This window comes from Furipterus horrens, unplaced genomic scaffold (assembly GCF_987537825.1).
Source record: "Furipterus horrens unplaced genomic scaffold, mFurHor1.1.pri manual_scaffold_6, whole genome shotgun sequence".
Lineage (NCBI taxonomy): Eukaryota > Metazoa > Chordata > Mammalia > Chiroptera > Furipteridae > Furipterus > Furipterus horrens.
The window spans coordinates 183,962,352-184,078,100 of NW_028327176.1; the positions used below are offsets into that span (position 1 = coordinate 183,962,352).

At 36.6% G+C, this 115,749-nt stretch overlaps 3 protein-coding genes, 1 long non-coding RNA gene and 3 pseudogenes across 4 annotated transcripts; all 7 read left to right on the top strand.

Moving 5' to 3' along the window:
- Nucleotides 1–2,287: 2,287 nt before the first annotated feature.
- On the top strand, nucleotides 2,288–9,899 carry LOC150007972 (pituitary adenylate cyclase-activating polypeptide-like). Its single transcript, XM_090279996.1, has 5 exons — nucleotides 2,288–2,429; nucleotides 4,050–4,155; nucleotides 7,517–7,648; nucleotides 8,461–8,527; nucleotides 9,792–9,899. The coding sequence occupies exons 2-4, from the start codon at nucleotides 4,052–4,054 to the stop codon at nucleotides 8,480–8,482; spliced, it is 258 nt and encodes an 85-aa protein (XP_090136122.1). The 5' UTR covers nucleotides 2,288–2,429; nucleotides 4,050–4,051; the 3' UTR covers nucleotides 8,483–8,527; nucleotides 9,792–9,899.
- A 7,461-nt stretch (nucleotides 9,900–17,360) lies between these two features.
- LOC150007973 (transcription factor BTF3 pseudogene) lies at nucleotides 17,361–17,848 on the top strand (annotated as a pseudogene).
- Nucleotides 17,849–19,288: 1,440 nt separating this feature from the next.
- Nucleotides 19,289–26,917, top strand: LOC150007974 (pituitary adenylate cyclase-activating polypeptide-like). Its single transcript, XM_090280697.1, has 5 exons — nucleotides 19,289–19,423; nucleotides 21,068–21,173; nucleotides 24,535–24,666; nucleotides 25,479–25,545; nucleotides 26,810–26,917. Exons 2-4 carry the CDS (start codon nucleotides 21,070–21,072, stop codon nucleotides 25,498–25,500), a joined length of 258 nt encoding a protein of 85 aa, XP_090136823.1. The 5' UTR covers nucleotides 19,289–19,423; nucleotides 21,068–21,069; the 3' UTR covers nucleotides 25,501–25,545; nucleotides 26,810–26,917.
- Nucleotides 26,918–34,389: 7,472 nt separating this feature from the next.
- LOC150007975 (transcription factor BTF3 pseudogene) lies at nucleotides 34,390–34,877 on the top strand (annotated as a pseudogene).
- A 1,440-nt stretch (nucleotides 34,878–36,317) lies between these two features.
- Nucleotides 36,318–43,956, top strand: LOC150007976 (pituitary adenylate cyclase-activating polypeptide-like). The gene is made up of 5 exons (XM_090280698.1): nucleotides 36,318–36,452; nucleotides 38,097–38,202; nucleotides 41,569–41,700; nucleotides 42,513–42,579; nucleotides 43,849–43,956. Exons 2-4 carry the CDS (start codon nucleotides 38,099–38,101, stop codon nucleotides 42,532–42,534), a joined length of 258 nt encoding a protein of 85 aa, XP_090136824.1. The 5' UTR covers nucleotides 36,318–36,452; nucleotides 38,097–38,098; the 3' UTR covers nucleotides 42,535–42,579; nucleotides 43,849–43,956.
- Nucleotides 43,957–51,421: 7,465 nt separating this feature from the next.
- On the top strand, nucleotides 51,422–51,909 carry LOC150007977 (transcription factor BTF3 pseudogene; annotated as a pseudogene).
- A 1,429-nt stretch (nucleotides 51,910–53,338) lies between these two features.
- On the top strand, nucleotides 53,339–60,711 carry LOC150007978 (uncharacterized). Its single transcript, XR_016511662.1, has 5 exons — nucleotides 53,339–53,484; nucleotides 55,119–55,224; nucleotides 58,622–58,747; nucleotides 59,574–59,652; nucleotides 60,609–60,711. It is a non-coding gene; the product is annotated as an uncharacterized LOC150007978 (long non-coding RNA).
- Nucleotides 60,712–115,749: the final 55,038 nt, after the last annotated feature.

Genomic DNA, 115,749 nt, shown 5'->3' on the forward strand with positions numbered 1-115,749 from the left:
TTTGGCTACTCCATTTCCTACACTGCACTTTACACCCCCATGGCTGTTCTCTAACTACCTGTTTGTACTTCTTAGTCCCTGAACTCTTCCCCCATTCCCCCACAATCCCTCTCATCTGGCAACCATCAAAATGTTCTTCGTATCCATGATTTTGTCTCTGTTCTTCTTGTTTGCTTAGCTTGTTTTTTAGATTCAGTTGTTGATAGATATGTATTTTTTGCCATTTCATTGTTCATAGTTTTGCTTTTCTTTTTCTTAAATAAGTCCCTTTAACATTTCACATATAATGGTTTTTCTGTAACTGTCAACCAACTTACTTTGCTGTCGCTGTTCTTAAATAAAATGGCTTCACTGCGAATTGGGTGAAAGGGGGCTTAAAGATATAACAATTCCATATGAGAATCATGTTTGTAATTATCAGGTAAAAAAAAAAAATTTCTGGCTCTCACTGTTGTGGCTCTGTGGGTTGGGCATCATCCCCCAAATTGAAAGGTCACTGATTAGGTTCCTGGTCAGGACATAAGCCTGAGTTGCTGGCCAGGTCCTTGGTTAGGGGCCTGTGAGAGGCAACCAATCAATGTTTCTCTCTCTCTCTCTCTTTTCTAATCTTTTTTTTTCCCTCTTTTTGAGAAGGGAGCAGTGGTGGGAGAGAGAACCGGGGTAGTGGGGTGCGGAGTGCTGGGCAAGGGGAAGGAAGCAGGGGTGCATGTTGGTACTGGGAGGGGCAGGAGGGACAGGAGTGTAACCCAGGGTCAAACTCAAACTTGGAGAATCCAGCACCCACTGCCAGCAAGAGGGGGTGAAACTGAGCAGAGTGAGGGGAAAGTGGGAAGCAAGGGGAAGGAAAGGAAGTCAGGAAAGAGGAAGGAAAGGCAGGAGCCAATGTTTCTCTTGCACATCAATGCTTCTCTCCTTCTCTTTCTCCCTCCCTTCCCCTCGCTCTAAAAATAAATAAATAAAATCGGTTTTAAAATTCCTGGAATTAAGGTACAGGAACTCTGGCTTAAAACAGAGCTGTCAACTTGGAAACAAAGTTTCATACATTTGGAACTGTAATTTGTTTTATTTTTCTGTAATTGTATCAGAAAGTAAGATTTGGCATAGCTGGGACATTATTTTACTGGATCAGTCTGACTTTGAATAAAGCAAATAGATACTAAAATTTTGTAGTAGAAGGAAGAAAAAGTCTTTCAAGGCATTCTCCTTTAAGACCAAAAATGTGAAAGTATGCATGCACTGGAAATTAAAAAGAAAAAAGAAGTAAAGAAGGCATTTTATTTTCTTGCCCATGAAGTTGGTCATGTGGCTGTATTTTTTACCTTAAACTCAGGTTAAATGTAAGCTAAGTTACATTAAGCTAAAAGCTCAGAAATAGAAATTGTGTTCATCAAAACACAAGACACTTTCCAGGTTTTCCAACTAGTTCTTTGCAGCCACCTGACAAGTGACTGAATTGGGGATGTTCCACAGCTGGTGTGGTGGTAGGTGTGTGTTCAGACATAGAGGAGAAATACAACAATTCTGCATAGTGCAAACATTTATAAAAATGATGAGCATATCTCTGGAAAAAGAAGAACATTTAAATCCCTTGAGAGAGACAGTCTGATAACTTACTTTTTGAATCACTGGAGATTACATATGTGAAAGTACATTGGGAATGATGATACCCTATAGAAATATCACATTGCAGCGCTACTGCTATGTGTAACAACAACCTGCATATTATACTGGCTCGGAGCCTTTCTGAAACTTTTATACTGGGATTAGTGTCAACATAAAGAAATTATAGAATAGAAAGATGAAAAGTCACTTGTGGGTGCTTTTAAAATTAGAATAGATCTCAAGAAACATTACATGAATCAGGATATACATGATTAGCATAAAAACCTTTAAAAGAGCTTTAGGAGAATTGATGTCTTGTAATGTAAAGAGAATTGTACATTTGTAATCATAACAAACGTACATGCTTTTTGCTTTTTGAATCTATTCCTGCCCATAAAATTTATATTTTCTGAAGGAATCTGTGGATCTGGCTATAACACTAATCACTCACTTATATCTTTGCTTCTATTTAAAGACTAAAGTATTTCATATTAAACTTGGTAACTTTTCTTATCTAACGAAGGGTACATTTCCTCTTTTTCTTTTACATCTTGAATCACTTGCTATAAATCTATATAAATCAGATATAATGACAATTAAGTAAGAACTTCAAGTCCTATTCATTCTGCAGTGACGTCTTTCTGGGCTTCGTGATTGCTCAGCCCTAAGTACAAGCCCTATAAAGTGACGGGCTTTGAAGTGCTGGTCAGGGTGGAGTGAAAAGCCACTGCTGGTGACAATACTCAACCCGCAGCCAGTACCAAGTTCTAGTTCAGCTCTAAGGACAGAGTACTGGTGGAGCCCAAGAAAAGTTTCTCAGTCACTTGGTAAGTACAGAAATGCCTCAAATTCTCACTTATGAATGAATTTTCTAATTTCTTTTGGTTAAAAGATGCTTTCCTTGCTTTCTCTTTTACTCAATACTCATTCTTAAAGTAATGCATTCAGATAACCTTTTTTTTTTTTTTTTTTTTTTTTGCTTGTATACAAATGTTTGTCTGAAGGTTTCAGTAGATACATTTGTATTTGAAGCTTTCAACTTTTTCTTTTTTTGAATGTCAAATGTTGCGTGAACCTACAAAGCATTTATTTTTCTCTTTATTTTAAGATTAAATGCCTTAATTTTTATTGACAGAAAGAGAAACAGTCCTTGAGATCTTACATTTCTACCTAAAAATTAGATATAAATATAACACATGTAAGAATTAGATGTAAAAGACACAAGGCTTGGTTTTAATATATTTTTCTTTTATGGCAACAACTATTATAATAACAATATGTGGCTTAATGATTTGATGGTATTAATTTTCAATATTAATTGAGTTAAGTTGTTCAACCCAGGCATAAGAAAATAAGGTTCCAGTAATATCTTACAATCAAAAGCTGGAAAAGGAATATATATACAAAACAATTTTTATATATTCTCATATATACATATATATATATACACAATACACATATTATTAAATAGATGATACCCCAGTATATATTAATCAGATGCTAAAATTTAGCATGGAAGAAACAGTTGTTTGAAACTGTTAGAAAGGATAGCAAACTCGGATGTCACATCTCTGTTAGAAGCGCATGGTCCCTAGGATTATTTCCAACACTGTAAGAGTGTGCATTCAATATATATTGATGCTCGGGCCTACTATGTGCCTCCTGAGAAGTGTGCAGCTGTTGGAAAGCATCCTCATTTTTACTTACCTTCCTTTCATTGAGAGAAATCTTCTTGATTAAAAAAGTTAATATTGCAGTATAACTTAATTTATAAGGTGAAAATTGTTTTCCACACTCTGCAAGAACCCTCAGAAACTTCTGCAAGATATTCAGAATTACTGGGTATATTCCTGATAATCATAAAAACACTTACTATGTTTACTGCAGTATTATTTACAAGGCTCAAGATACAGAAACATCCTCTGTGTCCCTGGATGGGTGACTGGATAAATCAGTAGTACATATGCACAGTGGAATACTACTCAGCCATTAAAAATGATGAAATATTGCCATTTTTTGACAACATGCAGAGATCCTGACAGCACCATGCTAAGTAAAATAAATCAGACCAAAAAGTCCAGAACCACACCGTGTCTCTCACATCTGGGATATAAAACACAAAACCACAAATGAACAAACACATTTTAAAAAAGCAAACAAACTCACAGATGCAGACAACAGTATGGTGGGTTACCAGAGGGGACGTGGGGTCAGGGGAAGAAGAAGAGGGTAAAGGAAGTCAAATACATGGTGATGGACGGAGACGGGGCTTTGAGTGGTGAACACGCAGTGTAATATACGGGTGATATAGTAAACCATTGCACACCTGAAACTTACATAATGTTACTAAGAAATGTTACCTCAGTAATTTTTTTGAAAAGAAGAATTACCTGGTGGCGACTTCTGTGGTTGTAAAATCTGATGCGACTCTCCTTTTCAATGCACAGAGATGGAAAACGAAAAGAAGTCCCAGCTCCTCCTGCTCCTGCTGCTCTTCAGCACACTGGTGTCCCAAACCGTGGCATTGCGTCTTCTCCAAGAAGAAGATCTGAGGTAAGTTTCCTTGCAGTTCAGACAGCTGAACACTCCGTCTTCATCTAAAAGAGAACCACCCCCCACTCTGGACACCGTCAGTCTGTTCTCTGTATCTATGAATCTGTTACTGTTTTGTTTGTTCGTTTATTTTGTTTCTTAGAGTCCACATATAAGGTTAAACCATATGGTACTTGTCATTCTCTGACTGCAATATATAAGGGTCAATTTTAAATTTAAAAAATTTCCCTATGTTTTTGCACATCTCAATTTTTTTAATTGCATATTATTTATTTAAATGTTTGGTTGATATGCTAACCAGAATTTTTAACATAATTTTAACATGATTATTCTTTTGTACATCCCTTACTAAAATTATATTAATACATAAGATTAGAAACCAGAAGGCCCATAAAATTTATTGAATTTGAGTGACTATTCAGCGATGGAAAGATTCTCTGGGATTGATCAACACAGAGAAACATATCATACCAAGAATCTCTGAAGTTAAGTTTCAGGACTTAGAGGAGAAAATAGTACTTGCGGACTGTTTCGGCCAAATGATACAAATCTTTAACAAATACAGAAAGGGTTCCAAGTTGTCATATCAAATATTACCTTTTTTCAAAGTTTCATTTTGTATAAAATTTTTTCTCCTTCACAAAGTGATGATACTAGCAAGGAAGTATACACTGTTCAATGCTCTGATGGAATTGAAATGAGTAGCTTTTATGCTTGGCACATACAGCTTATAAAAGTTGTATGGCACGTATTATATGGGATAAGCAAAACTTAACAGTGTATATTCTCATAAACCATAGAAGCCTTAATCAACTACACATCCCATATTTTAAGTTGTTGATACTTTTCAAGATTTGGAGTGTCTTATTTCAGGTTAAGTACAAATATGTTATCTTCTGAGAAAAAGTTATTATGCTTCAGTGACAGAACACTATTTGAAGGAGCAATTAAACTTAATCAAGTTTCATTAAAAGCAGACACTGACCTCTTACAAAAGGCATTAGCTGAAAATAGCAGGTGAGTTTATTTTAACGGAGTCGCATTCTGAAAATGGGTTTTTGGAATATACGTGTTTCATTGTCGTGTCTCCATGAAGCTGTTTCCACAATGTGACATCAGGTGTGCACATGCCAGGGCCCCGTCCAGCCCGGCGCATTGCCACCTGTGCAGCTGTGCCTGATGTGCTTTGTGTAGAGAGGCCGTATGCGCTGGCATGAACTGAACATGCTCTTGAATTCAGCTCCACAAAATGCCAACAGGAGAAGTTGCACCAAGTCTGATAAAACTATAGCTTTCGGGATTCCAGGATAGAGGACTTTCTTGAGCGAGAGTTTTATGTCAAGGTCAAGAAAAGATGTCTAATAATCAAAGATATTCATTCCAAGAGCCTTTTGTCAAGAGCAACATTCAAGTATAGCCAGAGTAGCTGCCCACTCAAAACAGAGTATAATGGCTTCCTCATTAGGACAGTAAAGGTGGTTGATAGATATGAAGGTCATCTCTATATTAAGAGATTATTGGAAATATACCCTAAGAAACCCAAATCAATCACCAATTTAGAAGAACTTATGCACCCCTATGTTCATAGCAGCACTATTTACAATAGCCAAGTGATGAAAACAACCTAAATGTCCATCAGTAAATGAGTATATCCAAAAACTGTGGTTCATTTACATAATGGAATACTAGGCAGCAGAGAGAAAGAAGGAACTCCTTCCTTTTGCAACAGCGTGGATGGAACTGGAGAATATTGTGCTAGTGAAATAAGTCAGGCAGTGAAAGACAAATACCATATGATCTCACCTATAAGAGGAATCTAATGGACAAAATAAACTAACACTAATGAACAAAATAGAATCACAGGCACGGAAACATGGAACAGACTGAAAGTGACCAGAAGGTGGGGGAAGAGGATAATTATGGAAAGAAGGGAAAGGACAACACAGAACATGTATGAATGACCCAGGGACACGGACAACAGGGTGGGAATTGACTGTGGGAGCCAGCAGATGGGCTGGGAGGAGGGCAAGAGGGAAAAGATTGGGAAACCACAATAGAATAGCATTTTTAAATGATTTTAAAAAAGAGATTATGATTCCAATTAAGTTTGGAGAAGAAATAGCAAAAGGCATAATATCATTTTCTTATATATATTTTAGGTAGAAGAATAAAACTGCACAGATTAATCAAAAACTGATCAATCAATTCACTAGAAACTGATTTAAATATATTATTTTTTTCTTGCCAATATGTCTTAGAGAAGAATTAGTTTTATAAATCCTATCAGGGGACATTTTTTAACATTGAGATATACTTCCAAAAACATTTTTTTAACTTAACAAAATTTTGGGCTGCAAATATAGAATACATTTCGATATAAGTGACAGGAAAAACTCACTTTGGATATAATTTTGCATGAAAACTTCTATAATAAGTTGGTGAATTTCCTTGTTACTCATTAAGTCAAAGTAATATTTTACAAAATCGTTTTTAAAACAATGGCTAACCTTTCTTTTTGTTTTAAAAATGTCAGACATGTTGAGGGAGATTTCACCAGTTACTTTAATAGTGTCTTGAGTCATCGTTCTGCCAAAAAATACCTTGCAACCCTTATTGGAAAATGAGTGAGGTAAAGAGAACTTATTATTGTTTATTATTACTTATTATTGTTATCAAACACATTATTATTGTTTAACTTGGAATTATATTTTTTACCATTAATGATATTTACTTTGTTAAAAATTGATAACACTTCATAATGTTCAATTTAGTTAAATATGCCAAGCCCATGATTAGGAAATAATACCTTCTATTCTAAAATGCTCACTGGCTTCTGACACACTTATATATTTTTAGTAGCAATCACTTTTAAATTGGCAATGAACTTGAAGTAGACACAGTAAAAATAAATAACACATAGTATAAAATTAAGAGAATTTTAATGTTAACCAGAGTACTTGTTTTTTAACTTCCTGCTCAAACCAAGCATTGGAAGATTCTTTAAATGGGCAATAGCCGAACATCTAGGTGGTATCTTCATGTGGCATAGCTTCTAAAGAAGGATTTATTTATCACGAACTTTTCCTCCCTGAACACAACTTCAAATATTCCCGTTTTGATAAATTATTTGCTCTATAAATACAGAATGTGTTTTAAGACACTACCAGTAAGTGCCAAGATATGCTGGGTTATTTTTCACTCTCTGATCCTTAGCCTTGGGTGTATTTTAAATTAATTGTTATGATAGAAAACAAGTTGGGTATTAAAAATTATTTTTATATGAGTCCAAGAAAATTGAAACTTTGGTATAGTTATCACTTCTTGTTAAACTCATTGATTTTATTTTTCCCACATTTCTTAGCGATGGCATCATTGAAGACCAGGGACAAATCAAACGTCACTCAGATGGAATCTTTACTGACAGCTATTCACGCCATCGACTAAAAGAGGCTTTGAAGAGCTATTTGGACAAAGTTCTGGCTGACAAGAAAAAGTAAAGAAACAGAAAACTTGCTAAAATGAGAAATTATAAATGATCTTAAGAATAGAAGCTACAGTACAGAGACTTACCTATATGTCTACCTTTTTATCAATCTATGCTCTGAAGAATAGTTCTCAACCTTGGCTGCCATTAGACTACCGAGCATGTATTGCAAGGAAGTTGGTGCCTTTATGGATATGGTTCTAGCCATTGGTTTTCCCTAGGAGCGGCCTGGTTGATTCTGATGTGCCTCCAGGGTTAAAAATGATGACTGTGGGGGCACCTAGACTGAATTTGGAAACAGGTTTTATTAGAAGTGCTGATTTTTAAAACATATGAAGTGCAGTCAATTAGCAATTTGGTATCACATGGAACTCCCTTTATGTGCATTCCAAGTCCCCCCCCCCTTTTTTTTTAAACCAAATTAAGCTATGAGTTCTTATGTCTTCCCAGATTCAGTAAAACCTGTGACTCTCTGGGTCACATAGAGTTTGGAACACAATAACTGGAAAGTGAGGTGCTCTTTTTTAACTTGATTGTTTTTGTTTAGATAGTGAGTATTAAGGTCAACCCTGGTAGAATGAGGCCATACAAGATGCCTCTGTTTGCCCACCAGACTAAAACTGTGTAAGCATAATTTTAGACATTTAAAATGGAAGAATAATTCATAAGTAAGAAGTAAGAACTAACCGAAAGGATAACTATTTAGCCCTCCAGAGCACTTTAGAGGGCACAGGGAACAACACAGATCAAACAATATCATTTCTTTAGATACTTTCTCATCTAACACCTTAACATGCACACTTTTCTTTTTTCTTCTACAGAGCTAATAAGAAACCAAAATGATCATGAAAAGGGTCTTTGAAGAAAGCTGGTGACAACTTGCCAGTGGTGGGTATCTCTCTGCATTTTTATCATCTTCTTATAGGAACCATCTAATTACCCAAGTAGGTAAGAGTCGCTCGGTAAGAAGTAGACATTTCACAATGAATCCTCATGTAAGAAGCAGCAAAAATAAAATTTACTTTCTTTTACCTATAAAGTGAGTATAGGTACTGTGACTCCAAAAATATTCACTGTAAATTTTTTTTTGAGTAGAGGAAACATAAATAGGATTTTCCTTTGTTAAGTCATAAGCTTGTTACTGCAATTGCCTTTATGTGTACAAGTCATATTTACTCCTGAGAGCATTCATGCATACATTAGCTCATAAAAATGTGTTTATAATACCTGACAACTGCTTAAAGAACTTTTACATCTTCACTACTGAGGTTCACAAAATTTTTCTCTAAAGTCTACAGAGTAAATATTCTTGGTTTTGTGGTTTATATGGTTTCTTTCAACAATACTCATGTCTGCTATTGTAGTGGGAGTTTGCCACAAATTATATGTAAAATGAATAAAGTGGCTATGTTACAATAAAACTTGATCTGTGAAACATGAAGGTTAGCTAGACTACAACCCTGAATAGGTCAAGGAGATTAAACTAGGCCCAAGCTCAGACTGAGCGTAGTTCACTGCCTCACTTCAGTTCCCGGTTTTCCTGCGAGTCCTCACAAGCGGGCAGGCTGTCCGAGAACACACCTGACTGCCCTTCACCTCTAAGGGACATACATGGTCAGGTGTGCTGCCACGTGCCCACTCACATTCCTAAATGGACATTTCAGGGCATGAGTCCCTTGGCGCAAAAAAGAATGATAATCTCACATAGCTCTTGAAAAAGATATTTATAATAAGAAGTCTTCTCCTTTAAATTATATAGTATGGCTGGCACTAAAAGTTAAAAGAGGTTTAATTATTCTGTCTTTTCTAAACCCTAAGATTATTTATGAGATTCTGCACTTCATTCTTTTCTTTTTTGAATGGGTAGCTTTGGACAAAGTCTTTTGATTGGAAATTTTGTGAGTCCACCATCTGTGAAAATTACAAATGTATTAGTAACCGATCAGGGAGCCCCTTCACATCCCAGTTCCCTTTCTGACAATCAGTCCTCTGGAGGATGCCCTCCTGGTATCACACAACATGATCTTCTGTCATGGGTAGTTGACAAGAGCCAAAGAGAAAGAGATGTTCAACAAGTAAGTGGTAAGTGAATGAAGTTAAGATGCTGTAATAAAAATATGTTTATGCTTATATATTATTTTTTCTTTTCCAGAATTCTTGAAACAAAATGATAAATGAAGTAACTATGTTTTGAGTTCTACATAAGTCATTCAAGAAAACATCTTCAATATCAAAACCAAATAAAATGCTATGTTGTTAATGTGTGAATTCTGTGCTTTATTTTAGGCTGATCTTATAACTGTGCTGCTTACATCGCAAATATTATTTGAGAGTTCTAAAAATTCATCTTTAAGTCATGAAAATTTTCTAGTTTCATATGCTGTGTATCTTTTATAACACCAATATATTTAATGATAAGGAAATAGTAGGCTAATTCCAGTTATATGAAGCCTTTTGGAGGGATAGTATAAAGCATATTGATGATTTTATTTACAGAGCTTTCTTAAATATCCAAGGTGACTCATGCCTATGTACCACAGAAATACCACCTAAGGAAATATATTCTTCATTGTCTGGACTCCTAAATGCACTATAAATGAGCTCAGATGAGAAATATTGCCATTCCTTGGTAAGAGCTGGATACTAACAAGGCATCAAGACTTAAGCAGACCTCACAAGAGATGGGTGATGATTAGAATTTCATGACACTATTACCAACAGTTCACTAAAATTATGTCTAGAAATATTTCCTCTCCTTGTTACTGTTTAATTGCAAATGTACATTACTTGTTAAAGAACTTGTCATAAAAACAAGTTCTACAGAATCCCATAAAAGTGTTTTAAATTAAAACAAAATTAGTCTTTTAAATTAGAAACAAAAACCCATATTTCACTCTTGTTTCCAAGGTAAACAGTACAATAACTTTACAAATGGATTCCCAAATAAAATAAATATGCTCTCTGACAAACAATAAGACTGATATTTAAAATACTAATAAATTGGTAAAATTCTTACATATCCAAGACTTTCCCAGAGAATGATAAAAATGTATTAAGAGGAACAGTACTTAAAATGATATAACAGAGTAGAAGAATTGATTGAATCAATTTAGAAAATAAGCTAAATATATGCATATTAAATACATAGTAAATGTTGTAATTCAAATCAGGAGGTGAAATACTTAATAAGTGTGTGAAACCAATAATGTTTTGATCCTTGCCTCATACCATACAGAAAAATAATTTTCCAGAGAGATTGAAGCATTAATGTACAAATTAAAAAATAAATACGAAATCAGTTCATACTAACTTTATATAAAAATGATAAAAAACACAAAACTTTATTACCTATTTTTCTAAGAGTTTATCCAAAATTACCTTTATGTTCTGCATTCGGAAGTCTTATGTGCTTTAGTTGGTCAAAGCAAAGCAACGCTTGCATTTAGTCTGACCCATATAAGACCTTGGAGAAGCACTTCATGAAAAGTAATGCTGGAGGGTGAAAGAGAGTGTGTTCCTCGATTCTGAACTCAAGGGATGTGTTTGTCAATTTCTTCCTCCATTTGAATTGTTTTAAAATTCATACTAAAAACACATGCACACATACAACACACACACAAACACACAAACACACAAAGAATCTGTCCCTGACAAGGCACCTAAGATGGGAAAGACGCATATACTGTTGTTATCTGATCAAAGAAAATTTTTGAAGCAAAGGGTCATGTAGCCTTATCTTCTAAGAATTAGTCATATTTTTTAATGAAACATGAAGTAAATATTTGAGATTAATGTGAAAACTCTGGGGGAAAATTAAAAAATATTTTTGAACCTCATCACATATATCAACATTAGTTTATGCTGTGGCCCCATGTCGCGGGCCTCTGATCCCCCCCACCCTCCATGACCCCATCCGCAACAACTGCCCCGTGTATTCATATAGATCAACCTGCTCAGGAAGAAACAAAAATAGAAATATGCATGTCATATATAAAGTTATGGGTGATTGCTTTACTTATTTATAAAACTTTAAAAAAATTTTAACCTTTTTAAAAAACTTTAAAACAACACTCTTAATATTATTCTTAAATTATACTGAAGAATGATTTTAAAGTTTTAAATATGTCAAAATTTAGTCTTAACACACAGTATATACATTGCCAATGCTGACAGAATAATTTGGCTACAGAAACAAACAATGACTTCTTCTTCACTATTAAAAGCATGGAAAGAATTGAGCCACTGTCTTATATCTCTGCACTAGAAGATAGGCAGGTATTTGTGACTCAGTATAACCCATATATTGACTAAAGGTACTTTTACACTCTGGTAAATACATCTCTTAAAAATGAACGGGCTTCTAACTCAATATATACTATGTGCAGGTTTTAGAAGTGAAAACAACAGTCTGTGTGTGACATTTGCAGGTGCTAAAATAGGTACTGAAATACAAACACAATTTTCCCATTGGAGACGGAGGGCTTGCTGCTAAGATGGGCACATTATTTTTAGGATTTTCTTCTGAACTCTAGGCAGGCCTCCATGGTGACCTGCCTTCTGAAAATTAGATCTATCACTGAATTTAAGATAATCCACAATTGCAAAGCATTCATCTTCATAATACCACACATCATGAAAAAACAAACCACATAGGGAAAATGAAGGTATCTAGAGATATTGAGGAAGTCTTTATTCCAGTGCTGCTTACTCTTTCATTGTCTTCATGACCTTAATTTGTAAAAATCAATCTTGCCTCCCTGTCACCTTTCTCATCCACTCCATTCCAACAAGACTGTCTAACCCTCTATAACTAAAACAAACCAGCTGCAGCTTTTTGGCATTTTCTTCTCCATTTTGCATCTTCCATTTCCACATCCACCCAAATTCCAGTGATTCTACCAAGCTCACATTAAACCACATCCCTTCATGGAGGGACTGCAGTGAGCCCTCTTCTTGCAGCTGGTATAACCCTTGTTTAATGCACCAGTCAGTGCACACATATACTGTTCTGTGCTCTTGGTCATGTTTTGAGTTTCTCACAACTTTTTGGTACGTCTCCTGAGAATAGCAATCACAACGTTCCCTCAAAGCATTAAAACTGTGCTCTAGAAGCTAGTATTCTACTAATGAAAGGAGTGATTTGAAGGAATGTTATAATTTATTGTCCATGCTTAGATGAGAAACAAACAAAAATATTTGTGGGTCATTTTAGTACAGATAGTTACTAAATAGAGATTTTGATGCTTTTCAAAATTTACACTCCAATGTTAAAGACTAATTTCTTCATCCAAAAGTAGAAGACCAGCTGAGGTTCACTAAAGAAGTGCTGTCCTTGCTAATCATTTTTAGTTTAAAATTTATTTTAAGTATACCTTGTACTCCCTGCCAGGACTACAGAACACACGTATGGGCTTTTACTTGTTGAAAAATGTTCTGTTGACTTTCTTTTCAAAAAATTACCTAAAAATAAGAAGGAATCTTTTTTCTTCATCCTCCCTGTTAAGGAAACAGAGCTGTTGGTTATTGTGTGAGCAGTTAGTTGGCCTGCAGTCCCACTCGGATTTCTCCTTTCTGATTTCAGTGGTATCAAACAAAAGCAAGCACTGGGCGGGCTGAGTATTCTCTTTGATAAGCAAAATGGAGCCTGGTCTTGTACAATTGTGTGCCTGTGATCGCAGACACCCTCAAATAAGAGCGATGGGCATGGGTTTGTAAAGAGGCTTTGAATTTCATGATTTCAAGTCGCACTTCTAATCCTTAAGGCAATTGGAATTCTCTTTCTGGTCCTTTCAAAGACTATTATAAACCGCTACTATCTACCTGCTTTTCAGACTTAAAGCTCTTGAAGGTTTTCTCTTTTCCTTTGAGAGGAGGCAAAGAGCTCTATTGTCGCACACAGCCTCCACACAGCACTGTGGGGATAGCCATTCGTTCTTCTGGAAGAATTGCATTGTCATTTGATCTGCCCAAGATTTGAGATGTTATATTTGTAATCTCAACTTCCAGGAGCCAGCAAATACAATAAAATAACTCGGATGAAGGCAGCCACAGGGATACGGGTTATGACGTTTACTATATCATTTAATTATATAAAGAAAAAAATGTTCATAGATTAAGTTGAGATTTTACCCATACACACATGCAGATATGAAAAAAAATCTTCACATTCCCCTTCACATCATATCTTTGCTCCTGCCTCTGTCTTTGTTTTTGTCATTTCTCTACCACTAACTTGGAAATCACACAGTGCCTTAGGGTTCTGTCCTGATCCTTCTCATCTGTTTTTATACTTTCTCATTAAGCAACTTAACCTATTAAGCCCTGAGACTTCCTTTACCTTACTCACTCAAGTTGTTGTGATGCATCTCCTATTCACACCTTGTATTTATATCGCGATTTATGTGTCTTGCCATCTACTGTTTACTAGGTGACTTATAGAGCTTAAAATTGCACATGGCCATGACTTCCTCTCTCCACCAAACCTCACCCAGAATTCACTCAGTTCATTCTCCTGTAGTTTCCATTATAGTGGGGGTACCATAACCCACCCAGCACAAGCTAGAAGTGTGAGAAACCACCTGAACTTCTTGCCTACATCCCGCATAGCCAACTGTCCCCCTCCCCATTCACGGATATATTCAGCCACCATTATACATATTGTCACCTGCACCACTCCCTGAGAGGGGTCGCTGGGAAAACCCACCCAGGGCCAAGGTTAAAACAACCCCTATCCACACATACTCACTACCACCCAATAAGGTTGTCTTGACATTTTCTTCATTATTTTACAAGGTTATTGTGTAATGTATTCAAGTCTTACAACCATTAGCTATAAAGCTTGCTGATGTAGTTTGAATGAAATAGTGCAGTTTGAGTTTAGGCCTCTGTACCAAGGGTTGGAAATACACTTAAGTGTGTGATTCACAGGTTAGATGTGGGTTTTAGAAGACCAGTGAGCTATTCTTGCCTAGAGTGTTCCAGACACTGGCCACTTGGCCAGCCCAACCACTGAATGTCCAAATACCCTCAAATGAATGAACATCCCAGACCCTGCATGCCTACACCCAACAAAGAGTAGAACTCTATCTGGCTGTTTTTTTTGTTTTTTTTTTTTAAAGAATGGGGGATGGCTGACCCTTGAGCACACACACTAGAGCTAGGAAGGTTCTGTGGCACCTTCTTAAAGACGTTGTGCACCAGGCAGAACACCAAGCTTTCAGGGGAACAGTTGGCATTTAGAGCATGCTCAGCACTCAGCTCTGCCCAGTCACTATCCCTAGACCCTCCCCCCTTTATTGAACTCAGCCTGGAACTGAAGCCCCTTTTTAACTAATGCATCTCCACTTTTGCTGCCAGTTATTGTGAGGTAGCATTACGTTTGCTTGTATTTTCCTCATATTCATATTTGGGGTTCAAACCCAATAGAGATGAAATGGGTACAATTTCAGCCTTCCACTTGTTCTTCAAAACAGCTACTGAGAACCCACTGAAGCAGGCACTGTGCTTGCACATGTCACACTGAGGGTGCAGGAAACGTAGTGTGTTATAGTAACAGTGTGCTCCGTGCTACGCTAGGGAGATGCTGAGCTCAAAGCAGGGCAGGTAGACCAGACTTAAAAGGGGAATGGATTGAGATCTTTCTGGAAAAGTGTCCTGTCAGCTGAGACCTGAAGGAAAAGGAGAGAGTGGAGTGGGTGCTCCTGGCAGGAGAAAATGGTGTGTGAGAAAAACCAGAGGGCGCACAGAATTCAGTACTTCTAAGGAAATGAAAGTTGCTTCCCATGGTTTAGGAAAGGATTATGGTGGGACGCAGTGGGGTCAGCAAGGAGTCGCTGATGAGAGCAGTGTGGGCCTGGCTTGCAAGCTTGATGCTGGGTCAGGACTTTAGTTTAAGAGCAAAGAGGAAACCTAGAAAGGTTTTAAACAAGGGAGTGATGTATTCAGAGGTATGTTTGGGAAAGATGACTTTGGCAGATAGTGAAGAAGAGATTGGAAGGAAAAGGCTGGAGGAAAGGGACCACGAGGAGATGCTGAAGTAGTTCAGAGGAGGGACAATGGAGACCTGGCCCACTTCAGGGAGTCCTCAGTGTGTCATCCAGAGAACTTGAAACCTCACATTTCCTTTTTGTACTCAAATGATAGAAACTCCTATATGTATACACATTAACATAATTGTCAAAAGTTATTGGTATCTGTGTCTAAACACACAGATAAATCCAAAAGTGTCTAATTCTGACTCCCTCCCCAAGAAACATGTCAAGAACAGCTCTTCCTGTGGATGGAGAGAAGAAAGAAGCACTCTGTGCTTTTCTATCTAAAACTTAAGCTCAGAACTGTTGTGATAAAAGAACTGGCAGGGATTAGATCTCTCTCTCTCTCTCTCTCTCTCTCTCTCTCTCTCTCTCTCTCTCTCTCTCTCTCTTTCTCTGCTTTTTTGGAGTAAAAACTATTTCCAAACAAATGTAAATCACTGGACTTAACTGTCTGTTAATATCATCAATACACACTAATCCAGTGTCTGTGTGAAACCCACAGGATCACAGCAGCAAGGTAATGTTACCTTCTTCCCCTCTCTTCTTTGTCACTTTGATTTCACATCCCATTCTCCATTCCGTGAGGTGCGAATTTGCCGGCTTTACAATCCAGCAAAAAGTCAGTGAATTTGGAGGGAGAAAGAAGTCTCCCAATCCCAGTTAGGTTGCTCACTCAAAGTCAGTTGACTCATGTGAATATTGAATTGCTATAATTTCTCAAAACAAAGCTGCAGGACTAAGTTTTCTTCCATATTTTCTAGCCAAAAGTCATGGTTTAATGAGCCACATAGAATATCAGTCTCCCAGACTGGTAAGGACAGTGAAATGAGTACAAATACAGGATATCTGCCTATGCCCCCAACCTCACTGAAAACCCATGCTCTTTTTTCTGTTATATTTTTCTGCCTCTCATTCAACATCAGAGTTTCTGTAAATCTCAACGAACTTACTTTGCGGTTGCTGTTCTTCAAATAAATGGCTTCATGGAGAACTGGGTGACAAGGAACTATGAATATAACAATTCCATATGAGAATCATGTTTGTAATAACCAGGTAAGAAAAATTCTTGGCCCTGACCGGTGTGGCTCTGTGCGTTGGGAATCATCCCCCGAACTGAAAGGTCACCAATTACGTTCCTGATCAGAATATATGCCTGGGGCGTGGACCAGGTCCTCAGTTGTGGGCCTGTGAGAAGCAACAAATAGATGTTCCTCTTGCACATCGATGTTTCACTCCCACTCTTTCTCCCACCCTTCCCCTCTCTATAAAAAAGTAAATAAAATCTTCTTAAAAATTCATGTAGTTAAGGTGCAGGAAGTCTGGCTTAAGAGAGAGCTGTCAACAGAGAAACAAATGTCCATAATTTTGAAATTCAATTTATTTTATTTTTCTTGTAATTGTATCAGAAAGTAAGATCGGGCATAGCCAGACATTCTTTTACTGGATGAGTCTGACTTTAAATAAAGCAAAGAGGTACTAAACTTTTGTAGTAAAAGGAAGAAAGAGGCTTTCAGGCGTTCTCCTTTGAAGAACTTGAAACCAATGTAAAAGAAGGCATACACTGGGGCCTCCCTCTAGCTGCCATCTTGTGTCCCCGTGGGTGCGCACTTATTTTCAGCTGGTCTGCCAAAGACCCCCATGAGTACCAACCATAGGCCCCTGCACCGCCCCGTTTTCTCTTGAACAAGATGAAAGAAACTATCATGAACCAAGAGAAGCTCGCCAAACTTCAGGCACAAGTGCGCACTGGTGGGAAAGGCACCGCTGGTAGGAAGAAGAAGGTGGTTCACAGAACAGCTACAGCAGATGATAAAAAACTTCGGTTCTCCTTAAAGAAGTTGGGGGTGAACCACACCTCTGGCATTGAAGAGGTAAATACGTTCACACACCAAGGACAGTGACCCACTTTAACCGCCCTGAAGTCCGGGCACCCCCGGCAGCGAACACGATCACCATGACAGGCCACGCCGAGACCAAGCAGCTGACAGACACGCTGCCCAGCATCGTAATCCAGCTTGGTGCCGACAGTCTGACCCGTTTAAGGAGACTGGCTGAAGCTCTGCCCAGACAATCTGTGGATGGAAAAGCATCACTTGCTACAGGAGAGGATGATGATGATGAAGTTCCGGATCTTGTGGAGAATTTTGATGAGGCTTCCAAGAATGAAGCAAACTGAATTGAGCCAACTTCTGAAGAAGATAAACTTGAAGAAGTTACTGGGACCTTCTATTTTATATTACGACTGCTTTTTCAAATTTTGTTTATGGATCTGATAATATCTAGGTCTCTAATATTTTTAAGCCCTAGCCCTTTGGACACTGCAACTTTTTTCAGTTTTTGCTGATACACAAATCTTTCTTTGCAGCAAATTAAGCTGAAGAAGCCTGGGAATAAAGTTTGAAACCAAGATTAATAAAGTTCTTTGCCTAGTATACTTTTCTTTTATTTCATTGACAATGATTTGTATACAGAAAGCAAAGTTGTCTGTAGAAATCTAATCATGGCATTATAATATGACAGATAATCTTTGATGGAATTTTATTATTAAAAGTTTGACAACAACAACAAAAAAATGCTTGCACTGGAAGTTAAACAAAATAAATAAAAGTAAAGATGGCATTTTATTTTCTTGCCCATGAAGTTGGTCATGTGGCTGTATTTCTTACCTTAAACTCAGGTTAAATGTAAGCTAAGTTACATTAAGTTAAAAGCTCACAAATAGAAATGGTGTTCATCAAAGCACAGAACACTTTCCAGGTTTTCCAACAAGTTCTCTGCAATCCCCTGACAAGTGACTGAATGGAGATGTTCCATAGCTCGTGTGGTGGTAGGTGTGTGTTCAGACATAGAGGAGAAATACAACAATTCTGCATAGTGCAAACATTTATAAAAATGATGAGCATAACTTTGGAAAAAGAAGAACAATTAAATCTCTTGAGAGAGATCGTCTGATAACTTACTTTTTGAATCACTGGAGATTATGTATGTGAAAGTACATTGGGAATGATGATACCCTATAGAAATATCACATTGCAGAGCTACTGCTATGTGTAACAACAATCTGCATATTATACTGGCCCGGAGCCTTTCTGAAACTTTTATACTGGGATTAGTGTCAACATAAAGAAATTATAGAATAGAAAGATGAAAAGTCACTTGTGGGTGCTTTGAAAATTAGGATAGATCTCAAAAAACATACATGAACCAGGATGTACATGAATAACATAAAAACCTTTAAAAGAGCTTTAGGAGAATTGATGCCTTGTAATGTAAAGAGAATTATACATTTGTAATAATAACAAACATAAATGTTTTTTGCTTTTTGAATCTATTCCTGCCCATAAAATTTACATTTTCTGAAGGAACCTCTGTGGATCTGGCTATAACACTAATCACTCACTTATATCTTTGCTTCTATTTGAAGATTAAAGCATTTCACATTAAACTTGGTAACTTTTATCTCTAAAGAAGGGTACATTTCCTCTTTTTCTTTTACATCTTGAAGTCACTTGCTATAAATCTATGTAAATCAGATATAATGACAATTAACTAAGAACTTCAAGTTCTATTCATTCTGATTGCTCAGCCCTACATACAAGCCCTATAAAATGATGGGCTTTGAAGTGCTGGTCAGGGTGGAGTGAAAAGCCACTGCTGGTGACAATACTCAACCCGCAGCCAGTACCAAGTTCTAGTTCAGCTCTAAGGACAGAGTACTGGTGGAACCCAAGAAAAGTTTCTCAGTCACTTGGTAAGTGCAGAAATCGCTCAAATTCACATTTATGAATAAATTTTTCTAATTTCTTTTGGTTAAAAGATGCTTCCCTTCCTTTCTCTTTTACTCAATACTCTTTCTTAAAGTAATGCATTCAAATAAGCTTTTTTGGGTTTTTTTTCTTTTTTTTCTTTTTTTTTTTTTGCTTGTATACAAATGTTTGTCTGAAGGGTTCAGTAGATACATTTGTATTTGAAGCTTTCAACTTTTCCTTTTTTTGTATGTCATATGTTGTATGAATCTAGAAAGCATTTATTTTTCTCTTTATTTTAAGATTAAATGCCTTAATTTTTATTGACAGAAAGAGAAACAGTCCTTGAGATCTTACATTTCTACCTAAAAATTAGATATAAATATAACACATGCGAGAATTAGATGTAAAAAACACAAGCCTTGGTTTTAATATATTTTTCTTTTATGGCAACAACTATTATAATAACTATATGTGGCTTGATGATTTGATGGTATTAATTTTCAATATTAATCGAGTTAAGTTGTTCAACCCAGGCATAAGAAAATAAGGTTCCAGTAATATCTACAATTAAAAGTCAAAAAAGAAATGTATATACAAAACAATTTTTATATATTCATATATATACATAATACACATATTATTAAATAGATGATACCCCCAGTATATATTAATCAGAAGCTAAAATTTAGCATGGAAGAAACAGTTGTTTGAAACTGTTAGAAAGGATAGCAAACTCGGATGTCACATCTCTGTTAGGAGCGCATGGTTCCTAGGATTATTTCAAACACTGTAAGAGTGTGCATTCAATATATACTGATGCTCAGGCCTACTATGTGCCTGCCAGTAAGGGTGCAGCTATTGAAAAGCATCCTCATTTTCCCTTAAGTTCCTTTCATTGAGAGAAATCTTCTTGACTAAAAAAGTTAATATTGCAGTATAACTTAATTTATAAGGTTAAAATTATTTTCCACACTCTGCAAGAACCTTCAAAAACTTCTGCAAGACACAGAGAATTACTGCGTATATTCTTGAAAATCATAATAACCCTTACACATAAAGATATGTGTGCCCCTGTGTTTACTGCAGTATTATTTACAATGCTCATATACGGAAACATCTTGTGTGTCTCTGGATGAATGCCTGGATAAAGAAGCAGTGGTACATATGCACAGTGGAATACTACTCAGCCATTAAAAATGATGAAATATTGCCATTTTTAGACAACATGCAGAGATCCTGACAGCATCATGCTAAGTAAAATAAATCAGACCAAAAAGTCCAGAACCACACCGTGTCTCTCACATCTGGGATATAAAACACAAAGCCACAAATGAACAAACACATTTAAAAAAGCAAACAAACTCACAGATGCAGACGACAGTATGGTGGGTTACCAGGGGCACGTGGGGTCAGGGGAAGATGGAGAGGGTAAAGGAAGTCAATTACATGGTGATGGATGGAGACGGGGCTTTGAGTGGTGAACACGCAGTGTAATATACGGGTGATATAGTAAACCATTGCACACCTGAAACTTACATAATGTTACTAAGAAATGTTACCTCAGTAATTTTTTTGAAAAGAAGAATTACCTGGTGGTGACTTCTGTGGTTGTAAAATCTGATGCGACTCTCCTTTTCAATGCACAGAGATGGAAAACGAAAAGAAGTCCCAGCTCCTCCTGCTCCTGCTGCTCTTCAGCACACTGGTGTCCCAAACCATGGCATTGCGTCTTCTCCAAGAAGAAGATCTGAGGTAAGTTTCCTTGCAGTTCAGACAGCTGAACACTCCGTCTTCATCTAAAAGAGAACCACCCCCCACTCTGGACACCGTCAGTCTGTTCTCTGTATCTATGAATCTGTTACTGTTTTGTTTGTTCGTTTATTTTGTTTCTTAGAGTCCACATATAAGGTTAAACCATATGGTACTTGTCATTCTCTGACTGCAATATATAAGGGTCAATTTTAAATTTAAAAAATTTCCCTATGTTTTTGCACATCTCAATTTTTTTAATTGCATATTATTTATTTAAATGTTTGGTTGATATGCTAACCAGAATTTTTAACATAATTTTAACATGATTATTCTTTTGTACATCCCTTACTAAAATTATATTAATACATAAGATTAGAAACCAGAAGGCCCATAAAATTTATTGAATTTGAGTGACTATTCAGCGATGGAAAGATTCTCTGGGATTGATCAACACAGAGAAACATATCATACCAAGAATCTCTGAAGTTAAGTTTCAGGACTTAGAGGAGAAAATAGTACTTGCGGACTGTTTCGGCCAAATGATACAAATCTTTAACAAATACAGAAAGGGTTCCAAGTTGTCATATCAAATATTACCTTTTTTCAAAGTTTCATTTTGTATAAAATTTTTTCTCCTTCACAAAGTGATGATACTAGCAAGGAAGTATACACTGTTCAATGCTCTGATGGAATTGAACTGAGTAGCTTTTATGCTTGGCACATACAGCTTATAAAAGTTGTATGGCACGTATTATATGGGATAGGCAAAACTTAACAGTGTATATTCTCATAAACCATAGAAGCCTTAATCAACTACACATCCCATATTTTAAGTTGTTGATACTTTTCAAGATTTGGAGTGTCTTATTTCAGGTTAAGTACAAATATGTTATCTTCTGAGAAAAAGTTATTATGCTTCAGTGACAGAACAGTATTTGAAGGAGCAATTAAACTTAATCAAGTTTCATTAAAAGCAGACCCTGACCTCTTACAAAAGGCATTAGCTGAAAATAGCAGGTGAGTTTATTTTAACGGAGTCGCATTCTGAAAATGGGTTTTTGGAATATACGTGTTTCATTGTCGTGTCTCCATGAAGCTGTTTCCACAATGTGACATCAGGTGTGCACATGCCAGGGCCCCGTCCAGCCCGGCGCATTGCCACCTGTGCAGCTGTGCCTGATGTGCTTTGTGTAGAGAGGCCGTATGCGCTGGCATGAACTGAACATGCTCTTGAATTCAGCTCCACAAAATGCCAACAGGAGAAGTTGCACCAAGTCTGATAAAACTATAGCTTTCGGGATTCCAGGATAGAGGACTTTCTTGAGCGAGAGTTTTATGTCAAGGTCAAGAAAAGATGTCTAATAATCAAAGATATTCATTCCAAGAGCCTTTTGTCAAGAGCAACATTCAAGTATAGCCAGAGTAGCTGCCCACTCAAAACAGAGTATAATGGCTTCCTCATTAGGACAGTAAAGGTGGTTGATAGATATGAAGGTCATCTCTATATTAAGAGATTATTGGAAATATACCCTAAGAAACCCAAATCAATCACCAATTTAGAAGAACTTATGCACCCCTATGTTCATAGCAGCACTATTTACAATAGCCAAGTGATGAAAACAACCTAAATGTCCATCAGTAAATGAGTATATCCAAAAACTGTGGTTCATTTACATAATGGAATACTAGGCAGCAGAGAGAAAGAAGGAACTCCTTCCTTTTGCAACAGCGTGGATGGAACTGGAGAATATTGTGCTAGTGAAATAAGTCAGGCAGTGAAAGACAAATACCATATGATCTCACCTATAAGAGGAATCTAATGGACAAAATAAACTAACACTAATGAACAAAATAGAATCACAGGCACGGAAACATGGAACAGACTGAAAGTGACCAGAAGGTGGGGGAAGAGGATAATTATGGAAAGAAGGGAAAGGACAACACAGAACATGTATGAATGACCCAGGGACACGGACAACAGGGTGGGAATTGACTGTGGGAGCCAGCAGATGGGCTGGGAGGAGGGCAAGAGGGAAAAGATTGGGAAACCACAATAGAATAGCATTTTTAAATGATTTTAAAAAAGAGATTATGATTCCAATTAAGTTTGGAGAAGAAATAGCAAAAGGCATAATATCATTTTCTTATATATATTTTAGGTAGAAGAATAAAACTGCACAGATTAATCAAAAACTGATCAATCAATTCACTAGAAACTGATTTAAATATATTATTTTTTTCTTGCCAATATGTCTTAGAGAAGAATTAGTTTTATAAATCCTATCAGGGGACATTTTTTAACATTGAGATATACTTCCAAAAACATTTTTTTAACTTAACAAAATTTGGGGCTGCAAATATAGAATACATTTCGATATAAGTGACAGGAAAAACTCACTTTGGATATAATTTTGCATGAAAACTTCTATAATAAGTTGGTGAATTTCCTTGTTACTCATTAAGTCAAAGTAATATTTTACAAAATCGTTTTTAAAACAATGGCTAACCTTTCTTTTTGTTTTAAAAATGTCAGACATGTTGAGGGAGATTTCACCAGTTACTTTAATAGTGTCTTGAGTCATCGTTCTGCCAAAAAATACCTTGCAACCCTTATTGGAAAATGAGTGAGGTAAAGAGAACTTATTATTGTTTATTATTACTTATTATTGTTATCAAACACATTATTATTGTTTAACTTGGAATTATATTTTTTACCATTAATGATATTTACTTTGTTAAAAATTGATAACACTTCATAATGTTCAATTTAGTTAAATATGCCAAGCCCATGATTAGGAAATAATACCTTCTATTCTAAAATGCTCACTGGCTTCTGACACACTTATATATTTTTAGTAGCAATCACTTTTAAATTGGCAATGAACTTGAAGTAGACACAGTAAAAATAAATAACACATAGTATAAAATTAAGAGAATTTTAATGTTAACCAGAGTACTTGTTTTTTAACTTCCTGCTCAAACCAAGCATTGGAAGATTCTTTAAATGGGCAATAGCCGAACATCTAGGTGGTATCTTCATGTGGCATAGCTTCTAAAGAAGGATTTATTTATCACGAACTTTTCCTCCCTGAACACAACTTCAAATATTCCCGTTTTGATAAATTATTTGCTCTATAAATACAGAATGTGTTTTAAGACACTACCAGTAAGTGCCAAGATATGCTGGGTTATTTTTCACTCTCTGATCCTTAGCCTTGGGTGTATTTTAAATTAATTGTTATGATAGAAAACAAGTTGGGTATTAAAAATTATTTTTATATGAGTCCAAGAAAATTGAAACTTTGGTATAGTTATCACTTCTTGTTAAACTCATTGATTTTATTTTTCCCACATTTCTTAGCGATGGCATCATTGAAGACCAGGGACAAATCAAACGTCACTCAGATGGAATCTTTACTGACAGCTATTCACGCCATCGACTAAAAGAGGCTTTGAAGAGCTATTTGGACAAAGTTCTGGCTGACAAGAAAAAGTAAAGAAACACAAAACTTGCTAAAATGAGAAATTATAAATGATCTTAAGAATAGAAGCTACAGTACAGAGACTTACCTATATGTCTACCTTTTTATCAATCTATGCTCTGAAGAATAGTTCTCAACCTTGGCTGCCATTAGACTACCGAGCATGTATTGCAAGGAAGTTGGTGCCTTTATGGATATGGTTCTAGCCATTGGTTTTCCCTAGGAGCGGCCTGGTTGATTCTGATGTGCCTCCAGGGTTAAAAATGATGACTGTGGGGGCACCTAGACTGAATTTGGAAACAGGTTTTATTAGAAGTGCTGATTTTTAAAACATATGAAGTGCAGTCAATTAGCAATTTGGTATCACATGGAACTCCCTTTATGTGCATTCCAAGTCCCCCCCCCCTTTTTTTTTAAACCAAATTAAGCTATGAGTTCTTATGTCTTCCCAGATTCAGTAAAACCTGTGACTCTCTGGGTCACATAGAGTTTGGAACACAATAACTGGAAAGTGAGGTGCTCTTTTTTAACTTGATTGTTTTTGTTTAGATAGTGAGTATTAAGGTCAACCCTGGTAGAATGAGGCCATACAAGATGCCTCTGTTTGCCCACCAGACTAAAACTGTGTAAGCATAATTTTAGACATTTAAAATGGAAGAATAATTCATAAGTAAGAAGTAAGAACTAACCGAAAGGATAACTATTTAGCCCTCCAGAGCACTTTAGAGGGCACAGGGAACAACACAGATCAAACAATATCATTTCTTTAGATACTTTCTCATCTAACACCTTAACATGCACACTTTTCTTTTTTCTTCTACAGAGCTAATAAGAAACCAAAATGATCATGAAAAGGGTCTTTGAAGAAAGCTGGTGACAACTTGCCAGTGGTGGGTATCTCTCTGCATTTTTATCATCTTCTTATAGGAACCATCTAATTACCCAAGTAGGTAAGAGTCGCTCGGTAAGAAGTAGACATTTCACAATGAATCCTCATGTAAGAAGCAGCAAAAATAAAATTTACTTTCTTTTACCTATAAAGTGAGTATAGGTACTGTGACTCCAAAAATATTCACTGTAAATTTTTTTTTGAGTAGAGGAAACATAAATAGGATTTTCCTTTGTTAAGTCATAAGCTTGTTACTGCAATTGCCTTTATGTGTACAAGTCATATTTACTCCTGAGAGCATTCATGCATACATTAGCTCATAAAAATGTGTTTATAATACCTGACAACTGCTTAAAGAACTTTTACATCTTCACTACTGAGGTTCACAAAATTTTTCTCTAAAGTCTACAGAGTAAATATTCTTGGTTTTGTGGTTTATATGGTTTCTTTCAACAATACTCATGTCTGCTATTGTAGTGGGAGTTTGCCACAAATTATATGTAAAATGAATAAAGTGGCTATGTTACAATAAAACTTGATCTGTGAAACATGAAGGTTAGCTAGACTACAACCCTGAATAGGTCAAGGAGATTAAACTAGGCCCAAGCTCAGACTGAGCGTAGTTCACTGCCTCACTTCAGTTCCCGGTTTTCCTGCGAGTCCTCACAAGCGGGCAGGCTGTCCGAGAACACACCTGACTGCCCTTCACCTCTAAGGGACATACATGGTCAGGTGTGCTGCCACGTGCCCACTCACATTCCTAAATGGACATTTCAGGGCATGAGTCCCTTGGCGCAAAAAAGAATGATAATCTCACATAGCTCTTGAAAAAGATATTTATAATAAGAAGTCTTCTCCTTTAAATTATATAGTATGGCTGGCACTAAAAGTTAAAAGAGGTTTAATTATTCTGTCTTTTCTAAACCCTAAGATTATTTATGAGATTCTGCACTTCATTCTTTTCTTTTTTGAATGGGTAGCTTTGGACAAAGTCTTTTGATTGGAAATTTTGTGAGTCCACCATCTGTGAAAATTACAAATGTATTAGTAACCGATCAGGGAGCCCCTTCACATCCCAGTTCCCTTTCTGACAATCAGTCCTCTGGAGGATGCCCTCCTGGTATCACACAACATGATCTTCTGTCATGGGTAGTTGACAAGAGCCAAAGAGAAAGAGATGTTCAACAAGTAAGTGGTAAGTGAATGAAGTTAAGATGCTGTAATAAAAATATGTTTATGCTTATATATTATTTTTTCTTTTCCAGAATTCTTGAAACAAAATGATAAATGAAGTAACAATGTTTTGAGTTCTACATAAGTCATTCAAGAAAACATCTTCAATATCAAAACCAAATAAAATGCTATGTTGTTAATGTGTGAATTCTGTGCTTTATTTTAGGCTGATCTTATAACTGTGCTGCTTACATCGCAAATATTATTTGAGAGTTCTAAAAATTCATCTTTAAGTCATGAAAATTTTCTAGTTTCATATGCTGTGTATCTTTTATAACACCAATATATTTAATGATAAGGAAATAGTAGGCTAATTCCAGTTATATGAAGCCTTTTGGAGGGATAGTATAAAGCATATTGATGATTTTATTTACAGAGCTTCCTTAAATATCCAAGGTGACTCATGCCTATGTACCACAGAAATACCACCTAAGGAAATATATTCTTCATTGTCTGGACTCCTAAATGCACTATAAATGAGCTCAGATGAGAAATATTGCCATTCCTTGGTAAGAGCTGGATACTAACAAGGCATCAAGACTTAAGCAGACCTCACAAGAGATGGGTGATGATTAGAATTTCATGACACTATTACCAACAGTTCACTAAAATTATGTCTAGAAATATTTCCTCTCCTTGTTACTGTTTAATTGCAAATGTACATTACTTGTTAAAGAACTTGTCATAAAAACAAGTTCTACAGAATCCCATAAAAGTGTTTTAAATTAAAACAAAATTAGTCTTTTAAATTAGAAACAAAAACCCATATTTCACTCTTGTTTCCAAGGTAAACAGTACAATAACTTTACAAATGGATTCCCAAATAAAATAAATATGCTCTCTGACAAACAATAAGACTGATATTTAAAATACTAATAAATTGGTAAAATTCTTACATATCCAAGACTTTCCCAGAGAATGATAAAAATGTATTAAGAGGAACAGTACTTAAAATGATATAACAGAGTAGAAGAATTGATTGAATCAATTTAGAAAATAAGCTAAATATATGCATATTAAATACATAGTAAATGTTGTAATTCAAATCAGGAGGTGAAATACTTAATAAGTGTGTGAAACCAATAATGTTTTGATCCTTGCCTCATACCATACAGAAAAATAATTTTCCAGAGAGATTGAAGCATTAATGTACAAATTAAAAAATAAATACGAAATCAGTTCATACTAACTTTATATAAAAATGATAAAAAACACAAAACTTTATTACCTATTTTTCTAAGAGTTTATCCAAAATTACCTTTATGTTCTGCATTCGGAAGTCTTATGTGCTTTAGTTGGTCAAAGCAAAGCAACGCTTGCATTTAGTCTGACCCATATAAGACCTTGGAGAAGCACTTCATGAAAAGTAATGCTGGAGGGTGAAAGAGAGTGTGTTCCTCGATTCTGAACTCAAGGGATGTGTTTGTCAATTTCTTCCTCCATTTGAATTGTTTTAAAATTCATACTAAAAACACATGCACACATACAACACACACACAAACACACAAACACACAAAGAATCTGTCCCTGACAAGGCACCTAAGATGGGAAAGACGCATATACTGTTGTTATCTGATCAAAGAAAATTTTTGAAGCAAAGGGTCATGTAGCCTTATCTTCTAAGAATTAGTCATATTTTTTAATGAAACATGAAGTAAATATTTGAGATTAATGTGAAAACTCTGGGGGAAAATTAAAAAATATTTTTGAACCTCATCACATATATCAACATTAGTTTATGCTGTGGCCCCATGTCGCGGGCCTCTGATCCCCCCCACCCTCCATGACCCCATCCGCAACAACTGCCCCCGTGTATTCATATAGATCAACCTGCTCAGGAAGAAACAAAAATAGAAATATGCATGTCATATATAAAGTTATGGGTGATTGCTTTACTTATTTATAAAACTTTAAAAAAATTTTAACCTTTTTAAAAAACTTTAAAACAACACTCTTAATATTATTCTTAAATTATACTGAAGAATGATTTTAAAGTTTTAAATATGTCAAAATTTAGTCTTAACACACAGTATATACATTGCCAATGCTGACAGAATAATTTGGCTACAGAAACAAACAATGACTTCTTCTTCACTATTAAAAGCATGGAAAGAATTGAGCCACTGTCTTATATCTCTGCACTAGAAGATAGGCAGGTATTTGTGACTCAGTATAACCCATATATTGACTAAAGGTACTTTTACACTCTGGTAAATACATCTCTTAAAAATGAACGGGCTTCTAACTCAATATATACTATGTGCAGGTTTTAGAAGTGAAAACAACAGTCTGTGTGTGACATTTGCAGGTGCTAAAATAGGTACTGAAATACAAACACAATTTTCCCATTGGAGACGGAGGGCTTGCTGCTAAGATGGGCACATTATTTTTAGGATTTTCTTCTGAACTCTAGGCAGGCCTCCATGGTGACCTGCCTTCTGAAAATTAGATCTATCACTGAATTTAAGATAATCCACAATTGCAAAGCATTCATCTTCATAATACCACACATCATGAAAAAACAAACCACATAGGGAAAATGAAGGTATCTAGAGATATTGAGGAAGTCTTTATTCCAGTGCTGCTTACTCTTTCATTGTCTTCATGACCTTAATTTGTAAAAATCAATCTTGCCTCCCTGTCACCTTTCTCATCCACTCCATTCCAACAAGACTGTCTAACCCTCTATAACTAAAACAAACCAGCTGCAGCTTTTTGGCATTTTCTTCTCCATTTTGCATCTTCCATTTCCACATCCACCCAAATTCCAGTGATTCTACCAAGCTCACATTAAACCACATCCCTTCATGGAGGGACTGCAGTGAGCCCTCTTCTTGCAGCTGGTATAACCCTTGTTTAATGCACCAGTCAGTGCACACATATACTGTTCTGTGCTCTTGGTCATGTTTTGAGTTTCTCACAACTTTTTGGTACGTCTCCTGAGAACAGCAATCACAACGTTCCCTCAAAGCATTAAAACTGTGCTCTAGAAGCTAGTATTCTACTAATGAAAGGAGTGATTTGAAGGAATGTTATAATTTATTGTCCATGCTTAGATGAGAAACAAACAAAAATATTTGTGGGTCATTTTAGTACAGATAGTTACTAAATAGAGATTTTGATGCTTTTCAAAATTTACACTCCAATGTTAAAGACTAATTTCTTCATCCAAAAGTAGAAGACCAGCTGAGGTTCACTAAAGAAGTGCTGTCCTTGCTAATCATTTTTAGTTTAAAATTTATTTTAAGTATACCTTGTACTCCCTGCCAGGACTACAGAACACACGTATGGGCTTTTACTTGTTGAAAAATGTTCTGTTGACTTTCTTTTCAAAAAATTACCTAAAAATAAGAAGGAATCTTTTTTCTTCATCCTCCCTGTTAAGGAAACAGAGCTGTTGGTTATTGTGTGAGCAGTTAGTTGGCCTGCAGTCCCACTCGGATTTCTCCTTTCTGATTTCAGTGGTATCAAACAAAAGCAAGCACTGGGCGGGCTGAGTATTCTCTTTGATAAGCAAAATGGAGCCTGGTCTTGTACAATTGTGTGCCTGTGATCGCAGACACCCTCAAATAAGAGCGATGGGCATGGGTTTGTAAAGAGGCTTTGAATTTCATGATTTCAAGTCGCACTTCTAATCCTTAAGGCAATTGGAATTCTCTTTCTGGTCCTTTCAAAGACTATTATAAACCGCTACTATCTACCTGCTTTTCAGACTTAAAGCTCTTGAAGGTTTTCTCTTTTCCTTTGAGAGGAGGCAAAGAGCTCTATTGTCGCACACAGCCTCCACACAGCACTGTGGGGATAGCCATTCGTTCTTCTGGAAGAATTGCATTGTCATTTGATCTGCCCAAGATTTGAGATGTTATATTTGTAATCTCAACTTCCAGGAGCCAGCAAATACAATAAAATAACTCGGATGAAGGCAGCCACAGGGATACGGGTTATGACGTTTACTATATCATTTAATTATATAAAGAAAAAAATGTTCATAGATTAAGTTGAGATTTTACCCATACACACATGCAGATATGAAAAAAAATCTTCACATTCCCCTTCACATCATATCTTTGCTCCTGCCTCTGTCTTTGTTTTTGTCATTTCTCTACCACTAACTTGGAAATCACACAGTGCCTTAGGGTTCTGTCCTGATCCTTCTCATCTGTTTTTATACTTTCTCATTAAGCAACTTAACCTATTAAGCCCTGAGACTTCCTTTACCTTACTCACTCAAGTTGTTGTGATGCATCTCCTATTCACACCTTGTATTTATATCGCGATTTATGTGTCTTGCCATCTACTGTTTACTAGGTGACTTATAGAGCTTAAAATTGCACATGGCCATGACTTCCTCTCTCCACCAAACCTCACCCAGAATTCACTCAGTTCATTCTCCTGTAGTTTCCATTATAGTGGGGGTACCATAACCCACCCAGCACAAGCTAGAAGTGTGAGAAACCACCTGAACTTCTTGCCTACATCCCGCATAGCCAACTGTCCCCCTCCCCATTCACGGATATATTCAGCCACCATTATACATATTGTCACCTGCACCACTCCCTGAGAGGGGTCGCTGGGAAAACCCACCCAGGGCCAAGGTTAAAACAACCCCTATCCACACATACTCACTACCACCCAATAAGGTTGTCTTGACATTTTCTTCATTATTTTACAAGGTTATTGTGTAATGTATTCAAGTCTTACAACCATTAGCTATAAAGCTTGCTGATGTAGTTTGAATGAAATAGTGCAGTTTGAGTTTAGGCCTCTGTACCAAGGGTTGGAAATACACTTAAGTGTGTGATTCACAGGTTAGATGTGGGTTTTAGAAGACCAGTGAGCTATTCTTGCCTAGAGTGTTCCAGACACTGGCCACTTGGCCAGCCCAACCACTGAATGTCCAAATACCCTCAAATGAATGAACATCCCAGACCCTGCATGCCTACACCCAACAAAGAGTAGAACTCTATCTGGCTGTTTTTTTTGTTTTTTTTTTTTAAAGAATGGGGGATGGCTGACCCTTGAGCACACACACTAGAGCTAGGAAGGTTCTGTGGCACCTTCTTAAAGACGTTGTGCACCAGGCAGAACACCAAGCTTTCAGGGGAACAGTTGGCATTTAGAGCATGCTCAGCACTCAGCTCTGCCCAGTCACTATCCCTAGACCCTCCCCCCTTTATTGAACTCAGCCTGGAACTGAAGCCCCTTTTTAACTAATGCATCTCCACTTTTGCTGCCAGTTATTGTGAGGTAGCATTACGTTTGCTTGTATTTTCCTCATATTCATATTTGGGGTTCAAACCCAATAGAGATGAAATGGGTACAATTTCAGCCTTCCACTTGTTCTTCAAAACAGCTACTGAGAACCCACTGAAGCAGGCACTGTGCTTGCACATGTCACACTGAGGGTGCAGGAAACGTAGTGTGTTATAGTAACAGTGTGCTCCGTGCTACGCTAGGGAGATGCTGAGCTCAAAGCAGGGTAGGTAGACCAGACTTAAAAGGGGAATGGATTGAGATCTTTCTGGAAAAGTGTCCTGTCAGCTGAGACCTGAAGGAAAAGGAGAGAGTGGAGTGGGTGCTCCTGGCAGGAGAAAATGGTGTGTGAGAAAAACCAGAGGGCGCACAGAATTCAGTACTTCTAAGGAAATGAAAGTTGCTTCCCATGGTTTAGGAAAGGATTATGGTGGGACGCAGTGGGGTCAGCAAGGAGTCGCTGATGAGAGCAGTGTGGGCCTGGCTTGCAAGCTTGATGCTGGGTCAGGACTTTAGTTTAAGAGCAAAGAGGAAACCTAGAAAGGTTTTAAACAAGGGAGTGATGTATTCAGAGGTATGTTTGGGAAAGATGACTTTGGCAGATAGTGAAGAAGAGATTGGAAGGAAAAGGCTGGAGGAAAGGGACCACGAGGAGATGCTGAAGTAGTTCAGAGGAGGGACAATGGAGACCTGGCCCACTTCAGGGAGTCCTCAGTGTGTCATCCAGAGAACTTGAAACCTCACATTTCCTTTTTGTACTCAAATGATAGAAACTCCTATATGTATACACATTAACATAATTGTCAAAAGTTATTGGTATCTGTGTCTAAACACACAGATAAATCCAAAAGTGTCTAATTCTGACTCCCTCCCCAAGAAACATGTCAAGAACAGCTCTTCCTGTGGATGGAGAGAAGAAAGAAGCACTCTGTGCTTTTCTATCTAAAACTTAAGCTCAGAACTGTTGTGATAAAAGAACTGGCAGGGATTAGATCTCTCTCTCTCTCTCTCTCTCTCTCTCTCTCTCTCTCTCTCTCTCTCTCTCTCTCTCTCTCTCTCTTTCTCTGCTTTTTTGGAGTAAAAACTATTTCCAAACAAATGTAAATCACTGGACTTAACTGTCTGTTAATATCATCAATACACACTAATCCAGTGTCTGTGTGAAACCCACAGGATCACAGCAGCAAGGTAATGTTACCTTCTTCCCCTCTCTTCTTTGTCACTTTGATTTCACATCCCATTCTCCATTCCGTGAGGTGCGAATTTGCCGGCTTTACAATCCAGCAAAAAGTCAGTGAATTTGGAGGGAGAAAGAAGTCTCCCAATCCCAGTTAGGCTGCTCACTCAAAGTCAGTTGACTCATGTGAATATTGAATTGCTATAATTTCTCAAAACAAAGCTGCAGGACTAAGTTTTCTTCCATATTTTCTAGCCAAAAGTCATGGTTTAATGAGCCACATAGAATATCAGTCTCCCAGACTGGTAAGGACAGTGAAATGAGTACAAATACAGGATATCTGCCTATGCCCCCAACCTCACTGAAAACCCATGCTCTTTTTTCTGTTATATTTTTCTGCCTCTCATTCAACATCAGAGTTTCTGTAAATCTCAACGAACTTACTTTGCGGTTGCTGTTCTTCAAATAAATGGCTTCATGGAGAACTGGGTGACAAGGAACTATGAATATAACAATTCCATATGAGAATCATGTTTGTAATAACCAGGTAAGAAAAATTCTTGGCCCTGACCGGTGTGGCTCTGTGCGTTGGGAATCATCCCCCGAACTGAAAGGTCACCAATTACGTTCCTGATCAGAATATATGCCTGGGGCGTGGACCAGGTCCTCAGTTGTGGGCCTGTGAGAAGCAACAAATAGATGTTCCTCTTGCACATCGATGTTTCACTCCCACTCTTTCTCCCACCCTTCCCCTCTCTATAAAAAAGTAAATAAAATCTTCTTAAAAATTCATGTAGTTAAGGTGCAGGAAGTCTGGCTTAAGAGAGAGCTGTCAACAGAGAAACAAATGTCCATAATTTTGAAATTTAATTTATTTTATTTTTCTTGTAATTGTATCAGAAAGTAAGATCGGGCATAGCCAGACATTCTTTTACTGGATGAGTCTGACTTTAAATAAAGCAAAGAGGTACTAAACTTTTGTAGTAAAAGGAAGAAAGAGGCTTTCAGGCGTTCTCCTTTGAAGAACTTGAAACCAATGTAAAAGAAGGCATACACTGGGGCCTCCCTCTAGCTGCCATCTTGTGTCCCCGTGGGTGCGCACTTATTTTCAGCTGGTCTGCCAAAGACCCCCATGAGTACCAACCATAGGCCCCTGCACCGCCCCGTTTTCTCTTGAACAAGATGAAAGAAACTATCATGAACCAAGAGAAGCTCGCCAAACTTCAGGCACAAGTGCGCACTGGTGGGAAAGGCACCGCTGGTAGGAAGAAGAAGGTGGTTCACAGAACAGCTACAGCAGATGATAAAAAACTTCGGTTCTCCTTAAAGAAGTTGGGGGTGAACCACACCTCTGGCATTGAAGAGGTAAATACGTTCACACACCAAGGACAGTGACCCACTTTAACCGCCCTGAAGTCCGGGCACCCCCGGCAGCGAACACGATCACCATGACAGGCCACGCCGAGACCAAGCAGCTGACAGACACGCTGCCCAGCATCGTAATCCAGCTTGGTGCCGACAGTCTGACCCGTTTAAGGAGACTGGCTGAAGCTCTGCCCAGACAATCTGTGGATGGAAAAGCATCACTTGCTACAGGAGAGGATGATGATGATGAAGTTCCGGATCTTGTGGAGAATTTTGATGAGGCTTCCAAGAATGAAGCAAACTGAATTGAGCCAACTTCTGAAGAAGATAAACTTGAAGAAGTTACTGGGACCTTCTATTTTATATTACGACTGCTTTTTCAAATTTTGTTTATGGATCTGATAATATCTAGGTCTCTAATATTTTTAAGCCCTAGCCCTTTGGACACTGCAACTTTTTTCAGTTTTTGCTGATACACAAATCTTTCTTTGCAGCAAATTAAGCTGAAGAAGCCTGGGAATAAAGTTTGAAACCAAGATTAATAAAGTTCTTTGCCTAGTATACTTTTCTTTTATTTCATTGACAATGATTTGTATACAGAAAGCAAAGTTGTCTGTAGAAATCTAATCATGGCATTATAATATGACAGATAATCTTTGATGGAATTTTATTATTAAAAGTTTGACAACAACAACAAAAAAATGCTTGCACTGGAAGTTAAACAAAATAAATAAAAGTAAAGATGGCATTTTATTTTCTTGCCCATGAAGTTGGTCATGTGGCTGTATTTCTTACCTTAAACTCAGGTTAAATGTAAGCTAAGTTACATTAAGTTAAAAGCTCACAAATAGAAATGGTGTTCATCAAAGCACAGAACACTTTCCAGGTTTTCCAACAAGTTCTCTGCAATCCCCTGACAAGTGACTGAATGGAGATGTTCCATAGCTCGTGTGGTGGTAGGTGTGTGTTCAGACATAGAGGAGAAATACAACAATTCTGCATAGTGCAAACATTTATAAAAATGATGAGCATAACTTTGGAAAAAGAAGAACAATTAAATCTCTTGAGAGAGATCGTCTGATAACTTACTTTTTGAATCACTGGAGATTATGTATGTGAAAGTACATTGGGAATGATGATACCCTATAGAAATATCACATTGCAGAGCTACTGCTATGTGTAACAACAATCTGCATATTATACTGGCCCGGAGCCTTTCTGAAACTTTTATACTGGGATTAGTGTCAACATAAAGAAATTATAGAATAGAAAGATGAAAAGTCACTTGTGGGTGCTTTGAAAATTAGGATAGATCTCAAAAAACATACATGAACCAGGATGTACATGAATAACATAAAAACCTTTAAAAGAGCTTTAGGAGAATTGATGCCTTGTAATGTAAAGAGAATTATACATTTGTAATAATAACAAACATAAATGTTTTTTGCTTTTTGAATCTATTCCTGCCCATAAAATTTACATTTTCTGAAGGAACCTCTGTGGATCTGGCTATAACACTAATCACTCACTTATATCTTTGCTTCTATTTGAAGATTAAAGCATTTCACATTAAACTTGGTAACTTTTATCTCTAAAGAAGGGTACATTTCCTCTTTTTCTTTTACATCTTGAAGTCACTTGCTATAAATCTATGTAAATCAGATATAATGACAATTAACTAAGAACTTCAAGTTCTATTCATTCTGATTGCTCAGCCCTACATACAAGCCCTATAAAATGATGGGCTTTGAAGTGCTGGTCAGGGTGGAGTGAAAAGCCACTGCTGGTGACAATACTCAACCCGCAGCCAGTACCAAGTTCTAGTTCAGCTCTAAGGACAGAGTACTGGTGGAACCCAAGAAAAGTTTCTCAGTCACTTGGTAAGTGCAGAAATCGCTCAAATTCACATTTATGAATAAATTTTTCTAATTTCTTTTGGTTAAAAGATGCTTCCCTTCCTTTCTCTTTTACTCAATACTCTTTCTTAAAGTAATGCATTCAAATAAGCTTTTTTGGGTTTTTTTTCTTTTTTTTCTTTTTTTTTTTTTGCTTGTATACAAATGTTTGTCTGAAGGGTTCAGTAGATACATTTGTATTTGAAGCTTTCAACTTTTCCTTTTTTTGTATGTCATATGTTGTATGAATCTAGAAAGCATTTATTTTTCTCTTTATTTTAAGATTAAATGCCTTAATTTTTATTGACAGAAAGAGAAACAGTCCTTGAGATCTTACATTTCTACCTAAAAATTAGATATAAATATAACACATGCGAGAATTAGATGTAAAAAACACAAGCCTTGGTTTTAATATATTTTTCTTTTATGGCAACAACTATTATAATAACTATATGTGGCTTGATGATTTGATGGTATTAATTTTCAATATTAATCGAGTTAAGTTGTTCAACCCAGGCATAAGAAAATAAGGTTCCAGTAATATCTACAATTAAAAGTCAAAAAAGAAATGTATATACAAAACAATTTTTATATATTCATATATATACATAATACACATATTATTAAATAGATGATACCCCCAGTATATATTAATCAGAAGCTAAAATTTAGCATGGAAGAAACAGTTGTTTGAAACTGTTAGAAAGGATAGCAAACTCGGATGTCACATCTCTGTTAGGAGCGCATGGTTCCTAGGATTATTTCAAACACTGTAAGAGTGTGCATTCAATATATACTGATGCTCAGGCCTACTATGTGCCTGCCAGTAAGGGTGCAGCTATTGAAAAGCATCCTCATTTTCCCTTAAGTTCCTTTCATTGAGAGAAATCTTCTTGACTAAAAAAGTTAATATTGCAGTATAACTTAATTTATAAGGTTAAAATTATTTTCCACACTCTGCAAGAACCTTCAAAAACTTCTGCAAGACACAGAGAATTACTGCGTATATTCTTGAAAATCATAATAACCCTTACACATAAAGATATGTGTGCCCCTGTGTTTACTGCAGTATTATTTACAATGCTCATATACGGAAACATCTTGTGTGTCTCTGGATGAATGCCTGGATAAAGAAGCAGTGGTACATATGCACAGTGGAATACTACTCAGCCATTAAAAATGATGAAATATTGCCATTTTTAGACAACATGCAGAGATCCTGACAGCATCATGCTAAGTAAAATAAATCAGACCAAAAAGTCCAGAACCACACCGTGTCTCTCACATCTGGGATATAAAACACAAAGCCACAAATGAACAAACACATTTAAAAAAGCAAACAAACTCACAGATGCAGACGACAGTATGGTGGGTTACCAGGGGCACGTGGGGTCAGGGGAAGATGGAGAGGGTAAAGGAAGTCAATTACATGGTGATGGATGGAGACGGGGCTTTGAGTGGTGAACACGCAGTGTAATATACGGGTGATATAGTAAACCATTGCACACCTGAAACTTACATAATGTTACTAAGAAATGTTACCTCAGTAATTTTTTTGAAAAGAAGAATTACCTGGTGGTGACTTCTGTGGTTGTAAAATCTGATGCGACTCTCCTTTTCAATGCACAGAGATGGAAAACGAAAAGAAGTCCCAGCTCCTCCTGCTCCTGCTGCTCTTCAGCACACTGGTGTCCCAAACCATGGCATTGCGTCTTCTCCAAGAAGAAGATCTGAGGTAAGTTTCCTTGCAGTTCAGACAGCTGAACACTCCGTCTTCATCTAAAAGAGAACCACCCCCCACTCTGGACACCGTCAGTCTGTTCTCTGTATCTATGAATCTGTTACTGTTTTGTTTGTTCGTTTATTTTGTTTCTTAGAGTCCACATATAAGGTTAAACCATATGGTACTTGTCATTCTCTGACTGCAATATATAAGGGTCAATTTTAAATTTTAAAAATTTCCCTATGTTTTTGCACATCTCAATTTTTTTAATTGCATATTATTTATTTAAATGTTTGGTTGATATGCTAACCAGAATTTTTAACATAATTTTAACATGATTATTCTTTTGTACATCCCTTACTAAAATTATATTAATACATAAGATTAGAAACCAGAAGGCCCATAAAATTTATTGAATTTGAGTGACTATTCAGCGATGGAAAGATTCTCTGGGATTGATCAATACAGAGAAACGTATCATACCAAGAATCTCTGAAGTTAAGTTTCAGGACTTAGAGGAGAAAATAGTACTTGCGGACTGTTTCGGCCAAATGATACAAATCTTTAACAAATACAGAAAGGGTTCCAAGTTGTCATATCAAATATTACCTTTTTTCAAAGTTTCATTTTGTATAAAATTTTTTCTCCTTCACAAAGTGATGATACTAGCAAGGAAGTATACACTGTTCAATGCTCTGATGGAATTGAACTGAGTAGCTTTTATGCTTGGCACATACAGCTTATAAAAGTTGTATGGCACGTATTATATGGGATAGGCAAAACTTAACAGTGTATATTCTCATAAACCATAGAAGCCTTAATCAACTACACATCCCATATTTTAAGTTGTTGATACTTTTCAAGATTTGGAGTGTCTTATTTCAGGTTAAGTACAAATATGTTATCTTCTGAGAAAAAGTTATTATGCTTCAGTGACAGAACAGTATTTGAAGGAGCAATTAAACTTAATCAAGTTTCATTAAAAGCAGACCCTGACCTCTTACAAAAGGCATTAGCTGAAAATAGCAGGTGAGTTTATTTTAACGGAGTCGCATTCTGAAAATGGGTTTTTGGAATATACGTGTTTCATTGTCATGTCTCCATGAAGCTGTTTCCACAATGTGACATCAGGTGTGCACATGCCAGGGCCCCATCCAGCCCGGCACATTGCCACCTGTGCAGCTGTGCCTGATGTGCTTCGTGTAGAGAGGCCGTATGCGCCGGCGTGAACTGAACATGCTCTTGAATTCAGCTCCACAAAAGGCCAACAGGAGAAGTTGCACCAAGTCTGATAAAACTATAGCTTTCGGGATTCCAGGATAGAGGACTTTCTTGAGTGAGAGTTTTATGTCAAGGTCAAGAAAAGATGTCTAATAATCAAAGCTATTCATTCCAAGAGCCTTTTGTCAAGAGCAACATTCAAGTATAGCCAGAGTAGCTGCCCACTCAAAACAGAGTTTAATGGCTTCCTCATTAGGACAGAAAAGGTGGTTGATAGATATGAAGGTCATCTCTATATTAAGAGATTATTGGAAATATACCCTAAGAAACCCAAATCAATCACCAATTTAGAAGAACGTATGCACCCCTATGTTCATAGCAGCACTATTTACAAAAGCCAAGTGATGAAAACAACCTAAATGTCCATCAGTAAATGAGTATATCCAAAAACTGTGGTTCATTTACATAATGGAATACTATGCAGCAGAGAAAAACAAGGAACTCCTTCCTTTTGCAACAGCGTGGATGGAACTGGAGAATATTGTGCTAGTGAAATAAGTCAGGCAGTGAAAGACAAATACCATATGATCTCACCTATAAGCGGAATCTAATGGACAAAGTAAACTAACACTAATGAACAAAATAGAATCACAGGCACAGAAACATGGAACAGAATGAAAGTGACCAGAAGGTGGGGGGAGGGGATAATTATGGAAAGAAGGGAAAGGACAACACAGAGAACATGTATGAATGACCCAGGGACACGGACAACAGGGTGGGAATTGACTGTGGGAGCCAGCAGATGGGCTGGGAGGAGGGCAAGAGGGAAAAGATTGGGAAACCACAATAGAATAGCATTTTTAAATGATTTTAAAAAAGAGATTATGATTCCAATTAAGTTTGGAGAAGAAATAGCAAAAGGCATAATATCATTTTCTTATATATATTTTAGGTAGAAGAATAAAACTGCACAGATTAATCAAAAACTGATCAATCAATTCACTAGAAACTGATTTAAATATATTATCTTTTTCTTGCCAATATGTCTTAGAGAAGAATTAGTTTTATAAATCCTATCAGGGGACATTTTTTAACATTGAGATATACTTCCAAAAACATTTTTTAACTTAACTAAATTTGGGGCTGCAAATATAGAATACATTTCGATATAAGTGACAGGAAAAACTCACTTTGGATATAATTTTGCATGAAAACTTCTATAATAAGTTGGTGAATTTCCTTGTTACTCATTAAGTCAAAGTAATATTTTACAAAATCGTTTTTAAAACAATGGCTAACCTTTCTTTTTGTTTTAAAAATGTCAGACATGTTGAGGGAGATTTCACCAGTTACTTTAATAGTGTCTTGAGTCATCGTTCTGCCAAAAAATACCTTGCAACCCTTATTGGAAAATGAGTGAGGTAAAGAGAACTTATTATTGTTTATTATTACTTATTATTGTTATCAAACACATTATTATTGTTTAATTTGGAATTATATTTTTTACCATTAATGATATTTACTTTGTTAAAAATTGATAACACTTCATAATGTTCAATTTAGTTAAATATGCCAAGCCCATGATTAGGAAATAATACCTTCTATTCTAAAATGCTCACTGGCTTCTGACACACTTATATATTTTTAGTAGCAATCACTTTTAAATTGGCAATGAACTTGAAGTAGACACAGTAAAAATAAATAACACATAGTATAAAATTAAGAGAATTTTAATGTTAACCAGAGTACTTGTTTTTTAACTTCCTGCTCAAACCAAGCATTGAAAGATTCTTTCTTTAAATGGGCAATAGCCGAACATCTAGGTGGTATCTTCATGTGGCATAGCTTCTAAAGAAGGATTTATTTATCACGAACTTTTCCTCCCTGAACACAACTTCAAATATTCCCGTTTTGATAAATTATTTGCTCTATAAATACAGAATGTGTTTTAAGACACTACCAGTAAGTGCCAAGATATGCTGGGTTATTTTTCACTCTCTGATCCTTAGCCTTGGGTGTATTTTAAATTAATTGTTATGATAGAAAACGAGTTGGGTATTAAAAATTATTTTTATATGAGTCCAAGAAAATTGAAACTTTGGTATAGTTATCACTTCTTGTTAAACTCATTGATTTTATTTTTCCCACATTTCTTAGCGATGGCATCATTGAAGACCAGGGACAAATCAAACGTCACTCAGATGGAATCTTTACTGACAGCTATTCACGCCATCGACTAAAAGAGGCTTTGAAGAGCTATTTGGACAAAGTTCTGGCTGACAAGAAAAAGTAAAGAAACACAAAACTTGCTAAAATGAGAAATTATAAATGATCTTAAGAATAGAAGCTACAGTACAGAGACTTACCTATATGTCTACCTTTTTATCAATCTATGCTCTGAAGAATAGTTCTCAACCTCGGCTGCCATTAGACTACCGAGCATGTATTGCAAGGAAGTTGGTACCTTTATGGATATGGTTCTAGCCATTGGTTTTCCCTAGGAGCGGCCTGGTTGATTCTGATGTGCCTCCAGGGTTAAAAATGATGACTGTGGGGGCACCTAGACTGAATTTGGAAACAGGTTTTATTAGAAGTGCTGATTTTTAAAACATATGAAGTGCAGTCAATTAGCAATTTGGTATCACATGGAACTCCCTTTATGTGCATTCCAAGTCCCCCCCCCCTTTTTTTTTAAACCAAATTAAGCTATGAGTTCTTATGTCTTCCCAGATTCAGTAAAACCTGTGACTCTCTGGGTCACATAGAGTTTGGAACACAATAACTGGAAAGTGAGGTGCTCTTTTTTAACTTGATTGTTTTTGTTTAGATAGTGAGTATTAAGGTCAACCCTGGTAGAATGAGGCCATACAAGATGCCTCTGTTTGCCCACCAGACTAAAACTGTGTAAGCATAATTTTAGACATTTAAAATGGAAGAATAATTCATAGGTAAGAAGTAAGAACTAACCGAAAGGATAACTATTTAGCCCTCCAGAGCACTTTAGAGGGCACAGGGAACAACACAGATCAAACAATATCATTTCTTTAGATACTTTCTCATCTAACACCTTAACATGCACACTTTTCTTTTTTCTTCTACAGAGCTAATAAGAAACCAAAATGATCATGAAAAGGGTCTTTGAAGAAAGCTGGTGACAACTTGCCAGTGGTGGGTATATCTCTGCATTTTTATCATCTTCTTATAGGAACCATCTAGTTACCTAAGTAGGTAAGAGTCGCTCGGTAAGAAGTAGACATTTCACAATGAATCCTCATGTAAGAAGCAGCAAAAATAAAATTTACTTTCTTTTACCTATAAAGTGAGTATAGGTACTGTGACTCCAAAAATATTCACTGTAAATTTTTTTTGAGTAGAAGAAACATAAATAGGATTTTCCTTTGTTAAGTCATAAGCTTGTTACTGCAATTGCCTTTATGTGTACAAGTCATATTTACTCCTGAGAGCATTCATGCATACATTAGCTCATAAAAATGTGTTTATAATACCTGGCAACTGCTTAAAGAACTTTTACATCTTCACTACTGAGGTTCACAAAATTTTTCTCTAAAGTCTACAGAGTAAATATTCTTGGTTTTGTGGTTTATATGGTTTCTTTCAACAATACTCATGTCTGCTATTGTAGTGGGAGTTTGCCACAAATTATATGTAAAATGAATGAAGTGGCTATGTTACAATAAAACTTGATCTGTGAAACATGAAGGTTAGCTAGACTACAACCCTGAATAGGTCAAGGAGATTAAACTAGGCCCAAGCTCAGACTGAGCGTAGTTCACTGCCTCACTTCAGTTCCCGGTTTTCCTGCGAGTCCTTACGAGCAGACAGGCTGTCCGAGAACACACTTGACTGCCCTTCACCTCTAAGGGACATACATGGTCAGGTGTGCTGCCACGTGCCCACTCACAATCCTAAATGGACATTTCAGGGCATGAGTCCCTTGGCGCAAAAAGGAATGATAATCTCACAGAGCTCTTGAAAAAGATATTTATAATAAGAAGTCTTCTCCTTTAAATTATATAGTACAGCTGGCACTAAAAGTTAAAAGAGGTTTAATTATTCTGTCTTTTCTAAACCCTAAGATTATTTATGAGATTCTGCACTTCATTCTTTTCTTTTTTGAATGGGTAGCTTTGGACAAAGTCTTTTGATTGGAAATTTTGTGAGTCCACCATCTGTGAAAATTACAAATGGGTAACTATTAGTAACCGATCAGGGAGCCCCTTCACATCCCAGTTCCCTTTCTGACAATCAGTCCTCTGGAGGATGCCCTCCTGGTATCACACAACATGATCTTCTGTCATGGGTAGTTGACAAGAGCCAAAGAGAAAGAGATGTTCAACAAGTAAGTGGTAAGTGAATGAAGTTAAGATGCTGTAATAAAAATATGTTTATGCTTATATATTATTTTTTCTTTTCCAGAATTCTTGAAACAAAATGATAGATGAAGTAACTATGTTTTGAGTTCTACATAAGTCATTCAAGAAAACATCTTCAATATCAAAACCAAATAAAATGCTATGTTGTTAATGTGTGAATTCTGTGCTTTATTTTAGGCTGATCTTATAACTGTGCTGCTTACATCGCAAATATTATTTGAGAGTTCTAAAAATTCATCTTTAAGTCATGAAAATTTTCTAGTTTCATATGCTGTGTATCTTTTATAACACCAATATATTTAATGATAAGGAAATAGTAGGCTAATTCCAGTTATATGAAGCCTTTTGGAGGGATAGTATAAAGCATATTGATGATTTTATTTACAGAGCTTCCTTAAATATCCAAGGTGACTCATGCCTATGTACCACAGAAATACCACCTAAGGAAATATATTCTTCATTGTCTGGACTCCTAAATGCACTATAAATGAGCTCAGATGAGAAATATTGCCATTCCTTGGTAAGAGCTGGATACTAACAAGGCATCAAGACTTAAGCAGACCTCACAAGAGATGGGTGATGATTAGAATTTCATGACACTATTACCAACAGTTCACTAAAATTATGTCTAGAAATATTTCCTCTCCTTGTTACTGTTTAATTGCAAATGCATATTACTTGTTAAAGAACTTGTCATAAAAACAAGTTCTACAGAATCCCATAAAAGTGTTTTAAATTAAAACAAAATTAGTCTTTTAAATTAGAAACAAAAACCCATATTTCACTCTTGTTTCCAAGGTAAACAGTACAATAACTTTACAAATGGATTCCCAAATAAAATAAATATGCTCTCTGACAAACAATAAGACTGATATTTAAAATACTAATATATTGGTAAAATTCTTACATATCCAAGACTTTCCCAGAGAATGATAAAAATGTACTAAGAGGAACAGTACTTAAAATGATATAACAGAGTAGAAGAATTGATTGAATCAATTTAGAAAATAAGCTAAATATATGCATATTAAATATATAGTAAATGTTGTAATTCAAATCAGGAGGTGAAATACTTAATAAGTGTGTGGAACCAATAATGTTTTGATCCTTGCCTCATACCATACAGAAAAATAATTTCCAGAGAGATTGAAGCATTAATGTACAAATTAAAAAATAAATAAGAAATCAGTTCATACTAACTTTATATAAAAATGATAAAAAAACACAAAACTTCATTACCTATTTTTCTAAGAGTTTATCCAAAATTACCTTTATGTTCTGCATTCGGAAGTCTTATGTGCTTTAGTTGGTCAAAGCAAAGCAACGCTTGCATTTAGTCTGACCCATATAAGACCTTGGAGAAGCACTTCATGAAAAGTAATGCTGGAGGGTGAAAGAGAGTGTGTTCCTCGATTCTGAACTCAAGGGATGTATTTGTCAATTTCTTCCTCCATTTGAATTGTTTTAAAATTCATACTAAAAACACATGCACACATACAACACACACACAAACACACAAACACACAAAGAATCTGTCCCTGACAAGGCACCTAAGATGGGAAAGACGCATATACTGTTGTTATCTGATCAAAGAAAATTTTTGAAGCAAAGGGTCATGTAGCCTTATCTTCTAAGAATTAGTCATATTTTTTAATGAAACATGAAGTAAATATTTGAGATTAATGTGAAAACTCTGGGGGAAAATTAAAAAATATTTTTGAACCTCATCACATATATCAACATTAGTTTATGCTGTGGCCCCATGTCACGGGCCTCTGATCCCCCCCACCTTCCATGACCCCATCCGCAACAACTGCCCCCGTGTATTCATATAGATCAACCTGCTCAGGAAGAAACAAAAATAGAAATATGCATGTCATATATAAAGTTATGGGTGATTGCTTTACTTATTTATAAAACCTTTAAAAAATTTTAACCTTTTTAAAAAACTTTAAAACAACACTCTTAATATTATTCTTAAATTATACTGAAGAATGATTTTAAAGTTTTAAATATGTCAAAATTTAGTCTTAACACACAGTATATACATTGCCAATGCTGACAGAATAATTTGCCTACAGAAACAAACAATGACTTCTTCATCACTATTAAAAGCATGGAAAGAATTAATTCACTGTCTTATATCTCTGCACTAGAAGATAGGCAGGTATTTGTGACTCAGTATAACCCATGTATTGACTAAAGGTACTTTTACACTCTGGTAAATACATCTCTTAAAAATGAACAGGCTTCTAACTCAATATATACTATGTGCAGGTTTTAGAAGTGAAAACAACAGTCTGTGTGTGACATTTGCAGGTGCTAAAAAAGGTACCGAAATACAAACACAATTTTCCCATTGGAGACGGAGGGCTTGCTGCTAAGATGGGCACATTATTTTTAGGATTTTCTTCTGAACTCTAGGCAAGCCTCCATGGTGACCCTGCCTTCTGAAAATTAGGTCTATCACTGAATTTAAGATAATCCACAATTGCAAAGCATTCATCTTCATAATATCACACATCATGAAAAAACAAACCACATAGGGAAAATGAAGGTATCTAGAGATATTGAGGAAGTCTTTATTCCAGTGCTCCTTACTCTTTCATTGTCTTCATGACCTTAATTTGCAAAAATCAATCTTGCCTCCCTGTCACCTTTCTCATCCACTCCATTCCAACAAGACTGTCTAACCCTCTATAACTAAAACAAACCAGCTGCAGCTTTTTGGCATTTTCTTCTCCATTTTGCATCTTCCATTTCCACATCCACCCAAATTCCAGTGATTCTACCAAGCTCACATTAAACCACATCCCTTCATGGAGGGACTGCAGTGAGCCCTCTTCTTGCAGCTGGTATAACCCTTGTTTAATGCACCAGTCAGTGCACACATATACTGTTCTGTGCTCTTGGTCATGTTTTGAGTTTCTCACAACTTTTTGGTACATCTCCTGAGAATAGCAATCACAACGTTCCCTCAAAGCATTAAAACTGTGCTCTAGAAGCTAGTATTCTACTAATGAAAGGAGTGATTTGAAGGAATGTTATAATTTATTGTCCATGCTTAGATGAGAAACAAACAAAAATATTTGTGGGTCATTTTAGTACAGATAGTTACTAAATAGAGATTTTGATGCTTTTCAAAATTTACACTCCAATGTTAAAGACTAATTTCTTCATCCAAAAGTAGAAGACCAGCTGAGGTTCACTAAAGAAGTGCTGTCCTTGCTAATCATTTTTAGTTTAAAATTTATTTTAAGTATACCTTGTACTCCCTGCCAGGACTACAGAACACACGTATGGGCTTTTACTTGTTGAAAAATGTTCTGTTGACTTTCTTTTCAAAAAATTACCTAAAAATAAGAAGGAATCTTTTTTTCTTCATCCTCCCTGTTAAGGAAACAGAGCTGTTGGTTATTGTGTGAGCAGTTAGTTGGCCTGTAGTCCCACTCGGATTTCTCCTTTCTGATTTCAGTGGTATCAAACAAAAGCAAGCACTGGGCAGGCTGAGTATTCTCTTTGATAAGCAAAACGGAGCCTGGTCTTGTACAATTGTGTGCCTGTGATCGCAGACACCCTCAAATAAGAGCGAGGGGCATGGGTTTGTAGAGAGGCTTTGAATTTCCTGATTTCAAGTCGCACTTCTAATGCTTAAGGCAATTGGAATTCTCTTTCTGGTCCTTTCAAAGACTATTATAAACCGCTACTATCTACCTGCTTTTCAGACTTAAATCTCTTGAAGGTTTTCTCTTTTCCTTTGAGAGGAGGCAAACAGCTCTATTGTCGCACGCAGCCCCCGCACAGCACTGTGGGGATGGCCATTCCTTCTTCTGGAAGAATTGCATTGTCATTTGATCTGCCCAAGATTTGAGATGTTATATTTGTAATCTCAACTTCCAGGAGCCAGCAAATACAATAAAATAACTCAGATGAAGGCAGCCACAGGGATACGGGCTATGACATTTACTATATCATTTAATTATATAGAGAAACAAATGTTCATAGATTAAGTTGAGATTTTACCCATACACACATGCAGATATGAAAAAAAATCTTCACATTCCCCTTCACATCATATCTTTGCTCCTGCCTCTGTCTTTGTTTTTGTCATTTCTCTACCACTAACTTGGAAATCACACAGTGCCCTAGGGTTCTGTCCTGATCCTTCTTCTCATCTGTCTCTATACTTTCTCATTAAGCAACTTAACCTATTAAGCCCTGAGACTTCCTTTACCTTACTCACTCAAGTTGTTGTGATGCATCTCCTATTCACACCTTGTATTTATATCGCGATTTATGTGTCTTGCCATCTACTGTTTACTAGGCGACTTAGAGAGCTTAAAATTGCACATGGCCATGACTTCCTCTCTCCACCAAACCTCACCCAGAATTCACTCAGTTCATTCTCCTGTAGTTTCCATTATAGTGGGGGTACCATAACCCACCCAGCACAAGCTAGAAGTGTGAGAAACCACCTGAACTTCTTGCCTACATCCCCCATAGCCAACCGTCCCCCTCCCCATTCACGGATATATTCAGCCACCATTATACATATTGTCACCTGCACTACTCTCTGAGAGGGGTTGCTGGGAAAACCCACCCAGGGCCAAGGTTAAAACAACCCCTATCCACACATACTCACTACCACCCAATAAGGTTGTCTTGACATTTTCTTCATTATTTTACAAGGTTATTGTGTAATGTATTCAAGTCTTACAACCATTAGCTATAAAGCTTGCTGATGTAGTTTGAATGAAATAGTGCAGTTTGAGTTTAGGCCTCTGTACCAAGGGTTGGAAATACACGTAAGTGTGTGATTCACAAGTTAGATGTGGGTTTTAGAAGACCAGTGAGCTATTCTTGCCTAGAGTGTTCCAGACACTGGCCACCTGGCCAACCCAACCACTGAATGTCCAAATACCCTCAAACGAATGAACATCCCAGACCCTGCATGCCTACACCCAACAAAGAGTAGAACTCTATCCGGCTGTTTTTTTTTATTTTTTTTTTTTTTAAAGAATGGGGGATGGCTGACCCTTGAGCACACACACTAGAGCTAGGAAGACTCTGTGGCACCTTCTTAAAGACGTTGTGCACCAGGCAGAACACCAAGCTTTCAGGGGAACAGTTGGTATTTAGAGCATGCTCAGCACTCAGCTCTGCCCAGTCACTATCCCTAGACCCTCCCCCCTTTATTGAACTCAGCCTGGAACTGAAGCCCCTTTTTAACTAATGCATCTCCACTTTTGCTGCCGGTTATTGAGAGGCAGCATTACATTTCCTTGTATTTTCCTCATATTCATATTTGGGGTTCAAACCCAATAGAGCTGAAATGGGTACAATTTCAGCCTTCCACATGCTCTTCAAAACAGCTTCTGAGAACCCACTGAAGCAGGCACTGTGCTTGCACATGTCACACTGAGGGTGCAGGAAACGTAGTGTGTTATAGTAACAGTGTGCTCCGTGCTATGCTAGGGAGATGCTGAGCTCAAAGCAGGGCAGGTAGACCAGACTTAAAAGGAGAATGGCTTGAGATCTTTCTGGAAAAGTGTCCTGTCAGCTGAGACCTGAAGGAAAAGGAGAGAGTGGAGTGGGTGCTCCTGGCAGGAGAAAATGGTGTGTGAGAAAAACCAGAGGTAGTACAGAATTCAGTACTTCTAAGGAATTGAAAGTTGCTTCCCATGGTTTAGGAAAGGATTATGGTGGGACGCAGTGGGGTCAACAAGGAGTCTCTGATGAGAGCAGTGTGGGCCTGGCTTGAAAGCTTGATGCTGGGTCAGGACAAGTTTAAGAGCAAAGAGAAACCTAGAAAGGTTCAAAACAAGGGAGTGACATGATCATAGGTATGTTCAGGGAAGATGACTTTGGCGGATTGTGAAGAAGAGATTGGAAGGAAAAGGCTGGAGGAAAGGGACCACGAGGAGATGCTGAAGTAGCTCAGAGGAGGGACAATGGAGACCTGGCCCACTTCAGGGAGTCTTCAGTGTGTCATCCAGGGAACTTAAAACCTCACATTTCCTTTTTTGTACTCAAATGATGGAAATTCCCTTGCATATAGAGATAAACGTAATTGTCAGAGGGTATTGGTGTCTGTGCCTAAACACACAGATAAATCCAAAACTGATTCCCTCCCCAAGACAAATGCCAAGAACAGCCCTTCCTGTGGATGGAGGAAGAAAGAAGCACTCTGTGCTTTTCTATCTAACACTTAATCAGAACTAGTGTGATAAAGTAACTGGCAGGGATTAGATCTCTTTCTCTCTCCTCTCTCCTCTCTCTCTCTCTCTCTCTCTCTCTCTCTCTCTCTCTCTTTCTCTGCTTTTTTGGAGTAAAAACTATTTCCAAACAAATGTAAATCGTTGGGCTTAACCAGATGCTAATACCATCAATACACATTAATCCAGTGTCTGTGTGAAACCTACAGGATCACAGCAGCAAGGTAATGTTACCTTCTTCCCCTCTCTTCTTTGTCACTTTGATTTCACATCCCATTCTCCATTCCGTGAGGTGGGAATTTGCCGGCTTTACAATCCAGCAAAAAGTCAGTGAACTTGGAGAGAGAAAGAAGTCTCCCAATCCCAGTTAGGCTGCTCACTCAAAGTCAGTTGACTCATGTGAATATTGAATTGCTATAATTTCTCAAAACAAAGCTGCAGGACTAAGTTTTCTTCCATATTTTCTAGCCAAAAGTCATGGTTTAATGAGCCACATAGAATATCAGTCTCCCAGACTGGTAAGGACAGTGAAATGAGTACAAATACAGGATATCTGCCTATGCCCCCAACCTCACTGAAAACCCATGCTCTTTTTTCTGTTATATTTTTCTGCCTCTCATTCAACGTCAGAGTTTCTGTAAATCTCAACGAACTTACTTTGCGGTTGCTGTTCTTCAAATAAATGGCTTCACGGAGAACTGGGTGACAAGGAACTATGAATATAACAATTCCACATGAGAATCATGTTTGTAATAACCAGGTAAGAAAAATTCTTGGCCCTGACCGGTGTGGCTCTGGCTCTGTGCGTTGGGAATCATCCCGCGAACTGAAAGGTCACCAATTACGTTCCTGATCAGAATATATGCCTGGGGCGTGGACCAGGTCCTCAGTTGTGGGCCTGTGAGAGGCAACAAAGAGATGTTCCTCTTGCACATCGATGTTTCACTCCCACTCTTTCTCCCACCCTTCCCCTCTCTATAAAAAAGTAAATAAAATCTTCTTAAAAATTCATGTAGTTAAGGTGCAGGAAGTCTGGCTTAAGAGAGAGCTGTCAACAGAGAAACAAATGTCCATAATTTTGAAATTTAATTTATTTTATTTTTCTTGTAATTGTATCAGAAAGTAAGATCGGGCATAGCCAGACATTCTTTTACTGGATGAGTCTGACTTTAAATAAAGCAAAGAGGTACTAAACTTTTGTAGTAAAAGGAAGAAAGAGGCTTTCAGGCGTTCTCCTTTGAAGAACTTGAAACCAATGTAAAAGAAGGCATACACTGGGGCCTCCCTCTAGCTGCCATCTTGTGTCTCCGTGGGTGCGCACTTATTTTCAGCTGGTCTGCCAAAGACCCCCATGAGTACCAACCATAGGCCCCTGCACCGCCCCGTTTTCTCTTGAACAAGATGAAAGAAACTATCATGAACCAAGAGAAGCTCGCCAAACTTCAGGCACAAGTGCGCACTGGTGGGAAAGGCACCGCTGGTAGGAAGAAGAAGGTGGTTCACAGAACAGCTACAGCAGATGATAAAAAACTTCGGTTCTCCTTAAAGAAGTTGGGGGTGAACCACACCTCTGGCATTGAAGAGGTAAATACGTTCACACACCAAGGACAGTGACCCACTTTAACCGCCCTGAAGTCCGGGCACCCCCGGCAGCGAACACGATCACCATGACAGGCCACGCCGAGACCAAGCAGCTGACAGACACGCTGCCCAGCATCGTAATCCAGCTTGGTGCCGACAGTCTGACCCGTTTAAGGAGACTGGCTGAAGCTCTGCCCAGACAATCTGTGGATGGAAAAGCATCACTTGCTACAGGAGAGGATGATGATGATGAAGTTCCGGATCTTGTGGAGAATTTTGATGAGGCTTCCAAGAATGAAGCAAACTGAATTGAGCCAACTTCTGAAGAAGATAAACTTGAAGAAGTTACTGGGACCTTCTATTTTATATTACGACTGCTTTTTCAAATTTTGTTTATGGATCTGATAATATCTAGGTCTCTAATATTTTTAAGCCCTAGCCCTTTGGACACTGCAGCTTTTTTCAGTTTTTGCTGATACACAAATCTTTCTTTGCAGCAAATTAAGCTGAAGAAGCCTGGGAATAAAGTTTGAAACCAAGATTAATAAAGTTCTTTGCCTAGTATACTTTTCTTTTATTTCATTGACAATGATTTGTATACAGAAAGCAAAGTTGTCTGTAGAAATCTAATCATGGCATTATAATATGACAGATAATCTTTGATGGAATTTTATTATTAAAAGTTTGACAACAACAACAAAAAAATGCTTGCACTGGAAGTTAAACAAAATAAATAAAAGTAAAGATGGCATTTTATTTTCTTGCCCATGAAGTTGTTCATGTGGCTGTATTTCTTACCTTAAACTCAGGTTAAATGTAAGCTAAGTTACATTAAGTTAAAAGCTCACAAATAGAAATGGTGTTCATCAAAGCACAGAACACTTTCCAGGTTTTCCAACAAGTTCTCTGCAATCCCCTGACAAGTGACTGAATGGAGATGTTCCATAGCTCGTGTGGTGGTAGGTGTGTGTTCAGACATAGAGGAGAAATACAACAATTCTGCATAGTGCAAACATTTATAAAAATGATGAGCATAACTTTGGAAAAAGAAGAACAATTAAATCTCTTGAGAGAGATCGTCTGATAACTTACTTTTTGAATCACTGGAGATTATGTATGTGAAAGTACATTGGGAATGATGATACCCTATAGAAATATCACATTGCAGCGCTACTGCTATGTGTAACAACAATCTGCATATTATACTGGCCCGGAGCCTTTCTGAAACTTTTATACTGGGATTAGTGTCAACATAAAGAAATTATAGAATAGAAAGATGAAAAGTCACTTGTGGGTGCTTTGAAAATTAGGATAGATCTCAAAAAACATACATGAACCAGGATGTACATGAATAACATAAAAACCTTTAAAAGAGCTTTAGGAGAATTGATGCCTTGTAATGTAAAGAGAATTATACATTTGTAATAATAACAAACATAAATGTTTTTTGCTTTTTGAATCTATTCCTGCCCATAAAATTTACATTTTCTGAAGGAACCTCTGTGGATCTGGCTATAACACTAATCACTCACTTATATCTTTGCTTCTATTTGAAGATTAAAGCATTTCACATTAAACTTGGTAACTTTTATCTCTAAAGAAGGGTACATTTCCTCTTTTTCTTTTACATCTTGAAGTCACTTGCTATAAATCTATGTAAATCAGATATAATGACAATTAACTAAGAACTTCAAGTTCTATTCATTCTGATTGCTCAGCCCTACATACAAGCCCTATAAAATGATGGGCTTTGAAGTGCTGGTCAGGGTGGAGTGAAAAGCCGCTGCTGGTGACAATACTCAACCCGCAGCCAGTACCAAGTTCTAGTTCAGCTCTAAGGACAGAGTACTGGTGGAGCCCAAGAAAAGTTTCTCAGTCACTTGGTAAGTGCAGAAATCGCTCAAATTCACATTTATGAATAAATTTTTCTAATTTCTTTTGGTTAAAAGATGCTTCCCTTCCTTTCTCTTTTACTCATTAAAGTAATGCATTCAAATAAGCTTTTTTGGGATTTTTTTTTTTTTTTTTTTTTTTTGCTTGTATACAAATGTTTGTCTGAAGGGTTCAGTACATACATTTGTATTTGAAGCTTTCAACTTTTCCTTTTTTTGTATGTCATATGTTGTATGAATCTAGAAAGCATTTATTTTTCTCTTTATTTTAAGATTAAATGCCTTAATTTTTATTGACAGAAAGAGAAACAGTCCTTGAGATCTTACATTTCTACCTAAAAATTAGATATAAATATAACACATGCAAGAATTAGATGTAAAAGACACAAGGCTTGGTTTTAATATATTTTTCTTTTATGGCAACAACTATTATAATAACTATATGTGGCTTGATGATTTGATGGTATTAATTTTCAATATTAATCGAGTTAAGTTGTTCAACCCAGGCATAAGAAAATAAGGTTCCAGTAATATCTACAATTAAAAGCCAAAAAAGAAATGTATATACAAAACAATTTTTATATATTCATATATATACATAATACACATATTATTAAATAGATGATACCCCCAGTATATATTAATCAGATGCTAAAATTTAGCATGGAAGAAACAGTTGTTTGAAACTGTTAGAAAGGATAGCAAACTCGGATGTCACATCTCTGTTAGAAGCGCATGGTTCCTAGGATTATTTCCAACACTGTAAGAGTGTGCATTCAATATATATTGATGCTCAGGCCTACTATGTGCCTGCCAGTAAGGGTGCAGCTATTGAAAAGCATCCTCATTTTCCCTTAAGTTCCTTTCATTGAGAGAAATCTTCTTGACTAAAAAAGTTAATATTGCAGTATAACAATTTATAAGGTGAAAATTATTTTCCACACTCTGCAAGGACCTTCAAAAACTTCTGCAAGACACAGAGAATTACTGGGTATATTCCTGAAAATCATACTAACCCTTACTCATAAAGATATGTGTGCCCCTGTGTTTACTGCAGTATTATTTACAATGCTCATATACGGAAACATCTTGTGTGTCTCTGGATGAATGCCTGGATAAAGAAGCAGTGGTACATATGCACAGTGGAATACTACTCACTACTCAGCCATTAAAAATGATGAAATATTGCCATTTTTTGACAACATGCAGAGATCCTGACAGCATCATGCTAAGTAAAATAAATCAGACCAAAAAGTCCAGAACCACACCGTGTCTCTCACATCTGGGATATAAAACACAAAGCCACAAATGAACAAACACATTTAAAAAAGCAAACAAACTCACAGATGCAGACGACAGTATGGTGGGTTACCAGAGGGGGCGTGGGGTCAGGGGAAGATGGAGAGGGTAAAGGAAGTCAAATACATGGTGATGGACGGAGACGGGGCTTTGAGTGGTGAACACGCAGTGTAATATACAGGTGATATAGTAAACCATTGCACACCTGAAATTTACATAATGTTACTACGAAATGTTACCTCAGTAATTTTTTTGAAAAGAAGAATTACCTGGTGGTGACTTCTGTGGTTGTAAAATCTGATGCGACTCTCCTTTTCAATGCACAGAGATGGAAAACGAAAAGAAGTCCCAGCTCCTCCTGCTCCTGCTGCTCTTCAGCACACTGGTGTCCCAAACCATGGCATTGCGTCTTCTCCAAGAAGAAGATCTGAGGTAAGTTTCCTTGCAGTTTAGACAGCTGAACACTCCGTCTTCATCTAAAAGAGAACTCTGTTCTCTGTATCTATGAATCTGTTACTGTTTTGTTTGTTCGTTTATTTTGTTTCTTAGAGTCCACATATAAGGTTAAACCATATGGTACTTGTCATTCTCTGACTGCAATATATAAGGGTCAATTTTAAATTTTAAAAATTTCCCTATGTTTTTGCACATCTCAATTTTTTTAATTGCATATTATTTATTTAAATGTTTGGTTGATATGCTAACCAGAATTTTTAACATAATTTTAACATGATTATTCTTTTGTACATCCCTTACTAAAATTATATTAATACACAAGATTAGAAACCAGAAGGCCCATAAAATTTATTGAATTTGAGTGACTATTCAGCGATGGGAAGATTCTCTGGGCTTGATCAATACAGAGAAATATATCATACCAAGAAGAATCTTTGAAGTCAAGTTTCAGGACTTAGAGGAAAAAATAGTACTTGCGGACTGTTTCGGCCAAATGATACAAATCTTTAACAAATACAGAAAGGGTTCCAAGTTGTCATATCAAATATTACCTTTTTTCAAAGTTTCATTTTGTATAAAATTTTTTCTCCTTCACAAAGTGATGATACTAGCAAGGAAGTATACACTGTTCAATGCTCTGATGGAATTGAACTGAGTAGCTTTTATGCTCGGCACATACAGCTTATAAAAGTTGTGTAGCACGTATTATATGGGATTAGCAAAACTTTACAATGTATAGTCTCATAAAGCATAGATATCATTGTCAGTTACACTTTGCATATTTTTAATTGGTTGGTAATTTTCAAAATTTTGAGTTTCATATTTCAAATGATTATAAAAACGTGTTATCTTCTGAGAAAAAGTTATTATGCTTCAGTGACAGAACACTATTTGAAGGAGCAATTAAACTTAATCAAGTTTCATTAAAAGCAGACCCTGACCTCTTACAAAAGGCATTAGCTGAAAATAGCAGGTGAGTTTATTTTAACGGAGTCGCATTCTGAAAATGGGTTTTTGGAATATACGTGTTTCGCTGTCATGTCTCCATGAAGCTGTTTCCATAACGTGACATCAGGTGTGCACATGCCAGGGCCCCGTCCAGCCTGGCGCATTGCCACCTGTGCAGCTGTGCCTGATGTGCTTCGTGTAGAGAGGCCGTACACACCAGGGTGAACTGAACGTGCTCTTGAATTCAGCTCCACAAAATGCCAACAGGAGAAGTTGCACCAAGTCTAATAAAACTTCAGCCTTTAGCATTCCAGGATAGAGGACTTTCTTGAGTGAGAGTTTTATGTCAAGGTCAAGAAAAGATGTCTAATAATCAAAGCTATTCATTCCAAGAGCCTTTTGTCAAGAGCAATATTCAAGTATAGCCAAAGTAGCTGCCCACTCAAAACAGAGTATAACATCGTCCTCATTAGGACAGAAAAGGCGGTTGATAGATATGAAGGTCATCTCTATATTAAGAGATTATTGGGAATATACCCTAAGAATCCCAAATAAATCACCAATGCAGAATAACCTACAGACCCCTATGTTCTTAGCAGCGCTATTTACAATAGCCAAGTGCTGGAAATAGCCTAAGTGCCCATCTGTAGATGAGTGGATCCCAAATCTGTGGTACATTTATGCAATGGAATACTATGCAGCAGAAAGAAAGAAGGAACTCCTTCTTTTTGCAACAGCGTGGATGGAACTGGAGAATATTGTGCTAGTGAAATAAGCCAGGCAGTGAAAGACAAATACCATATGATCTCACCTATAAGAGGAATCTAATGGACAAAATAAACTAACACTAATGAACAAAATAGAATCACAGGCACGAAAACATGGAACAGACTGAAAGTGACCAGAAGGTGGGGGGAGGGGATAATTATGGAAAGAAAGGAAAGGACAACACAGAGAACATGTATGAATGACCCAGGGACACGGACAACAGGGTGGGAATTGACTGTGGGAGCCAGCAGAGGGGCTGGGAGGAGGGCAAGAGGGAAAAAATTGGGAAACCACAATAGAATAGCATTTTTAAATGATTTTAAAAAAGAGATTATGACTCCAATTAAGTTTGGAAAAGAAATAGCAAAAGGCATAATAAAGTTTTTCTAAAATCAAGATAGTCTTTTCTTATATAAATTTTGATTCTAGGTAGAAGAATAAAACTGCATAGATCAATCAAAAATTAATTAATTAATTAACTAGAAACTAACTTAAATATATTATTTTTTCTTGTTGATATGTCTCAGAGAAGAATTAGTTTTATAAATTCTATCAGGGAATATTATTTAACATTGAAATATACTTCTAAAAAGATTTTTTATAACTTAGCAAAATTTTGGGCTTCAAATATAGAATATATTTTGATATAAGCAACAGAAAATATTTTTTATTAGGTTGTTAGAAAAACTCCTTTTGGATATAAGTTTACCTGAAAAGCTTCCATAATAAGCTGGTGAATTTCCTTGTTACTCATTGTCAAAATAATATTTCACAAAATCATTTTTTAAAACCATGGTTATATTTTCTTCCTTCTTTTAAAAATATCAGACATGTTGAGGAAGTTTTACCAGTTACTTTAAAGTGTCTTGATTCACCTTTCTGCCAGAAAAATACCTTGCGACCCTTATTGGAAAATGAGCAAGGTAAAGAGAATTTATTATTTTATCAAACATATTATGATTATTTAATTTGAAATTATAGTTTTAGTTAATAATTTATTTACATTGTTGAAAATTGATAACTCTTCATAATGTTCAATTTACTTAAATATGTCAAGCCCATGATTAGGAAATAAGACATTCTATTATTAAAATATTCTCTGGCTTCTGACACACTTATATTTTTTTAGTAGTAATCACTTTTAAATCGGCAATCAAATTGAAGTGGACACAGTAAAAAATCAGACATGGTATAAACTGAAGCAAATATGAAGGTTAACCAGAGTACTTGTTTGTTTTTAAATTTCCTGCTCAAACCAAGCACTGGAAGATTCTTTCTTTAAATGGCCAATAGATGAATATTTAGCTGGCACACTTCAGGTGGCATAGCTTCTAATGAAACATCTTTATAAAGAAGTTTCCCTCCCAGTGGCAGAACACAACTTCAGATATTCTCCCACCTACATATATTTTTATAAAGCATGTGCCCACTTAGTATAGAATGTGTCTTAAGGCGCTCCGAGAAAATGCCAAGATGGGTTGAAATAATCCTCCCTTCCCTAAGTTTAGGCTTCGGTGTATTTTTGATGTATTTTTGTGATAGAAAATGAGTTGGGTGTTGGAATTCTTTTTATTCTGACACCAAGAAATCTGGAGCTCTGGCATCTGTATCACATTTTTGATCAAATCCTTTGCTTTGCTTTTCCTAACATGTTCAGCGATGACATCGAAGAAGACCTGGGACCCATGAAACGCCAGCTGGACCCCATGCTCGCTGAAAACTGTTTCCAATTCCTAAAACAATTGCATCCGAAAAGACTCTTGAAATCACTTATTGGGAAGAAGTAAAGAAAAAAAAATTTTGCTAAAATGGGAAGTTATAAGTGGCTTTCCAAGTAGATGCTGCATATAGAGTTTTCCCTGTCTCTCTATCTCACTATCTATACTCTGAGGCAATGATTGTCAACCATGGCTGCAATTAGACTGGAGCATTTTAAAAATACTGATGTTTGGACCCTACTCCAAACTCATTGCCATGAAATTAGTGCCTCCCTGGTTATGGCTGGAGACACTGGTGTTTTTTAGAGCTCCCTGGTTGATTCTCTTGTGCTTCCAGGGTTAAACGTGACAACTCTAGCGACATCTAGGCTGAATCTGGAAGCAAATTTTATCAAAAATGCTAATATATAAAACATGTAAAGTGCAGTTAGTTAGCAATTTGGTATCACAGGAACTCCCATTATGTGCATTCCAAGTCCCTTATGTTACCAAATTAAGCTGTGAGTTCTTTTGTCTTCTCAGATTCTATAAAACCCATGTCTTACTGGGGTGTGTGCACATCGGAGCACAATAAATAGAAAGTGGGGTGCTCTCTATTTAATTTCAATTATTTTTGTTTAAATGGTGAGTGTTACTTACAGACAGTTCTGCTTGGGTGGGATCAGACAATATGACATCTTTGCCTTCTTGATTATAACTATATCAAGATAATTTAAGCTACTTTAAGTTATTACTCATTCATAGATAATAACTAATGTTAAAGATAATTAGTTAGCACCCAGAGAACATTATGGAGTACAGAAAATAGCATAGGTTACACATTATCATTTCTTTAGATGCTTTGTCACCTAAGAGCCTTAACATGTACAATTTTCTCTTTCTGGTCTGCAGTAAGAAGGAAATTTTTAAGGCATCAGGAAGACCATAAAAATATTCTTTTTGGAGCAAAGCTGATAGAAAGTTTTCAGTGGTAAGTATATCTGCATTCTTATCATGTTCTTGTAGGAATCATCTAGTCACCTGAGTAGGTAAGAGTCGCTTGGTAAGAAATATCTTAGACATTTCACAATGAAACCTCATGGAAGATGACACTCTAGTTGAAGTGAACCGCAGTTCAGCAAACAACTTAAAATGCTTCGTGCAGGGTTCTGATGGATACACATGCCATGAGTAAACAGTTTTGTATCTCCTAGTTTATTCAGATATTCCTGTCCTTCTGTTGAGATTAAGTCAGAAGAAACTAATTCACACCAATGAGAAGAACGGACTTTTTCTTTGAGAATCGAGCCAGGGTGGCTTTTATTAACTTAAGATTTTGTCCCATGATTGCCTGCTAGCATCTCATTTAATTTAAGTACAGAAAAAATGTCACCAAATCACAGCATGGCTTGTTATTGTGAAAATACAGGGCACCCTGGGTCTAATTGTATTCCTTAAAACCTAGCAAGCATCATGCAGCAAAAGTGAAATGGTAATCTCACTTCACTTCTTGAAAAATTGTTTATAAAAAGAAGTCCTCTCCATTAAGTTATATAGTACAGCAGAATCTAAAACAAAAAAGAAAATTATGTTGTTTTTCATAAATTGTAAGATTAATTATGCAAATTCATTTTCCATTCTTTTTGAATGGGTAGCTTTGGACAAATTATTTTAATACAAAATCTTGTGGGTCAACCATCCGTGAAAATTACAAATGGATAGTTATTAGTAACCAATCAGGGAGTCCCTTCACATCCCAGTTCCCTTTCTGGCAATTAGGCCTCTTGAAGATGCCCTCCTGGTATCACACAACATTATCTCCTGACCCAAGCTATTGACAAAGGCCGAAGAGAAATAGATGTATAACAAATAAGTGGATAAGTGAATAAAATTAAGATGGTATAAATAAAAATATTTCTGCTTACAAACAAATTCTTGCTTTTTCAGAATTCCAGAAGAAAAATGATTAGGTGAAATAGTTCTCTTTTGAGTTCTACAGAAGTAATTCAAGAAAACATCTTCAAATAAAATAAATGAAAAGCAAATAAAATGCTATTTTGTACATGTGATTTATTTCATTCTAATATAATAACAACGGTGCTCACATTACAAATAATATTTATGAATTCTTAAGTTGGTCTTTAATGTGAAAATATCACATGATGTGTATGTTTTCTGTTAAATATATTTAGTGATAATAAACACTAAGCTAACTACAATCATATGAGGCTTTTGGAAAATGTAGTAATAAAGTAAAATTGATGTGTTCATGTATAGAGCTTCCTTAACTATTCAGATAATAGAGCAGAGATATTCAGTGTGTGCAAATTTGAATGTTAGGCAAATAAAATCCTGTGCTAAATGAACTTCAAAGTGTCTAAGAGAAGAGCAACAAAGACAAAAAGTCATTCTTCAAAGAAAAATGTTTTAAATGTAGTGTGTCTTCACATTTATAGACAACCTTTATTTTCGATGGGTTTAAAAGTCTCTCAGATTTGGATCTCTAATTGTCAAAGGCTCTATCCTACTCTGCAGTGTCTCAGTGAAGGTGAATGGCCTCTCCATCTGACATTAGCCCTGGCCTTGAGGCTTGTGTTAAGTGTGTGTTGAATGTAAACTGAGGAGAACATTTGTTTTTCGGTGATACATATTGTTTTTTTGTAACAATTTAAATAATGCTTGGCTCATACCAGGTTCTATCAGTGAAAGTATATTTGGTGAAAGAACTGTTTCTCCAAAATGATTTTAAGAAATCACTGTAAAAGTGAAAGACATTTGATTATAATTGCAAACACATTCCAGGATTTTGATCCTTTTTTAGTAATGCCGCGGGTGCTCATTTTAGCGTTAAAGTTCCAGGCGTTTTGTTGATGTTTGAGGGAGGATTATGTTTGATTTTGTGTGAATCCTAAAATAACAGTGACTTAAATAAGAATATTTCTTCCTGTCATAGGCCAGAAGGAAAATGTCAACTGTTATTCTGGGGGTTCTGGTCCATGCAACCCTCAGAAACCCAAACCCCGGCCAGCTCATACCACATCTGCTAGGGTGCGGTCTTTATCTTCATGACCCAAAATTGCAGGTAGGGTTCTAGGCAACGGGATGCAAGAAGAGACGTGGAAAAGGGAAGCGAAATACATATGCTTGTTCTCTTTTCAATTGATATCTTATGCTAACACCCCCTTGACCAGAACACACTTTTATGATCACAGTCATTTGCAAAGGAGTCTGGAAATGTATTTTTTCATGTGCCAAGCTAAAAACTAGTGTTCCATTAATATAAACAAAGAGAAAGTAGATGTGTACATGGAGGTATTTTTTAAATGTTCATGTACGGGTCTTAAATTCTTACCAAAAAGACGTAAATAAATGGTAGAGAAAGTAAGACTCATAAAGACCATTAACACAAAATCAATATCACCACAGGGCCAAGCTTGTTCACTCTTATTTTCTGCAGTTAGAACACATGGCTAACCAGGGAGAAACTAGTCTAGAACTACCAGTAATTTTTAGTTATCAGTGGTAATCACCAATAATCACTAAATCTATGAGTTAGAACTATAAGTTGAGGGTATAGGGTGAGCGGGTGTGGGGAGTAAAAGGGGCCAAATATTTGGTGACTGAAGATGATCAGAATTTGGGTGGTGAACACACCCTGCAGTTTACAGATCAAGTATCATAGAAATGTGCACTTGAGAACTATATAATCTTATTAACCAATTTCACTTCAATACAGTTAATTTAAATAAATAAATCAATATAAAAACAGGTTATTTTACTTCACACATTTTCTATGAACTGAAAAGTTAGACCTTGAGACCTCACCAAATTAGTTCAGTAAGAATATTCCCTAGATGGCTGTGTGTACTTCCTATTGTATCTCATCAGACGGTACCTGCTCTTTGGTTGTTTTACTCCCTTTTACTGTGATAGTAAGATTGATATGTGAAGTCCCAGGCAAGACTACAGCATAGATAAATGCAATACTCAAATCCTCCCACAACCACATCAAAATTACAACTCAACCACAGAACGACCATCATTCAGCACTGCCTGAAATCAACCTGAACAGAAGTCCTAAAACTAAGGATATCAAGAACGAGGTGTATCGATACTGGTAGAAGTGCAGAGAAGCAAAACTAACTGGCCCTATGCCCACGTGTGGCAGGTAAAAGTTGGGAGGGATAGCTCAGCTGCAGAATTTCCCTCACCCTGAAGTGTGAGGGTTCCCAGTCCCACACCAGGTTCCTGCACCCAGGTTTCCAGAGGCAGGAAGAGAAGTCTCTGTAACTTACAGCTGTACAAACCAGCAGGGATTTTGGCTGAATGAGACAGAGGGCTTCTGGAGTCCCAGGCAGTACTGTTAAAGGAACAGGGCATTGACTTACTCAGACTTCCACCCTCTGAGCTCCAGCACCGGGCAGTAACTCAAAAGGCACCAGGGACATATGGGGAGGACGTACGTTGTCTGTTTTCAGGGTCAGAACTAGAGGGTCAGCTTTCTCCCAGACAGAAGTGCTGGCAGAGGCCACTGTTCCTTTGCTGAGCCCTCTCTCCACAGAGTTGGCACTCCAGTGCCATATCTTTGTCTCCACCAACCTGGCTCACACTGTTTGCATGGTCTAGGTGATTCCCAGCAATCCTGCCTCACCCAACCCACTGGCCTACCCAAGCTGTTTCTAGTGGATTTTCCATACAAACAGCCTGCCCTGCCTCATCACTCAGATTTTCCTAAAATCTCTCAAACAATCATTATCTAGCCTCTGCTTGCCCAGACCTTTTGATAAGAAGCCACAGGCCCTGGAAATAGCAAAGCCAGCCTTGGTTTTGAGCTTGGCATCTCCCAGGCACCTCCAAGCCCAGCACAAGTTGCAGTCATCGGCAGCTCACTTTGTAGCTCATGGTGGGTGGCCCCAGGCAGGGTACAGGTAGCAGCTGACCCTGGCTTGCACTTTCTGGGAGGCTGCAGAGCCAGCCAGAGCACCCAGTGAACAGCTTCAGACCACGCCAAAGCACTACCCAACCATCTACACCAGAAACACATTTAAGAGCCCTGCTGAAATAACTCCTGCTCCATGTAGGGGCTCTTGTACAGTAGACCCTCCATGGTGGTCACAGCCAGTCCTCATGGCTGATGGGTCTGGAGGTAAATCCCTCCCATTGATGTTCCAACAGCAATCAAATCTCAACTACGACAGGAAGCTGTACACAGTCCACATGAAGGGCAATCATCAATGATAAAACAGAGTCTAGAAGCAACATTTTGCCTTCAATGAGATTATATGTTTAAATACAAATTTTGCTATTAAAATTTGTGGTAGGTAATATAGGATCTTAAAATAAAAAGTAGAGATCTAACCATACAAATATGCAACCCTTATTTTGTTTAGTTTATGTTGGTTTGGGTTTTATTTCAAAGAATTGCCTACAGAAGCATTTTTTAATCATGTAATCCCAAAGTCAGTTTAAGATAACAACAGAGACAATGACAATATTTAGCAGATGGAAGAACTTCTTTGGAGGGTACAAGAATAAAAGAAGACTATAATAAGAATACCTTTGTTTTAGATAAAGAAAATGTTTTTCCCCCCTTCCAGTTGTTTCTTAACTAGAGGGAAGACTCCATCAAGGAAGGCCTGCTTAACCTTAGCACTTCCTCCAAAAAGCCTCACCCCTCAGCTCCTGTACTTTTAGAGGACATTCATTTCTTGTGTCAGGAACATGCCAAGGTCTTGGGATTAGCAGACTTTTTATGTCAATCTTAAAGTTTCTCTCTCTAATTTACTATCATATTTTTTGCTTTTGACACTTCTATACATCCAGATAATTTTGTACAAAAAATACAAAAACAATTATTGCCATAAAATAAAGCCTGTTGTGTTCCTTCTTTACCTGCCTTTATTTCATCTGCTTTTAATTTTTCCTGACTTCTTTCGACTCATTTTCTCTCTAGTAATATTTTAACAGCTGAGAAAGATTAATTGACTCAGTAGGTTCTTATTTAGTTTGTAATCTATGCTACATATATTTTTATTTGCCAAGTCACTTTATTCCTCCGACATGCTATACTTAGAGTCTTTCTTTTTCTATAAAACTGACAAGCAGAATTCTCTAAATATATTATTAGTTTAATTTTAGAAAATTATAATTTTATGCTTTGTCAGAATCAGAGATATGTTTTTGAAATTAGAAATATTTTGCACAGCCTGGAGGGAGACTAGAGTCAGGAAGTATGGATTGTTGAGCACAATGGATAGATGCCAGTGAACTTGAGGAGTGCAGCCAACTGCAATTCACCAGTAGGTGTTTTAATTCTAAATTATTCAAGTTGACCGACAAAATCCGACAAAAATTCAGAATCATTGGGATGTTTTCTTTTTTCCTTTGGCAGGAGAAGAGTAGAGGGTAGAGAGGTGTAAAGATACTATCTATCCACTTCCATACATGCTTTTGTCATTTTGGGCACTTATATATTTTTGTAGACCAGGAGACCTATAATGTAATCATCTAAATTGGAGCTGTGTCGGGTAGAACCAAAATGATTATATACTATGAGATCCTAACCACCCAATTAAGCTTATACGATGACATGACATACTATGAATTTCAACCATTGCTCAGAATTTTATTATAAATATCTACAAATATGATCACATAGACAATCTTGAAATTCTTAGAAAGTAATGGCGGCTATGTGAGCAGAGGTATCAGGAGATTATAAGGTGAGCAGAGAGAAGAGGCACACTCATATATTGAGTATAGTACTCTTCAGGCTGGATCAAAAGTGTTTGAATGAAGAAAGAATCTATTTTAAAAATTAAGGATATGAGAAAAGCAAAAACTGGCTCTAAATGGCCATGATTCTGCATATATATTAAAGGTAAATATTTTTTAGTTTACAAAAAAGGGATATCCATATAGAAAGAATAAAATATCAATCCTTACCTCATATAATGCACAAAGATTAATGTGAAACAGATTATAGGATTAAATGTAAAATTTAAAACTATAAAACTTCTAATACAAAACAGGAGAAAACCTTAGCAAACTTGGAATAACCAAACTTTTCTTAGATAAAACTTAAGGCCAGAATCATAAAAGAAGAAAAAAATAACTTGGACTACATGAATTTTTGTAGCAAACACAGAAGCACTTTAAGAATACGATTAGTCTTTAAAAATTGTACAATGCTTTGGATATTTGTAGTTCAAAGTATTGAAGGAACATTTCTTTGAACAGAGATGCAGAGAAAGCAGCTCTCCAAATGGTTCAGGAATGTCTCATTGCTGTTGGTGTCTTCGGGTGGTCCTTTGAAACCTTTATTGTTTAAATACCCCCATAAGTAAAATGACAAGCAAAATACAGACTGGACGAAAATGTACAAAATACATATATCAGTCAGTGGGCTTGTGTCAGAATATAAAGAAATCATTTTCAACTTAATAAGACAGCAAAAAGGAAAAAAAAGATAAGTGGGCCAAGAAAGGTTTTGACTTCCAGAATGACAAACTAAGGACCTCTGAAAACTATGTTCCTCTATAAAAGCAATGAGAATACTGGCAAAAATTGTCAAAACACCAACATTTTCAGAACTGCAAAAATTAACCAAAAGTTTGCAACAATCTGAGGAAGATTTATTCAGAAAGTGGCCCAAGAACTCTCTCTGTGTTGGAGAAACAGTGAAATTACTAGGAACAGACAGGGAAGACCCAGATAACAACCCAGAATAATTCTAAATATAATTTACTTTATAGGACAGTAAGGGACTGATATGTGCATGGTCCTAATTTAAGGTCTAGTGACCTGGCAGACAAGTCTTTTAGAATGAATGTGGTCAGTATGTACTTACTCAGCAAAAATTATACTCTTAAGTAATGTATTGTGCATTATAATTTATAAAGTTTGTACATATTATATTACAATTGACTATCATCACCCTAAATTATTATTGCTATTATCATTATCACTATTATAAACAACAGTGAGCTGATGAACTGACATATATTAGGGTAACACACTGATACATGTTAGAGCATTATGCAAACATTTTGATCTCTAGCTTGTTCAGTGTGTGAAATCAGCCTTCAAAGCTTTGTCTCCTACTAACAATTTCAGGCATTCCTTAGTAGACTGGGCAAGAGGGAGTGGGGTTGTTTTGTAGGTATAGAGGGTCTTCCTTAGTGCTCTGAAATCAAAACAGTTATTAAATTGCTATTCATTTGTCTTTAGTTCATTCTTTTATCCATAGTTGGAATCCCAAGTCATGTGTAAGTGTGTTCTTTCTGGAGTCCAGACATTCTAAGAACCCAAGAGAAGAAAGGAGCCAAGTAGGTAGCTAAAAAGAAGCAGAAATAAAATGAAAAGGAGGGAAAACCAAAGCAGTGGAATCTTAAAAGCTGAGAGAGTTTCAAAAGGCAGAAGTGGAGAATGATTTTAATGATGCGGAATCAAATAAAATTATAATGAGATAATGTTTACTGAATTTGGCAACATGGAAGTAATTCTTGCTCTTAGAGAAAAGCTTACATAAATGTGTTCGGGCAGAAACCAAACTGCAATGGATGAAGGAGGATATGAATTATATGAGACAGGGCACTGAATGCAGGACACTGTTAACAGTGATTTCACTATGAACAGGAGAGGTTTATAAGGGCAGTTAGAGGTGCCACGTTACAGAAACAGCAGCTTTGCTCGCTTCTTCATGTTGCTATGAAAAAACTGTTAGATTTTATATGTATATGACATATAACATGTATTATATCTTTTTTATTTATATACATATTTATATATAAAATTTTCAGTATAAAAATTGCTTTTCCTTACATTTAAAATATCATTTTTCCAGTAGAGTTTTGTCGTTGTTTCTTTTTTTATTAAATATGTTTTTGTTCTTCACGCAGCCCACCCTCTGCTCCCACAATCAGTCCCCACCCTGTTGTTCATGTCTACGGGTCTCTTCATGGCAAATAAACATTTTAGGTCACAATGAGTTACCTTCTATACCTTTATATTATAAATGATTTTATAGTTAAAGAGAAAATTTTCTCGATATAGCTTCATTATAACATTATCAGTTTTCTTTTTTCCTCAATCTCAAATGTCAGTTGATTTTAAATATTTCTGGAGAGAAAGCAGATTATTCTTTCCTTCACACTGTCATTTCTCTGTCATCACGAATCAGGCAACAGAAGCACAACGCAATGTGAGAACGTATAACATTTTATGAGATGAATTCCCAAGCAGCACAAAATAAATTATCAGTGAGTAATAAAATAGAAGGAGAGAAATATGGATCTGTAGTTGCCCTTCAGAGACTCTGAAATCGAATCATCACAATTTAAATGACACAAATAAACCTTAATGAGTCATTTAGCATCCCCTCAAGATTTTAGTAAATACATTTTTAAAGCAGGTAACTTCAGCATCTCTATATCAGTTTCTTTTTATTTTTTCCAGCCTGAAGTAATGGCAGGATCTAATACCTGTTCTTTTTCTGCCTAAAATATTGGGAGATTATAACATAAGTCTATAATACATCCTCGTTTCCTGTACATCCTACATGATAGTTCACTGATCTGCTGAGGAGCTGCTAACATCTTTTGAAGGTAAACTCCCAAAGGAAAGAGGCAGCAGCTTCTACACTATCTAGCATATACAAATCCTTGGAAAATACACAGTTAATATATCAACGTGAAAACTGCATTTAAGCTAGACCTTATTTTCTGTGTCGACTACCTTACTTAAAACACTGTGTGATTTTTGAGATTATTTTACAGTCAAAATATGTTATTTACTCTTGATGTTCAACTAAATCTGCAGGCAACTAGATCTAATTATGAGTAAGTAATCTAAATTATATACTCATAATACGCAGCTAAATTCTTCGCTAAATCTGTTTTGAAAATAATTCCAATTTGTTTTACTTGCAGATATTAAATCTTCTGGTGGAAAACGTGTGATTGTGTTGAAAGAGGGAACTTCTACTGAGAAATAAATAACAGTGGGTTTTAGTGAAGAAACAAAGAAGTAGAGTGGGACCAAAAGTGGGGGAGGAAAGACTAGCCTTTGCGGAGAGAGGCATCTTCTTCCAAAGAAGGAGAAAGAGGAGAAGGCAGAGTCACATACACTCCGTTTTGAGAAGGAGACAAGAGAGTTGCGACAGTTTACTGTAAATAACCTTGAACGCTGTAAAATCTCGACAGGTCACTGGCAAGGAGGAAAAGGCATAACGATGGAGTTGGGGGAGTTGAAAAAGGAGGTTTAGGAAAGCTGTCATAGGTAACACAACAGACCCCTGGAGAAAAATCCGTCAGCGGTGGGAAAGGCCCAGCACAAGCATTTGTAGCATCATTTTCCCCTTAGACAGTAATTTGAGTGTTATGATAATATGCAAAATTATCTATTTTTATTGGAACATAAAATTAGTAACACTTTAAGCAAAAGTTTGGAACATAAAAATGTTTCATGATCTTACACTGGATTCTCCACCTTCCAAAGATGAGTATTTTATTTATTCTATCGTAAAAGTAAACTATTAAAAACTTTGAAAGCACTGCTTGAGCAATAAATATGTATAGCAAATTTATCTGGAAAAATAAAGAAAAAAAAATGATACCAACATAAAAATAAAATCTTATGGGCCACAAACAAATATAAAACCTATGGAAGCCATAGATTTTTTTAATTTAAATACTTTTCAAAGGAAATAAATTTCTTCTCTTTTTTAAATTACCTTACTATGTTTTAATGCAATATAGTCCTGTCTACTGGAGAGTCACACTTTAAAATTTGTAATTTTGGTTCAATCTATGTTCTGTGCTTATATGGTTGTAGCTCAACCTGATAAGAAAGTCCTCTCGGGAGGGTGATGTAGTGTTCCTGTCTGCAGCTAAAGGGGGTTCAGAAAGACAGCAGGAGACCAGCTCAGTTCCCTATTGTGGAATCCACAACAATCAGGCCATAGTTTCTTTATCTCTGCTTCTTGGTGGTTCAAATGATCCATGAATTGGAAAGACTTCAATTTGCATTATAGGGAAGGGAGTGCCCAGTCCCGATCATTGTAATAATTAATTTGCCATCACTACCCTCTACTAAGAATACAAATGCAGGAAGAGAAGTTGAGATGTAATTGCTGACAAATCTGCTGTGTGGATCAAAAACCAGAAAATTTGCAGCTGTCGCCCAGACTCTATTGTGCAAATGGACAATGAGCCGCACAAGGGACATGAGGTAAATGTAGGGTAGATGCTGCAAGCCATTCTGATGAAATATGTGGGGTACAATTTAATATGAAATATCAGCTGGTAAAAGAGACCAGCTGCCTATTTGGAAGGATGATTCAAGCTAAAAACTCTAGCTCCTATTTTATAATGAAAGATTGCCAATATATAAACATTCATTTGGGGAAAAATAGTGCTGGGTTTGAATGTATAATGGGTATGCTTGGAAATTCCAAAGATCTGAAGGAACAGTTTTTCTGAGTCTAGTCGAAAGGCAACACTTCGTTGGAAATACAGTATGTAGAAACTTTCTTTGGTCACTTATCTATACCCCTAACTCTTTCATTATTCCATGGAATCTCAGAAACAGAAACATGGTTTTTCTTATGTAGACAACCAGCCAGTCCTCCTGTTTCAGCCTCATATAAATCTCTTTTTGGAGTTACCAGATGAGTTCAGTGTCTGTGGTTCTGAGGTTTCTCAGTACAGATCATCTTCCTCTGGGTAACACCTACCAGCTTAGCTTTGAGCTTTCTTCGCCTTGCAAAAATTCATTACCGCATGCCCATCTACCTTCCAGCTTCCAGAATTGCGTTACTGCCATCTCCTCTTCTGTTCTCTATGTTCTGGTTAGAAAACCTGCCTCACCATCCCCTGAGGCAGAGTTTGTTTTTCTCACATGACACGGTTACCCTTTGCAGCAAATGTTCACATCCTTGTTGTACCAAAATTACATTGCAGCCCAAAGGTGCCTTAGCTACAACCATCATGAGCACAGTTCAGTCTATTCTTTCTCCCCACTTAGTTAGGATATATTTTATTATGTCTCCTTAGTTTATCCAGTCCAAGAATATAAGTAAAATTTTTATAAAAATAGATCACCTCTCCATAATAAGATAAACTCCATAAAAACTCCTAGAAATAAGAACATCATGACATTTATGGCAAAAACACCATGATGTTTATGGCCTACACTACCACCGCATCATGCTATGCTCGTAATGGCATCTACCTACAAATGAAATTCTGTGGTTATAAAATAACTTGTAAGTTAAAGTATGAGCACCTATGTTTCTATGTCTTAGAAAAGAAGGCAAGAAGAGTTTAGAGTTTAGGGGCAGATCTAAAAAAGAGTTTAGAGTAATGTCTTCAAGAAGGACTAAACATCCTTGTTCTCAAGGGCTGCAGGTTTCTGTTTCATTGGCTTTAAAACAATTTCTTTGCATAAAACACATGTAAAAACAGCCAGTAGTGCTTTAACATTCTGATTTCCCAGAAGTTGCCTGAAAATGAGCCTCTTCTTTCTTCATATGTTCAAAGGTATAATTTATGCCAGTAGGAACATATAACAAGTCCTATACAGAAATTAACATAACTTAATTAAAATAATAACATTAAGAGAAAAACTTGTTTCAAGAGTTGAACTAAGATTGAATATTAAATTTATCTTAAATATTTATTTATTTCAAATCAAATTTGAAGAAAAATACCGGAATCTGCCCAGTTCTGGATTTTTAATCCTCATTAACCATCAGCTAATGCTCATGAACACTCAACATTACTCTTGTTCTGAGAACCAAGTCTGACCCTACACAGAGTAAAGATGGAGAGTAGGGAGACACTTCAGGGGTTGTGATGGCATCAGAGCATAGTAACTGCTACCCCAGACTTGACCTCAAGTCTCATAGCTGATGGTGTCACCCAGTTTGATATCCCTGTACCTAAGCATGTGTCTCAGGATCCTGTCTCATCTTCTAGAGGGGGCCGCTCACATTCTTTAATTCACTTATTGAATCATTGGAAAAACTTTATTCATAATCCATGATGCTCATGCCTACAACCCAAGGCAAGTTTGAAGAACTAGAGTATGTGAGTAAATTTATAAAAGATGGCCACTTCTCCTGCCAGCCCACCTTGGCCATATGAAATTTACTCCTTGAATATTGGAAAGTTACACATCTTTCCTTTCGGCACAGAAACATTTGTAGAGAATTTTCAGAAGAGTAACGGTTCACTTCCTTCTCTCAAAACATGCAAGGCCAGCACTTGATCACTTTTTCTAAACCTTGTAATGACTAAAATGAATAAAGAGTCACTTATAAGGTAGTGTTTCCACCATTTATTTAGAAAGAAAAATTCTCTACAACTTTCCATAATATTCATTTTCAAAGGGGCAATTTATTATTGACATATTTGGCAAAAAAAATCTAATTAATGCAAGGATGGTGCGTAATTGCAAATAAGCACATTACATCAATAATATGATACACCTTAAATGACTGATTCCAAAGAACCACCTGAAGACACCAAAAGCAATGAGACATTCCTGAACCATTTGGAGAACTGCTTTCTCTGCATCTCTGTTCAAAGAAATTTTCCTTCAATACTTTGAACTACAACTATCCAATGCATTGTATAGGTTTTAAAGACTAATTGTATTCTTAAAGTGCTTCTGTGTTTGCTACAAAAATTCAATAAAACAATTTAATAATCTTTATGAAATATGTTTCTACTTGAGTGAATTAACTAAGTGCCCAATGGAAATTGCTTTAGTTCACCACAGCTATTTCCCATGTGATATGTTCTCTGCACAGGATTCAAAAATCTTCCTCTGAGATGTCAACAGCAACCTAGATATATTGAATGAAGACTCTTATACTAATTGAAATATACAGATGAAGACTCCATAAAAGTGACAAGTAGGGGAAAATAAAATTCTGAACTGCCTTGATTACCCATATCCTTTAGTCACAGTTATACATTTTGTTGAGGAATAATTCTTGAAAGAATTTGAGGACCAAACTGAAATGTAAAAGTACATGGCAAACACACACACACACACACACACACAAACCAAGTGAAATCAAAAGAATTCTTTGCTGGCCAAGACAGTCCCCGTTGCAGCATATTGGGCATGTCTGGCCCCTGTTTACTATACACCAGAAGCGCCTTAATGTAAGTTGAGTTTCTCAGGGAGTCAACTCTAAAATGGAGATGAGCATGAAGGACTTCACTATGAGATGCTCTCAGGTTCAACATCAGAGAAGGCAGGGCAAGAAGGCAGGACTGGGATGAGAGGGAAGGTGGTCTGTGATTCACTCTCAGTGAAGTCTCCAGCTGACCCCACAGAGGGCATATAGAAGCTAAGAGCCTTCCATTGTGGAAAAAGTAGGGAACTGTACCCAACGTCAATCAGTCAATGGCAGTGGGTGGGTCCTGGGAGAAGGCTGGGTCCTTGGACAGAACGCTCTCAGAAACAGCACTATTACTGGCAGCACAGCCAGGAGCCCTGTAATAAATCCTTCCTGCCTGAAGGGAGATCTGGTGACACATGAAAGTGACCACTCCACACTCTTGAAAAGTTGTGACAATAAAACTAAAAATCACTGTTTTAATTTATCTACAAGATAATTTGCTATATTTTTCCCCCAAATAGAGGGGGCACTCAAAAATTTTAAATATGTTTTTAAGATGATTTTTTAATTCCTTAAATTGTCACCACTTTCCATACACACAAACACAAACACCTTAAGGTGGAATTGGAACTACATTGAATCTATAAATTAATTGGCTTCTTAAAAAAATCACCTTCACACCCAGGAAAATGATAAAGTTTTCTATTTAGTGAAGACTAAATGACGTAGATGGTTTAAAAAACCCTAGCAACTAAGAATAAAGAGGGAAACTCTATAATTTTATAAAACTTATCTGTTAAAAAATCTACAACTATAATAATCATGAATTATTAAAATATTTCTTTCCAAGATGGGAAATGAAGTGAGAATCTCTGCTTTCATCATGTCTGTTCCATATAGTAATGGAGATCCCATTTAGTGTAATAAAACGAGACAAAATAAATAAAAAGAAACAGTTAGTTGATCTTCAGTATTTGAAGATTATGCATATTTGCAGATTTCCCTACTTGCTATAGTTTGTCATCCAAAGTCAATCATCGTGGTGCTTTTGTGGTCATTGACAGGCATGTGCAGAGCAGTGAAAACCTTGATTCACCCAACATTCGTATTCCCAGATAAGTTAAACAAGTTACTGCTCTGCTTTCTTATTTCAGCTCTATCATTTCCATGGTTTATTTAGTACCACGTTTTTACATTTTTGTGGGGGCCTTTTTGGTGATTTTATTGTTTAAAATGCCCCCCAAGTATAGAGTTGAAGTGCTGTTTATTGTTTCTAAGCCAGAAGACTGCGGCATGCCTCCAAAAAGAAATTGTGTTAGATAAGCTTGGTTTGGCTGTGAGTTATAGTGCTGGTGGATGTGAGTCCAATCTTAATGTATCAGCAATATCTATTAAATAAGGTGTCTTTAAGTAGAAATATATATAAGACAAGATTTTATGTTAATCTGTTGATGAAAATGTTGTGATAAGAACCTTGCACGACCTGAACCTTGTATTTCTCCTAGGACCAATGGGTCAATATTTGCTAATTTAGTGCTCATGTTGACTTCATAAAACTGAAAAGGAAGAACTAAAACTCTGTTTATTTGTCAATGCAAATTAACATGGAAAATAAAAAGGAATCTATAAGCTACTATAATTCATAAGTACATTTAGCAATATTTTTGCTTAAAAATCCAATACAAATATTAGTTGTATTTCTACACATGAGTAAGAAAAACAGGAATATAAAAAATTTTAATGACATCCTTTAAACAGCATCAAAAAACTTCAAACTGTTGAAGTAACTATAACAAACGGCATGTAAGATCTTTACAAAAAATTAAACATTGAGAAGAAAAACTTAAAATGTTAAAATGAATGAAAAGGTGCACTATGTTCATAAATGGGAAACTGAATAATGCTACTATGCTAATTTCCTGTATATTGATCTATAGATACAATGAAAGGTCAATCAAAATCCTAGCAGAAATTTTTATTAAAAATGTCAATGATATTTTAAAATATATGTGCAATTGTCAAGAAAATAGCCAAAAATTTCTGAGAAAAATATTAAGTTGGAATATTTACACTATCATAAGTAACATTAATAATAAGTTGACAATATTAAAACAGGATAGCATTGGTTTAAGTCTACACAAATAGACTAATGGGACAAAATAGTCTAACAATAGACTCACATATATACCAAAAATTTTTGTCTAAGGTAGCATTGCAAAGCAATAAGGGAAAAAATGGTCTTTTCAAAAAATAGGGGAAAATGGGACAACTGTAATTGAATAACCGAAAAATAAAATTAAAATAGTGATGTTTTCAATGTAAATTGAGAGGAAAAGAACTTTGACCCTTAGATCATACTTTACATCAAAGTCAATTTCATATGTAACATTGATAATAATATGCCAAACTCAAAATGCATCATCTTCCAAAGAGACACCAAAAGTCATGTCTGGTTTATGAATCCTGTTCTAATTTTAAGAGCTCCAGGGTCTGTGCATTCCACCTGGAAATTTTCACGTGGCTCCTCATGGGTCGGTAAATGATCAATGGTCCAGCTAGAGGATATCTGATAACCCCAACATGTTCCCAATACCAAAGTAAAGGATAAATAATATCATTTTTACCATAAGGCCTTGTTTGATAAAAAAAAGAGGGGACAGGCCACTGAGAAATGGGGTCCACAACACATATGCCAGTGGGAAGAAGAGACATGATTTCCTGCTCTGTTGTAGAACAAAGTCTTTCAGGGACAATCAGATGGATTCAAGTTCTCCGTTTCCAAGGACCTTCTTGACACTCCTGAAAGAAGCATGGGGAAAGATTCCCTCTCGGGGGCTACATTGCTCTCTACGCCTCCTTTCCTGTTGGTGTATTTTGAAAGAATTATGATTGCCTTTGCTTACGATTCATGATTCTCTTTTCAGACATTTGCCATTGCTATATACTCCTTTAAAATTTCATCTCTGGGCTGGTCTTTTATTTACCCCACAAGTATTTATGAAATGCAAGTTTTCGAGACAGTATTTTAGATAATTGGGATACATTAGAGTGTGAAACAAACATCATTCCCTAGGCTTAATGAGATCATGTTTTAATGTGAGCAGGCTGACAATTCACAAAGAATGCAATAATAAGTACAACATGTACTTCAGAAGGTGATTAGTGCTGTCATCAAGTACAAGTTTCTGTTAGACCACTTTTCATTGTAAATGACAGGGGAGGAAAAGAAACTCAAAATGTCTAAGAAACATTTGTTGGTTCGCATGAGGAAAGGCAAGGGTAGCTCTGGCTAATCCTGGATCTTAAATAATACCATCAGCTCTGCCTTGTCTCTGCTTCCCTCTGAACTCTTGGCCTCATTTTTTGGGTCCAAGGAAGGTATTCACCAGCAGCTTAAGATTAACAACCACAGAAGTAGGTTCTTATTCCAGAATGCAAATATCAATTCTAGAGGATACTGATTAGCTGGAATCAATCAGGAGTCCAATTATCCAACAGATCACCATTGCTCTGCCTATGGGTGTGGGGGCATGTGTGTTTATGCATACACATGCCTGTGCTAATGGAAGGAGAGAATTCTTTGACTGGCCAAACACAGGGTACTTTATATCCATCTCTGTGGTGATGGGAGCTGGGAAGGGTGGCAGTGCTCTATTATTGATAGCCCCACTAGGACCAGACAGAATTGGAAAAGGGTGCTTTTCCAATAGAAGGGATACCAGGCAGTCAAAAACTTTGCAAAATTAAGTTTCCTGGTATCAAGGTTTTAAGCACTACTCACACTTCATAGAACTGAAAAATGTTTTGTTATTAATTGTGACTCAATGGATTTTTCATTTATTCCTTCTTTGAATTTCCATATTCTATTTTCTAATGTTTTTGTATAAATCTTATTTTATGTTGCACTTCCAACTCATTTACTTCTGAAAACATTTGGTCTCTATTACAATTTAAGAGTACCCATTTTTTCCTGATGTTATATTCTACTACATCCACTACAGTAATTAATAAAATGGATATTGGTGTCAGGATGATGTGGCCTTGAATCTTGACTCCACTACATACTAACTGAGTATCTTCTAGCAATTTACTTAACCCCTCTAATCCTTGGTTTTTCTAACTATAGAATGAGAATAATAATAGAATCTTACTAATAAACATATTGTAGTAAGTAAAATAATCATGTGAAAACTTTAGTACATAGGAAAGACTCAAAAAGGTTTAATACTAAGTATTACTACTATTAACCATAAGATTGCTCTTAGGAAGATGAAAATAATTACAAAGACCATAAATAGTTTAAGTATAGACTGTGTTTATAAGTCATAACTTCTGATGAGTCATCTCATTAAATTACATAAGTAATTTGAGTGTCATTAATTTATAATTTTAGATGTAAGAATGAGAAATCGAAGGAAATACTGAGAACAGGTGTGACAGCTCTATCTAAGACATAGAGGCAAACAAACACAGGAGCCTATCAAGATGAGGAGACAGAGAAGTGTGGCCCAAAAGAGGGAATGAATCAAGGTTCCAGTGGGAAAACTAAGTGATGAGGAGATAGCCAACCTAACAGATGAGGAGATAGCGAACCTAAGAGATATGGAATTCAAAACACTGGTGATAAAGATGCTTACAGGCTTGACAGATATACTTAAGTATAGCAAACACATAAGGGAAGAAGTGAAGGCTATGCTAAATGAAACGAAGGAAAATTCACACTAAACCAACGGTAAAGGGAAGGAAACCAGGGTTCAAATCAATGATTTGGAACATAAGAAAGGAAAAAACAGTCAACCAGTACAAAACGAGGGAACAAGAATTGAAAAAAAATGAGGAGAGGATTTAAACATGCCAACATCCAAACCACAGGGGTGCCAGAAGAAGAAGAGGAACAGCAAGAAATTGAAAGCTAATGTGAGAAAATAATGAGGGAAAACTCACCAAATTTGGCAAAGCAAATAGACATACAAGTCCAGAAAGCACAGAGAGTCCCAAACAAGCTAGACCCAAAGAGGACCACACCAAGACACATCATAATTAAAATCCCAAAGGTTCAAGATAAAGAGAAGATCTTAAAAGCAATAAGAGAAAAACAGAGAGTTACCTACAAAGGAGTGCCTATAAGACTCTCAACTGATTACTCAGAAGAAACTTGGCAGGCAAGAAGGGACTGGCAAAAAGTATTCAATGTAGTGAAAAGCAAGGACTTTTGATCAAGATTACTCTATCCAGCAAAGCTATCATTTAGAATGAAAGGGCAGATGAAGTGCATCCCAGACAAGGTAAAGCTAAAGGAGTTCATCATCACCAAGCTACTATTATATAAAATGTCAAAGGGACTTACTTAAGAAAAAGAAGATCAAAATTGTGAACATTAAAATGACAACAACCTTACAACTAACAACAACTGAATCTAAAAAAATTAAAACAAAATCCAACTAAGCAAACCAGAATAGGAACAGAATCATAGATATGGGGATCATTTGGAGGGTTATCAGCTGGGAGGGGGGAGGGAGAGAAATGGGGAAATGGTGCAGGGATTAAGAAGCATAATTAGTTGGTACAAAATAGACAGGAGGAAGTTAAGAATAATATAGGAAAGGGTGAAGCCAAAGAACTTATATGCATGACCCATGAACATGAACTAAGGGGGTTGGGATTGCTGGAGGGAAGGGGGGTACTGGGCAGAAGGGAGCAAAAGGAAAAGAATTTGGGATTACTCTAACAACATAATCAATAAAATATACTTTTAAAAAAAGGAAATAGTGGGCTATTCAGGATACAAACTTTTGAGTAACTTAACACACTAATAAGACGTGTCACTTAAAATGTACCTATCTATGTTTTAAGTATAAACATATTCAATACATAAACCAAAACTTTATAAGCACCACATGCCACGCAATGTACTTTATTTTACAAAAGATCTGGATTAGGGATCCAATTTCTGTTAAGTGGCGAAAGCACTATTGCACATTCTGCTAACAATGAAATATTATGTAATTAGCATAAAGAACTATTTGAGTGGATTGAAGGGTAAACTGCATAATGAGAAGCTAATTACAGGGAGAGATCCTGGCTGCAGATATTTGTAGGATATTTTTTTTTCTAACAAAACGCAGAATATTTATGTGACATTTATGTGAATCAGCTGACTTATGGGTTAAAATGGTACAGCAACAAAAAAATCATTATCTTAAATCAAAAAGAAGTATTCTCTGTGCCCATTATTTCCTACTTAAATGTCACATTCTTTCATAATCAACCAAATCATAAATGTCAACTTTGCCTCTTTTGTGTACAAGAAGACCTAAGAGAGATTGATATAAAACTGTTTTCCACCTGAAACTATGTCATTTGCGAACTCTTAATGAACAGTTTTCTGACTCGTAAAGTTTGTAATAAGTAATTTCTTGCCCATGAGGCAAAAAGATATACTCACAACTGAGTAAAGCAGCTTATATTTTCTTCCCTGTATTTAATAACTTCATTTCTAAAATATCCCAAATGGTATGACAACAATACACCCTCCCAACTCTACCTTGTCCAGTCTCCAAGAAGCTGATGTAGCCTCTAGAACCACCTGAAGTAACCTCAGGGAAGTTAGGCTGAATAAATAGATACTGAATTCCAATGAGAGGGACTCCGAAACCTTTATATTACTTTTCATAAATCTGGGTCCTCGTCAAGCTGACTTGGAAGTTGACTGTGATGTGTATATTGTATACTCCAAGCCCGAAATCAAGTCCTGTAGTCTAAGAACACAGCTGGAAATGAGACAGAAGGCATTAAATATTCTGCTCCAGAATATTTGACTTGAACAGTTATAATAAATATAAATTTAAAGTTTATTGTAATAACTATGAGAGAAATTTACTTTTGTACAGTGCTTTGCAGTTTGCTTTCACATACATAGTTACTTTTCCTACTAGCTTGTGGGCATCTCAAGAGCAGAGATTTTAATCCATTCATGTGTCACCTTCAGGCCTCACAAGTTCCATGGGTACCTTCTCATAAATTCCTAGGGTACCAACTATAGCCAAGAATCCCCTTCCTCATAAGTGTGGATCCCAGCTCTACAAAGTTCTCTTATTAACTTCTAAATTTAACATCCCAGTCTATTTTCTTTTATCCCAGTTTTAGGGGTGAACTGACTTTCTGCAGTAATGAACTGCATGAATCACTAGCTGTGACTGTTTGAATATCAGTTCTCTAGTACTTGATTGACAATTCTTCATATTAAGTATTATTAACTTACCTAGTGTGGTTTCTTTTTTTGACAGAATCCTGACTAATAGAGGAGAGAAGATTGAAATAATGTCAGGGAGACTGGGACAGGGAAAAGTCAGTGGAAAAGAATAAAGTAAAGCCCAAAGTTCTAAAGTGTTCTAGGTAGTGTATCCTGGGAACTGGAAAACACACCCATGATTTAGTTACTAAAAATGGGGAACAAAGTAAGAAGGTAGAAGCTTAATGACTAGACGTAAGTCCAGGAGCACATTTTCTTCAGTAAGTTTTTTAGCTTGGTTCACGGTCAGAGTCACCTATAGAATTTTATAATAATGCATAGTCCTAAGCCCCACACTGGACCTATAAAAGCATAATCTCTGGGCACAGAGCCCAGAGATATGAATTCATTCATTAAAAGCTCTTCTAGGTAACTCTGATATTATTCAGGTTTTAGAAGCACTAAAACAGGACACTGTATTTCTCAACTTTGACCATGAGCATGGCAACCCCCACCAAACTAAGGCCATGACTGAGTCTGTCATTGGAACCCAGTGGAGGGGGCTGAGAACAGAAGAAGCCTGTGGACCAGCTGGCTGACCTAATCACTTCACAGCAAAGCAAATTTCAACTGGAAAGTTCTGTGAGTCTGCGGGCAGTAAGAGATTTCCAGCACAGAGTGTCCTCGAAATTTGTTGTTGTTGTTTTGTTTTGTATCGGTATTTAAAATAGTTCTCTGATGTACCAATACTTAAAACAGTAAAAATCCCTTTGACGCATTCTCTTGCTCCATCTGAACAAATAACTATAATTTTCAGTTATCACTGAGACTTCCCCCTCTTTGAGATTTTTTTTTATCATGGACTATTGATAAACAGCGATGTTGAATGGAATGTTCATTTAAACCAAACAACATTGGTGGCATTAGAATACTTGCTTGTTCCAAGACGTCAAATAAATTTGGAATTTAATTTTCAATTTTAGTTTTAATGTTATCTCTATCTGAAACACAAACAGCATTGATAAATCACATTGAAGCAAAGCATGAGCTAGAATGATAGTTACCAAGCTAAACTTTATAGCCGATGAAATCTCTCTTTGTAAGTAAAAAGCAGGAGAATCACAAGCTGATCTGTTTCAAAAATCCGTAAATTGATGCTAACTCGTGTCCAATTCCATGGGGTGCCACCCAGTTGAAATTGAGCCACGCCACCTGATTCCTTCTTCCACTGCTAAAGACCATGCCCTATAAACCAGCTGCCATGGATGTGGTTCAGAAAGCTGTCCCTAAAAAGAACTCTGGGCCATCTGTGCTTACAGTTCTATTAATACACTGTTCTCCAAATCATAGACCTTCATCCAGACCTTCTCTGCGTGAGATCTGGCGAACATCGCTCATCGGCATTTCTCGTTTCCTTAGGTTACCATGATTTTAAGGAAGCGAGGGGCCAGCGTATGGTTGGAACCTAACAGGTTCTGTAACTGTATTTTCTCTTGCTAGAGTTAGGCACTCTTTCTGACCAAAAAAATTCTATGTTGAATTTCGTTGAAGCATCTTGTAAATGTCAGGCACAGTGCAAGACGTTCTTCAACGTTCTCTCATAATGGAAATAATAGTTTTTATTGTCTAAAGAAAGGCTAGGACACTGGAATCATGGGTTTAGTGCCTGACACACCGAGTGGCACATCCAAGATTTAGACGCAGAGCTGCTGACTCCACACCTCTGTCTGGCAATTTTCATCGTTCCACTTTTTTTTGTTTGTTTGTTTTGTTTGTCTTTGTGATTGTGCTTTAAAACCTCAGGTTGTGATTTGTTTTTCCTGAGCAAACCTTTGACACAAGATTTTTTATGGCTCATGAGAGAGAAAGGTGAAATGACTAAACAATGAGGCTGAGAGCAGTGAAAGTATTTTAAAATTTTATGTTTAGGAGACAGAGAATTTTAAAACATGTAGAAAGAACAGAGGGTTTAGACACAAGATAGGGTCAAGTGAGGAGGAAAATAAATTTGATAGACTTGAGAGACTTGCTAAAATATACTACAGAAGTGAAAATAATATTTTTATTTAGTTATCTTTTTTTAAAAAAGAAATGAAAAGCTTTGCTGAAGCCATTATTTTCACTTCCCGACCACGCAGTAGGTGAGTGCCAGAAACATCACGAAGACATCTAAAGCCGTCGATGGGAAATGTGGGAGTGGCACTTCCATGTTTACTGCGCTGGAGAGGAAAGAAATGTAAGCAAGCCCCTCGTGGAATTTGTCTACCGTGTCTCCACTCCGGAGACCAGCACCAAGTAAAAGAAACATGACTAATGAAGATGACAAATGTGAAATACAGTCTAAATCCAAGCATATGGCATATGACATAGATAAATAGCATTAAAATAAAACAAAATGCAGACCAGACCTGAAAATCTCTCAAGCAGACAAAACCATTTAAGCCACGTAAGCAAAACTAAATCCAGCTTGTTTCACGAACGGAAGAGAAAGTTAAGTTATTAGTTGTAAATGTCTCTGATAATTATAAATAAGACTCCCTGCTCATGAAGAGTTTCTTATTCAATAAACTATTTTCATCAGGAAAGCTCTCTGAATTTTCGTTTAAATATATTAGCATAATAATGTATAAAAGTAATATATAATATATATTATATTTATAATGTATAATTACTGCCAAGAATAGAAGTAAAACAGAAAGTTATGTAAATATGTTTTAAAAATCTGATAGAGAAGCTGGAATACAAGTCAAGTGGACAAGTCATCTAAGAAAGGTGCTGATACACTTTATTCAGTCACTTATTCATGTGCCAGGCAGTGTTAAACATTAGAGGTTACATGATTTTCAGAATCTGTTCAATGTATCTGGATATGGTCACAGTTCAGTGAAGTAGATTAAAATGTATTTAAAATTCTGTTTATGTTGGAGGAAGCATTAGAAAAGACTTCTAAGAGTTTGTAAATGAATATGTAAAATTAGAAATTACACTGAGACTCCTTGAAGTGTGTTTTGAAGAGTTAAAAAAAGAGAAATTAGGAAAAAATAGAAAACACGGAATTTAAAAGATAATTTTAAAACATAGAGTAAGTGTGATCAAGCCATTTCTAGTTATGGTAGTAGCTATGGATTATTACCACGACACAGTGAGAAATTGCCTTTATAAAAAAAATAGTTTCCAAAATCTCTCTTACTTTTGCCACTGAAATATGATATATTGCATTTCCACTCAGAAGACTACTTCAGGCTTGCCTTTCCTTAATTACTATTTTGCCTCCATTATTAATTATGGATGCCCTTTTCGAGATGCCATCTGCATACTTAGCATGCAAAGATGGGGACTGCCTGGCCTCTCGTGAAAAACAATTTATTTAATTTGAGTCATATTGAAGTTGGTTAAACAGTGTTCTTTAAGCAAATGAAGATATTTTTCTGAAGAAAATTTGAGAAAAATGCCTCTATTACCATGGTATATTTTATCCCATATCAGGTAGCAAGATAATATTATTTATTTATAAATAATTGAGGAGTAACCTAGAAATGTTCCTAAGGTATTGACATATCCACTGATATAGGACACAAGATGAATACCTAAATGGGTCAGTTAAAAAGAAGTGCATGAAGTTCTCTTCCCATATAAACTGCATCCCTCAAGATTCATCTGAAATGTCCCCTCTGTGTAGGCTTTGCAAATTTCAAAGCCTCCTTGGCACACTGAGGAGGGGGCTCTCTTTCATGAACCAATATTGTTGCTGCCCTAGCCTGTGTGGCTCGGTTGGTTGGAGCATTGTCTCATAGACTGAAAGGTCATGGGTTCGATTCCCAGCCAGGGTATATATGTAGGTTGTGGGTTTATTCCGTATGTGTATGAGAGGTAACCAATGGATGTTTCTCTGACATCGATGTTTTTCTTCCTCTCTCTATCCCTTCCTCTCTCTGGAATAAAAACTTAACAAAATAAATTTTAAAAAAACATTAAAAATCAATAAAGCAATCTTGTTGCATTTAGTTTGTAGAATGTCAAATTTAGGGTCCATATCAGTAACAAGCACTGCAATCCTAAATCCTGGAGGGTAAAATTTGCACCTGACCTATCACTTTGCCACTACTAGCATAGGACTTGAATGTAGTGTTATATTATTTGAATAAAGCAAAATATATTAAACTTGTGACTTTGCATTAGATACAATTGTCCACTTTTATATGACACCCACTAATGATGAAGTTTCAAATTCTTAATTTGAGAAATTTATTCTAATGAATCATTTATTAATGAAATATGGAGAATTTTATGAGAGTTTTTAAAATCATTGTTCAAGTAACGATAAAGTCATACACCTGAGGAAAACAGTGTTGAGAAGCTCCTTAAAAGTTTTGGGTTCATGAGTTCTCTCTCCCTTACATCTCCCAGAATTCTCATGACAATGAAAGGTACACTCTACTAGTATCATTAGAGTTCAAAGAACATTGTGCTGGAATTGACTTGACAAGTACATTCTAAACTGTCCTAAGTTTCAGTTACATTAGAAACAGGAAATGGCTTCATAGAACATCATGGACTACAAAGTAAAATTCAAAAGATTACTTCTTCAATGAAATGTAAATTATATTATTGTCCCTTCTCCTGAACCGACCCTTGCTTATGGTGTGTTTATATATTCTTGAGACTGTCAGCTGGTAACTCCTGAATGAATTGTTAGTGTCAAGTAAAATGACAAAAGCATTTCCACAGCCTTTTTATTGCACAGGCAATAAATCAAGCTGGCTTATCATCATTACTCCAAACTGTTCATATGTGTATGAGATAAGTTTTTTATTATTCCAAATATTTTATGAATATTTAATTCAGAGTAGTAAAAAGTGAATGTTTTCCTCTTGTTCTTCTCTTTTTTTTTTAGTCATATGCTTTCATTCTGACCAGGCTGAGAAAAGCAGAAAAACAATTGTCTTATCCTTCTTCAAACAGTCCCACAGGACTCATTTCTTCTTTGAAAACTCCCAAATGAGTTAAGTCTATGTCTAATGGAAACAAAGGCAAACTTAGTGAGAGAAACAAGAGCCAAACCTAAGATACAACAAAGTTTTCTTTACTCTTAGGTATCTCTTTATTAAGCAAATTGTTCTGTTTGTAAAGTATTGGTCTAGCCTCTAAATCTATTTAGAAAGAAGCTTGGGGTTTTCTCTCAATGAATGGACTGATTAGATGTTATGCAACGTAATAGAAACTTTTATAACCAGGGCCTCTGGAAACCATAAGTATACCTTTCTGAGGATCTTCTACTTTGTCACGGAGACGAGGACCCTACAGCTGTTAGAGGAATGGATTACAGTGCACTTCGTTCTCCTTCTACCAGCCGCTAACATGTGCAGCACAAAATAATGGTGAGTAAAAGGGGGGAAAAGGACTAAATGAAGGAATGGTTCCTTTACCTTAATAGACTTACATAGTCTTCACATAGGGCTGACTGTTAAATACGTTGCTGAGGTCTAAAATGGATAAGCTTGTTTAATTTTAGACTTCTCCATGTATTATTTTAACGCACCTTGGAAAAGATGACTGTAGATCTTAATTCAACTATGTTAAAAATAACATCAAATTTACAAGTCGCTACTGTGGGAACCATGAGTAGTCACGTCTCCCTTAAAGTTCTCCTTGTTTCTCCTATTGCCAAGTGGAAGGACAGAATGCAAGCAAGTTGTTCTAGTCCACGAAGAGGTTCTCTCCAGGAAACAAAGCTAAAGAGGGGGGCTATGGGGTTGTGTAAGGGGCATCTTGGTTAAATGAAAGAGGCACAAAGACTAACATAATGGCTATTTTGTCCCCTGAGTATTAACCACAGGGAGAAAAGGGGTTTCCATTGTCACTCTTACTCTCATCTGACAAAGTCTAAAGGTTTCTAGGTCACCATGTACCCAGTTTTATCAAAGTGACTTTTAGATGTCACATAACTATATAATTTATCTTTTGGCTGAAGTTAATCAAATAAACTAGGAGGTCTTTCAGGATCAGGTTGACCCTGACCTGCACATATTCATTCTTCATAGCGTGTTCAAGAAGAAAATTATTTCAGTCCTAGGCAGTCTTAAAAATACCAAGGCGCATTTCCACAGGAACCTATCACTAGGTGGGGGTGGGGGTGGGGAGAATAGCTATTTTCAGATAGCTTTTCTTTCCAACACAGGATTATATTCTTCATGTTTTGACGTTAGACTTTCAAGCTCGCCAGCACTTATAGGGACAAGAAAAGAAAGGCTACTGTGACTGGTCAAAACACCGCTGATTGGGACAGAAAAATAATGCATACAAATTTGGTAGAATCAGCACATCTAGATAAGGGTATTAGAGATACCCGCTTTGTCCTCAATGTCAAGACATAGGGGGGAAGCACCTCGCCAGACCACAGCAAATGATGACAACTGGTAAAATAATTCTCTACTTAATCAGATTGAAAAAGAAAAAAGATGGATAGCTTTAAAAAAAAAAGTTCTTTCTTTTTTAGTGTCATTTATGTATTATTAATGATTCGTTCTTAAATTACTGAGTTTAAGATAAATAATGCTTAGATTAAATCATGTGAACTAAAATGTATTTGATTTTAATTATCCACGCATTTATCTTGGTTTGCGGTTAATTTCCTAAAACCTCATTTAGGCGTGATCAGAAATGTTTAATCATTCATGAATGAACTGCATATTTTTAATGCTTAAACTTCTATCAATGCTATACATGCACATGTTCAAAGAGCTCTGCAAAGTTCAAGCACATATTTTAAGGACTCAGATTGTTCTACATGACTTACCAAGAAAAATACAGCTTCCTTAGACCCCTCGCCTCCTCCTCACCTTCCAGGCAACAATTTTAATTCTTTGGGATGTTTACCACTGTCTAATGTATTTAGACTGCTGTGCCCTAAATGTCCAGGTTTAGACATGATCTGTGGATTTGGTACTCTAGAGGCCGAAGATTACTTCTTTTTCTTCACCACTATATAGCGCATAGGCACACTCCTTACTTCTCCATTCTCCTAATACTATCGATCATCATTGTGGTTGGTTAAATATTGGGTTGGCCAAAAAATCTGTTTATTATTTTTTTATAATAATCTGTTATTATTTTTTTCTGTAAAATAATAGATGCGTTTTTCATTTTCACCAATAATTTTATTGATTTGGATATTCTGAGTATGTTGGCTATCTCCTGAGTAGTATAACATTGGTTTTTCTCAATTAATGTCTCAATTTGATTATTATCAACTTCAATTGGTCTACCTAACCATGGAACATTGTCCAGGGGGAATATCCAGCACAAAACTTCACAAACCATTTTTAACTCATTCTATTAGTCATAGCATCTCTCCATGCACTGCACAAATTTTTTACTTTTTTTTTTTTTGCATTTTAATTGCATTGTTATCTTTCTTGAAATAATAAAGCATAACCCACCAAAGTGTTGGGTATTTTCTTCCATGTTTAATATTCAAATGGCTGCACAAAAACTCACCAATTTTGATAAGTGTTTATTTAATGCACACCGATATGACAGCTGTCACAATACAATCTAACAAAATTGTTTCAAATGAAGTTAAAGACAACTAAGTGCTACTAGAGCCATCCTATGGAAAAAAACAAACGTACTTTCTGGCCAACCCAATATTTAGTACTAAGCCATGTAGTAGTATTCTCTTGTGACTGGCACAACCTTTTCTCCCTGGGGCCTTCTGTTATTTGTTTGCTTAGTTTACTATGTACTTATAATTAATTCATCTTCCCTATGTCCCTAACTTTGGTCTCATTCAATCGAAATGCATTAGGTATATTCTGTTCATGTCACCTTTTGGAGGCAACTTTCCTGAAACCTTCCTTTCTAGCCCCACAGGGACTGATGCCCTCTGGGTGTGTTGCACAGATGCTCATCCTGAGACCCTGACACCATCATGCTGGGGGCTCCCTGGATGTCTCTTGTGAATTTCTTGTTCCTTTTTGTTCCACTTTGAAGGTCCTCTCATTTCAGTGGGTTGCAGATAAAGGATCCATGAACCTTGATTCATTGTTGTCTTGCTTTCTAATGAGAAATTCAATTACATTTTGTCTTGGCCTTTTAAGATAAGTTTTTGCTTCTTGGAATACGTAGGTTCCAAATGTTTTGAGACTCCACAGTATTTATACACACGTAGTTCAGTTTCATTGATTTTACAGGGTATGTCTGTGAGCATCTTACATGTGGAAAATTAGGTCATTCAGCTCAGGGAAATTTCCTTGAGCTGCTTTTTTCAATTTTTCCCTTTTGTTTCCTTTATTCACTCTAATTTCCCATTATATGGGTATTGGTCACAGGGGACTAATCCTCTAATTTCTCATAACCTTTTGTTCCTGGTTAATATATGTGTCTAGCTAATCTATATGTCCTTTTATCAATTTTGTTGCATATTAATTCATCTTTTGAAATATTTAACTTTCTTCATTTGTGCTATTTTATGTTTAATTCCCATAAGTTCTTTTTACTCTCTGATCTTCTATAGTACTCCATTCTTGTTCATGGATACATTTTTTTTTTACCCTCTTTCATCTTTTTTTTCACATTGTTTTAGTTCATGTTTGTTTTTGTTGTTGATATTGATTTTTGACCAACAGTTTTATTATTATTTATTTGGATTTGTCTTTCGTGTAGGGTTTCTTTAGATGTCTGTGAATTGGGTTATCAGGTCATATAGGAATAGGTCGGGAGTTTTGCCCAAGAATGGGGCTTTCACTTTGGACCTCATGCAGAGATCTGTGCTGTGGTGGAGGTAAGCCTTCAGGGGGATCAGGAGTCTCTTCAAGGCAGGTACCTCACAGGAGACCATCACCGTTTCCGCAGGCAAGGGATAGTAACTCTCTAAGAGAGATGAGAAAAGGATGCTTCTACTGGCAAAGGAGGCTTGGCAGAATTTAGAGTTTGATTTTTCTCAGTTCACCAGAATCTGTTCACATTTTATTATCCCAACTTTTTAGGATTCGATCTTTCATAATGAATATCCTAACTTCAACTTAAGAAACGCAGTGAGCATGGAGACTTATTTTGTATCATGATTCCACCAAGTGCAGGATTAGAATTTGAGTTTGGCTTTCAGAAATCTTGACCCTGCAGCAATAGGAAACAGGGATTTCTTGTAGGGCAGTCATAAAAGCTTTGGTCTTTTACTGAGAACCTGACCCTGAACTCAAATTGTATTTCTCCAAGTTGGTTTCTCTTAGAAAGAACCAACAAAATGTTATACTTCTTACAAGTTTACCACAAAGCTCTATGGCAACAACTACTTGGTCAACCAAAACCTTGTCTTCTATAAGCATTTAATTATAGATGACTCAAGGTGACAGTCGAAGTAACACTCTTACCACTAAATGGCATAACCTTGAAAGAGCTATAGAAACAGTTTTGGAGAAAGGCAAACTGAGATTCCTCTTCAGGGGAATAACAGGATATAATAGTGAAAGTGAATCAATGGGTAATATAAGGAGATAACAGTAAAAATTACAGAACTTTTGATTCATGGTTTAGAGACTTATCACAGTTATTTTCTTAATTCTTAAAAGCATTCTTATTTATATGCCTTTACACATGGATCTTCCAGATTTTATATCACTAATAAGGACAATGCCTCAATTAATATAAGAGGGGCATTAACATTTTGAACAAATTTTCCACTTTTTTTCAGTAACATGTAAGGTTAAGGTAATGAGAGAAACTCATTAAGCAGAAACTGAGATTTAAAAAAATATATGCCTTAACTGCAATTCAAACCTTCCTTAAAGATTTTGTGCATCAGAAAAGAGAGAAGGGAGTGGAAGGGCTAGTGCAGATTTTTGGAATGGGATCTGAGTTCTTACTCTTGGTTGCAAAAATGAACCACTGGCTGGTATCTCTAAAGACACTGAAATCCATAGCTTTTTCAAAGATCCATCCAAGCTATACATGTCTATTTCCTCCAAGATACCACTGATTCCAAGCCCTCATGACTGTCCCCTGAGTGGTTGAATGAAGAAACTCACCTCATGAAGCACCCTTGACACCAGAGGAAAAACTAACATTTGTCAAGACCTCTGGTGACAATGAAAAGGGAGGAAGCAAGACAAATGCCACCAAGCCACCAATATCTGTACCAGGGTTCTCCGTCTCCTCACTTAGGTATTTCCTGCCTGGTACCATGTGGGCCCTTCCACCATGGTGATTACTAAGGCTCACAGTGAATAGAAGATGTTAGATGATGCCCATCTCCTGCTGTGCAAAGCTGGCATGGTCCAATAGCTTGATCCTTTTTATCACCATAATGACCCAAATGACCTCCTCTTCATTTCTAACTCTGAAGCAGCCCCATTTGACCCTGAATCCAGAGAATTATTCTTACAAAGTACTCTGCCTAATCACAAGGTGACACTAATACATTTTATTGGGACAGCTGGAAACCACTCAAAAGGCACTGGCGGGCATTGCCATGTTTGCTAGACATGGAAGAAAGTCCCATCCAGGCACCCATACACTACAGAAGTACATCCTTCTGTCTCCCTTGCAGAAGAGTCCTCCTGGAGCAAGTATCCCCTAACAAAAGAGCTTCCTATTCCCTTTCCAATAAATCTCTGACCTGATCGTGCCCCGTATGGGTATACACAGGCAAGTCTCTAATGAGAGTGATGAAATCTCAAGTTCCTGGTCACTTAATCTCTGGACAACCAGTCTCTACACTCAGCTATCTGAGATGGACAGAGAGTCCATGTTCTTTATTCATGGCACTGCCATCGTTGTACACAATGATGCTCCCCGGAGGGCCACACATTCCACCCAGACTCAGCTTCCTCTCTAGTCAAGAAAGGCACTCCAAGCTCAGCCCAGTTGTCAGACACTGTATCTGTTCATCTAGCATTAAGGAAGCCATAAAAAGGTGCTGTCGATAGATCCACTGTGCCTTTCCATGACCTTGACCGATGGCTGTTCCCTTCTACTTCTCTAGCCATGGCTTCACCCCTAACTGTTCTTCTCTACTCCTTTTTGATAAAATCCAAAGAGTGCAAATAAGATCTTCAAATTCATGAGAGAAAATTTCTTCCACTTCAAGAGAACCATCTTTGACCAAGTGTTCCCCAGACCAACTGAACTTCCACGGATTCCTTCTGGTAAAATCCTATGCAAAAAATTCCGCCATTCTTCCCCAAGTTAGAATGTCTTTTGGAAGTCTTCTCATATCCGGCAGTTTAAAATAAATCTTATGCTCATGATGAACTGGTTTCAAAACATCATTTCTGTTTTGTTATACAAGAGGATGACATGTGCTATATGGTGGTTTTCACACCTTGTGTTGCTGAATGCTTGATAGAAATGAGAACAATTGCCCAATGTGTGGGCATATCTTTTTCCTTGATAAGCCTCCAAATATCCTAAACCCTGACACTACCAGTCGAGAGCTAACAAAAAGATTGCTTGCAAGGTACCCAATTTCTACTTTTAATGCCCTGACTTTTAGACTGGGGGAGAATTTGAGGAGCCAGCATCAGAAGGAGAAATTGCTGATGCTGCCAGCAAAGTGACTGCTGGACATTTGCCAGAAGACAGTATAAATAGTATGTATCACACCTGCAGTTGGAAGCCCCAGGGATGACAAAAAATGGGTAGCAGTGGTTTGTCCAGCTGGACTATGGAACATGCTTTTTACTTGTCTGTAACTTCTAGGTGAAACTCTTGTATCAAACCAGATACCCTAAAAACTCCCAGCAGGGTAATATTTCTTTATTTCCTGCAGTGATGTCTTCATGGAGGTACAGTATAGTGCTGTATAATCAGCTATTACCAAGTGTTGATGTAAAAAAAACTCACAAAATTCTATGAATTTGTAAAACTACACCAGGAGTGCCAATTTTGTTTTTTATTTCACTCATGTCAAAACGACCATGATAAATTTAGTGTCATAAAAATAAAATTATTCTCTGTAGAAAGACTAATAAGTCCCCTTACAGACATCAGTGCAATTATCATAGTTTCTTTCTTAATCCAGGTTTGCTTTTTACTCATATGTCTGCCTCCACCCAATGCAGGACTTTTATTCTTTCATCAGAATTGCAATGATTTTGTTGTCTTATTGCATTTGTCTTATTTTATTGCATTAGAGCACTTTGCTCAGATCATCACTGTAGCATTAACTACATATATTATAGTTAATTGTTAGCCTACTTTAGGCAAAAGCTTCTTGGGTGCAGAGAACACAGAACATCCATTTTAACAAAGAGCTGTTCCAGGCCCATAGAAGATACCACTACATTTTTATTGATTTGCATCATTGAATTATTGTAAGCTACTTCAAATCCTTTTTGGTAATAGGCAAAGTAAAACATAAATGGTAATTTCAAGTAAAATATCAGAAAGAGTGTCTGGACTGCATGACATTGGAATAAAATAAATATTGTCCTTCTGTTAGGAAAGATCATTTCTATGTTATTTGTATAAGTAAGAACGTCACAAAAGATATTAAAAATTATTAATACTGGTTCACTCTCTCAATAAAATGTGCTGAAAAATCTCTTATGTATAAATCACTATTGCAAGCACTGAAGGAAAATGCTGAATATGACAGAAGTGTGAAGAATAATGAGAAAATTAATTTATCATATCAGGTTTTTATTAATGAGACCAACCTTCTTGTACTGCTTAAGACTATGATAAATTAGAAGAATGACAATAAATATGGTAATGTCCTTAGTCTAACCCTTAAGAAAATAGCTTTAAACACCAAAAGGAGACCTTGAAATAAGCACCATTACATAAATACAGGTGGAGGTGGAATAGAAGCACAAATAATATTTCCTATAATTCTCCTTTAAAAGAAACTCATTTTGATAGTAAGAGACCCGTGGAACTAAAGCCAAAGTTATCATGGGGTCTTAAGTGCTGGGTTATGTGGAAAGCTTCTATTCAGGCACTGGGTTTGACTTGCTCCAGAAAGCTATAGAGAAGTCATCGGAAATTCAGGGTTCCAAGGTTCATAGTCTCTCTATGACCTCAGGAGAGTCATCCTTTCTTGGTATCTCATTTGAAGCTCTACGTAGAATATAAGTGATATAAGTACATTTTAAATACATTTAAAGAACAGTTCACATAGCACTTAAAATATAAGATAAACTTGGTATAAAATGAAAATTATAAGAAATAGACATTACTTCTCCCTAACCTGACACATAATGCTTGTGAATAACTATGCAAAAGAGAATTAGTCATCTGAAAGCTAGTTACATGACGTTAAATCATATTTAAAATATAATTTTGTCTGACATGTTTCTCTTATAATCTTATGAGAAAGCTATCATAAAAATGTCTGAAGTATGTTCAAGAAGTATTTTGAAAAGTAATAAAAACAAAAACTCTGTCCACACCCTGTATTTGATTAAAGGGCTATAATTCTAAATATAATTGTTATCTAAGAATAAATACAGTATCGTTTTCTCCTCATGACTCATTTTTACGTCATATGTAGCCTTAGTTTTTTTGTTTTTTGTTTTCTCTTTCATCTGAGATGGCAATCGTAGCTCCAGAAGCGAAGAGCAAAGAAACTAATTGTCCCTATAAAGGTCAGTCTTAGTCATAGATAAAGAAGATGGGTGTCCTGGGGATATGATTTCACAGGCATCAAGCAAGGTTCTGGTTCCTAAAATACATTCTCACCAATTCCAACATTTATTCTGCAAGATATATTATTTTACTTCAGTTAGGGATAAGGCCAAAAATATGATCTCTTCAAAGACATGACACTTTGACTTAAATTTATAGTGTTGACTATCAAAATAGCTAGAAGGGTTTTGTAGATAGAGAGGCAAAGAAGGAGTAGGACACAAGGGTCTGAGATACCCAACATGGGTGGAGTTGGTAAGAGGTTATTGCACATTTAAACATACATAAAGGAACAGCCTCATGAGCCAGATACACCTGGGCTTAAGCTACCTAGACTCTGTCGGTCCCAAAGTAAACATTTGTAAAATGAGAGTCAAAAAAGCAGCAATTGAGAAAGAGAGTTGAAGGGGAGAAGGGGATTAATTGGGTGGAATAAGTTGGTACCAGTCTAAGACAAAGAAGGCACTGAATTGTGGGAGTTGTGTGAGTTGCCACAATTATTTCTTACAATACAACAGAAAAATTTCCACGGCACATAAATCAGGTACACATGGCTGTATGCCTAGAAAGGTCATGAAGGAAAGTTAACCAGGCTACAGCCCATTACAGATGGCACCCTGCCATGAGACTCTGGTCCTATCATTGTGTGTTCAACCAGTTACCTACTGATAATGCTGTTCACAGAGCCAGTATGCAATTATTCTGGAGAGAAAGAGAAAGGCATTTTGCTCTGATGCCTCATGTAAACCTGCAGGAGGTTTTATTCTTAAGAAATTCAATTCAATAAAAGTTATATGTTTGACAGATGATATAAAACATCAGGCAAAGTATTCTGGATTTCAATAGAGTGATGCTTTCACTAATGAGTCTGCAAAAATAAAGCTTTTCATTAAATAATCATAAATTATGGTTAGACTGTGGAGGAATAAACCTTCAAATAACATGTAGAAACAGAAGACTGAAAGATGGAAAACATAATCCATGCTTAGAGATGCCTGTACGTGTGTAACTAGTGTACAAGAAGAAATGGACACATCCCTGACCTAAACAAGTGGTATTAGTACACTTAAATGAAAATTGATAGATCCAAAAGTCAAAAATTAGTAAGACTTTAGATTTGGATAATACAATGAACAACCATAACTATAAGTGTATACCTAACAATTACAGGATACACATACTTTGAAATCAAACATGAAACATTTATCAAGTTGGACTACATGGTAGCCCCAAGGAAAATCTCAGAAAATCAACTATCATATATACTACCTTCTCACTGTATTTTATACTGTTAAAAAGAGTTAAGAATCAGAGTTTCTTCATAAATTATTTATGGGTGTAAAATAAATAGTAAGGGGAAAAACAAAACATTTGGAATAAAATGACAGTAAAAATAACACATATTAAACCTTTTGGCCTCCACCTTATATGGTATTGAGAAAGAGATGTATTGCCCTAATTGCATATATTAAAAAATGGAAAATACTTTATTAATTTCTTCACCTCAGGGAAAATAGAACCAGAACAGTGGCAGGAATGCAAAGACATAAAAGGAAGAAAGTTGTAAGAACAGGAGCAGAAATTAATAACATAGAAAACAAAGGAAAGCCACCCCAAAAGTTAAAAGTTAAAAATCACCATTTGAAGTGGTGATAAACTATTTTTCAACAAGATTCATAAAGGCGAGACTGAAAAGGGGAGAAAACTGTAGCTGAAGCTTAAAATAATTGAAAGAGCATGTTATGAGTCTTTTTTGTCAATAGATTTTTAAAAAAACATTAAATGTAGATTTAAAAAATAAACTAGGACAAATATACGGTATAACTATCACATTTGTATGTATGTACATGTATATGCATATAACACTACTGAAACCAAATGCGAGCTCAAATATCTGTCTGCCAGAACTTTGATCCCAAGTCAGGACCAACTCATGATTCAAATGAGCTCACCTACTGAAAACAACTAGAAAACGGGAAGAACGCATTTTTAAATTTGTTTAAAGAAATAAGAAGGCAGCGTTGTCCCTTTAGACTTCACTTACAAAAAGTAAGTTCAAAGGTGAAATTATTAAGGATTTTGAGAGCCGGAGGGCCGAGTGGGAAGCCGTCGGGACCACCCGCAGGCAGGGCACAATGCTACCGCACCAAAGGCTCGTGAAGGTGGCGCTGACCAGGTCGTGCCCATGGCTACCAGTGAATTGAAACCTCTTCAGGACGAAACTGCTTTTTTTCCCAAGGTTTTTGTTCCTCGGAAGCATCTAGCACATAATGAGATTTATTTTTTATAAATATCGCTCTTTCAGGGAGTGCAGGTATTTGGTGTTCCTTTTTCTTACAAATATTGAATTACAAGATTAGGACCTTGACTATGAATTCCATAATATACTGACACTATCTTCCACAAACAAACTAGGAATATATTTAAATACAATTGAAATGATGCTTCAGAAATACTTCTTTGATGCTAATGACCTACACTATTGTTACTGAGAAAATTCTTCAATTTGACTACTTTCCCAGATAGTTTTAATAATCACTAAAACACCGCCCAAGCCCTTTTGGGTTTCTCTGGACCCATCACCCAAGCAAGAGGGAGAGAGAAAGAGCAACTGGGCCCAGCTGTCTTCACAAACAAGTATGAAACTATTTCAGAGAATAAAAGCTCTGCTTGTGGCAGTAAATATGAAACAGAGGTTAAAGCTGTGTTTTTCAGGTGAACACGCATTAGCAGCTGAGATGTGCTTTTGCTTCCTTCCCTTTTCTTCTGGTTAAAGGGAAAGAGTCCTCAAGGGAACAGCGAGCTGAGGCTGCTGTTTCATTCCATCAGATTGGGAAGTAAGGACAAAATGTTAAGAGATATAAAATCTATGCTTCTGTGCAAAGTCATAGAGATCTAAAGGGAAAGAAACATTTGGATTCATTTTGAACTTGAGGTAATTTCAGAGATAATCTAATCCAAGTATTCTATATGGCAGATGAGTTCATTTCAAGGCACAGTGACTTGCCCAAGGAGAGTAATCATGTTCATATTTTTAGAAGAACAAAGTTAATTTTGCAGATAAAAAACATATGTGCAGATAATTTAGTGAAATAAATTTTGTTAACATTGTTTTATTACTATTATTATTCCTAGTTTATAACAAATTTTAATAGTACTGAACTATACAGATATGGTTGAATACCTAAAAGATTGAAAATCTACCCAGTTATTCCAGTACTTTTACTGTTATAATTTAAAAAAATACTTGACATATCTATTTATACTATAACAAATTATTGTGCCTACAAAATTTTCAAAGGATGTAAGAAAATATTATAAATTCTATAAAAACTACTCACATTTAGCAATATTTCATGTTGCATATATATTAATACACTAAAGTAAATCTATAGATGTACACATGTATAGCACATATATACAAATGTGTATAAATATGTAGTATGTAGTATACTAAGCAGAGATGTTTTTGCAAAATATTTCCATGCAGCTAAAACCTATGAATGTCATTGCAAATTTCCTTGACTTTTCATAGGCAGAAAAATTCTGTAATCTAACATGAGACATCTGTCACAGAGAATGGCAGTTGCATAAATTTTAACTTGGCTATCCACCTCCACCTTGGATTTAAGAAACACCTTTTGGTGATTCATAGATATAAGGTAAGGATAAGATGACCTCAGGCTATATAGACCCATAAATAAAGGGAAATCAAACCTTTCATACGAGTAATCCATGCAAGAAATCATTTTGTACAACTGGAAAAAAACTTGTTCTAAAATGGCACGGTGCGTGCAATTCCTAAAAATAAAAAATAACTAACTTTGCAGTTTCCATTTTTTAATACACACAGAATTCTTCCTCACTCCTCAAAAACATATTTTGGAGTTTTAGTGTGCCTAGCATAAATTTTCCTCCAGTTCCTTGCTTTCTGAAACATGCTCAATAAATGGAGATTAATTAATTAATGGAAATCCACCATTTGTTTTCTATAATTAACCATATTGACTGGAGTAGTGCTTCTCAGACCTTAATGTGCACACAAATCACCTGGAGACTCTGATTAACATGTTGATTTTGATCCAGTGGGTCTGGAGGGAGACTCGGCAAACGCAGTCACGCATTCACGTAGTGAGTGTGAGCCCACCATTTTGCCTACCGAAAAGTAAACTGAAATGTAAGCAGGCTTTCGAAGTTCTTTTTCCTTTATATTTGGCTTTCATTTTAGTGATGCAAGATAGGTTGGGAAATGCTTTGGGGAGAATGTGTTAGGAATATTTACTAGACCTGCTTGAGGGTAAGTAAGTAATTTTTTTCCTAAATTAATTTTTTTGCTAAGCACCATCCAAATCCTGGGGGAAACAGTCCTCATCACATGTTTCTAAAAGGAATGCTTTCCTCCTCCCTACTAGCTGCATAAAATGCACGGGGCGATTCACTTCTCAACATCAACCAAAAGTTCACTTTCTTTAACACATCAGCCTTGTCAACTTTTCTCCAAGGTGAGAAAGCCCCACGGAAAGAAAAGAGGGTTTTTGTTTGTTTGTTCGTTTGTTTGCTTTTTGATAGGATTTAGTTTTAGATACAATAAATAGCATCCACTCACTTGGTGATCGTAGACAACTTACCTCAACTCCCTGAGCCTCTGCTTTCTTACCTGTAAATAAGTTAATAAAACTTCTTTTGCATTCATTTAAAGCATATCTATCGGACACCTCCAATGTGCCAGGGACTGCTGTAGCAGTCGAGATGGATTAATGAACACAAGACATAAGACTGCTCACTCATATGTCTGTTGGGTGGAAATCATGTATGTAAGTAGGCCTTGACCCACACCTGATACACCGAACTCATAGTGATTAGCTTTAGTTAGCAGCTTTCAACTCATACTTTCCAGCCAGGTACCTCCTAGGTGAATGCCCTGGCTGGTTTGGCTCAGTGGATTGAGCGTCGGCCTGCGAGCTAAGTGTCGCTGGTTCGATCTTCCAGTCAGGGCACATCAGAGAAGGAAAACTCTGACTCCAAAAAACCTCCGCTGCCTTGCGGCATACCTCCTCAGGGGAAAGGCTAAGGGAGTAAACCCCGACAGAAAATCCGGAGCCGGAGTCCCTAAGGCGGTTTGACGTTGTAGTCAACACCGGCAACTCCTGCGGCGCACCTGAAGCCAAGCTGTATTGACTCCGTCTTTCCCTTGGACCCTTCAGCTGCGAAGAGAGGGGGGGTCTGCTGCATGGGCAACAGCTAGCCCTCCATATCACCCTGCCCAGGCTCTGTAGCTTCAGCTTCACTGGAGAGGACACTCCAGCGTCATCACAAGATGTCGATTCAACACGGGAGGAGACAGATACCGTGTCACTCCCGAGTTGGACTGCACAGCCATTCTCGGCGGTGCAGATAGACTCTTAAGAAGCTACACCATCGTCTCTCGAGACGGACGGCTGCCGATGACCTCCTAGGTGAGAGGAACGGCCCTTTCCATACACTTCCTAGTGGCTCTCACTTACTAATTCGTGCTCACTATAATTCAGGCACAGTCCTAGGAGCTTCACATGGGTGTCTATAACTTTAATCCTCACAAGAAGCCTATGAGGCAGGTTGGTATTCTCCTTTTACGTGGATGAGACTGCATACTTAGAGAAAAATTAGGAAATGTCCCAGGCCACGGAGCTGGTGGATAGCAGAGCTGGCATCTGCTCTTGTCTTTGGAAACCCTACTCTTTACTATAGCATCTTGGAGTAATGAATTTGAACCATTTTAAACAAGTCCAAAAACTTCATGTATTAAAAGTGTCTGTGCCAAACTACGTATGAGATGGGTTTATTATGCCCCCTGGTGGAAAACTAAAGGGAAAGAAAAGGAACTTAAATGCAATAGAAAGAGAAAGCCCCAAGTTTACTGACATTCTGGGCTCTTCAAAAGTTTTCAAACTCATGGAAATGACTGGGAAATCTTTCAGGGGTAAGACATAAGACTACTGAGTAAGACTCAAAAAAATTAGCATCAATCCCAGGCACATTAACCACACACACAGCAAAGTCTCCCAAGTGACAATTGGGCAGAGGAATCTTTGGATAAAAACTCAAGGGGCAAAAATCAGATTACGATGTTATTTTAATTTAAAGTTTTTCCAGCATGTCCCAAAACATGGTCATGAGGCTATTATACACTGTCTTCTCAGGAAAAAATTGCTAACAGGAGATATGGCAACCCCTTCATTGTAGAATTTTCAGCATTCATGAATTCTTGGGAGAGGCCCTCGGAGCTGCTTTTGCAACTCCCTACTGCTCATTCCCCACGCTAATAATGCCAATGTACAATAAGATCTTATTTCTTTGCTCATCAGGCTATACACTCAAGTAGTTTAACTCCAATGGTCCTTAAATGCAAACTGATTGGTACAACTTGATGATTGCAAAGCATTTTATATGAAGTTACCAACAGATACATTTCCTCTGCTCAGGCGGGGAGTATTGCCCTCTTATGTTTCTCTTCTCCCTTCCCCTCAGTCCCACTCTGAGAAGCACCTTGTTCCCTAGGGGCTAGGAGGCTTTCAAAAGGCTATTATTTCTGGCCTTGTATTCTCTAGAGCGGTGAGAAACTCAGATCCTCAACTAGCTCTTTAAAGATTCTCCTCTCTGCTCCTTATTGGGTCTCTCAGGGAGATGGTAATGGCATTAAAGATTGCTTGTGCATCCATCTTCTGCAGATCTGGGACTCTATGTAAATATAAATTTATCTGGAGAAAATGTTCATTTATTCTGGCCACTAGAACAGTGATCATTTGGTAGGCTGATCCATTATCACTACTGAGCAAAGTGAGGAAAGAAGTTTTGAAAAAGGCTCACAGGAGATTCTACTGCTGCTATTGAGGCAAAGTCCAAGTTCAGAGACACTCTACTGACTGCCAAAGAAGAAGTCAGCTTAAATCCATACAATTATTCTTTTATGCATTCATTCCACAGGAATGTATTAAGCACTTTCTGGGTGACGGGGATACCAGGACCTGACCTGTATTGCCGGTAATAGCAGGTACCTGTCGGTGTAGGAGTGAGGACCGGGCAGAAGCCAGATGAGGAGTGAGTTACTGCGTAAGCATGAGTGGTGGGAGTTCTGAAAAAAAGTATCCAAGTTCATTTAAATGACCTCTAGTCCTTCATTTTCTAGCAAATACTCTTGCTACCTTCACTAGTTAACTAATTATTAATAAAAGAAAGGGGAGCAAAGGAACTTAGACATTGAGCTTTCTAAAATGGGGAGCATGAACCTGTTTGCTTAGCCAAGAAGCTACAGCTTCACAGCCCCGGGGGTTACAGCATTGCTCTGCCGAGGGCGTTAACTCTCCCCTGGTCTCCCCTCCAGTACCGGAATGTTGGGAGGCGCGAGGGGAGGTGCTCGACCAAAGAGGCCTGTCAGTCTAATTAGAGTAGGTGTGGAGCCATCCAAAGCCCATGAAAATGTAGGAAGTTGATTGGTTCTTTTGAAAAAGCTTCTGGTCTTTTCCAAGCCCAAGATACATATAGTCCCTGGAAAACAGAGAAGCCCTCATTCTCTCTTGCTTAGGGACCCAGCTCACCCCTTCATTCACGTGTCGTCTCTCCGTAGCCATGTGGCCTTAAGAGCTGCGTGGCTCATGGCTGCAGGGACTCCACATGCAGGCTGCAGATGGGAGCCTGAATACCGTAGCATGGTAATGGACTGAAGCTGGAAGCACACGCTAAGTTAGCCTGTTGTGGACTGAACTGTAATTTAATATGGAGCAGAAACTGTGGGCAGTAGCCTTCATCCTGGCCCTACTGAAGAAAAAATTGGACCTTTCCATTGCTAGATGGACAGAGATGGGACACTGGGGGATGAGAAGGGGCACCCCCTTAATTTTACACCCTCAATAACGTTTACCACGGAATCCCATTCTCCTGTGTGGATATCAGGGAATTCTTTCCCTCGTGGCACCGCAATAACTCCACTTCCACCTAACACCCTCTCATGTCCCAATCTAAAACTTGACTTATTTGTAGAAATATGGTAAATCTGGGTATTAGGTACTAGATTGTGATATTTATGGGCTCAGAAAAGATTTCTCTGGTACTTATCTGTTGTGTGATCTTAGACCAACACAGTTCAATAGAAACCTAATGCAAGCCACTTATGTAATTTAAAATTTTTTAGTTGCCACATTAAAATATAATAATAAAGATAAATTAAAAATAAATTAACTTTCACAGAATTTTATTTAACCCAGTTTGTCCAATATGTCATTATTTCAACACATAGTCAATATAGAAATTAATGAGATTTTGCTTTTCTTCATACCAAGTCTTTGATACCTGGGCTGTATTTTACATTTATAGCACATTGCGATTTAGATTTGAATGAGTCACACTTCAAATGTTCGGTAGCTGCATATTGCTACTGCATTGAACAGTGCAGATCTAGTCTTTGAGTATAAACAATGGATACAAATGCTGAAGAGAAGCAAGGTATGTATGTATACTTGATACCTGCAACCAAAATCTAAATAGTTTATATCTACCTATTGTAGCTTAACACTATGTTGTGGACTTAATCTTATAACCTAACAACACAAATGGAATAGAAAGCAGCAATATTATTTGAGCCATTTTGATATTAAACTTCACACAAATGAACAAACTAAAAAATATGGTGTTAAGAGAGCACCACCTTGTGGCTTTGTGTTGTTCACATTGTGGAAGCAGAATTTAGGAAAAGGGGAATATCAGCAGCCAGGGTAAGAGTACGAGTTTAAGAAATTATTCTAGTAGAGGAACTATCAGTGTTTTAAGAGAATATGCCGTCTTTTGGGCAGGCCGTCAAGCTGTGTGAAATGGGCAGGACCAACTTCCCAGCCACAGGATACAGAAATGCTAACCTCTGGGTACCCAGTAGCACTCGCATATGAACCTTGGCTGGAGGGAAGCTAGGCTTCAGTGCTGACAGGTCAACTCAGTATTTGTTTAGTGAACTGTGTGAGGCTGACACATAAACACACTGAGATTTTTGCTGAAACCCTAAAATGCAATTCCCACCATTCCTAAGGGACAATCCCCACCACTTGTAAGCCTTACTACATACAGAGCTGCTGAACCTGAACTGTTCTCATTAGCATAAAGACCTCAGGAAAGCAGCGTTTGCTATTAAATGGTCACTCCAACTGCCCAGAAATACTGGTTGGTCCCTGCGGTATGTTAGGGTGGCCAGGCAGTAGTACCGCGTGAGGATGTACACTGCTCACTGCCTTGATCAGAGAAGTCATGTAAGTGAAGCCATTTTAGAGACTAACTCCAAAGGCAGACCACATTTGAGCAGGATCGATTTAAGGACCCTACTCAATGTAAGTCATGCACTCTTGCCATGCATGAACCATCTAAGGCATCTTTTGAGATAAAAACATAAAAGGTCTCCCTAGATGCCATAATACAAAGAAAGGCATTGTAGTAAGATTTAAGCTAGTACTGTGACTTTTAAAAAAAAAATGAGTTATCACAATAACCATGAAAACATCAACATCTATGTTATTCATTCTCCCTTATACAGATGACTTAAAATAGCCCATTTTTGGTGATCATACCAGTCTCAAACCTATTTTTGGTCTGGGAGTGTCAGTTTTTTCTTTAGGGAACATTCTATAGCTACAAGGTGTATTATCATCCTTTCCCTATGTCAGTATTGATTACAGTCCAAGTTATTACATACCTCAGACTCCTGGGGCATAAATACCAAAAGGCTGGGATCATTGGGAGACATTTTAGAGACTAGCTAGCACAGTCTGCCCTCTGGCCCCATATCCCTCCCATATGAAAATTACATTTATCCTCTCCCTAAACCCTTGGAAATCTCATTCCATTATACCTTCAACTCAAAGTCCAGAATCCCATCACCTAAATATGACCCTGGTATAGATGAGGCTTTTGAAGTATGTTCCTGAAATATGATTCCCCATGTACAGTTCATTGTATTATGTGATATCATGTGGTATTTATCTTTCACTGACTGGCTTATTTCACTAAGAATAATACTATCCAGTTCCATCCATGTTGTCACAAATGGCAGGAGTTCCTTCTTTCTCTCTGCTGCATAATATTCCATTGTGTAAATTTACCACAGTTTTTTGATCCACTCATCTACAGATGGGCACTTAGGCTGTTTCTGGCACTTAGCTGTTGTAAATGGTGCTGCTAGGAACACAGGGCTGCATAAGTTCTTGTGAAGTGGTGTCTCAGGATTCTTCAAGCATAATCCTAGCAATCGAATCACTGCATCAAAAAGAAGTTCCATTTTCAGTTTTTTGAGGAGATTCAATACTGTTTTTCATAGCGACTGCACCAATCTGTACTCCTACCTACAGTGCACCAGGGTTCCCTTTTTCCACATCCTTAACCAGCACTTGTTTATTGATTTGTTTATGATAGTAATTCTGACTGGTGTGAGTTGGTATCTCACTGTGGTTTTTATTTGGATCTCCCTGATAACTACTGATGTTGAACATTCTTTCATATGCCTATGGGACCTCTGTATGTCTTCCTTGAAGAAGTGTTTATTTAGGTCCTTTGCCCATTTTTAAATTGGATTGTATGTCTTCTTGGTGTTGAGTCATATATTTTGAAGATCAAACACTTGTCTGAGATATCATTTTCAAATATGTTTTCCCATATGGTTGGTTCCCTTTTCATCTTGCTGATGTTTTCCTCCACTGAATGAGAAAACTGCAGCCAACATCATACTCAATGGACAAAAACTGAAAGCTTTTCCTCTCAGATCAGGAACAAGACAAGGATAGTCACTCTCTCCACTTCTATTCCACAATTTTTTTAAAGTTCTAGCCACAGCAATCAGACAAGAAATAGAAATAAAAGGCATTCAAATTAGAAAAGAGGAAGTAAAACTGTCATTATTTGCAGATGACATGATAGTATACATAGAAAACCCTATAGACTTTGGAAAAATAGCAGGGTACAAGTCAATATACAGAAATCAAAGGCATTTCTGTACATCAACAATAAAATATCAGAGATAGAAACTAGAAAAAATCTTATTTATATAACAACAAGATAAAAAAAAGTATTTAGGAATAAACTTAACCAAGGAGGTAAAAAAACCTATACTCAGAAAACTACATAACATTGAAGAAAGCAATTAAGGAAGATACAAATAAATGGAAGCATATACCATGTTCATGAATGGGAAGAATCAGCATCATTAAAATGTCCATACTACCCAGAGCAATTTATAGAGTTGATGCAATCCATATTAAAATACCAATGGCATATTTCACAGACCTAGAACAAATACTTCGAAAATGTATACGGAACAAAAAAGGACCCTGAATAGCCTCAGGAATCTTGATAAAAAGGAACAAAGTCAGAGGAATTACAATACTTGATATTAAACTATACAACAAGGCCAGTGCAATCAAAACAGTCTTGTACTGGCATGAGAGCAGACATGTATATCAATGGAACAGAATGGGGAGCCCAGAAATAAACCCAGGTCTCTATGATCTACTAATATTTGACAAAAGGTGAAGGAGCATAAAATGACGTGAAAATAGCCTCTTCAACAAATGGTGTTGGGAGAACTGGACAGGGACATGCAAAAAAAAAAAAAAAAATGAAACTAGATGACCAACTTACACTATATGCCAGAATAAACTCAAGATAGATAAAAGACTTAAATGTAAGCCATGACACCATAAACATCATAGAGGAAAATATAGACAGTAAAATTTCAGATACCCCACATAACAATATTTTTGCCAATATATCTCCTAGGGCAAGGGCAATAAAGGAAAGAAGAAACAAATGGGACTACATCAAATTAAAATATTATATATGACTTAATATCTTTCTATGTGCCTACCTTCAGCTATAGCTGAATGGATATAAAGCTTTTATTTTTGAAAAAAATTGTCAATAATTAAGATGTGGAAGGGAAATAAAAAATAAATGCTCTTTTCAGTCAACTATAAAATCAACCAATTTAATTTTAGACAAGAATTTATTATTTTACCTATGATCTGGTATATTTATTTTTATTTTTTACCTCGGGGAATCTTAGCATTTTCTCTGATGTTTCTCAGGATAAATGTTTTAATCTTTTGGAAACTTCATTTGATTATATATACAATCATCAAATTATCAGGTTACATGCATTGTATTTTGGGATACATAATGTCTTTGTATATTAAAAAGCCTTAATAGTAGTGTTATCATTCAACCAAGGATGATTCTCTAGGAACCATAATTTTCAGGCAGACTTTTAGGAGCCCTGTGGCTGCAAGTTACAGCACTCAACCCATCATAGCTTGTCTCTACTCTTCAGACTCACTGCAAAAGCACCCCAGGTGGCTGGCTTGGTCATTTTTTTAGCTTTTTAGTTTCGCATTTTGTTATTTCAGTCCCTGGAGAGACTCAGTTATGCTCTCTCTGGCTCCATGTCTACACATTCAGGGCAAGGTTCTCACTGGCCCAGTCCAGTTTAACTCAATTGTCCATCCTTGGATCAATCCCCTGAACCAGAGAGTGAGGCCACTATATAATAACATGTAGTTTTAATCCAAGTATGAGAATAGATGGTAAGAAAAGGTGTCATTTGTACAAAGGCTTGATGGGAAGGGTCATGGCCAGTTGACCTTTGCCATCACCATCTTTCACGCAGTATCTTGGACAGAACCTGAGTTCATGATATGACTTGAATTTATTTTGTCAGTAAAGTTCCCAATTATCTTATAGACAAAGTTGCAGAAAATTCTGTGAAGGAAAAGTTCCACCACTTTAGTCAATGCCTGGATATACGCATCATTTAATTCCGACAATAGCCTGGCAGTCCTCATTTTACAATGGCTGAAGTTACAGCTCTGAGACACAAGGGATCCAGCTGATCTTGTGGCCAGGACCAAAACAACAAATTGCTCAAAGGGAAAGCCTGTGGCATATTCACCATTAAGTTGTTTAAAAGAAATTTCTTTCCAGAACATTTGTACTAAATTCAGATCCATCTTTCTTAATCATTTCAATATTGCAAGGTTTCATTTCAGGGTTAATCCAACTTATTTGTTCAGCCCAAGACTGCCATTAGAAACAGATGAAATTTGCCTTGCTTTTTCTAGTGCTGCTTTCCAAGACATTTCTCCATTTTCATCTCTTCTGTTGTGTTCACATTTTTGTACAAATGATAACCATCTGACAATCATATTTATCCTAACATCTTGATTGTTAGTGCATAACCCTTCTTAAAGTAGCTGCATTGTAGGATGTCATTTAATAATCATATATACACAGCAAAAAGGGTAACTTATCATTGGTTACTTTCTCCTTAAAGATATAAGATATACATTATGTTTTCAATAGAAGTCTGTTAATTGAGAGGAATTATTCAAAAACAAGTGTTTACTGAAAATTTTTTATTTATAAGTTTAAAATACATTTGTAACTTTTGATCTATAATTTATGCACATAAGAAAAGGTAGAACATTTACAATTCTGGCAAATAAATTGATAATTATAATGATGTCTATGATAGAGATTAAATGACTATCATCAACTGTTATCTTAATAAGAAGTCAAAATAGTCACTGAACTCCTATAAGAGAAGAACACGATACCTTACTCTGAGCAGGCAACTCCCTAAATAATAAATATTGAAAACTTGTTTCTGGGCTAAAAGAGGAATGTAGCATATTGCTGTGCCCCTGTTTACCATCAGGGTAATGACAATGTTTGTGCATCAGTGGGAAAGGTACTTTGGGATGATGGGATAGGTGCTTCCAGGAAAGAACCATATACTCTCTTCTGCTAGAACATCAGACTGCTCTGTGCACCTATTCGCTTATGGCTTTTTCCAACACACGTACAGAGAAGACAATGCCACTGGCCTCAGGCACAAGGGGCTCTACTCGAATTTCTTTTTGTAAACTCTGTTACCTGTATAGGGAGCATTTTAATTATAAGAATCTTGAACCAGATCTTCACTTCAATTTGAAAGTTAAGTTCTGGTGCAGTTTCATCTTTGACAGTATCTACACAGGTACTTTTTTCACTTCTGCCCTGGTTCTGGCATTGGTTCCTTGGCAATGTGATGGAGCGGAAGGCACACAGGCTTGGAATCTGGTCAGACTATTTTCCCAGCCCTGAATTCACACCATACTTTCCCTGTGATGCTGTACAAGTTAACTGACTTTTCTCAGATGTGGCTATTACATTTTCAAAATAATGGTAGTAACACCTACCTGACAGGGCTAAAGAGAAGCTTATGAGAGATATTTTTAAATAAATAAACAAACAAATATTTTTTTAAAATATTTTTTAAAAGTCTATTAAAAAAATTAAAAGCGTGTGAGTAAGATAGCTAGACTTGTGTTTGGCTAATAGTAGGTATTTTAGATATCCAGTGTTTCTTCAGTTTCATAAATCTACGTATTATGTGCTAAGTGATTAGCTGGGTCCCAAGATTTGTAAGTGAACAAAACAGGTACAGCCCCCAACTTCATAGAAACCATACTCTATCAGGATATTGTGTGATCATAATCACAGAAATATATGCAATTAGCACTTTGGGTAGCGTCTAAGAACAATGCTGGGTGATAGGAATGCAAGTAACACCACGACCAGGTGTGGGCAGCACAGAGCAAACTTTAAACTCAAATCCAAGGATTGAGAGGGAGAGAAAAGGAGTGGAAGGTCATCTGGGCAGAGGGAACAGCAAGTGGAAATGGTGGAGACTGGAGAATAAGTTTAGAAATTGAGAGCAACACGACTGGGAGAAATGGAGATGCCAGATCTGGTCTGGGCTGGTAGACCTAGTTGAGAGCTTGAGCTGCTGGCCTGGGAATAATGAGACATCATTAAAGATTTCTGCCAGGGTATGATGAGGTTCTAGTATGGGTAACCATTTGGGGTTGGCCACAGCAACTCAGAGTGGCTGCTCTTAATGAATGGACTAACTAGATAGGCAGCCGTTGTGGGCTGACCATGAGGAAAGTTGGTAACTTGGACTGGAGTGCTAGAACTATAGATGAAATGAGGACAACAGAGGTGAGGTCATCTTGACTTGGTAAGGGATCAGATGAAATAACAACATTGACAGTGGTGATTTTGTGTTCACTTTGTGTCTTCTATCTAAGATCATCTCTGCTACACACTCATATGCTGGGCTTTTCATTATCCTCACAGAATACAACACATATTCATTTGGCAGAACAACCAGGACTGAACTAACATGATGCTACTTATAGTATTTGTATATTTCACTTGCTTTGAATATTTTCCTATAAATTGTTTGTGTTTTATTACCCCAGCAACCCTGACTGGTTTGGCACAGTGGATTGAGCGTCGGCCTGAGAGCTAAGTGTCGCTGGTTCGATCTTCCAGTCAGGGCACATCAGAGAAGGAAAACTCTGACTCCAAAAAACCTCCGCTGCCTTGCGGCATACCTCTTCGGGGGAAAGGCTAAGGGAGTAAACCCCGACAGAGAATCCGGAGCCGGAGTCCCTAAGGCGGTTTGACGTTGTAGTCAACACCGGCAACTCCTGCGGCGCACCTGAAGCCAAGCTGTGTTGACTCCGTCTTTCCCTTGGACCCTTCAGCTGCGAAGAGAGGGGGGGTCTGCTGCATGGGCAACAGCAGACCCTCCATGTCACCCTGCCCAGGCTCTGTAGCTTCATCGCAAGATGTCGATTCAACACGGGAGGAGACAGATGCCGTGTCACTCCCGAGTCGGACTGCACAGCCATTCTCGGCGGTGCAGATAGACTCTTGGGAAGCTACACCGTCGTCTCTCGAGACGGACGGCTGCTGATACGATACGAATCTAAGGACTTGTAAACTAAAGGAGAAATTTATGTCTCCCAAACACCTGATTTACAATGGTTGCACAGGAGAGTAAGGTCCTAAGTTCAGGAACAAGTCAAGGAGGCCCACTTTTGTGATTTCTATCTACCATGGAGGTTCTAGCCAGAGCCATTAGACAAGAAAAATAAATAAAGGTCATCCAGATTATAACAGAAGAATGAGATACCTCATGCCTCGGTGGAATGTAAAATAATACAAGGGTTATGAAAAACAGCTTGGCAGTCCCTCAAAATTATTAAACATACAATTACCATATGATCAGCAATTCTACTATATGTAAACCCAAAGTAATCAAAACATATTCAGACAAAAACTTCATTGTGAATTTTTATAGAAGCGTCATTCAAATGTCTTTCAACACTATGTGGTATATCTGTATAGTGGACTATCACTCAGTTAGAGAAAGGAATGAAATACACATGCTACAATATGGATGAACCTTAAACACATTATTTTAAGTGAAAGAAGTCAGGCACAAAACACCAACAATTGTATAATTTTATTTATGAAATATGTTCAGAATAAGTAAATATGGAGATAGGAAGTTGATTAGTGAATTCCAGAAGCTGGGGATATTAGCAGATGGAATGATGGGGTTCCTTTTAGGGAGGGTGATAAAAATTTGGTATAGTAGTGATTGAAGATGTGTTGCACAGTTTTATGAATATATTTTAAAAACCCTGTAACTTATATATTAAATAGTGAATTTTATGATTGTGAATTGTATCTCAAAAAAAATAATAATAAAAACAAAAACAAAAACAGAAAAAGCCATACTGCCCTTGTTCAGGTGGCTCAGCTGGTTGGACCATTGTCCCATACACCAAGAGGTAGTGGGTTTGATTCCCGGTCAGGGCACAAACTTAGGTTGCAAGTTAGACCCCTAGTTGGGGCACATATGGGAAGCACTAATCAACTTTTTCTCTTATATCAGTGTGTTGTTGTTGTTTTTCTCTCTCGCTCTCTCTCCCTCCTCTCTAAAATCAATGAATGTATCCTTGGGTGGGGAGTTAAGAAAGAAAACCATGCCATTTGACACATAATAAATTTTCTACACTAAAATTAAAAAGATAAAATGTTTTTAGATATGCAAAGGCTAAAAGAATTAAAGACCAGCAAATCAGCATTCTAAGAAAAATTAAGTAAAGCCCTTCTATCAGATAAATATATATTTCTACACAAAGAATGTAAGAGACTAGAAATGGCAACTTTGTGAATAAGTAAATGTATAAAGAAATTTTCTGATTGTGTAAATCTCTTAGATGATAAAATAATGTAGCATATATCAGTAAAATGAATGAGAAAAGCACAAGGCTTGTAGCAAAGAAATAGTAGGTTTTATACTATATAAAAAGGAGTGTAATACTATTTGAACTAGACTCAAATAAGTAAAAGAGAAATAGTGTAAATCTCAAAGCGACAACTAGCATAACCAAATAGACTAGTAGCTAATTAGCTAACAAATTAGATAAAGAGGAATCATAAAATACACACTCCAAAAGAAAACAGAAAGAGGACAAGGGAAACAAAACACAGATGGGGCAAACAGAAAACAAATGTCACGATGGTGGCATCTAACCATATTAGTAATCACATTAAATTTAAATGGCCTAATCATCACAATTAGAAGGCAGAGATTATTAAGTTATAAAAAAATTACTTGACTATATTCTGCTTAGAAGAAATGCACTTCAATGACAAAGACAAAGATAAGTTAAAAGCAAACAGATGTAAAGAATAAACTATGCCTATATTAATGCAAACAACAACAAAAATCTGGAGTGCCTATTTTAGTGTTATACGATGTGTTTTCATAGCAAAGACTTTACCAGGATTACAAAAGTGATTTGTAAATGATAAAGGGGTAATTTTACCAAGGCAGCATGAATATTCTAAATGTTTATGGAGCTAAGAACAGAGTTCAAAACATAAAAAGCAAATATTGGTAGATTTGTAAAAAGAAATAGACAAATCCATAATTATATTTGGAGATTTCAATACTCATCTCTCATTCATAGTACAAGTGGATAGAAATCAGTGAGAAGAAAATACGAACCACACTATTAAACAAATTGACCTAATTGACATTAATAAGACATTATTTCAAAGAAAGCAAAATTTACCATCTTTTCAAGTAGACATGAAACATTTATCTAGATAGATCATAGTCTGGGCCATAAGATAAATATTCAATAAGTTTGTAAGGATTACCATAAAATTATCGCCCATCACCACAATGAAATTAGAAATTAGTAACAGAAAGATTCTAAAATATTGAGAAACTAAATAACACACTTAAAAATAACCCAGGGAGCAAAGAGGAAATCAAAAAGAAAACTATAGGCATTTAAAAATAAATGAAAATATCAGAATTAGTGGGGTGCTCTGAAGCAAAACATGGAGGGGAATGTGTAGCACTGAACACCTGTACTAGAAAAAGTTACAGTGATTGCAGCTGCCATTTTAAGAATCTAGGAAAAGAAGAGCAAATTAAACTCAAAGTACAGATACCTGCAAAAAAATGAAACTAGAAAACTTTCTTACAACATACACCAGAGTAAACTCAAAATGGATTAAAGACTTAAGTGTAAGACTCAAAACTGTAAAAATCATCAAGATAACATAGGCAGTAAAATCTAGGACATTTCTCATAACGATATTTTTCTGATGTATCTCCTCAGGAAAGGGAAACAAAAGAAAAAATATATAAAAATGTGACTACATCAGACTAAAAAGGTTTTGTACAGCAAAGGGAACAACCAACAAAATAAAAAGACAACTCACTGAATGGGAGAACATATTGCCAATGATATGCAGAGGGTCCCAAAAAACCAAAAAATAGAATTTGTTTACAAAAATTGTGTATTTATTTTTACATGTTGAAACATCAGCCACTTTCAAAGTACTCTCCATTTGATGCAATAAAATACCCCTATTGAGACATTTTTCCACTGCTCAAAACAGTTTTTGAACTCATCTATTTTGATGCTTTTTAGTGCTTCTGCCATTTTTTGTTTCACCTCTTCCACATCAGCAAAACATTTCCATTTGAATAGTTTTTCATCCAGGGAAACAAACAAAAAAAGCATTGGTTGGGGTGAGATAAGGTGAATAGGGGAGGTGGGATAAGGGAATCATGCTGTTTTTGGTCAAAAACTGCTGAACACTCAGTGTGGTATGGGCAAGTGCACCCGCAAATCACCCATTATGAAATGGGAAAACACATTGAGAGTCTTCCAAAAAAATTCACTGAAGCCAAACGCAGCCTCTCACAACAATGCCGGCTGATACACTAATACAGATGGCTTCCTAGAATACTCACCTAGCAGAACAAACATGTATTACAAGAGACTTGCCCTTCAGAAGATAATTCTGGTATTTTTGGGGGGTCCCCCCCTCATATATATGGCAAGGTGTTAACATCCAAAATTTAGGAAGGACTTAGAAACTCAAGACCAACAAAACAAACAATCTAATTTAAAAAATGGGCAAAGGGCTTGAATAGACACTTCTCCAAAGAAAACATAGAGATGGCCAATAGACATATGAAAAGACATTCAACATCTCTAATCATTAATGAGATGCAAATTAAAACCACAATGAGATACCATCTCACACCTGTCAGAATAGCTATCATCAATAAGTCAACAAACAACAAGTGCTGGCGAGGATGTGGAAAAAGGGAACCCTCCTTTCACTGTTGGTGGAAATGCAGACTGGTGCAGCCACTGTGGAAAACAGTATAGTTACCTCAAAAAATTAAAAATGCAATTAGCTGATGGCCCAGCGATCCCATTTCTGAGAATTTATCTGAAGAAATTTGAAACACTAATTCAAAAGAATATAGGCACCCCTATATTCATTGCAGCATTGTTGACAATCGCCAAGATTTGGTAGCAGCCCCAGTGCCCATCAGTAGATAAGTGGATAAAAAGGCTGTGACATTTACATAATGGAACATTGCTCAGCCATAAAAAAGAAGGAAAGCTTACCTTTCACAACAACTTGGATGGGCCTAGAGAGTAGTATACTAAGTGAAATAAGACAGTCAAAGGAAGAAAAATACCATATGATATCACTTCTATGTGGAATCTAATGAACAAAATGAACAAAATAGAAACAGACTCATAGACACAGAGAACAGAACAGCTGTCAAGAGAGAAGGTTGAGTGGGGGGCTGGGAAGAAAAAGGTGAAGGGATTAAGGAAAAAAGCTCATAGACACAGACAACACTATGATTAGCAGAGGGCAAGGAGGCGGGGCAAGTAGGAAAGGGTAAGAGGAGATGAACAGTGACTGAAGACTTGGGTGGTGAACACACGGTACCGTATACAGATGATGTGTTATAAATAGAATTGTACATTTAAACCTATATAATTTTATTAACCAATGTCACCCCAATCAATGCAATGAAACTTTAAAAACACCAAAGTAAACAGAAGAGAGTAAACCATTTTTAAAAAACAAAGTAAATAATACATAAAATCTGAGCTCAAGATATTATTTGAAAAGATCAACCTAAGTGATAAATCTCTCATCAGCTTGATTAGTAAAATAATGAGAAGACACAATCTACCAATATCAGGAGTGAGGTAACTGTCATCAGTACAGATTCTACAAATATTAAAAGGATAATATGATGACCTATTTATTCCAATAAGTTCAGTAAATTAGAATGAAAAGATTCCTTTGAAACATAAACTACTAAAGCTCACCCAAGGAGAAAATAATAACCTGAATAGTCCTATACCTATTGAGAAATATGTATTTTAACATTCTCCTCCCACCTCAAAAAACAAAAACACAACCCTAGATTCTCATGGCTTCCTTGGACAATTCTAGCAAACATTAAAGGAGGAAATAATACCAGTTCTATACAAACATCCAGAAAATTGGAAAGGAAAGACTATGTCCCAAGGACATTGTAGGAAAATTAGATCCATCCCTCATGAATACAAATGCAAAAATTCTTAATATGTAGCAAATTCATTCCAACAATATATAAAAAGCATAACACATCATGACTAAGTAAAATTAACCTGAAGAATGCACAGTTCCTTTAACATTTGAAAGTCAAGCAGTGAAATTCATCATATAAAAAAAACCCTCAAGAATATCTATATAATCACATAGAGGAAAAAAATTGACAAAATTCAACATCCATTCCTGATTTAAAATAAAAAGCTTTGAAGAAAACTGATAATAGAAAGAAACTTCAACTTGATAAAGAGAATCTATTAAAAATCCACAACTAACATTACTGTGAATGCTTTTCCCTTAACATCTGGAACAAGTCAAGGATGTCCTCTTTCAGCATTTCTATTGAAAATTATATTGAAGGTTAGCCAGTGTTATATGGCAAGAGAAAAGAAAAAGCATAGAGACTGTAATGTAAGAAATAAAACTATTTTCAGAAGACAAGATCATTTACATAGAAAATCTGATAGACCTAATAATAATTAATTGAGTTCATCAAGGCTGTAAGATATAATAAGATCAATCAATTGCACTTTGATATATTTACCATAAACAATTAAATTGAAATTAACAATACCATTTACAGTAAGGTTAAAATATAAAATATTTAGGGATAAATCTGAGACAATGTGTACATGTACAATTAAAATCATTCCTAAGAGAAATTTTAAAAGATGTAAATAAATGCAAGAACTACATCTGCAGGGTGGAGAACTCAATAGTATTGTCTGTCTCTTAATCTAACCCAGCAGATTCATCAATTGCAATCTCAATCAAAACCCCATTATGTTTTTCATAAAAATTATCAAGCTAATTGTTGAAATGCAAAGGACCTAGGATATAAATTACTTTTTAAAGAAAAAATAAAAAAGGACGGTCAATACCTGATTGTAAGACAGTATAGAGCTAGTTATCACAGCAGTGTGGCTTTGGAGTCCCAGACAAACAGATTTAATTAAATATGGTCCTGAAATAGTCTCTCATATTTATGTAACACGGAATTTTGACCAAGATGTGAGGACATTTCAGTAGAGAAAGAACAGTCCTGTCAACAAATAATTCTGAAATAAGTGGATACTCATTTTGATGCATAGCTCCCACCATAATTAAAATTTAACTGCAAATATATCTAAATATAAAATTGAAAACAATAATACTTCTAGGACAAAACGTAGGTAAAGGTATGTATACTGTTAGGCTAGGTAGATTTCTTAAATACAACACCAACATGCTCCATAAGAGAAATATAATTGATC

Bases quoted from the DNA above. Each gene is read 5' to 3' on its own strand.
- LOC150007972 (XM_090279996.1), top strand. From the start codon at position 4,052: ATGGAAAACGAAAAGAAGTCCCAGCTCCTCCTGCTCCTGCTGCTCTTC. The intron at 4,156-7,516 runs GTAAGTTTCCTT...CACATTTCTTAG, and splicing joins CTCCAAGAAGAAGATCTGAG to CGATGGCATCATTGAAGACC. The intron at 7,649-8,460 runs GTAAAGAAACAG...TTTCTTCTACAG, and splicing joins GTTCTGGCTGACAAGAAAAA to AGCTAATAAGAAACCAAAAT.
- LOC150007974 (XM_090280697.1), top strand. From the start codon at position 21,070: ATGGAAAACGAAAAGAAGTCCCAGCTCCTCCTGCTCCTGCTGCTCTTC. The intron at 21,174-24,534 runs GTAAGTTTCCTT...CACATTTCTTAG, and splicing joins CTCCAAGAAGAAGATCTGAG to CGATGGCATCATTGAAGACC. The intron at 24,667-25,478 runs GTAAAGAAACAC...TTTCTTCTACAG, and splicing joins GTTCTGGCTGACAAGAAAAA to AGCTAATAAGAAACCAAAAT.
- LOC150007976 (XM_090280698.1), top strand. From the start codon at position 38,099: ATGGAAAACGAAAAGAAGTCCCAGCTCCTCCTGCTCCTGCTGCTCTTC. The intron at 38,203-41,568 runs GTAAGTTTCCTT...CACATTTCTTAG, and splicing joins CTCCAAGAAGAAGATCTGAG to CGATGGCATCATTGAAGACC. The intron at 41,701-42,512 runs GTAAAGAAACAC...TTTCTTCTACAG, and splicing joins GTTCTGGCTGACAAGAAAAA to AGCTAATAAGAAACCAAAAT.